Source organism: Gopherus evgoodei, chromosome 9 (assembly GCF_007399415.2).
Source record: "Gopherus evgoodei ecotype Sinaloan lineage chromosome 9, rGopEvg1_v1.p, whole genome shotgun sequence".
Taxonomy (NCBI): domain Eukaryota; kingdom Metazoa; phylum Chordata; order Testudines; family Testudinidae; genus Gopherus; species Gopherus evgoodei.
Genome location: NC_044330.1, coordinates 55,056,410 through 55,199,033, shown reverse-complemented (window position 1 = coordinate 55,199,033; position 142,624 = coordinate 55,056,410). Strand labels below are relative to the sequence as shown.

The following is a 142,624-nucleotide window of genomic DNA, read 5'->3' as shown; positions in this document are numbered from 1 at the left end:
GTGGACATCCATTCACAGACATTGGATTGAGGTCAGCAATACCTTCCACGTAATTCACAAACATACATAAAAGGGCAATTATTTTGAGTCACCACTAACAAAGTCTTTTAATATAAACTGTTCTTTTACAGTATGCTGGTTAGCAAACAGACAACAGGATGTCCGTGTTGGGAATGTGCTCTAACCAGAATAGGCAAATTCCAAGACTGCTTACTTTATAAAGAACATCTTTCCCAGTCTCATTTGTGTTTACAGACAAAATTTCAGTTCCTTAATCCTGTTCATTAACCTTTCTCTCTGTCTCTCTTCCTGTGTCACAGGCAAGTTAAAGGCAGTAAAAGTTGGTTCATAGAGATCATGGTGCAAAACCCGAGCAACTAACAGTAACATCAAAACATAAAAGAATAGCTTTGGGTCTATAAAACATCAAAGCAACCACAAATATTCACCAAATCACTTCTGAGATCAATGATCAGCTTTCAGGTAGTGATAACTACCTCTCTGAGCACATGCAAAAGACAATTAAGATGAACTTATAAAGAAGATGTCAACACAACAGGACTCCAAATATTTTTGTGTAAATGAAAAAGCATTCTATCTCCCCGCAGCTTTAGGATGTCAGTTATTTTACATTGGTGATATGGGGCCTTTTAAACTATATTTTGCTTTTGTGGAGTAGTGCAGCTGTTTGAGACTAGAAGGGTTTTAAAGGATTTGACTCCTTCTTAAGCAGTTGGACAGGAGATGGTGAAGATATGCTGGAAAACATCTTCTTGTATTGAAATCATTCCATGAAATAACACTGATTCTCTAGTTTCCTATTGGGGGAACATTTTCATGCAAATATTGCAAAGCCAAGTCTGTCCATTTCATTTCTTGTTCTTTTACTGACTCTGTTGTGCCACCATTATCTTGTTCTGGTTCAGGAAGCTCATTCTGAGAAAACAAAATGGTACAATGCATTCTATACTTACAAAGCACCCTAACAGGAGCAAGTTAATAACATTTCATATTGATAAATACACAGATCCACAACTAAGACTGGATGGAGCATCAGAAGGACATGTACTGTACATACTGCTCCCATTAAAAATATCAACAAGCCCAAATATGGGCATTCTATTTTCCACAAGAATTCCGTGCTAAGTTTTAGAAGTGAATTTGTTTCCTATCTTGGTGGCTGGTGGACCCAAGTAGTGCACACATGGCAAAATAAATGATTGTAATGTCTGGTAAATATCAGATAAATATCAGTGCAAATATTCCATTGCTTGTTTACAATCTTTCTCCAGCAATGAAATCCAAATATAGGTATTCCATTTCAGAATTTAAAACAATGCATTCTAACAAACATCTTTTTACTGTCCTATAGAAGATAATGAAATAGCAAAGTAAGCACTCTGTCTCGAAGTTGAGGTCAGTGACCTAAGAGGTGAGGCTGTGCTAGTGCCATATAGAAAACTGGAAAGCATTTCTAAAGTTTGCCTTAGTAAGAGAAAACCAATGAATAGACAAGCTGTCAGGAAAATAAATGGTTTAACTGTTTTTTCTTTTAAACATTATTCTCCAAGTGTTGTCATAACTGTGCAATTGCTAGAGAATGTGTTATTCCCCAGAATATCATCTGGTCAGGGTTCTCACTGTGTCGTGGGGCCCCTAGCATGAGACAAACACAATTCCTCAAACTCTAGGATTTTGTTCAGTAAGGACCTGATCCAAAGCCTATTGAACTCAGTGGGAGTCTTTTCAATCTTTTCAATTGACTTTGGATCAGACACTGAAGGCAGAAGTAGTGGGTCAGGACTCAAGTGGGGTCACCTACTGCCCATGATTCTAAACACCAACTTTCCAGTCAGCTTCTGCTTGACTTTGTTGAACGAAGGAATATCCCACAGCAGCCATGCTGATTTTATAGCCTGCTAACATCCAATCTGTGTCAATGGCTCAGTCCTCCTGAGGTCTCAGAGGGTCTTTAGGTCCACACCCAGGCCTGCCTCTACTGTTAAGTAAGAGTGCCCACAGGGCCAGGACACCTCAGAAGTATGCTGCAAGTAACACTTCCTCCTCTGCGATACTGTTTGTGTGCACGATTCTCAGCCATCAAGAGTCAGTGCATAGTTCATTGAATCTCTCCCACCCCTGCTCCTCCCAAAAAGTGACTATCTACTGAACCAATCATAAAATGAAAGCAAACGCCAGCACAGAAGTTGTTTCTATATTTAGTCAGTTTAAAGACACACATCCCAATAAACTCCAACAGGTTGGAGAGTCTGGGCTTCCATGTCTCAAAAACATAATCACAGGTCAGCAAGACAGAGGTAAGATTGTTTCCTAAAGCCTGAATACAAACAGCAGAGCTAAGTGAAGATAGTGAATTGCAACAGACACCAGAGACTGTCCTCAGGCAGGCAGGATAGGTTGCCTCACCTGTGACCCAGCTGACCCTGGGATGGGCCTTTGGGCTTCACACTTCAAAGTAATGTAAAATGTAACCAGACAGCTATCCTAGCATGGTCCTTTAGTGACAATACCCTCTGGAGCAGTGATGTCAAACAAATCCAGAAAATCAGTTGGACTGAAAGGCTGAAGAGAGGCCTTGCAGGTTTGGGGTACATGGATGTGGGAGGGAAGGAGTCTAGCATGAGAGGCCTACAATTTGGGAGCCCATCACTACCTTAAGACAGGATCTTGGCAAAAGGTAGAGTAGGTACAAAAGCCTGAAGTACACTTACTCAGTGAGCTAAAATCACTGCTGGTTGGGAAGTGTGTCAACATGAAAGGCAACCTCGAGCCTATTAAAATAGAGTGGTTCAGGAAGGCCTTTAATCAGTTAATTAAGGATTACAATCTCAAGGCTTACTGGGTTTAAATGAGGGGTCTCCATGAATTACAAGGCTGTGTCTGTGCCTAAGGACAAGGGGCTGTGAAGATCCTGGTGTACCATCAAGTAGCCTATGATAGACTAAAAATAGTTGCTGAATGAGCCGAGGAGGAGTTGTCCCTTTTCCTGCCTTGGCTTGCAGTAGCAAAAGTGAATGAGGGAAGGGGAAGTCTGTGAGTCCTCCCCCTCCCCTACAGCTAACTGCACAGTACTTGAAAGAACTGAGGGAGAGGGGATTCCTGGAACCCCTCCCCACAGACCGGTGATACCAGATGTAGCTGGGGAAGATTGGGACCCCTTCACCTATCTCTGAACTAGTGGCAGTAGAAGCATAGGGCAGGGTTTCTCAAACAGGGGTTGCTACTTGTGTGGGGAAAGCCTCTGGCAGGCTGGGCTGGTGTGTTTACTTGCCCCGTCCGCAGGTCCGGCCGATCGCGGCTCCCACTGGCCATGGATTGCGCTCTGGGCCAATGGGAGTTGCTGGAAGTAGTGGCCAATATGCCCCTCGGCCTGCGCTGCTTCCAGCAGCTCCCATTGGCCTCGGAGCAGCGATCCACGGCCACTGGGAGCAGTGAGCAGCCGGACCTGCAGACGGGGCAGGTAAACACACTGGGCTGGCCCACCAGGGGCTCTCTCTACACAAGCGGTGACCCCTGTTTGAGAAATCCTGGCATAGGGGGTGGTATGTGGGGGTGCAAACTCTAAGAAAATCTGCCCTGTGTAGTAGTACCTCTGTGAGCAGAGACCTGCCAATAATGGGTATGTCCATGCACACAGGTTAGAGTGTGCCCCTGGTATGGATACATTTTAATGGAGATCATCACAGACACCTTCATGATTACATACCATCCTTGTACCAAACACAGCAATTACTTTTGTGCAAAAGTAATATTAGGAAAATATTTAACCTATTTTTGTCTTATTTTAATGGCATTTTAGCAGCTGGAAATGAAGAGTAGCCAGCATCATGTGACTAGCCAGCTCTCTGCATACTGCTATCACCTGGCTGATCACCTGTGGCCAGCAAACCAGAGTTTGGCAAACTGCTTCAAACACAAGCAGTGCAAAACTGAAGTGTAGCAGGGGGAAAAGCATCACTTATGTCTGCCCTTACTCCACACAAAGAACGAGGGGATTATGGGAAGAAGCATTCCACCATCCAAAGAAATAGATAACAGGTCAGGAATAAGGGAAAGCATTTTCTTCTTCCAAAAAGAGGCAGTTGACTGCAGGTAGAGAAGCAATTTTTCTTCTAACCACTGAGAGATATGAGAGAACAGGAAGAAATCCCCCACAAAATAAATGGGAAGCTGGCCCCTGGGGTGTGGGAGCATCATTTGTACAACTAGCAGAACTGTAAGGCACATTTGGTATGCCACGTCTCTGTTAAGAGGTTAAAGATGGTAGAAATGTAATTCAGGCTTATAAGCAGCCTATAGTTTTCACCTACCAATGGTATTGCTACATCCTCATAGGGTAATTTATCTTCTCTCCATGCATCATCAATCAAATCCAGGATTCTTCCATCCCTCTGCACCTCACTGTCCATCTTTGTGCAATTTGCATACGGATAGATCTGTGATACAAAGCAGAAATTATTTGTGATATCCAGACCCCCAAAAAGATGAAACTTAACTCTATGCTTGCTCTGGCCTGGATTCCATAATTAAATAGTTTAATGTTTTTTTACAGTCCATACAGCATGGCCAAGTTGGTTTTCACAGTTATTGTTTGTATTGTCCTATGAGAAGCTTGAATACAACATTTCTTTCTCTACCAATTCAGTTTTTGTCCATGTAACAAATTTAATTCCCCTCCCTATCCAAAAAGGGGTTTAAAATTGCACTACAGCCATCTCATCCTTAAAGTGTCACTGTCAAATCTTATTGTAAACAAATTTTATTTCCTGATACAGTACCATCTAAAATTGTGTCTCATATTTATTTAAAATTCCTTTATAAAAAACAAAAGGTTAAGGATATTTCTGCTCTTGTGTTTATGTTTATCCAGCTTCAGGTATAATGACTGTCCTCACAGAATTTAAATACTTAGGGCTTGTCTACATCAGAAAGTTGCAGCGCTGGTGAGGGAGTTACAGCGCTGCAACTTTGAAGGTGTACACATCTGCAGGGCATCACCAGCGCTGCAACTCCCTGTTTGCAGCGCTGGCCGTACTCCCGTTTTGTCTCGGGTGTAGAGGATCCAGCGCTGGTAATCCAATGTAGACACTTACCAGCGCTTTTCTTGACCTCCGTGGAAGGAGGAAGCCTCTGGTAATCAAGCTGGTCTCCTTCCCTGCGGTTTGCTGGGTGGCTCCGGGAATGCGAGAGCAAACCGCGGCGAAGCGGGTCTCCTTTCCCGGTTTGCTCTCTAGTTCCCGGAGCCCCGAGCAAGCAGGTCTCCTTCCCTGCGGTTTGCTGGGTGGCTCCGGGAACGCGAGAGCAAACCGCGGCGAAGCGGGTCTCCTTTCCCGGTTTGCTCTCTAGTTCCCGGAGCCCCGAGCAAGCAGGTCTCCTTCCCTGCGGTTTGCTGGGTGGCTCCGGGAACGCGAGAGCAAACCGCGGCGAAGCTGGTCTCCTTTCCCGATTTGCTCTCTCGTTTCCCGGAACCCCGAGCAAGCAGGTCTCCTTCCCTGCGGTTTGCTGGGTGGCTCCGGGAACGCGAGAGCAAACCGCGGCGAAGCGGGTCTCCTTTCCCGGTTTGCTCTCGCGTTCCCGGAACCCCCCTTGAAGCCGCCCAACAGCGCTGCAGTGTGGCCACATCTAACACCACTTGCAGCGCTGGTTGCTGTAAGTGTGGCCACTCTGCAGCGCTGGCCCTATACAGCTGTACTAATACAGCTGTAACAACCAGCGCTGCAAAATTTTAGATGTAGACATGGCCTTAGAAACATCTTTAGGATGGGCCTGAGAGCTCAGACCACTCCTACCCTGCATGCAAATACCTGCCTACTGCTTGTTGTCTGTTTACTTTTGGTCATGGATCTGCTGCCATTACTGGCAAACACCCTCTGTCCGAGTATGGGGAGAGATGTGCACCATCAAGACAATGAAAGTCACCCCTCTCAAAATACTGTCAAAGGCAGTGGCACAAATGAAGGAGACTAATAAAATAGAGGAAAAAAGAGAATCTTCTCCAAGCCTGATCAGTCACAGTAATCTCAGGAGTTGTGTGTGACACCTGCATTACTACATTCGCCTTCAAATACTATCTGCAGACCCCCCTGCTGCAATGCCTACAAGCCATCAGCCAGAGGATGCCAGGTCGGGCAGTGTGACAGCCGGGCATAGCTGACATTTTTTATTTAAAACCAAAGCACAGGTGGAACTAGGTTTGTGCCAGAGCGGATGCACGTAGCGGCCCGGCTGCCGCTTTTCCACAGCTGACACACGAAACAGCCCTGTTCCTTGCAGCGGGCGTCAGGCGAGGCAGGAGCCTAGGCAGGGCGGTGGCTGGGGGGGGTCAGACTGTCAGACTCCGGCCTGGGGCAGAGGGGGGTGGCGGTGCGCAGGGGCGCGCAGCCCGGATGCCCGGGGAATGGGCTTCACCCCCACAGCTCCCACGGAGACGCAGTGACGGGGGGGAGGGGAGCAGCCTCCACACAGGACCCGCCCCCCCGACTCAGGGAGGGGGTTCGAGCTCCCCAAGCAGCGGCCTCAGCGCAGTCAGTGCGCATGCTCACCCGCCTCCGGTCCCGGCTTGTGTTAGCAGCCTCGGCTCCCCCGGGGCTGAGGGGCCGCAGCGGTGGCGGGGCCCAACCTTCTACCCCACCGTCCCCTCCGACGTCAGGCCCAGGCCCAGGCCCAGCCCCCGCACCTGACACCCGGCGCGCGCCCTCTCCTGCCAGCGGCCCTAGGAGGAAATCACGTGACCGGCGGCGCTAGGTCGCGCGAACCATAGAGAGTGGGAGGGTGCGAGTCCGCCGAGGGGAGAGAGGCCGGCCCCGGAGGTAACGGCTCGACCGGGCTAGGCTGTGGCGAGCGTGTGTGGTCGTGATTGGCTCTGCGGTTCTGGGTCTGACTGTTCCTGGGTGACCAGGTGGCTGTAGCCTGGTGTCCGGCCGTGGCTGTCCCTGTGGACCCGGGTCTGATTGTAGTGTGGCGAGGTAATTGTAGCCTGGTGTCCAGTGTGGCTGTCCTTGTCTGACTGTACCTGGCTGTGACAGCCTGGCTGTCCCTGCGTGACCAGGTGGCTGTAGCTTTTTGTCCGGCTGTGTGTCTCTGTGTGCTAGGGTGATTGTAGCCTGGTGTCCAGCTGGGACTGTTCCTGTAGGGCTCTGTCCCCTGACCCCATTGGGGCTTAGTCTTCACTGCAGAAATCCTGTGGTTGTGTATCGAAAGCGCCGACGTGAGATCAAAGTAAGATGGTTCTCTCGCTGTGAGAGCCTAGTGGGGATGTGTCATGGGTCTCTCTCCCCTCGGGGGAGCCAGGCGAAGTAACAGTTTACAGCATCTTTCTGTTAGTTGACCTGAATTACAAGTTGGCTACCTCAATGTGCAAATGTGCCGCTTCAGCAGTGCAGACAAAACGTGTGTCCTGGTGGCTGTGGCCCTGTCTTTGCTGGGACTCACTGGTGAGTTTGGATTAGTTTTAGGAGTTGGTACCCACCCAGCCACTCACAGTTTCTGGATCTGGAGTTGGAGCTGAGTTCCAAGCAGCAGCTGCTGGTGGGAGGAGTTTGGGGAAGGGATAGCAGATGGGGCACTCCCATCCTTGGAGCTGGTGCCCTGTCACTAGCACTACTTCCTGCTAAGTGATGGAACTGTGATCTTAGAGGAGAGCGAAGAGCTGGGGAGACACTTGGACACATTCACTTACTCTTGTCAGTCATAATGCATGTCTACACTGCAGCTGTGTTCGTAATTGCAGCACGTGTAGGTATACCCAGTTTAGCTTTATTCCAGCTAGCATAGGTACCAATGGCAGTGAAGCCACAGCTGTCAGAAACCATGATGAAGATGGTTAGGCTTAGCAGTCAGAGCTGTGGTAGTCAGAGCCAGTATCAGAAGTCTGCAGTGGGGTTGGAGCAAGGCTGGAGCATGCTGAGACTTGGGAGTCTGTTGCCACCATCAGGCAGGAGAAAGTTCTAAGCCCTGGAGTGACATTGAGCTAACTGAGTTGATTTTCCTCCTGTGAGGTTATATATCTGCCTGAGAACCACCAGACCAGTTCTCGGCTTCTGGATTAGCTGGAGCCTAGCAGAGGCATGACTTTTATCCTCACAACAGCCACACAAACTATACATCAGGGGTCGGCAACTTTCAGAAGTGGTGTGCCGAGTCTTCATTTATTCACTCTAATTTAAGGTTTCGCATGCCAGTAATACATGTTAACGTTTTTAGAAGGTCTCATTCTATAAGTCTATAATATATAACTAAACTATTGTATGTAAAGTAAATAAGGTTTTAAAAAAGTTTAAGAAGCTTAATTTAAAATTAAATGAAAATGCAGAGCCCCCCGGACCAGCGACCTGGACCCAGGCAGTGTGAGTGCCACTGAAAATCAGCTCATGTGCGGCCTTTGACACATGTGCCATAGGTTGCCTACCCCTGCTGTATATGCTCTCACGGGATGCAGGGTAGCTAGTCCATGCTTCTCCAGCATCACTGCTATTGGTACCTCTTTTATCTAGATCAAATTTAGTTTGGATATGTTTACGGGTGCTGCAGTCACACCTCTGATTACAGTGGAGATAGCCATGCACGCGTCTATTGTTTCAAGCCTTCAAGTGTCAGATCAAGTAGAAATCTTTTATGATCTTCAAGTAGAAATCTTTTATGATTTTCTGAGTGTCTCTGGGAACGATGGGGTGTGAGAGACTTGGTCTGTCAGCACCACATCTCCCCTTTACCACTGTCAGAATCCCATTTCTCCCCCAGTAATCAGTACTGTAGGGAAGGGGCACTCTTCAGAAATGAAAACTAGTTGCTTTTAATCATTCTTATTCTATATTTTTATTAATATTTATATCAAACTCTGAGGAACCTGAGAAGTCCCTTAACGGAAGATTGGCTGAAAAGATGTTTCTATCTAGTCTGGTCTCTGACGGTGCCTGATAACAGATGCTTCAGAGGCAGATGTTACACAACTTGGTACACTATGGAGTTTTACACCAGCACTTAAACCATTTTCAGTTCTGATTCATGGAGACTCAATGTAGGCAGTGGTTCAGAATAACAGTTCAATATTCCAGTGGTAGATTGGACTTCTAAAGACTTACTTTCTGTCCTTGGGTTTTACCTGAAAGTTGAGATTGATTTTGTTAATTTGGGTACTAGGGGCTGAGGATTCTCAATGGAGCAGCTGTAGGTTTCCTCATGCTTTCCCCAGTTGGCTGAATTTCAGGACACATTGCAGAACCTGATTTAATAAATACCATTTTTAAGGTCTGATGTCTTACAACTCAGGAGGTCTAAAAACTAAGACTATTTTATGCCATTGGAAAGCTGTAGAAAACCTCCCCTCTCTTCAGTGGTAAAAATCTTTCATTTCTAGTCTATTCAAGTCAGGAGATGTCAAGGCTGAATCCCCACTCTGTCACTCTGAGTGCAGAAAGTGGGGGCCCGCAGGATTCTAAAAATTAATACTTGTCACCTCAGGCTTGTATTAAATTCCCAAGGTTACAGCTTCTCTCTGACCTTGGCTTGGTAAATGCTGCCACCACCCAAATGCAAAAGAAACCCCATGGATCCAGGAAGGAACACTTGGGAATTCCTCCCTGTAGGGTACCTTCAAACCCTTTCTCCTTTCCCTCCTCCCCCGCGCCCTGGGGAAGAGCTGAAAAAGAAAACAAAGGAAATTAGCTGTGGCCACCAGATAATCAAACAGCATGTGTACAAATCTATTAGGACACAAAAATCCAAATCCTTCTTTAAAAAAAGTAAGTTTTATTAAAACAAAAAGAAAGAAAATACATCTGGAACTTAGGCTTTTGCTAGATTTTAAAAGAGCAATTTCCAAGAATTAAGCACCCAAAATAGCATCCTGGGGTTCAACTTCAAGGTTACAAGCAAACAAAAGCATCTGGGGTTAGCACAGAGGAGATCCACAAGCCAAAACAAAGAATAAACCTGATCGCATTTATCTAAACATTCCCTATCCAAATGATTCCTTCTAGGTATGGAAGATAATTTTTCATACCTAGTTCAAACTTTACACAGCATTCCTGCTTACAGAATTGCTGCTCTGTCCCTGCAGCCCAGAGAACAACAGACAAAGGGAAAGTTTTTTCCCAAATTTTAAGAAGTTCTACCTTCTCATTGTCTCTTTTGGTCAGGTGCCCACTCCCTTCTTTTTACCTATGGGCTTGCTAAGCCTTTACAGGTAAAGCAAGCAGAGAACAGACCAAGAGGGATTTTACAGCTGGCTGGCTGTCCATCAAAGGGAGCTACTCCCTCCCCCACCCCCTGCTTTTCCCCCAAATATATCACTGGAAATATTACAATTTAAGATCATATCATTCTGAATGTCATTTGGAGTTTTTCATCAAATAGGCCACAATGCAGCAAGGTATTTGAGCATAGGTCTAAATTTCACTTCAATGGGACTACTTGCACTTGTTGGGCTTGTAAGCATTTTGCTGCATGTTAAGGCCTTAGAGTCTGGCACTATTTTAGCAGCTGCCATCTTGCATTGTTAAAGATTTAATTTCTAGCTTTATACCATCTGCAAGCTTGGAATTGCACTCTGTAGTGTTTGTAAAATATCTGCTACTAGAACCATATCAAGTGTTAGAACAGAAAAAAACCCAAGCAATGCGATATGGTGATGTAATTATAATGTCCAGTATCTTGTTACCTGTCAAGGCTGAAAACACCTGTGGCAGGTCAATACAAATGCTTTCAGCATCAATAAACTTTTCTAATGAAAAATCCAGGACCGCTGCTGAGAGGGTGGGGGGAAGACGCTTGAAGGTTCTTTTCCATCAGTTATTGAAACACACTAGTTTTGTTATTGTGGGCTCCTTAATTATGGAGCTGGAATTTTGTTTTCAAGAAATATGTATTTTCCATTTATTTTGAAGATAAAACTAATGGACTTTTCAAGCTAATGGGAATGGAGAGGAGGCCACCTGACATTTTTTGAACCAACAGCAACTTTGATAGCTACCTGTTGTTATAAGTCAGTGCCTCATGTGTGATTGCAGAATCTAAAAATTATTTTGGGGCAGTTCTCTGGTCTGTGTTATACAGGAGGTGAGAGCAGATGATCACAATGGTCCATTGTGACCTTGGAATCTATGAATCCACTGCTTGCTGTGGAATTGCTCTCCAGAATCTAGTGTCTCACTTAAAAAAAGTTGTTTTGAGCCTATATGTTTGGAAGTCTGGCATTGTGACAAGCAGTGTATCAGGGTGTGTATGGGAGTTTGTAGCTTAAAGTGTAAGGTAATAGGATGGACGTGGATTGGGGATGTGGGGGAAGAATAGCAATGAGAAGTGAGGGGATGGGGTGGGGCTAGGTTATACCAGAAGTTTGCATGGATGTGTGTTAAAGAAGCTGGAGGAGCAGTGACTTGAGGCTTTGATGTGGGGAGGAAACTGATGTACAAGCTGATGTACTAGTAGCTCAAGAGTAATGCTTTGGCACTGGTTTCCCTCTCCACTTCAAAGCCTCAAGAGCTAAAGAGCTGTCTCTGGGAGCCCTCGTGGAGCTGGATGAGAAGGGATTGCTTGCAGTGTGGTGGCGTGAGAAGGCAAGCATCCTTACATATATAACACAGAAAAACAGGAGATACTTTTTAAAAAGCATAGTTCACTTACACTTGCAATATATATGAATACACAGCAGAAGGTCTCAATGCTGGTGGTGTCACATTTCCTGTAAGGATCAGAAATATTTCCAATGAAATGCATGAGCACAACTATGTCATTTTGCTGGGGTACACAAACCAGCAAAAAAGGCACTGTTGTGTTGAGCATGTCACCTCTTTTATTCATGACAACTAGCAAAAAAACCTCAACCTCAGAATTGGCAAAAGCCCGATTTTAACTGCAGACAAATGTTAAAGGCGAGCAAATAGTTCTGAAGCTGACAATGACCTTTCTAGGCAATGATAAGCATAGTACTCTCTTTATCAGGCTGTGGAAACAATGAAGTAGGCCCATAGGCAGTCTAGAATTAAGATTTATTGGGAAGAGTATGTGATTCTCAAAAGCTTGCTTACTTTGACCCCTTCCTTGCTGACTGTGAGGACCCTATGATGAATTCTTTTGATGCACCATTACTTCAAAGGAGATATAAAAAAATTATTAAAGCTAATGTTAAAATTACATAATACATAGGTTAAGAAAAGAGTGGCACTTGGCTTAGCACAGGTCTGGGTAATATCTCTGAATTAGTCCAAAGATTACACTTACAAAGTTTTAATTTATCTTCACAATGGAACAAAAACCCTTGTGGCTAATCACTGTCTATGCCCTTTTCTTCTATATGCATACATTCAGAGCTGAAGAGCTAGAGTCCTCATCACCACTATCATCAGCCTCATTCAGTTTTAGTTGAATGCCTCAAGCAACCCTATCCTGGGACAAATGGGGCCATCTAAAGACTTCCACATTACCAATGCCTCTCCCAGCATTCAGTAGGTGAGCTCTCTGCTGCTCACCTACTGATATGGGTGAAAGGGGACCTTAAACTCCTCTAGCAGAGCTCCCAAGGAGAGTTGTTGCCAGAGTACTGGTCACATCAGAGCACAAGCCAGGCTCACATCATACTGACACAGCTGCCAATGTTTGAGGAAGAATGTGAAGGGAAAGTCAGAAAATAAAATCTTGCAGAGGAATAGATGTGCATTGAATCCATTGTTAGTTTTAATAGGAATATCTTAGTTATTGGGGATTCAAAACTGGTGCCTCTGCATTATCCTCACTGGATGCCAGACTGACATTGCAAAAATACCTAGAGACTAGCGATCAGAGAACTGCAAGAGGTCTGGTATTTAGAAAACGTACCAACTGAGGCCCTGTGACCTTCCTCCCCAACGGATCCAAACTGTAGTTATTTTCTTGGCAGGGGAGAAAGGGGGCAGCAGCCTGTTCCTCTTGCACAGACACACTCACTCCCTCTTTCTAGGGGCAGGTGGTCTGTACTGGCACCTGTAGTGAAGGCCAGTAGACACATGTTTCCTGGCAACTGGGGTGTATCTCCTTCTCTTTCTCCCCTATGGATTCCTTGTTTCTTTCCATGTCTGCACTTTGATCTTTTTCCTGTCCCATTTTTTTCCTTCCACCACCAGTTGATTGGACCCCCTGTTCCTCAGAGTGATGGGCCAGCCCTCTTCACTGCCATTTTAGTGAGTGGGGAGGGAGTTGATGCTGCCATTGTATTGCTCAGATGGGTCAGGGTGGGAGGCTGGTGAATGATTGCTCCTGGCTGCTTTCCCTATCTCACTGTCTGCTTTGCACCTGGAGTCAGTAGGGGGGCGAGCAGTCAGCTGTCTGCCTCCTACAAGATCAGCACAGCAGGCTTTAATGATGAGAATCCAGTATTAAATAAACAAACTTCATGCAGCCGCAATCAACAGGCCTGGGGCATTGGCCAAGACTCTATATCTATGGTTGTTCCATCCAAATCAGGGCAGGTATGTGAAGCTGGCAGATGAGGCACTTGCCTTATGTGATATAATCTAGGGAGCAAAGTGGAAGCGGAGGTGGATGTTTCCCAGTTTCCGATGACAGTAAAACATCTTAGTTCTGTGTGCTGAACATTAACTCCTTCTTCAAACTCTCCTGACAGGAGCTACTGTGTGGGAACTCAGATTGTTCTCCAGGTTCAGCGCCTGAATTTAAGTAAAAACAACAAGGAGTCTTTGTGGCACCTTAGAGACTAACACATTTATTAGGGCATAAGCTTTCGTGGGCTAGAACCCTCTTCATCAGATGCATGGAGTGGAAAATAAGGAGCAGGTATAAATACATGAACAGATGTAAGTTGCCTTACCAAATGTAAGGTCAGTCTAACGAGACAATTCAATTAACAGCAGGATACCAAGGGAGGCAAAATAACTATTGAAGTGGTAATGAGAGTAATTTAAGTAAGTTATCTGTAATTGCAGTATTGCCAACCCCAAATCTTCAAAAGTCCTGAGTCAGGATCACCAAAATCATGAGATTATGTAAAATAATAGATTTGGCTTTCTTTTTATTTGCTTTCTGCTTTTTGAGCCTTTAGGATGCACTGGGGTCACATTTTGAAGCTCTCTCCACAGCCATGAGGGATAGAAACTTTCTTTTCCTTTAAGAATGAAGGCTGAAATCATCACACATCCACTTGACTCCAGGAGCTGGGGCTTTAAGGAAAACAATAATTATCATGAGGCTCCTGACAAAATCATGAGAGTTGGCAACACTGCAAATTGCTTCAGGAAAGTGTGAGTTGAGTCTTTTTAGTGGTACTAGTTGAAATGATGGCATGATTGACTAAAGTAATGTACTGCAAATGCAAATCAAGAATGCTTATTTTCATAGCTTTGAGACACCAGAAGACTCTCTTAAAAATCATTGGTATAAGCAATATCAGTTGTTTTTGTTTGTTTATTTTGGACAATGTTATGGGATTGACAAGTAGCAGTGCAGTCTGGAAGGGAAATGAAGCCTCATGCTTGAAGATTTAATCCAATTTCGATTGGCGTATGTCTACACTACAGCTGCTACAGTGGCAACAACTACCGTGCTGCAGCTGTAGTGCAGTAGTGTAGACTCCTTCTACATTGATGGAAGAGTTTTTTCTATTGCTGTAGGAAATCCAGCTCTCTGAGAGGCAGTAGCTAGGTTGATAGATTCCTGTAACCCAGCTGCATCTACACAGAAAGCTAGGTTGACCTTGCAACAGTGCTCAGGATGCAAACATTTTCCACAGCTCTGAGTGTTTCAGCTAGGTCTACGTGTAAGAGCTAATGTGGGGACAGGTTATCCCACATCTGCCTACTGTGGGGTTTTTATACCCTTCACCTGAAATAGCTGGTATTGGCCACTGTCAGAGACTGGACAGTAGACTGGATGGACCTTGGTGCTGATCCAGTCAGGTAATTCTTATGTCTTATCACTTCTCTGCCCTAGAGAGTGATAATCCCTCAAAGTCCAGTATATCCTTACCAGTTGAATTAACCAGACTACTAATGTTCACATACTGAATATGTATTTCACCTCACTATTGAAGCATTGTATTCACTGGATCAAACTATTGTATCATCCAGCCAATGGTGATGAGTGAGAAGTAATTCTGACTCTTATTGTAATGAGGTTTGTTTTGATGCTTTATCTGGCCAACATTTTGCCTGTAAACTCATTGAAATGATAACTGTTCTCCCTGTTATTCCCATGCGCGCACTGTAAATTGTGTAATTCTTCACCTTCCCTGCCTCCTAGAGTTCTATCATGATCTCCAGTCAGCTGTGGAGGGACTACACTGGCTGATGAATTGCCATGGCATGATCTCTGCTTTGTTCGCTTTTCCAGCTGCCAAAGAGGACGTGACTTGGTGATGGAGGCTTTGCTGGAGAGAATGCAAAAACAAGGGCATGGAGGGTACGTATACCACCATTTACAATGCTCACTCAGACGCATGCAGCTTCACTTTTATATCAGTTCAAATCCTACAGTCCTTTGGTTCGCTCCTTAGTCCTTTGCTTATTGTGACAACTAGGAGCCACAAGTAGGGACCAGGACCCGTTGTACTAGGAGCTGTAAAGGGTGTTATGTTTGAGTAAGTTCTTCAGGATTTGGCTAGTAGGGCCTGATTGTGTATCATTAACTTCAGTTGGAGCAGGCGCAGGACCATAGTGAATTGCTTTTCCAAATAATCCCTGACTACAAGCCTTTGTTGTATTAATAGCTGGCATTTCTGTACTATTATCTTTCTGCAAAATCTCTGTTATATTTTTCAGCCTTCTTGCAAGTTATTCTAATGCCAAGTGCAGTTATGGCCATAAAAGTGAATATGTAAAAATGGCACCACCTGACTCTGTGGATCTATTCCAATCTGCTTATTTTACTGATGGAAATACGGCTAGCACTGCATGCAGCTATAGGAGAGTGAGCTGGATTCTCTCCTGGCTCGCACAACATCAACAGATCTTAACTAAGTTCCAGTTGCAGACTCTTGCTGCAGCCAGGATAAAAACATGATGTCTCCTAGACTTTAAGGTCAGAAGGGACCATCGTGATCATCTAGTCTGATCTCCTGCATGTTGCAGGCTGCAGAACCTCACCCACTTCAGATTCTAGGTTGAGTCAGCGGTGCTGGCATTTGAAAAAGCATTTTTTTTCTTGTCAGTGGAGGAAATAGGACATAAAAGTAATTGTTCCATTTGTCTCAATGGCATGCCACTTTTTCCAGAATTTGCCCCAGCTCTGAAGATAGTAAAGACTATCTCTTTGCCAAGTAATGGTTTCAGAACTTGGGTATGAATTGTACAACTACTGTCACTGAGTGGGAAATGTCCTTAAGGACCATAATTACTGCTTAATGTTTCGTCAACTCAGAGGACAGGGTGAACTTCAAACTGAACTGTGAGGCTGGCTCCTTTAAGAACAATTGGCATTCCCTATAGAAAAGCTGTCAAGTTTTGAAGTGTACGGACACTCCAGGGAGACAGAGGAATTTCAATCCCTTGACCTATTGATTTCAATTTCTTTTCAGTCCTTCCTATTTGACAAGCAAATTAAAGGGGTAAAGATCAGTATGGAGTTCACCTCTCTCTTGGGCTCCATCTTGCAAGCTTTAATATTGTCCCAAGCTTAGCAGCTTGTAAGGTTTCAGAGAAGTTAGTTGATTTGGCTTCAGTGATTACTGCACGAAAATTGAAATTTCATCATATCTAGGGAGCAAACTCTCGACAGTATACTGGAGATGTTTTATTCTTCATTACAGTGTTGTTATCCACCCTGCTTCACTTAGGTGTTTGTCAGCATTTATGTGATAAACTTCTGTTTTCAGGAGCTGATAAGTTGGCTGTAAGATTTATCTGGTGATTGGAACTTGGTTCAAAAAAATTTTTCCTTGAGGACTGTGGACTGTCCAGGCTGTTTCTTGTGCATCCCGTGGGACCATTGTGCCCTTTAATTCTCTAGCCTGGACTATCTCTCACACTGTTATGCCAGTGACAAGTAGCCAGTCCCTACAGGTGCTGTGATCACTCAGCTATCAGCATGTGGAGACACACACCCCAGCTAAATTACATGAATGCTCTCCAAGCCGCTCATGAATCATACACAGAGAGGCACCAGCCAAGCGCCCCAGCCCCCATCCTTGCACCCCAGAAATATACTGTCTTACAATGCTCGAGACTCCCCTGGATGTAGCAAACTCATTAATTAGTTCACCACTCCTACAAAGGAGTGCAAAAGCCATTGTTAACCTGAACTGAGATTCCCCAAGCACTTCAACTGAAAACACACTGTTTTAGATAAAATATAAAACAGATTTATTAACTACAGGAAGATAGATTGTAAGTGATTATAAGTAGCAGGCATAGAGACTAAAGTTGGTTACATAAGAAATAAAAATAAATTTGCAGTCTAAATTCTACAAACTATGCGTGATTTGAATCAAGCAGTTTCTCACTCCACTAGATGTTCTAGGCAGGATACAGTTCTTAACTCCCTTCTCAGCCTAGGACCAGTCTCCCCAGTTCAAAATCTTTGTCTTCCAGACAATCTTCCAGGTGTTGAGATGGGAGAGGAGAGAGGCCAGGTGATGATGTCTTTGTCCCTCTTTTATACTTTCTTCCAGCTGCTAGAAAGATCCTTGCAGTGACATGGGCGTTAGGCAGCCCTTATTGCATAGGTTCCTTTTCTGAGAAGTCCTTGGCAGAGTGGATTCTTCTTGATGGGCCATCAGCACCTGTCTAGCCAGTGATAGCTGCTGCTTTGTTGCCACTGAAGGGCTGGCTGTGTATGTCTTCCGACCTCACATGTTTCAGTAACACACATATCAAAACTTCATAACTTCAGATACAATGATAGTACACACAATTCAACAGGACGTTAATGTTCAGCAGATCAAGACTTCTTAACTGATATCTCACAAGGCATACTTTTCACAAAACATATCATAATCATATCACAGTGATGAATATGGGGGTTCCAGGTTGCTATTTTGAGACAGTGTCATAGGAACAAAGTTGTATGTGTTTGTTTTTTTTAATTACAAAATATGAAAATCCCATTCAGTTAACTGTGCATTATCCAAGTGTCAAAACACAAAGGTTTGTACAGTAACTCCTTGCTCAACGTTGTAGTTATGTTCCTGAAAAATGTTACTTTAAGCTAAACGATGTTAAGTGAATCCAGTTTCCCCATAAGAATTAATGTAAACGGAGGGTTATATCTACACACACACACTCACACTCTCTCTCTCTCTCTCTCTCTCTCTCTCTCTCTCTCTCTAAAAGTTTTAAACAAACAGTTTAATACTGCACACAGCAATGATGATTGTGAAGCTTGCATTAGTTCCGGTGGTGAAGTCAGAGGGTGGGATATTTCCCAGGGAATGCCTTACTGCTAAATCATGAACTAGCACTCAGCTGAGTCCTCAAGGGTTAACACGTTGTTAATGTAGCCTCACACTCTACAGGGCAGCACAAATGGAGGGAGGGGAGACAGCATGACAGAAAGAGACAGAGACACACACCATGTGTGTGAGACAGAAACGTGCATTGCCCCTTTAAGTACGCTGACTTCAGTCTAAGTACATTGCCCTCTTAAGAAGATCAGCAAGTTGAGACAGCAGCTGCTGCCAGCAATCTCCCTCTGTCCTGAGCCCTGTCATGTCCCTCCCCACCCCTGCTCTATGGAAATGGGGTAAAGGAGCAGAGGGGGAGGGGGACACCCTGACATCAGCACCCCTCTACCCCACCCCTTGCACAGCAAGCAGGAGGCTCCCGGGAGCAGCTCCAAGGCAGAGGGTGGGAGCAGCACATGGCAGTGGGGGGAGGGACACCTGAACTGCCAGGCAACTGATAGCCTGCTGGGTGGCTGCCCCACAGGGAACTTAAGGGAGTAGGGAGCTGAGAGTGGGGCTGCTGATCCACCTTGGTTCCAACCCCCCACCAGCTAGCTCCAACGGGCTGCTCTGGCTGCAAGCAGTGGACAAAGCAGGCAGCTGCCAAACAACGTTATGAGGGAGCATTGCACAGCTTTAAATGAGCGTATTCTCTGATTGATCAGCAACGTAACAATGAAACATCAACTGGGACAACTTTAAGAGAGGAATTACTGTATTTGTAGATGCTTTTTGTACTCCGTGAGTAAAGAAATGCTCCTGTGATTAAATAAAGAGAGGTTTTGCCTTTAATTTAAATTGTACAGGCTATTTGTCCTGGCTGAGATTTTTATAAGTGCTTAGCATTGGCCTAATTCTGCTCTCATTGAAGTCCGTGGTAAAACTCCTTTTGATTTCAGTGGATCAGAGTCAGGCCATGCTAAGTGCTTTTGAAAATTCCACCCCTTGGCTAGTGTCTTGACTTGAAGAGATAGGGGGAAAATAAATAAGTTATTTTGTTTAGAAGTGCGAAGTACTACATGTGCGTTTATGGTAGGATCTGCAGCTAATGCAAATCAGTGTGTCCACTGGTTTCAGCTGGAGCTATGGCTGATTTACACCAGCTAGGGTTCTGGCCTCTAATGTTCGAATGCTCTTTTTAGGTTAGCACACACAGAAAGCATATGTCAACATGGTAGTTCTAGCACATAGGTGAGGAACCCCCAGTGATCCTGAACTTTACTAAATTGCCTGGTTAGCTGCCACAATGTTAAATAATTCTCTGCTTATGGCTTTCCTTGACGAGGAGAATGTTACACCTTTTAATATTGCCCCAATTACTGTGCCTGCCCCTACTCCCACTCTAGTCAAGGAGTTCAGTTAGCCTGTTCTGGTGAAGGTGCCCATCATCATGGGTGAGGGGGGTGTATAAGAGTGGAGGGAAGAAGTACTCTTGTTGGGCTAGGTTCAGTAGCTCTTTTGTCTGCTGTGCGGTTTTAGCAAGCTGTCTTCCTGCCAGCAGAGGGTTCTTGACGTCCTGCGAGGCAGAGCTGCAGGAGCTGATGAAGCAGATCGATATCATGGTGGCTCATAAGAAGTCTGAATGGGAAGGGCAGACCCAGGCTCTGGAGACTTGCTTGCAGATCCGAGATCACGAGCTTTCCTCTGTCAAGACTCTGTTGGATGAGAAACGCAAGGAGGTACAGCCCCAGGCTTACTCTGTCTACCATTCAGTGATATTCCTGTGCACGTTGTCCTTCAGTATAGAATATGCAGAGCCAGCATAAATTTTCATAACGTTCATTATCTCTGCACAAAAATGTATCCCCATCAGTCACTGTTTTGTCAGAAGCATCTTGTTTTTTGTTGGTGTTTTTTTGATTAAAGCTCAGAGATCAAGTGGTGAAAACTTCAATGAAAAAATGTAAATGTGTAACATGTCAGGTCTGTTAACCCTGCGTCAGGGGAAGCAGGAACCTGCTTCACAACTGCAGACTGCCTGTCATTGGCAAAGGAATGAGTTGCCTAACACCCAGTGTTATTTAATTGAAACTGGGTGCCTAACTAATGGAAACTGGGTGTTTGAAGAAACCAGCCTGGACTCTCAAAGCCCCTGGTGAGATCCCAGAAACACTTGTTCTGGTCACAGAAGTCAAAAGCAGACTGAATACTTCCAATCACAAGGGTAGTGAGAAAATTAGTTGCAAAACTGCACCAAGTGCTGATCCAGTGTTTTCCAAACTGATTTGTTTTTGAGAGCTGAGGCATTGGTTTTGTGGGGTTTCAGAAATATATGTAACAAATTCCTGTGTCAGTACTATACAGATAAATCAAGTAGCAAAGCTTCTGTGGTTTGTGTTTATAATATTAAACTTAACTCATTGCACCTTCTCTTGAGTGCTAGGAGATCAAGAGAACTGTGATGGACTGTGGGACTGTCTCTGACCTTTAGCTATACTTCATTTATTTTAAAATATTTTAAAAATCTTACCTCCCATTGTACAGCTTTGTCCTGTTTGTTCCTTGTCAGCGCATTGCCCTCTCCATAAGTAGCATGTTAGCTGCACTCCAGGGATGTGGGGAAGGCATTCAAGTTTTAACACCTTGGGACTGGAATTTGCACCTTCATCACAAAACTTGTTGGTGTTTGAGTATATAAATTGTGTTTTTGAGGGCCTTTATCACCGTGGAACTGCAGGTATTTCTAGGGTCCCTAAACGACATATAAGTATGTACATAACCTAGATTCTACACAGATCTACTAGTAGTTAACAAGACAATGAGCAGGAAAAAAAAGAGATTCAAGTAGCTTATATTGGTACCATGCTGGGAATTTATTTTTTAATGCCCTACCCTCTTCTCCAGATATTAATGATTGACAAGGTAAGTATTAGGATTAGCATGTCCAGAATGCAGTTATTTGTATCAGGCCACAACCAGTATTTACAACCAGTTTGAATTAAGTTTCTTTGTATGGATCATGATCACACTTTTACCAGTTATATTTCATTGAAAACTTTTGAGAGATTCCCTGTCACCAGAAACAAACTATACATTTCTTATGCTGATCTCTGCCCTGGAGTTCTGGGAAGGGGAAAGGATGTGAGGAAAATAAGGAGGAATAATCCCACATTCACCTGTTTCAAAGCCTGTTTTCTTTATTGCTTTCTTCTCCCCTCCTCACATATAGAATTTGAAGAATTTCTTCTCACTCCCTGCAGATGAATCAGCCGAGGTGGCTATCTTTGTTGTTGCCAAATAGCTTGAAATGATAATCCATATTTCTGATCAAAGTGCCCCTCTCCATACCCCCCAGTCACTTTTTGGCATAAACTGAGTTTGGCAAATTTCAGCCCAAAAGATGCAAATTTCAGCAAACTGATTGGCTGAAAACAAAGGGTTGAAATGGAAGCAATTCTGCAAATTTAGGTCCCAATCCACAAAGAGTTAAGCCCATGCTTAAACTGATCCATGGTGAGTAACCCCATTGAAGCCAGTAGGACAATAGCATTTCTTGGGCCAGGACCTTATCTGTAACAGTTGCCACTACTTATACTATAATATGTGTTTATGTATGTAATATATACTATGAAATTAAAATACAGACATCCTTCAATTTCCTCATCTACTGGCGAGATAGCCAGCTGTGTTGGAGTCTGCTGCTTTTGTGCTGATAGTCACTGTGTTGTGTTTTTAACTTTAGGTGGGTAGGTTGCGCCAGCAGTTAGAACACACGGAGCAAGACAGACAAGGCATGGCTGTAGAGTATGAACAGCAGCTGAAGAAGTTTCAAGAAGAGGTGGGTTTCAGAAAGATGAGATTTGGTGTCGAAACACCAGTCTATGCCTTGTGGTCTGACAGATTGTGTTTCATTTCATCACTGTCCTTTGACTGCTGTGATTTTCTTAATCCTCCCTTCCTCACTGGGTGCCAACACAAGCAACAGGATAATATTTTACATTTATATAGCACTCCTCTTCATCTCATTCCAGAGGATCTTAGGGGCGGGGAGGGTGTTGGATAGAGGGCTGGAGAGTTCGGGGGTGGTGGTCGGGATGGGGAACGGGGGTTGAAAGAAGACAGGGGTTCCAGGGGCAGTCAGGAAGGAGAGGAGGGTTTGGATGTGGAGGTGGGGGCCAGTCAGGGGCAGGGGTTCCTGGGGCATTCAGGGGACAGGGAGAAGGGGTGGTTGGATGGGGCAGGAGTCCCAGGGGGCAGTCAGAAATGAGAGGGGGGTTGGATGGCGCAGTGGGAGGCAGTCAGGGTGGGTGTTCTGGGGGTGGTCGGGACAGGGAGCAGGATGGGGGTGGATGGGGCAGGAGTCCCGGGTGGGCAGTCAGGGAACAGGGGTGTTGGATGGGGCAGGAGTCCTGGGGGGAGGGTGGATAGGGGGTGGAGGCTGGGCCACGACCCCCTCCCCTAACCGGCCCTCCATACAATTTCTGAAACCCGATGCGTCCTTCAGGCCAAAAAGTTTGCCCACCCCTACTGTAAACTGAAGTTAGGTCCATGCTCTAAAGTTGAGTTAACCCAGCTATGTTGCATAGGAGTGTGGAAAAATCCACACCCCTGAGCAGCATAGTTAAACTGACCTAACCCCTGCCATTGACAGTGTTAGGCGGATGGAAGAATTCTTCATCCCCCTTACTATTGCCTCTTGGCGAGGTGGATTAACTATGGCGATGGGCGAGTCTCTCCCATCGTTGTAGTGAGTGGCTACACTGAAGCACTATAGCCGCACAGCCCTTATTGTGGCTACTTTCAGGTGTGTTTAAAAAGCTGCAGAAATTTACAGCCAAGGTTTCCTGTTTTCCCTCACCCCAGCTACTCCTATGCTTGTGCTTGTGTTGCTATGTGTACAAGCAGTTGCTTTCCCAGCATAACATGAAATTTAAAGAAAGCACAGCTCTGCAGCTGGCCTGTTTCATGTGAAATAAACATGAGATGATGACTTTTCCTACAGCAGATATATACCTCCCTCAAGAAGTAGAGTCATGGTGGCCGGGAGAGAATGTGACAGCCATCCACCATGTGGTATACTAACTCCACCAGTGCATGGACATGTGTCGGGGGATTTGAACTGGGCCAAGGGTACCAACCTCCTCCTGAAAATTGCTATGGAGTCTATGTCATGTCCCTGTAGATCAGAAATACTCTGTTTTATGTTCTCCTACAAAATCTCAGTATCTCCTTATCTTCAGGTTTTATCCTGCCGCCCATTATGGTAGTCTGTGAGTACCTGCCATGTAAAATAGGTTCAATTTGGTAGTGAAAGAATATCATTATTCTGGTGGCTTTTCAGAGGCTACTGTGAAGTCAGTTGATTTCGGTCCTTTTACCAGTGGATGGGTGTCCATGTTCCAGAGACCAGCATGCCCGTTGATGTTCTTGTTGATATCTCAGGGGAAATTCTAGCTGTTGAATCAGCATAGATCCTGACCCTCCAGGCCAAGGCTGAAGGATATTGGCAGGGGATGGAGTTTTATACTGGTTCTGCCTGTATTCTTGTTCTTTGAAGATGACTGCATTCTCCCAGGCATGTTTAATATCATTAAATTTACTTGACAAAGACTTTTTAAAAGAGTTCCACACTCCTCATTCCACAAAGGACGTCCTGCCCACTGTAATGCAACGGATGCTGAGATTTTCTGCAGGTGGGCTGACAGCATTTTATGTAAGTGCCTTAGTGATTAGTTCTGTTTCCATTGGCTTGTCAGTAGTGTGGAGCTAAATGCCAGGAGAGGGTAGCAGTGCATTGACCTCTTATCTAGGGAGGATTGGGCTCAATTCCTGCTTACCATAAGTCATAAGTATAATTAATTTAGTAGTTTCAATTTAGTGTGCAGAAGACATCTACCCTCATTTAAAACCCCCTTATGTTTCAACATGATGAACAGTTTTTGTTCAGGAAATGTCCCCACTGGAATAGTAGAGATGCTGCTAGGCCAGATTGAAGTGTGTTAGCAGATCCATCTTAAAGCTCAGGATTGGAATCGCAACTGTGTTGTGGTCAAGACTGAGGTGCGTTAGTATTGAACTCAAAAAGGGATAATGTGATGGGGGTTAGAACAGGAGGCTGAGGAATCCTGGGGTCTAATTCCCGAACTGCTTGTTTTGTGTCTGTAGGAAAGCCTTACAACCTTTCCCATACCCCAAGTCACCCATCATTATAAATGGGACAGTTGATACTATATATTCTATAAATCACAGGGATGTTGCAAGGCTAAATCAACATTTATAAAGCTCCGGCTCCCACTCAGCAAAGCACATAAGTGCGTGCTTAATTTTAAACGTGCGTGTAAGTCCATCCCTGTTCAGCAAAGCATTTAAGCACATATTTAAGCACTTTGCTGAATCAGGAGATCTTCTGAAAGGAAGCATAGCTTTGTGGGTAAAGCATAGGACTGGGAATCATGAGATTTAGGTTCGCTTCCTGGCTCTATTCACGTGTTTCTTTTATAACAACGGGCAAGTCACGAACCCACTCTGTGCTTCATTTTATCCATCTGTAAAATGGAGATATTTCCCCAACTCACAGGATGTTAAGAGTTTTATTTCATCAATGTTTGTAAAGAAATTAGATAATCAGGTGGCAAATGCTCTGTTTGTTTAAGTTCAAAATATTTGATCAAAGGTGCTATTTAAATGCAAAGTATTTATTATTCAGGTTTTTTAATAAAATTAGAATTCTAGCAGTAGACTTGGGTGACATTCTTTCTTTCTTAACTTTCTCCAGTCAGTGGGGAAATTTATGACCTAGCTAAGTAACTAATATGACAAGATGAGTGGCTATTGTATTACATACATTGGGATTTCATTAATGTCTTTCACCCACATTCTTGATAAGTTTGTAGTCAAGCCTCACTGCGTTCTATTTCTGTTTGGGTGCTGTCATTCCATGTTTGTGTAACCCATATCTGCCCAGCAAGGTGCTCTGTCATGATTAGGGGGCTGGAGCACATGACTTATGAGGAGAGGCTGAGGGAACTGGGGTTGTTTAGTCTGTGGAAGAGAAGAATGAGGGAGAATTTGATAGCTGTTTTCAACTACCTGAAAGGGGGTTCCAAAGAGGATGGATCTAGACTGTTCTCAGTGGTAGCAGATGACAGAACAAGGAGTAATGGTCTCAAGTTGCAGTGGGGGAGGTTTAGGTTGGATATTAGGAAAAACTTACCTAGGGAGGTGGTGGAATCTCCTTCCTTAGAGGTTTTTAAGGTCAGGCTTGACAAAGCCCTGGCTGGGATGATTTAGTTGGGAATTGGTCCTGCTTTGAGCAGGGGGTTGGACTAGATGACCTCCTGAGGTTCCTTCCAATCCTGATATTCTGTGATTCTATGACGTTTATGAGCCGGTACAGCCTTGGCTGACAGAGCTGGGTGTTGGATATTTTAGTTTAGGCAGTAGAGGCTCCTGCCTTAAATCCATAGGATCCAGGTTCAGTTCCTGCTGCTGCTGATCCCTCCCCCAGCGGGGCAACACTGTGGCACAATCCAGCATATTTTGATACTTTATGGAGTACATATAGTACTTTTTGTTTATTATACAGCTGGAAATCTTCTTCTGCCAGCCAGATGGTCTTGGTTTGAGAGAGTGTCTCTATAAAATGACTTTGTCCCTTGCTTCAGAATGCTTCATTAATTTAATGCACTGTGATCTTAACCAGCATTATCAAAAATTGCACTGATTTCCTTGCAGCTAGGCAGGCTGAAGAGAAGCTATGAGAAGCTGCAGAAGAAACAACTGAAAGAAGCTAGGGAGGGTCCCAAGCGCCAAGGGGACGACCGGTCCGAAGTGAGCAGATTGACTAAGAAGATAGAGGTGTGTGGATTATAGCAGCCATGGCCATAGTTCATACAAATCAAACTGACTGTTTCAGGTTCAGTAGCAACTCTGAATGTTTAATAGGCAAGTGGACTGTGAGTGTAAATACTCAGTCCACTCATCCCTGCATTCGCTGCCCTTCTGCTCTTATGAGGCAAAGGCTGTTTCTGCACTGCTCCTGTCATGATGTTGCCCAATTTAATTGGAATCCCATGTGAGTTCATGAACATGGTGTTCACCAAGATTTTATAAAGGAGCGGGGCAAGCTGTCACAAGTGTGTGTGGAGAGTAGGGGAGAACTGTTTGAAAATGTAAAAAGAAACATATGGTTACTGGTAAACATTTATACTGCACCTAAGACAATGGTGCTCAATCTCTGTTGGGGCTTGCTGCTATTTTAATACAATTAATAAATGATATTATTATCATGGATTAAATCAAAGGTGAGTGGATGTTTTAAGGACAAGACAGTATGTAAAGGTAGAAAATTCAAGCGCGTTGGTGTTGCTGCCACAGGTTTTGGAGGAAATTCTCTGCATGAGTGTTTTCCAAGTCCAGCTTGTCTTTAATCTTACTACCATGATGAGACCAGCCACATTCTCTCATCTTTAATAGCACCACTGAGAACGTGGTAACAAATCTCCCCAAAACAGCTCTATGAGGCAGTGTCTGATTTCTGAGTTAAGAATTGCAAGTATGAAGTAACAATAAACTTAGTTTTAGAGTAGCAGCCGTGTTAGTCTGTATCCGCAAAAAGAACAGGAGTACTTGTGGCACCTTAGAGACTAACAAATGTATTAATAAACTTAGTGAGTTCAGTGGCAGCCTTTTCTTGTAAAGTTACAGGGCAGTAGAACTGTTACTGCTGTGACAGCAAATCTGTAAAGCTGGTCATGAATCAGCACTCAACATCTGTAAGTAGCAGTAATTGACATTGAGGTTTTAACTCGGAGAAAGCAATGCCACAGCACAGTGTAAGGGTTTTTTTGCTGCTGAGTCAGTGCATTAAATGCCTGGCTAATGGTTTCCCTGCTGTGGAGGAAGGCCCACGAGTGTATGCTGTGGGGGACAGAGAACATCAGTGAGAGCTGGGAGGGGATAATTTTGACAACCAAATGGGTGGTAAATGCCAGGTCATCGCAATCGTCCTTGCAGGAATTCCGTCAGAAATCTCTAGACTGGGAGAAGCAGCGGCTGCTTTACCAGCAGCAGGTGGCATCACTGGAGGCCCAGAGGAAGGCTTTGGCTGAGCAGTCCGAGCTCATTCAGGTACAATTAATCAGTACTGAAAGTTGTTTGCAGTGACAAGCTAATGAAATCCCTCAAATGTGAATCTACTTCAGATCGCAACTGAAATGACTTTATCGGTCCTAATGGAATGAACTTGTCTGTACAGTACAAGCCAAGAAAGATCTGAAGTCTGTTAATGGAAGCTGGCTGAACCTTCCGCATGGCTTCCGTACACTCAATCCCACTCAGAAATATTAGCAGGGGGAAGATAGTAAGATGGTGGTTTCTGGGAGTGGGGGAGGATTACAGGCCATGACTCTTTTTTTCAGATAACTTTTCTGACATGTTACGTTCAAAGCTATGTACCTGCCAATCCTCATCTGTGTAGCTGCAGCTATAAAGAAGTTGCTCTTTGAAAATAGTCTTGTCTTACAAAAGGCACTTGCCACATGGTAGCAAAGTGACAGCAGTTTCTAGCTCTGTTTTTGAGGCTCTTAAAACAGGAGCAGAATGGTGCTGTTGTTCCTGAAAAGTTAATCCATTCTCCGAGCTAGTGCTGCTGCAGTGGTCTGATGAGCTGAGCCAGACCCCAGCTGTGAAGAAGCTTACACTGACACAATCATAGCAAATGCTGATAAGAAACTCTTGTTGGGAGCTTTGCACTTAAGGGGCTCCTGAATTGCTGCTGAGTGGAAGCTCTGGCAAGGAGGAATTTTGCAGTTTGCATTGACAGGCTTGGAGCTGGCACTGATGGTGCTTTGGGAGGGGCCAACACTAGCCGATCCACAAATGCTGAGTGGGCCTTTGAGCAGAAGGTTTCACCGCTGCTGTCTTTGTCCTTGATATTTCAGTCTTCTGAGGAGAGATGTTTCCTTGGAGCACTGGCCAGTGTGTTAGATCACAGTGTAGCAGAAAAACGAAACATTTAGGTTGAAATTTCCAAAGCAGTCTCGGAGGCTTAGGCTCATGCTTGCCATTAAAGTGATGGAAGATGTGTGCCTAAATCCTCATGACTGCTTTGGAAATCTCAACCTAAAAAAATAAAACCTGTCACAAACACATCCTTACAGCATATTCTGTTTGTTTGTTTTTTCCTGAAACGAGGTTGAATGAGATCTGCAGAACCACGCACAATCTTGCCCCTACCCAACCCAATTGTCAGGGGTGCCATTTTTCCAGCTAAGGACTACTGGTTTCCCTTTTGTCACTGTAACTGCATAGGTTACTCTGGAGTAGACCTTGGCTTTCTCTTGTCCAATGAGGAGTGCCTTCCCTCCACCCCTGCCAGCCTAATAAACTAAAGGCCAGCAACCGAAACTGGGTCTCCTACGTGGCACCACAGGACATTATGGCTAGTCCTTTCCTTTGTGGGTCTTGACTTTTACTTTCAGGCTTTCCCTTATTGCAGAAACTATCCATGAATTCAGCCAGTCTGGCACGTTGGTTTCTTGAGCCATCATGGGCAACCATATGTGTTTACTGTTGTAGCCATTGCTCCCTGTGATCCAGGTTTGTGTATTGATTGCTAGGGTAGCGACAACACTGCGTATATTGGGCACTACATTAAAAAGGTGTTCAGAAAGTGAATATGACGTGGCTTATTTGTTAAATTACATCAGTCTTCAAATAATAGGGAAGGTATTGTTTGCCAGTGGTATGTTTATAACTATTCTATTCTTTTCCTTTCTCTAATTTACATTTAAGACAATAAAACCTTCAAATCTCAAGAAAGTGAGCCTTCTAGCTTCTAGTACCAGAGAATCACTGCATGAAACAGAACATAACTAGCTGTTGCCATCACTCCAATTTCTAATTCTATTTGATTCCTTTTCCATCTATTAGGAGTTGCTCCCTGTCTCCACATGGGATTACCAGATTCTCCTGGCTTTCTAGCTCATATATGGTTTTCCAAATCTGCTTCTACTTTGTCCTCTGGCTAGATCTAACCCCTGGGTTGATGGACAGGGAAATTAGGTCGCTTTACTGCTTGTTCAGTCTGTTGGGCAATGTGGGTTGTCTGCTTTAGAGATTTTCTTTCCTTAGATGCCCTCCGAACTTCTTTTGGAATCATAAGGATCCCGTCAAATCCTTTCTTCTCCCCACCTCAAAGGCTGTACCTATTTACAGTCCTGAGGCAGCGCCTCCTGTTGTTCCCTGAGGGGCAGCGCTGCTTTCAGAGAAAATGGTATGTTGCATCAAGAAGTATCAGTGTGGAGCCTTCATGAAGCTTCAGATCTGTTTATTTCACCTCTCTTTATATGTAATTTAGCTTTAACACAGCAACATCCTCTGTCAGCAGACTCAGCTCACCAATCGGAAGCAGGTGCTGGAATCTGTGCAACTGGCCAGCCAATCGGAAATCCAGCATTTAACCAGCAAGCTGGAGCGAGCCAATGATACCATCTGTGCCAATGAGCTGGAGGTGGAGAGGCTTAACATGAGAGTAGATGACTTGACTGGAGCCAGTCAGAAGATTCTGGAGGATCACCAAAGAGTCCAAGAAGAGCTGGGGCATTCTAAGAAAATGCTGGAGGTTTGTGAGAAGTAGCAGTGAGAGCTGTCCATGGAGGGTGTTGGGGGTAGTTCAGTGCATTCTCTTACCATCTCGAGCTGAGATTATCACCTGAGAGGTACAGTCACCCTGGAGATTCCCCCACCCTTCCATCGGTGCCTTTGTGTCAGGCTCCAAGCTGGCCATGAGGCCGGCTTTGTACCCATGTGGCATTGTATTCTATTGCCTGTCTAACACTGAGGGCTGCTTTTGGCATCTGAAAATTCATTTCCAGACCAGCGATACTAAACTGATTCTGTCCATCCTTGCGACAGTCACTTCCATTTCCTCTCTTGTAGGTATTACAGGAGGAAAAGTTGGAGCTGAGAGTCACTCTGCAGTCCCAGGAGGATTTCATTAAGAGCTCAAAGATGCATCAGGAGCAGTTACAGAAGGAGCTGGCCAGCATAACTGAAACCCTGCACAGCAAAGAGCTCCTTATCAGGTCAGATCCTTAGCATCTAAACGTGGTTGGCCATTACCCCACTAAATAATGTAGATCTGTGACGCTGAGTCCTCTCGGGCTGTGGAGCCCTTTCTGTGTGCTTGGAGTCTGAGTTCATGGCTGTTGTATGCGATAGGGAGACACGGTAAGGTAAGGGTGCCCGTTCTTCATTTCATTCGCCGCATGTGTTAAATTGTATTTGCTTTAAAAGCAACGGGCATTTGAACAGTAAAGTAGTATTGTAAATAGAGAGGGATTCAGCCTTGCCTTTTGGTAGGTTTCCTGAGACAGTGCGTTGTGTTTGATTCCCTTTCTGTGCATTTCAGGTGAGCAGTGGAGAGAGAAATCATCCTTTGACCACTAAATGTGCTCATTGAAGTCAGTGAAAAGGTCCCGTTAACTTTAAGGGCACAGGATCAATGTTTCAGCAAGGTGATAATGATTGAGGCGAAGGCTTCAGCACCTTTTTGCCTTGCTACTGGTGGAGAGAGACACTGAAGTATACACAGGAGACCTAGAAGCTATGCCTTTCCCTGCAGCAGGGATTACTGAGCATCTGCCAGTGGGATTGAAATTGCCGAGTTGTGTTGGTTTTTTACTAATTTGGTGGCGGCCTGTCATAATCTGACTGAATTCAAACATGGGCCTGGATGAGACACTTGCGGCATCCAGAATGTCCAGTGATGCCATATTATAGCATTACATTTTGGTGGATTTTGTAGAGCTAGAGTAGACACAAGATGGATGAGGTAATGTCTTTTATTGGACTGCCTTCTGTTGTCAGAGAATAGCAAATATCACTGTTCTTATATCAACACACAAGGGGGTGAGGTGTGTCAAGAGACTAAGGTCCTTCTGCGATGGTTCTGTGTTTGTGCATAGATCACTGGAAGAACACCTGCGTGAGAAACAGCTGTCACAAGAGTTCCCAGAGTTGGAGCACATACTCCTGCAGTTGGATCTTGCACAGAAGAATGAAAAGAACCTACAGTCAGAGGTGGCTCGTCTTGAGGGCAGGTAGAGGACTACTTCAAAATCCAGTAGCACACAGACAATATAGCATGTATAATGTCTTATTCACCAGTGCTGTTAACCACAGTAAAATCGTTCAAACCACTAGTATTTTAAGAGTCCATAGAAGTCTGAGTCTAAAATTTTACCACAGTGGGACATTAGGGTTTGTTTTGTTTTTTTAAATATACCTTCTAGGTTTTTAAAAATATTTTCTTTAGTCTGCTTAGACAAGGCATTTTCATTTGTAATGGAGAGGGAAATCTTTGTTAAACTAGACAGACAGCTGCTGGGAGCTACATCTCATCTTTCCTATTCTGAGTAAAAACTGTGATGGGATTTCTTCATTGATGGATCTGTAGAGATGACCCCAGGTTTACAAGGGAAGGGGGTAACTTTCCTTGGGTAAGGAAAAGAGAAATGCCTGTATCTGATCAGAAAAGATTGCAGCAGTCTTGGTCTGTCAAAATTATTTTGGTAGAGAAGATAGATGTGTGAATGCCGGTTTCCTGAGACCACCTGCAGTGTGGCTCATAGTGGTGTTTTTAAATTGTGATTTTGTTTTTGCCCCCAGCCTGGGAGCCATAAATGCCAGGTGTATACAGCTGAGCAAGGAACTGATGGAGAAGTGCAAAGAGCTGCGGGTGATGGAAGAACACCACTGCCAGGCCAAGGCTGAAATTAAAAAGGTAAGACCCCTGACTATTGGAGGAAGCGGAGCGAGCTTGAGGACTAGCTAGCACAGCTGCCCACAACACCTCTCAGTGCGCTCTGTATTAGCAAAGCTAAGAAAGGGATCAAAGAACAATGTGTGTTGTGGGGGAAATGGTTGCCCAGAATGAAGGGATGGGAGAGAACTGACCCAAACGCAACTGACCCTTATGTATATATGTCTCTCTGTTTACCTTGAGTGGAAGAGAGTGGTCTTGGTCTCTGCTTTTAAAAGTGGCAGTGGATGGCTGACAGAAATAAGCAAGGGAAAGGCCTCACTGAAATAGCAGTTCGAGTGATTGCTCATGTGCATTCCAATAGGTGTGTGGGCTCTGCGTGCACAATCATCAGAAGGTTTTTCCCCTAGTGGTACCCATCGGCTTGGCTGTGGAGAGCCCTGGAGTGGCACCTTCATGGGGATGTATATAGGTTCCTGCCAACCCGCTGCCTGCGCAGTTCCTTCTTACTGCCAGTGACAGTCGTTGGAGCAGCTCAGTCTCTTGCATTTGCAAGTGGCTACCTAGTGGTTTCCTTTTCTTATTTTTAAATAGCTAACTGATAGCTGTATAGTAGTTTATAGTTAGTTAAGATTACTTTGAGGGGCTCTCCCCCACCCTAGTATTCCCCAGGCAAAGGGGCATGCCTCAGTCGCAGGATTTTAAGCTGTGCGAAAGGTGTGCAAAACCTATGCCCAGAGGCAATCCGCATGCTGCTTGTCTTAAGTGCCTAGGAGAAGATCATCAGACAGACAAGTGCCCAGTTTGCAGGAGGTTTAGACCCAGGACTAAGAGAGAGCAGGACTATCGTTGACAGCTCCTCCTGATGGAGTCAGCCCTCTGCCCTCAGCTGGTGCGCAGCTCCCTGGCCTCGGTGCAGGTTGCCCCGGCACCAAGGAAAGAGCATCAGCACCACTCCCTGGCTCATAAGGCCAGATCTAGCAGGCGGCATCACTTACAGTCCCCAGTACCACATAAGAAAAAGAAGGCAGACGGGTTGTTCTCCTGTTAAGAAGCTGTAAAGGGATTCCAGCAGGGTGGTATCCCACGGTGGGACACCCACAGCCGTCCTCAAGACCCAGCATCATTGATTCCGGCCCCGACCAGAGGTCTGTCAAGTCCAGTGCTGGTGGACTCGCTGACTCCCCGACATGCCAGATACCTGTGAGGCAACATGGGACCTTATTGCCATGACGGCGCAGTCCCTGGCCCCACAGATGTGAGCTCTGGCACTGCTGCAGATGACGGTCCAAGTTCAGGCACTGTCAGCGGCACTGACGACAGCACCGTATGAAGCATCTATGACGGTGCTACATGTGGCATCATCTCCAGAACCCTTCACGGCAGCGATGGCAGCACTGTCCCCTGTTCGTCATCACGGCAAGCCCATGATGTTACAGCGCTGCCCCCCATCACCCCCGTACCGTTCCCCAGCACCATCAGGCTCTGCCCTCCCCCGGGGTTGGGTTCAGAGTACTCTTCCAAGTCGGAGGCTGAGTCTTCTGTCTCCTGACGCAGTTGGTACTGCTGGCGGTCCCGGCACCACAGAGTTGTGGACTTGTTGGCACCAGTGGTATCCTTGCTACCCCAGTGGCAGGGCCCAGAATGATGGCCCTTTTGGACTCCTTGGGCCTATCATCAGGGTCAGGGCTCCAGGGCCGCATCAGTGGCATCCGCACACTGTGCCCCCCCAACACTCTCTCCAGCAACATTGGTGTCTCACCACACCCCCAGGGCTCTGGAGGACCCCGCACGAGACAAGGACTGTAGGTCGTCACACTCAGGTGCAGCACCCAAACCAGTGCCACCAGTTGTACTGGAGCCACCTCCAGTCACGGGAGGAGCAATTCACCCGACCCAGCTTCCAGGGAGCCAGAAGGGCAGGAAGACCTGGTCCCACGGGCCTTGTCCTTGCTGGATGAGGCAGTGGCAGGCATCACCACCACCCTGCTGGCAATGGACACCAGGGGATACCAGGACCTTCTTAGGAGAGTGACCCTAAACCTAAACCTCCAGGTGGAGGAAGTCACGGAGGAGTTGGACCTGATAGTGGACATCCATGCCCTAGAGGGTCCATCTAGGTTGGCCTTGCTCCTGATAAGAACGATGCAGAACACTACTAGGGTGCCCTGGCAGACTCCAGCCTCAATACCACCCACCGCTAAAGGGGTGGTGAGATGTTATTTTGTGCCACAGAAAGGGTATGAACACCTTTTCACCCACCCCCAACACGGGGACTCTAGTGGTCAATGCTGCAAACCATAAGGAGTGACAGGGGCAGCCAGGTCCCTCTCCAAAGTCATAGGATGCTAAGAAGCTGGACCTTTTCAGCTCAACTGGTGGGCCCCAGCTTCGAGTGGCCAATTAGCAAGCGGTACTCAACTGCTATGCTTTTAATTCCTGGGGCACATTAGCAAAGTTTCAGGAGTCGCTCCTGGCTGACTCATGCAAGGAGTTTACTGTGCTTCTCAAAGAGGGCAGGGTGGTCTCAAGATGCTCCCTCCAGGCTGCATTAGATGTGGCAGACTTGGTGGCTTGGACTATAGCCTCCGCCATTACAATGAAATGCAGCACGTGGCTGCAGGTGTCCAGGATACCATAGGCGGTCCAGAATACAATCTAGGACCTGCCCTTTGACTGTGCAGGCTTGTTTGCCCAAAATACGGACTCTTGCTTCTACAGTCTTACGGGCTTGTGGGTGACTCTAAAGTCCTTCTCAAGATTCACCGGGATGGGACCTCCTTGATCCTCATAGCGCCAGCGTGCCCTACCAGCACTGATTGACTATGCTGTTGAATATCTCAGTGGACAGGCTGCTAGCCCTTCCCGTGTGCCCGACCCTCATTACCCAGGACCGTGGCCGTCTGCAACACCCCAACCGGGAGTCCCTCTACCTCATGGCATGGAAACTCCATGGCTGAATCCACTTAAGCTTCAGTGTTCGGACCCAGTGAGGGAGGTCCTGCTGGGAAGTAGGAAACCCTCCACTTGTGTCACGTAGCTGGCAGAGTGGAAGCACATTTCCATCTGGTCTCTGCAGAGGGGCAGCCCTCCACAGCAAGCACCAATTCTCCTTGTTTTGGACAACCTACTATACCTCAAGCAGCAGGGGTTGGCAATATAATCGCTCAGGGTACACCTGTCTGCCAATTTGGCCTTCTGCCTGGGGGCAGCTGGTAGGTCAGTCTTCGGCCATGGTGGGCTGGGTTCTCAAGGGCTTGGACAGACTTTATCCCCAGGTGCTATATCCAATTCCCCGGTGGGACCTCAGCTTGGCCCTGTCCGTGCTCATGAGGCTCCCTTTCGAGTCCATGGTGACCTGCCCTCTGTCCTACCTTTCCTGGAAGGCGGCCCTTCTGGTGGCCATAACTTCGGCCAGAAGGGTCTCTGAGCTCAGAGTGCTGACTTCCAAGCCTCCCTATACCAACTTTTGTAAAGACAAGGTGCTGTTACGCCCTCACCCCGCGTTTCTACCAAAGGTTGTCTCCCAGTTTCATGTGGACCAGGACATTTTTACCTGCCAGTAACAGAGAGCGAATGCTCCATTCCCTGGATGTCAGGCATGCCCTCACATTCTACATTGAGTGCACAGAGCTATTTCGTCAGTCACCACAGCTCTTTATTGCAGTCACAGAGAGAATGAAGGGGCTTCCCATCTCATCCCGGTGCATTTCTTTGTGGATCACGACCTGTATCAGGACGTGTAACAACCTGGCTAAGATTCTAGCCCCTCCGCTCACAGTGCACTCCATAAGAGCACAGGCTTCATCCGCAGCATTCCTTGTGCAGGTCCCTATCCATGACATATGCAAGACAGCAACGTGGTCTTCCATCCACACCTTCACGTCACACTATGCCATTACCCAAGAGGCGAGGGACGATGCAGCCTTTGGCAGGGCAGTCCTGCATTCAGCATCCAGGTGAACTCCGACCCCTCCTCCAGGGAAATTGCTTGGAAGTCACCTATTGGAATGCACATGAACAATCACTCGAAGAATAAAAAATGGTTACCTACCTCTTGTAACTGTTGTTCTTCGAGATGTGTTGCTCATGTCCATTCCAAATCCCACCTGCCTCCCCTCTGTCAGAATATTCCAGCAAGAAGGAACTGAACAGGCGGTTGGTCGGCAGGGATCTATATCGCCATGAAGGTGCCACTCCAGAGGTCTCCACAGCCCAACCGACAGGTACTGCTAGGGGGAAAACCTTCTGACGATCATGCATGCAGCGCGCACACACCTATTGGAATGGACATGAGCAACACATCTCGAAGAGCAACAGTTACGAGAGCGAGGTAACCACTTTTTCCATTATACTGTGGGTAGGAAAATGTGAGATAGTTCTGTCCAGAAAGTAACACCCAGAGGACTGGCTGTTTTTGTATATTAGTGCGAGGGTAACTGACATATACCTTGTCCATATATGTGGGGTTGTAGATTCCTTCCTGAGAGGGGGTGTGTTTAGAGCGATTCTGACCCTGGTCATGACAGTAGATTTGCAATAGTAGAAGGAATTGAGACGAGGTGATCTCTACCTGGCCCAGTAGTATGAAATGGGAAGTACATTACTTCTCGAGATCTGGATCTGAACATGTTTTAGGGTTGTAAGTGTAATGAGAGAGTTTGTATCAGTCTAGATATCTAGGCATGCAGCCATATGCTGGCACAGAAAACAGCAGCCGTCTGCAGTGAGGACATCGCCCTAGTGCTCTGCCCTTTGCACTGGCTCCCCATGGAATACACAGCCCATATTCACGTTTCCCCTCCATGGGATAGGTCCTAGTAACCCCCTCCCCCCCGCCACCCTCCTCCTCGCAACTATGACCTTAACAGCAACATCCTGCTGGAATGGTGAAACAGTACACCACTGGGGTTAGGCTTGTCAATGTGACAAACAGAGCTTTCCCAGGAGCAGGAGCTAGCCTACAGACATTGTTTCCGCCAAGAGATAAGAAATTGTCACCCCACCCCTTTTAGAACATACTGGACACCTCATTTCTTCAATGTAGCTTTCCATCGCTAAGCTCTTCACATACACAGACACCTTACCCTAGACATGCCCATTTACTTACACGCACAAACAGCTCCACAGGCTGGGGCAGAGGAAAGAGGTGGTCCTATTATTTCTATTTTTAAATACTTGGGAGGCCCTGAGGTACTACAGTGATGAGTGCTGTGGAGTATCTAGATAGACAGACTCTGTGGTGCTGTAGAAATAGGTCTATAGATTAGGGATGTAAAATACTAAGCAGTTAACTGGTAAGCATTAGTCTTACTGGTTAACTGATGCTAACCATTAACCCCCAGCTCTGGGGCCGATTACACGACATGATTTTAATTGTTTAAATGGTTAACTTTAATGGATATTTACATCCCTGCTACAGATATGGTGCTTTATAGATAAGTTGAGATCTGCGGGCTGATTTTCAGAGGGTTTAAGTGTTCACAGAAGCTATCAATGAGGGATGTGGGTGTTCAGCCCTTTTGACAGACTTCTGCTGTGCAATGGATACTTAGTCAGAACTCACTTCTTGTCCCAACGGATAGCTGGGGAAGCAGAAGACCACTAAAGGGATGCGATAGCTTGTTATAAGTCAGGATTGAAGTATGTTAACAGAAGAGTCCAAAAAAGCTTATGTACAGCTCTGCATTAGCCAATGCTAAAATTACACGTAACCCATGTGTCAGCACATCTGCTTTCTCACTGATTGTCCTTTAAAAATTCATGGGTGGTTCATGCATGTCTCTCTCTAGCTGAAGGAGCAACTGTCTCAGGCTGAACAAACTCATAACAGTGAGCTAGAAGGGATGAAAAAGGAGATCTCCCAGCTGACACAGGCACTGCACCAGCGTGACATTGCTATCGCCTCAGCCAGCGGATCCACTTCTGACATGGAGCAACGAATGAGAATGGAGATTGAAAGAATAGAGAGGAAAGCTGTGGAGCACAGGGTAAAAATGACTGAAGGCTCTTTCTCTGTCTCCATGGCCTTTGGGACCCTGAGGGTTGCAGCACTGGGTCCTGCATTTCAGCTAAGCTAATGCTTTCCTTCTCTCTTGTGTTTTTAGCCTTGGGATCCAGAGACTGGCATGATCAGAGCAAGGGACTGGAGAGCCTCCCAGGGAAGCTCTCTAACCCTGTTATGTCCCCCACAGCCTCTCGCTTTCCTGACCAAACCTGTAACCATTACTTGTCTTTCCTGCTGAAAGGGGTGTGGAAAAGAATGTCTGAGCATGGTTTGGATGAGGAGAATCCTGTTGTAGCTGCCTATAGAGCTCTGTCATTATCTTAGGCTGTCAGTTGTGTGGAAGGAAAGGGGTAGAGAAGCTTTCCTTGAGCAAAGAGGAACTCTTGACAATCTCTACTTGATCAAGGTGAATCAACTCATTGTTCCATGTGGTACCAAAGTAGCAGCAGCTTTCAGCTCAGTTTAGAGTCTCTTAAAACAAGAGTAGAATGGTGCTGCTGTCTCTGGAAAGTCAGTCTGTTCACTGAAGTAGATCTGGAGATTATGAGCAAATGAGGATTGCCAAAGGAAAGCTTCATGATCCTATCCAAACTGGAGCCCCTCTCGGTAACTATCCATATTTTGGTCTCCATGCAAATTATCTCAGTGTGAAGGAATGATAGGAAGAATAGTAAGAGGCCAATATGGCTCCATCAGGAGCTCCATAATGACCTGAAAATCAACAGAGAATCCCACGCGAAGTGGAAATGTGGATGAATTGCTAAGGAGAAGTGCAAAAGAATATCACAAGCAAGGAGGTACAAAATCAGGCTAAAGCACAGAATGATTTGCACCTTATAAGGGACATAATAGGCAATAAGAAGAGGTTCTTTAAATACATTAGGACCAAAACAAAGATGAAGGAAACTAGGTCCTTTACTTAGAGGGGAAGGAGAGCTAAGAAGCAACATCAAGAAAGTTGAGGTGTTTAATAACTATTTTGCTTCAGATACTCAGCACAATTAATATTAACAAGGGGGAAGGAAGGAACACAAGCCAAAATAGGGAGAGAGCAGGTTAAAGAATACTTAGATAAGGTAGATTGTAGATGGGCTTAGCTGAGGCTCATCCCTCTGCAGGGCTGTGGGGTATCCCACCACCTCGCAATATGGGCCCAGGCCCTGGGTCAGGGCGGGGCAGCAAACAAATAGGCTGGAGCTCAGGCCCTCAGGCAGAGGCTGAGCCAATAGTTCAGTAGAAACTCAGGCCCTAGGGCGGGACAGCAAACACATAGTTTGGAGCTCAGGCTTCTGAGCGTCTGGGGCGAGGGGGAGACTGCCACCCGTGAGTGGGGTGGCAGGGGGGATGCAGGCCCACCCACTCCACTGCTTCCCAGCCCAGGGCCCTAGCAGCGGCAGAAGACTTGCTGCTGTGTCAGTGGGGATCCTGACCGCAACACACTGACATTGGTTTGGGCAGAGCTGTGGCCAGACCAGAGTTGATTGCCCGGGTTTCTTCTGGACTCCCCCTCGTAAGGTACCTGGGTTAAGGCGGCGTCCTCGGAGGTTTCCAGCACTGTCAGTTCCTCCAGGTAACTGGCGAGGGGTAGGCTTATCTGCTCCTCAGGGTAGCTTGCAAGGGGTAGGCTTGGCTGCTCCTCTGGGTAACTGGCATGGGGTACACTCGGCGGCTCCTCAGGGTAGCTTGCAAGGGGTAGGCTTGGCAGCTCCTCTGGGTAGCTGGCCAGGGATAGGCTCGGCGGGTCCTCAGGGTAGCTTGCAAGGGGTAGGCTTGGCTGCTCCTCGGGGTAGCTGGCCAGGGGTGGGCTTAGCTGGCCTGGCCAGTCCTCGTGTCAGCCGCAGCCTGCCGGCGTTTCCCAACCCGGAGCTAGGCCACAGGCATCTGGCCTCTCCGGCGGCTGGCCTTCAAGTGAGCTCTGCAGTTGAGTTTTTCTACTTCCTGTCCTGCACCGTGCCCTCTGGGGGGTGGGTGCAGGATCCACTGGGTCCGCCCACATTGGTCCTAGGGGAAGCTCATCCCTCTACGGGGCTGTGGGGTATCCCACTGTCTCGCTACACAGATATATTCAAATTGGCAGGGCCTGATTAAATTCATTCTAGGGTCATTTAAGGAGCTAGCTGAAGAATCTCAGAGCAGTTAGAAATTATCTTTTGAGAACTCCTGAAGGACAGGTGAGGTCCCAGAGGACTGGAGAAGGGAAAACATAGTACCTATCTTTAAAAGGGGGAATAAAGAGGACCCAAGGAACTTTGACACCTTGCAAGATACTGGAACAAATTATTAAACAATCAGTTTGCAAGCAGCTGGAGGATAACAGTGTTATAAGGAATAGTCAGCGTGGATTTGTCAAGAACATATTATGCCAAACCAACCTAATTTCCCTTTTTGACTGGGTTACTAGCTTGGTGGATAGGGCAGAAGCAGTAGAAGTGATCTCTTGATTTTTGTAAGGCTTTTGACACAGTTCTATGTGCTATTTTCATAAGCAAACCAGGGAATTGTGGTCCAGATGAAATTACTGCAAGGGGAACAACTGGCTAGGTGGTAATACTGCTGAAAAGATCAGGGGATTATAGGGGATCACAAACTGAATGAGTCAACAGTGTGATGCAGTTGCACAAAAAGCTAATGTCATTCTGGGGTGTATTAACAGGAATGTCATAATGTAAGACATGGCAGGTAATTGTCCAACTCTGCTTGTATTGGTGAGGCCTCAGCTGGAGTAGTGTCCAAAACAGGGTGCCAAACTTTAGGAAACATGTGGACAAATTGTTGTTCTCCTTTGAACTCTCTCCAAATGTGATAAAAAGGTTTAGAAAATCTGGACTATGAGGAAAAGTCAACAAAACTGGGCATGTTTATTCTTGAGAAAAGAAGACTGAGGGGGGACCTGGTAACAGCCTTAATATGTTAAGGGCTTTTATAAAGAGGATGGTGATTGATTGTTCTCTATGTCCTCTGAAGGTAGGATGAGAAGTAATAGGCTTAATCTGCAGCCAGGGACATTTAGGTTAGATATTAGGAATAACTTTCTAACTGTTAATTAAACTCTGGAATAGACTTCCAAAGGAAGCTGTAGCATCCTCATTATTGGAGATTTATAAGAACAGGCTGGACAAACACCTGGTCAAGGTGGTCAAGGTTTAATTGGTCCTGCCTCAGTTCAGGGGGCTGGAGGTGATGACTTTTCAAGTCCTTCCAGTCCTTCATTTCTATGATTCTGTGAATTCAATTTGAGATGTCTTACATTAATTAGACTTCGGCAATAAAATACTATAAACCAATGTGAAAATAGGCTGGCTTGGACTGTGTACAACTAAAAATAAGTTGTACAGGTGCCATTGCAAACTTAGTGGGGACTACAACACAGAACTTGCTTCACAAGCTACATTAGCATTTGAGCTAAAAGTGGGAAAAGATAGCATGTAGGTCTTTGATTAGTTATTTGTGTTCATCCTGTCTTCTCAGGTGATTCTGGTTCAGCTGGAAACCCTGAGGCTGGAGAACCGTCACCTCTCTGAGATGTTGCAGAAGGTGGAGTCTAGTGTGTTGGGGGTATGGAATTTGGAACAGCTATTAGAAGACCTAGCATCGTGGTTGTGGGCTGTGTGGTAGCAATAGTATTAGCACTTGTATATAATGCCTTCCACACCTAGGCTGCCAAGTGCTTGATAAAGTTGGATAAGCATCATCTCTCCTGTTTTAGGAAAGTGAGACCCAGAGATTATGATGATAGCTTGCTCTTATATAGCGCTTTTCATCAGTAGATTTCAAAGGACTTGAGAAAGGATGTTGATATAATTATCCCTATTTCACAGGTGGACAAACTGAGGCACAGAAAGGGGGCGGTGACTTGCTTAAGGCCACCCACCAGACCAGTGGCAGAGCTGGGGATAGAACCCAGGACTCCCAATCACTCGTTTAGTCCCTAGCCACAGTGCTACTGCCTCCTGTCATCACATTATAGTAAATGCCAGGTTTTTATCAGCTTGTCTTCTAGCTTTGAGCTGATTCAAGAGTCTGAGTATAAATCCCGGATGCCTCCTCCACAAGTTTGAGGGCTATAAGTATTCTGGCTCTTGCAGTTACTGCACTGAAAATACATTTTACTTCCTGGTGAGAGGGAATTTGATAGACTTTCCCCCCTCTCTTTAGTCAGTAGGCACTGGCAGAGATGTGGTGTTGAAAAACATCATGTAAATCTACAGAAAATCTATTGGACTTGCTGCTACCACTAGATGTCGCTTTGGGAGAGAAAGGGAGAGAAAGATGGGGCTTAGCATAAAGGCTGGAATATACTGGTCACTATTGCAGAGATTTCTCAGAGCAAATCATCCTTTCAGCCTGGGTTACTCCCCACCTGTGCAATGCATGGGAAAGTAAAATCGGTGACACTAAAATGAAGTAGCAGCAACATTCCGAAGGAAGATATTTCGGTGGCATTTTATTTTAGTGGGTGTAGGATGGAATTAACGATGTCTGCTTTGTAGGCAGCATTTTACGTAACCAAAAGCAATATGTCGTGGGGGAGAGAGAGCTGGATTCAGGCAACAGAAAACCTATTAGAACTGGTTGGGAATATTTTATCCAAACTTTTTTCTGGGGAAAATAGGGGAAAATACAAATGTTCAGTTTTTGCTCATGTTTTTCAACCAGCTCGTTTTCAACAGCTGTGTACTAATCTGTCGGGAGATTCCCAGGAACTAAGGACCATCCCAAACCTCCCCATCTTCCTGTTGAAGTGCTAGGCACACATGTCCAACCTGCTTTCTTTAATGTAAACAGCGAATCACACAGACCTCTTAAAAAACAAACCAACTCCTCCTGACAACCCCACCAAAACACAGTTGCATGCTGCATACACAATTCTCCTCTCTGGGTAGAGGTTGAGAAAGAGAACAAAGCACCATGTGGCAGATGTTAGTCTCATTGCTTAATGCACAACTAGATAGTGCTGAGATACTGTGGCCATAAGGGCATGGTAAGAACGTGAACAAAATGGAATAGACTGTGATAGCAGCCAGTTTGAATTGCCAAGACTATCAGCAAGTTGAAGACTAACTAGTGGGCTCTGAACTTTTTCCAAAGTACAGCTTTGGGATTGTCTGTGAGAAAGAGGAGGAAAATTTATAGAGGAAAAACAGTTGGGAAATAGAAATTCTTCTTCGAGTGATTGCTCACATCCATTCCAGTTAGGTGTGCGCGCCGCGCGTGCACGTTCGTCGGAAACTTTTTACCCTAGCAACTCCAGTGGGCCGGCAGGTCGCCCCCTGGAGTGGCGCCGCCATGGCGCCCAATATATATCCCTGCCGGCCCGCCCGCTCCTCAGTTCCTTCTTACCGCCGTGTCGGTCGTTGGAACTGTGGAGCGCGGCATAGCTGTCCTCCACGTCCCTAGCTCTCCTAGTTTCTATCGCTTGTTTATCGCTTATTTCTAGTTCTATATAGTTGTTAATTAGTATTGTTAAGTAGATAGTTTAGTAAATAGCTGTTAAGTAGTTTCTTGCCGGGGGCTTAGCCCTTCCCGGCACCGGGCGCCAGGCTCATGCCTGTTTCGCCAGGCTTCAAGCAGTGTGCGGCCTGCAAGAAGCCCATGCCTACCAGCGATCCCCACGAAGCGTGCCTGAAGTGCCTCGGGGAATCGCACAGATCTGACAAGTGCCGCATCTGTAAGGCTTTTAAGCCGAGGACAAAAAAGGAGAGGGATCAGAGGCTCCGAACTCTCCTAATGGAGGCGGCACTTGACCCGTCGACTTCGCAGACCGTGGTTTCGGCACCGGCACCGGATCGCTCCGGCACCGAGAAGACTCCTCGGCACCGACCTTCTCCGGCACCGGAATCAGTGCCTAGGCCGTCGAAGTCTAATACTCCGGCCAGGCAGACCCGGCTTGAACGCCCGGCCTCGACATCGGCCGCGGCGCCGCCGGCACCGTCAGCACCGTTGACTCCGGGCCCGGCGGGTCTGTTGAGTCCGGTGCCGCCGAGCTCCCCCATGAGATCTGGGGTTGAGATAATGGTCCCATCCACACCGGAGACCTTCGCCTCGGCTCGGGACCTTATTGCCCTGACGGAGCCTACTCGGCTGCCACCCCCGGTTCCTCCGGTGCGGGTCACGTCCAGAGGCAAGCCCATGATGTCGGCACCGCCCACGGACAGTCGTTCGCCATCCAGGCCCCGACGTCTTGGGCGCTCCAGATCCCGACGCCGCTCGCAGTCCCGGCACCGCTCCCCTCAGCGGTACCGGTCGCACTCGCGGCACCGGTCGGCATCGAGACGGTCGCGGTCAGGCTCCAGTCGACACCGGCACCGCGACTCCAGGAGCAGGTCCCGACGCTACTCGCCGCACCGGTCGACCTCCCGGCACCGAGCTGGTGGCAGGTCCCGGTCCCGATCTCGCTCGACCTCCCGGCACCGAGCTGGTGGCAGGTCCCGGTCCCGGTCGATCTCCCGGCACCGAGCTGGTAGTAGGTCCCGGCACCGAAGCGGCGCCCGGCACCGTGACAGATCCCGGTCCCGAAGCAGCGCCCGGCACCGTGACAGATCCCGGTCCCGAAGCAGCGCCCGGCACCGTGACAGATTCCGGTCCCGGTCCCGGCACCGTTATGACTCCCGGCACCGGTCCCCGGCACCGAGACGATCCTCCGTGCCGGCCCGCGCAGACCCGTACCATCCAGGGTCGGCCCCGCCGTGGCCCTCCAGGCAGCCGTCCGTGTCCTCCCAAACGGACAGCGGCTATGCGCTGGGCACCGACCGGCAGGCGGCGCTGTTTGCTGATCCGCCGCTGCAGGACCAAGGCCCCCCACAGTGGGGATTCTGGACACCCTGGGCGTACCATCAGGCCCAGGGCCCCCAGCAGCTCCCTGCTAGGCCGGCGACTGCGGAGCGTAGGGCCCCTGAAGCCTCTTTGTCTCGCCCCCCTCCCTCCCCGGAAGGGGACGAAGGGTCCAAACAGCAGGACTCCGCTGCGGCTCCGGAGACAGAGGCGAGGGCTGAGGAAGACCCTCAGTTGGACACTATTGTGCCTGGGGTCTCATCATCCTCCTCCCCGGATGAGGCGGTGGCGGGTACCTCCTCCAACAGTCCCCCCCCGCTGGATCTCAGGGCGCACCAGGACCTCCTCAGGCGATTGGCTCAAAACCTGAGTCTGCAGGCAGAGGAGGTCTCGGAGATAGAGGACCCAATTGTTACCATCCTCTCTTCCGATGCTCCCACCAGGGTCGCCCTGCCGTTTATACGGACCATTCAGGCCAATGCCAATACTATCTGGCAGTCCCCGGCCTCCATCCCTCCGACAGCGAAAGGAGTCGAGAGGAAGTACATGGCCCCTTCTAAGGGGTACGAATATTTACATGTTCACCCGACTCCCGGTTCACTGGTAGTGCAATCGGTGAACGATAGGGAGCGTCACGGCCAGGAGGCTCCGGCCCCCAAATCCAGAGAAGCCAGGCGGATGGACCTCCTTGGCCGTAAGGTGTATTCGGCTGGGGCGCTGCAGCTCAGGGTCTCTAACCAACAGGCCCTGCTGAGCAGATACGCCTTTAACTCCTGGGTGGCAGTGGACAAATTTAAGGAGCTGCTGCCACAGGATGCTCGCCAAGAGTTCACGGCCATCTTGGACGAAGGCAAGAAGGTCGCGCGCACGGCCTTGCAAGCCTCCTTGGACGCTGCGGACTCGGCTGCCCGTACCCTCGCGTCAGGAGTTACGATGCGTCGCATCTCCTGGCTGCAGGTTTCCGGCCTTCCGCCAGAGCTCCAGCACACGATACAGGACCTTCCTTTCGAAGGCCAGGGCCTGTTTTCCGATAAGACAGACCCCAGACTTAAGAGTTTAAAGGACAACCGGGTCATTGCGCGGTCCCTCGGGATGCACACCCCCGTGACACAGCGTAGACCCTTTAGGCCGCAGCAACAGCAGCACCGTCGGCCGTTTTCCCAGTTCCGCCAGCGGCAGGACCCTTACAGGCGCCGCGGCAGGAACGGGAGGCGCAGGCAGTCGGGGAACCAAGGGGGGCAGAACCAAGGCTCCTCAAAACCCCCGCCTGGTCCTAAGCCTTCATTTTGAAGGTGCGCTCGAGGGCGCAGTAACAGTTTCCCCTACGGATCCTTCCCCTCCGTTTTCCAACCGCCTTTCGTTTTTCCTCCCGGCGTGGTCCCAAATAACATCGGACCGCTGGGTCTTGAGCGTGGTGCAGACGGGGTACCGCCTGCAGTTTGTTTCGTTCCCTCCTTCCCGCCCTCCTTCCTCGTCCCTCTTCAGGGACCCCTCTCACGAGCAATTCCTTCGGCAGGAGGTGCGGACGCTCCTCAGCAAAGGAGCTATAGAGGCGGTTCCCGAAAACGAGAAAGGCAAGGGGTTTTATTCCCGCTATTTTCTGATCCCCAAGGCCAAGGGGGGCCTCAGGCCTATCCTCGACCTGCGAGAACTCAACAAATACCTCGTGAAGTTGAAGTTCCGCATGGTATCCCTGGGGACCATTATTCCATCCCTGGATCCGGGAGACTGGTACGCCGCCCTCGACATGCAGGACGCGTATTTCCACGTTGCCATTTGGCCACGCCACAGACGCTTCCTCCGCTTCGTTGTGGGGGCTCGTCATTATCAATTTGCGGTCCTCCCGTTTGGCCTGTCCACGGCCCCGAGGGTGTTTACAAAATGCATGGCAGTTGTCGTGGCGCATCTTCGGCGCAACCGTGTCCACGTGTTCCCTTATCTGGACGATTGGTTGATTCGGGGCACGTCGGAACAGCAGGTGTACAGCCATGTCCGCGTGATCACCGGCATGTTTGCGAGTCTGGGCCTCTTGATAAACACAGACAAGTCCACCCTGAGGCCCACTCAGAAGGTGGAATTTATCGGGGCCGTCCTGGACGCCACTGTGGGCAGGGCCTCGCTGCCTCGGCAGCGGTTCCAGACCATGGCGGCGATCGTTCAACGCTTGCGGTCAGCCCCGTTGACGTCAGTGAGGACATGTCTAATGGCGGCGTGCACTTTTGTGACCGACTACGCTCGGCTCCGCATGAGGCCTCTCCAGCTGTGGCTTATCAGTCATTACAGACCAAGGCAACCGCTAGACATGTTAATCACAGTCCCCCAGAAGGTCTTAGATTCCCTCGGCTGGTGGGTGGACCAGTCCGTATTGTGTGCGGGTCTTCCCTTTCACCCGTCTCAGCCCTCGGTATCCCTGACAACGGATGCCTCAGATCTAGGCTGGGGGGCCCACCTAGGGACCCTGCGGACGCAGGGCCTATGGTCCCAGGAGGAGGTGGGGCTACATATCAACATGAGGGAGTTGAGAGCGGTCCGCCTTGCTTGCCAAACGTTTTGTCATCAGCTTCAGGGTCGTTGTGTAGCCGTGTTCACGGACAACACGACGACCATGTATTATATCAACAAGCAGGGCGGCACCAGGTCCTCCTCCCTGTGCCTCGAGGCGATACGACTCTGGGACTTTTGCGTAGCCCACTCCATTCACCTCAGGGCTTCCTTCCTTCCCGGAGTACGGAACACGCTGGCGGATCGATTGAGCAGATCCTTCCTGTCACACGAGTGGTCCCTTCGACCGGACGTCGCTCTCTCCATTTTCCGGAGGTGGGGTTATCCCCGGGTGGACCTCTTTGCGTCCAAGGGGAACAGGAAGTGCCAAGCGTTCTGCTCCTTTCAGGGCAGGGAGCCGGGGTCGATAGCGGATGCCTTCCTCATCCAGTGGGCGACCCACCTGTACTATGCGTTTCCTCCGTTCCCTCTGGTTCACAAGGTCCTCCTGAAGGTGCGCAGAGACAGGGCTCGTGTGATCATGGTGGCCCCGGCATGGCCCAGACAGCACTGGTACACCATGCTGCTAGACTTGGCCGTAGCCGACCCAGTTCCCCTGCCCCTTCATCCGGACCTGATTACCCAGGACCACGGGTCCCTCTGTCACCCAGACCTGCAGTCGCTGCACCTAGCGGCGTGGCTCCTGCGTGGCTAACTGGTTCCGAGCTGCGCTGCTCCACGCCTGTGAGAGAGGTGCTCTTGAGCAGCAGGAAACCATCCACAAGAGCCACATATTCGGCGAAATGGAAACGCTTCTCCTGTTGGTGCGTAGAGAGAAATCTCCGCCCTATGGAAGTTTCGGTATCCGAAATCTTAGATTATGTTTGGTCCCTCAAAGAACATGGTCTGGCCTTATCGTCGTTGCGAGTCCATCTGGCAGCTATCTCCACCTTTCACCCGGGTGCGGACGGTCGCTCCGTTTTTTCTCACCCGACGGTGTCGAGATTCCTTAAGGGGCTGGAACGGTTATTCCCTAACGTCCGTCCCCCTGCTCCAACCTGGGATCTTAACCTGGTGTTGTCCCGGCTCATGGGGCCCCCCTTTGAGCCGTTAGCTACTTGCTCCCTGCTTTACCTCTCTTGGAAGGCTGCCTTTCTAGTAGCTATCACCTCAGCTAGACGGGTGTCGGAACTCCGAGCCCTTGTGGTGGACCCCCCATACACGGTCTTCCACAAAGACAAGGTGCAGCTTAGACCACACCCTGCCTTTCTACCCAAGGTGGTCTCAGCCTTCCACGTCAACCAAGAGATTTTCCTCCCGGTTTTTTTCCCAAAACCTCACTCCTCAGGCAGGGAGCAGCAGCTCCACTCGCTGGATGTCCGTAGAGCTCTCGCGTTCTACATAGAGAGGACCAAACCCTTCCGCAAATCCCCCCAGCTTTTCGTGGCGGTAGCGGACCGTATGAAAGGGCTTCCTATCTCCTCCCAGAGGTTATCCTCGTGGGTTACGTCCTGTATCAGGACCTGTTATGACTTGGCCCATGTCCCTACGGGCCGTGTGACTGCGCATTCTACCAGGGCGCAGGCGTCGTCGCTGGCTTTCCTGGCCCGTGTGCCCATCCAGGAAATCTGTCGGGCAGCGACCTGGTCATCGGTCCACACCTTTGCTTCCCACTACGCCCTGGTCCAGCAGTCGAGAGAGGATGCGGCCTTCGGAACTGCAGTGCTCCATGCCGCGACTTCTCACTCCGACCCCACCGCCTAGGTATGGCTTGGGAGTCACCTAACTGGAATGGATGTGAGCAATCACTCGAAGAAGAAAAGACGGTTACTCACCTTTGTAACTGTTGTTCTTCGAGATGTGTTGCTCACATCCATTCCACACCCGCCCTCCTTCCCCACTGTCGGAGTCGCCGGCAAGAAGGAACTGAGGAGCGGGCGGGCCGGCAGGGATATATATTGGGCGCCATGGCGGCGCCACTCCAGGGGGCGACCTGCCGGCCCACTGGAGTTGCTAGGGTAAAAAGTTTCCGACGAACGTGCACGCGCGGCGCGCACACCTAACTGGAATGGATGTGAGCAACACATCTCGAAGAACAACAGTTACAAAGGTGAGTAACCGTCTTTTTCCTTTCCCCAGTTAGAAAAGGGGGCAGGGAGGGAACTAGATGCCAAAAACTGAATCACTGTAATTGTGTACAAACAACCCATTCCTGCTTTTGAAAGACTTAACAATGTAAGTAATTAATGTGTAAAATCTGGAGAAAAGATTGGAAGTGGCATTTCAGAACTAGATACATTTCTGCTCATGGCCACAGACCTGGCATTGGCTGGAGGAGGGGGGGAGAGGGAGTTTCTTTTGTCTATAAAGGGTTCTTGGAGGCAGAATTCTAGATTTGTCAGTCCCAGGTCATTACTTTACCACTTTGCTGCAGCAGGAAAGAAGTCATTCCCTGTGTAAAGCCCATTCAAATAAATAGAAGGTGCTTAGTACATCTAGCCACACCAGTGCAAACACAGGTGTTTTGGGTATACCTAAGGAGTCGTTTAGCAGTTAAGTGACTCCCAAATTTGGCTTCAAAGTTTACACCCAGCTGAGATGAATGAAGGGAATTCACATCTCTGCTTATTTGATTAGCTCATTCTGTCTGGTTGCAGACTCAGTAAGAGAGCAGCAATTGATTTACCCTCTGGAGGTATCATTGCTAATAAAAAGCCTGGAAAATTCACTCCTTAAAATGAGACTCCTAGAATACGTTCTAGGAAGAACGTGGTCCATCTGTGCTCTGGATCTAGATTATCTCTGTCAAAATCCTGAAAAACAGAAGTTTGGATTGACTTCAACATCTCTCCCTTTGTTAGGCAAAAGATGTCCCTGTAACAGACATCCAAGACAGCTACGCCACAGCACTAAATAAATTAGAGGCTGAGAATCAGCAACTGCAGAAGGATCTGGCAGAGACTAAAGCTAAGTTAGAGTTCTCCACTCAGGTCTGCCGGGACAAGTATGAGAGCATCGTGCAGCAAATGCAAAGCAAAGTGGCTGAGATCAAGGATACAGAAAGCAGGTAAGAGCATGACATGGAAACAGAGGTTTTTTTATTATTATTATTACAAAGGAAAGTAGAAGGCAAACGAATAGGTGCCTGATGACACATTCTGTACAGAATATCTACCCCAAAACTCTTACACAAGGCCATTCTGGAATTTGCCGTTGTGCTTTAAATGGAGCAATAGCTGTTAGTCCCTGTTATCTTCGTTCTGCAGTGCTGGCTGGCCTCTTAGGCTACGTCTACGTAGCATTTTGGATTTGACACTGGGGCTCCCAGCCTGGGTTGACAGAGTTTGGTTAGTGGGACTTGCACTAGCAGTCTAAAAGTAGCTGTTCAGACAGCACTTTGACTGTGCACCTCGGGCTCTGAAGTCTAGGGAGTGGGGGCTGGACTTCAGAGCCCAAGCTGGATCTACAAAGTACAGTCTGCACAGCTACTTTTAGACCACTAGTGTGAGGCCTGCTAACCTAAGTCTGTCAAGTCGGGCTGGACAACTCACTGCTGCAGGCTGTGTAAACATGCCCTTACTGGTGCTCTTCTTCGTTGCTGCTATGCTTAGCTGCTTTTGTGTAGCAAAATGAGCACGTATATGAAGCATGCATGCATTCTCCTCAGTTAACTTGTACTGGTTTTTGTAGAGGAATTAGCTGTGGCACAGGAAGCTGTGGTTGTAATAGGATGTTCCACAGATTGTAATACTTAAAATGACCAGAACAATAGAATAAATGGTGTTGTGAATTCCCTGGAGACTGGATGTACTTCTGGGGACTTGTGAAAACAAGTGATAGGCTTGGCAATTCAAACTGGTTGCTATCAGGAAAGTGAAGAGTAACCTCTCTGAACTTTTCCAAGGAAAGGCCCTTGCATAAGATCTGTAAAACAGAGCTAAACTGTCCTGACCTTAGATTTGTGCTTTCTGTCCTGCTCTCCAGAAGAACCCAGGAGCTGCAGCACAAACACGAGGAAGAAAGAAGGAAACTGCAGGCCAGGCTTGAAAAGACCATTAAGCACTACAAAGGGGTGATCCAGACTCTGAAAGCCCAGCATGTGTCGCCTGGGATGGGCGCTGTGTCTTGTGCAGCAGGTGGACGGAGCCCCCACATCAGCAGGAGCAGCTCTAAGGAATCCCTGTCCTCTGACTCGCTGCTGGGAGCAGAACCTTTGCCCCCTGTGCTGGATGGAAAACAAGATTTCACTGATGATGCATCCAGGGAGTCAGTCTCTAGTCAACAGAGAGAAATTGTGCCCTTGGTAAGTAGTAATATAGGAGCTGTTGGTCACTGTTCAGGGAGAAGGGATATAGTCAGGATTCTCCATTCTCTTATGTGACAAATATAAGCAGGTTTAAGAGACTACCTTTTAAACACCACCATACTGTGTGTGTACGTATAGGTACATTGTAACCGAGAGCCAGGAAAGCAAATAGTACAGAGATGCTGAATACTCTAAGAACTAGAACGATGGTTTGGAATAGGATTATTTCCCAGAACACTTTGGGGCAAGACTTTCTGCTGAAATACAAATTCTAAACTCCAAGTTGGTTCAGCTTGTAGTGAACTTCTCCTTGATGCCAACTGACGTGAGCAACCCGCTTCAGTTATTAAATATTCTGTATCAGTATCTGGTGAAACTTGGCTCAGGCATTTAATATTTTGTAGGAGAGGGAAAACTGCTATGCTGAAAATATAGTGGATAGGGAGGAAGAAATTAAGTTTCTGAGGTAGGAAATTAGTTCACATATTTCCTAGTACTGACTGGAGGACACTTGGAGGTTTTTGGTTCTTCCCACACCATACACTGTATTTTGTCACTATTTTGTGGCTCTTAAAGGGCTGCCACTGATAGATCACTCTCCTACAGCATTAGTAGAGAAAGGGAGCTTGCCAGCAGGCAGCATTTGTCACAAAAAAAAGAGGTGATTGAAGAAGTAGCAAACTGGATGAGACTAGCCGCTGCATATCTATGAAATTAATAGAAGAGGTATCTGAGCCTCTAGCTATTATCTTTGGGAAATCATGGGAGACGGGGGAGATTCCAGAAGACTGGAAGGGGGCAAATATAGTGCCCATCTATAAAAAGGGAAATAAAAACAACCCAGGAAACTACAGACCAGTTAGTTTAACTTCTGTGCCAGGGAAGATAATGGAGCAGGTAATCAAAGAAATCATCTGCAAACACTTGGAAGGTGGTAAGGTGATAGGGAATAGCCAGCATGGATTTGTAAAGAACAAATCGTGTCAAACTAATCTGATAGCGTTCTTTGATAGGATAACGAGCCTTGTGGATAAGGGAGAAGCGGTGGATGTGATATACCTAGACTTTAGTAAGGCATTTGATACGGTCTCACATGATATTCTTATAGATAAACTAGGAAAGTACAATTTAGATGGGGCTACTATAAGGTGGGTGCATAATTGGCTGGATAACCGTACTCAGAGAGTAGTTGTTAATGGCTCCCAATCCTGCTGGAAAGGTATAACAAGTGGGGTTCCGCAGGGGTCTGTTTTGGGACCGGTTCTGTTCAATATCTTCATCAACGATTTAGATGTTGGCATAGAAAGTACGCTTATTAAGTTTGCGGACGATACCAAACTGGGAGGGATTGCAACTGCTTTGGAGGACAGGGTCAAAATTCAAAATGATCTGGACAAATTGGAGAAATGGTCTGAGGTAAACAGGATGAAGTTCAATAAAGATAAATGCAAAGTGCTCCACCTAGGAAGGAACAATCAGTTTCACACATACAGAATGGGAAGAGACTGTCTAGGAAGGAGTATGGCAGAAAGAGATGTAGGGGTCATAGTAGACCACAAGCTTAATATGAGTCAACAGTGTGATACTGTTGCAAAAAAAGCAAACATGATTCTGGGATGCATTAACAGGTGTGTTGTAAACAAGACACGAGAAGTCATTCTTCCGCTTTACTCTGCGCTGGTTAGGCCTCAACTGGAGTATTGTGTCCAGTTCTGGGCACCGCATTTCAAGAAAGATGTGGAGAAATTGGAGAGGGTCCAGAGAAGAGCAACAAGAATGATTAAAGGTCTTGAGAACATGACCTATGAAGGAAGGCTGAAGGAATTGGGTTTGTTTAGTTTGGAAAAGAGAAGACTGAGAGGGGACCTGATAGCAGTTTTCAGGTATCTAAAAGGGTGTCATCAGGAGGAGGGAGGAAACTTGTTCACCTTAGCCTCCAATGATAGAACAAGAAGCAATGGGCTTAAACTGCAGCAAGGGAGATTTAGGTTGGACATTAGGAAAAAATTCCTAACTTTCAGGGTAGTTAAACACTGGAATAAATTGCCTAGGGAGGTTGTGGAATCTCCATTTCTGGAGATATTTAAGAGTAGGTTAGATAAATGTCTGTTAGGGATGGTCTAGACAGTATTTGGTCCTGCCATGTGGGCAGGGGACTGGACTCGATGACCTCTCGAGGTCCCTTCTAGTCCTAGAGTCTGAGTCTATGAAAGGCCAGGATTTTCTGTCTTGGGTGAAATCCAGGAGGCTCTCTGTGGATGTGGAAATCACCAATTGCCTTCTCTTGCCAAGAAATTGAAGGCAGGCTTTCCCTGATGGACAGCATCTCCTTTCTGATCTCATATTTTATCTCCCCTCCCCCCACATTCCCTTCTCTGAAAGTCTCCTCTCATTTTTAATGTAGTTTGAAACTTAGCTTCCAAAGCTTGCCCCATGAAAGGGGGACATGTCTAGGGGAGGCAAGTGAGTGGCAGAACCAGATTCTGTTTTTATTTGAAAGAATACATGACAAGAGCTGACTGAAGAGGAGTGTGATGGGAGCTCAGAGCATTCCTCCCAGCTGCATGGGACTCATGCCTCAGAAACCTGTAATGTTCAAGGAGGCAGTACATAAAAGAAAGCAGGGACTTCATAGTCTGCTCAGAAACTCATTCCCGCAGTGGGGAAGAGACAGGCGGCAGCAGGTGCATGAGTAACATGCACAGGAAAAGGTGGTTAGACTCAGGTAATAAAACCATTGTAATGATTTAAACTTGCATTAGACAATGGTTTTATACAACCTCTTTCATACTTTTGAGTTACCCTAAAGCTGTGTAGAAAGTTCAACACTGAGTATGAAATCCTCGCCCCATTGAAGTCAACAGGAATTTTACCACCAACTTCCCCACGGCCAGGATTCCCCCTAGAAGTGTGGTGGTCGGGTTGGTAACTGTGGAAGTCATTTTCCATGCAATAGTAGCTCCCACTCAGTCCTGGACATGTGAAGTCCTTGTTATGGAGAGCAGTTACATGTGCCACGATAATGTTATGGGATTTTTCTCTGCTGTTGGAGACTGGCTGAAGCTACCTGGAGAGTCAGTATCTTTCCCTGTGTGCCCTACAACTAGCAACTAGGACTGAATTGTTGTATCAGTGAGTTGTCTAAGCATGAGACCCCAGTGCCTGACTTGGCCCAGAGGGGGGAGTGTCAACACAACTCATGTAGTGCTGTACTTTTTGAAAGTATGACTGGAATCCTGTTTTTGCTGACCTTCAGGCTGGCACTCTTTTTACTGTGTTCGACAGGCTGGAAGCACGCCCAATCTATGCATTATTGATTTCATATTACTTCAGGCTTTTTGTGGCATCCTGAGGGCCTTGCTCATTCAAAATCTAGCTCCTTGCTGAGTGGCAAGGGACTTAGGAGCAGATGTCCCAGCTATGGTTCTTCCAGTCAGGCTTCTGCTCCTAAGTCATTTGTTAACTTAGCCACTTGGGACCTCACTTTTAGAATGTCACTGTTTCCAGCTGACCTTTTAAGGTTCCTAATCTGCCACCTCAATAAGTTCCATAATGACATAACTTAAATTCTAGGTTCCCTGAACATGTTGAAACTGTTTGTGGTTCAGTACAGTTTCACTTGAAGTAAATGCACAGTTTTTCCCCCCACAGTCGAATGCCAGAATATTGCATCTGTTGAAGCCTCCTGCTGCAGTTTATTTGTGTGCCTATGAGCCCCGTTAACATCTCTGTTTTCCTTTAGTGCCCCCTGCCTACAGCTCCGATTGGCTCAATAGCAGCAAGGTTTTTGGAGGAGGAAGAAGTGAGATCTCAGCATATCCTGGAACGCTTAGATGCTCACATTGAGGAACTGAAAAGGGAGAGCGAAAGGACAGTGAAACAGTTCACACGCCAGAAGTAACAGCTCTTCAAGGTCTGTGGATTTGAAGACTGGTTTAACTAAACCACATCAAACTGAGGAGGAAGGTACTCATGAACCTAATATAACTCAGAGCTTGCAGGAGAGATGTCTCCTTATTCCACAAGCTGAATTAGCAGTGTGGAAAACAAGGAAATCATGCTCATCTCTGGAGCAAAACACTTTGCCTGGCGGGAGTGATTGTGCTGGTGAAAGTACATCTCCATCTGAAACACTGGCCCAGGAGGCTAGAGGTTTGTGTTCTAGGAGAGTATGTGTGTGTTCACTGCCATGGAGATTGTGATGTCTTCCTGGAGTAAATTTCAGTATAAACTATTTATTGAAAATTATTTTTTATCTGTAAAAAGGATAAATAAAAGCAAAAGCAGAAAAATCCTTTCTCCCTGTTCTCATTTCTACTCCTCTTCTCCCCACCCCCACCCCCCAAGGCACAAAGTAAATAATTTTCAGCCAGTGAGTTTTCATTTGTATCCCATCTCCAGGGAATTAATCTGACCATCTGCTTCCAAGAGTTGTTACGCTCTTTAAAACAAACAAACAAGGTATACAGCAAGCCTAAGTGGGGGAGGAAACACTTTCCAAATGAAGCTCTCCTCTCCTACTGTACTGTTGGTAAATATTTCCTGGAGCTTCATGCAACTCCTACACCCGGCTGCTTGCGTGCTGTGCTGTTCATTTCCATCTGCTTCTATCTTGCTCTTATATTGCTTTCACAGATACCGAGGCAGCAAAATACTCAAGCAGAAAACAAAGAAAGGTGGCAGAATTCTCACTATGGTGATATAAAAGAGGCGCAGTTGGAACAGAAGGTGAAGTGAAGTGTAAAGGATAAACACATGTAAATGAAAGCCACTATATTTGTACAACAGCTGTATTACAGAGCACTGAGCAGCTGGTGGGAATTGTAAGAGTGGCTTTAGGAGTCAGGTCAGTGTGCCAAATAGCTTCTGAGAAGTTGTTTCATTCTGACAGGAGTACATCTTAAGGCACTTGTCCTTCACTGTTTTCAGTGTGTGTTCTGTCACATCTAAGGGAACAGATTGGAGACCAAGCCTGATGCTTTTTTTGTTGATAATGAATTCCTAATCCACCCTCACCAGCTCTTTTGCTTTATGTACTAGCCTCATTTATAAAGTGAACTGGATTGGCTAACCCAGTCATGTGGCAAAGTGGTGAGCTAATGCTGCCACATAGCTCCAGTAAGAGTCCTCACAATGAATAGACCACTGAGCCAAAGTTATTGTAATAATTTTGTCAGCTGACAAATTAGAAAGGGTTTTATGCCCCTGTTCTATATTAGGTGAGAGATTCAAAGATCCCTAGGGGAGTTAGGTTCCTAATTGCCATTGAAAGTCAAGGGAAGTTGCACACCTAACTCCGTAGGTGCCAGCCATTGTCTTTCCTCCTCCTCCTTTGTTGCGCTTCCTTTTCTTGCTGCTCAGACACCACCCTCCCATTCCATCTCCCTCAGGCTCACCTGCCCCTCCTTGGCAAGGCTGTGGGTTCCCTGAGCGTGGTCCAGGTGGGCATTGATCTGCACTACTCAGCACCCTGCTGCATTAGCTTGACTCATTAATGCAGCTTGATTTAAAATGTACACTGTGCAGTATTGGCGTCTCCATCCCCACATTTGCCACTCCCTGTTTCTCTCTGTCCTTATTAGTTTTCCATTTTCATCAGTTTCACACACTAAGAAAACCTGAAATCACAGACCGCATGAAGACTTGCCATAAGCGATAATCAGCTCCATCGATCCAGACCATCCAGTGAAGGTGGTAAGTAGTGCCTGCCAAAACAAAGGCATTATATTCTGTTGTTGGAAGCTTTTGCCTCATTCCCTCCCCTCTCAACAATTATGAGTCAGTGTATGTTTGAAAGCTCTCCTACATTGCCTGGGGAATTTAAAAATGTGGAAGATTTGTGGATCCCACCAGCTGTCCTTGATAAATGTAAATGATGGTTCTAGAGCCATTCCAGAGACTTGTGTCATACAATGGGAGTTAGTGCCCTTTTGCAATGTGATAGTTATTATAGACACTTCTTTTCCCATGTAACATATAGGGCCTGAAATCACACTGTGGTGGCAGGATTTTCTAGGATGCATAGTGATGGTCTGATTCTCCTCTGACTCCAATTTCACTTGGAACAGAGGCAGGTCAATGAAAACAACTCAGCAAGGCCCTGTATATAGGCTAATCACTTGGGCCAAAGGGGCAACAATAGCAAAGGATCTCAAGGCTTCCATGAGCTGAAGTATATAAACATTAAGGTGGTGGAAACCTGGCCATTATCTAGTTAGTGGCAAAACTTCCATTGACTCCAGTAGGGGCCAGGAGTTTGCTCTATGATTAGCAAAATCTGGTAAATCCTGAAGTAGATGATGGTTGCAGATGAGCAACACTAAAGGTTCTCATTTGTATAGAGTCTGTGCATGGATGACTAGAGAGGAAAGAACCTTAACAGACAGACTGTGCCATGAAAGGAGCAATTACCCCAGTGGCATCAGGCTGGGTTGTACAGCCACACTCTGAGATATGAAGCCATTTGCTTGCATTTTATTATAGTGCATGAAAATACTATTCCATCACCATCCCATGCACTTAAATACACTATTACATTTGGGCCATTATTGAAGAAATTAGCTATAATTGATAGATAGAGGAGCTGAGAGGCAGTTATCAAAGTTCTTCACTTGTATGTGTGTACGATAATTTTCCAATATCAAAAAGGATGAGACCTCTGACATTAGCAAATCACAGCCGACAATGTAAATTCTTAGCTCAGAGTAATTACTTCTCTGCATGGCACAGGGTTACAGAAACTCTCCCAGTCCCCTTTCAGACTGAAGGATAATAGTCCATTTGAATTGGTGGGGAGAGTTGACTTATCAAAAATGTGCGCTATAGAACTGTAAAGTGTACCAGTCATTTTGTGAGGAAGAGGAATAGGGTTGTTTATCCTGGAGGGAGATGGCAAAGTGAGTCCAGGCTTTATGGCACTTTTATCTGGGTCTTCAGGGTTTCCGTGCATTCATTTATGCCTTCTGAATGTTGAACATCCCTCGGAATAATTACTTGGTTCTAGCAGTTTTATAATTAATGAAGCTGGAAATTTTTTTTTTTGTCTTTGAACTCATCCTTTTAATAACACCAAACGTTTGTCTTCTGTTTCATTTAAAAAAATATGTGGAAACCAACTTATAGTGAGATGTGCCTTGATTTCTAGTCCGCACCAAATGTAAGGGGAAGGCTACCATCTTGGCAAGACTTTTAATGCTGGTCTCACCAGGTATGTGACAGGGCATCAGATGTACAGTAGATTGTTCCTTATCAATATGTGATATTGCATCTAGGTCATGTGTCTAGTTAATCCAAGGGGTGAGGGTGTACAGAGAGACTAAAACAAATTGGCTGCTTGTATTGAGGGTAATAACAGTATCCTATAGCCCCAGGGGAGAAAATGAGTCCTGGAGACTGTTATTATGATAGGTGACGGGAAATCTGTACAAAGAAACTATTTTTATGGCTGTTGCTCTCTGAGCATCTGTTACATGAGAAGTTTGGGATTCTCCAGCCCCAATTCCAACTTCCTTCTCCCTGCCACTTTACCTGCTGGGTGAAGGTCTAGAGACTTTCTTGTGACAAGCAGAGTTTTGGTCAGCAACTTTTCAGAAGTGGTGTGCCGAGTCTTCATTTATTCACTCTAATTTAAGGTTTTCGCGTGCCGGTAATACATTCTAATGTTTTCAGAAGGTCTCTTTCTAGAAGTCTATAATATATAACTAAACTATTGTTGTATGTAAAGTAAATAAGGTTTTTACAATGTTTAAGAAGCTTCATTTAAAATTAAATTAAAATGCAGAGCCCCCCAGACCAGTAGCCAGGACCCGGACAGTGTGAGTACCACGGAAAATCAGCTCACGTGCCGCCTGCGGCACGCGTGCCATAGGTTGCCTACCCCTGGTCTAGCCATTTGCAGGGGCTTTACTATGGTCAGACTTTGGGAGCAAGCATAGGCTTCTGGGAGCAGCATGTATCTATGTGTTGGCCTGGTCTGTAGAGCCATGGTGCTGGCTGCTGGATCCTGAGCAGGAATACTTGGTGGGAATGAGGGCAGGCTGTAGGACTGCTCCTTGGAATCACACTCAAGGTAGACTACTGGCAGTCCCAGCTCTGGCCACACTGGATTCTGATGCCGCAGTGATTCGATGGAACTGGTGTAAGTGAACATGCCAAACTAGTCATTTCAGATATTGAAATTCCCAGTGGCTAAAGGCCATCCAGAGAGGTAACAGTTCACCAAATGGGCTGTGTATGCCTGGGTGGAGCTGAAACACTGTAAGATCCACTTGTATGAAATCAGAGAGCTCTCTCAAACCTCATGGCCTTCTCCAGCTGAAAGCTGTGGTCCAAGGGAAAAGGCATTCCTCTGCTAGAGGCCAAAATAAAGCAGGACATGCTTCAAGTAAGGCCCACAATAATGTTGTCATAGCAATCTTGGCTTAATCTTCACAGAGCTTGTCAGAAAGGGTTTCCCTTTCTTCTGTCTGCATCCCTGCTGTGTTATGTATTCTGCTCTCCAGGGAATCAGCTCCCTGCTGCTGGGATTAGCATTTCTGGGGGAGCAGCTGCCAGTCTACCCAGCCACGTCATAGTCCAGAGACAGTGGGCTGCCTGAGGGGGGCTTTACCTTGCTTTTAGATGCTGCATGGAATCCCTTCAGAACAGCACAGTGCACACAGTCCCCCAAGCACTGCTTTCGCTGGCATTCTGGAGAATGTATTGCCAGACAGTATTTTTGCCAACAGAAGGAGCTCAGATTGTTCCGTGAGTGCAATAACTAGAATGAGAAATTATAACTTTTCTGTTTTGGGAAAAAAAATCAAGTTAAAACAAAATGCTACCGCTTGGAACATACTGAAAAATATGCACATTGACATTTTCATGAAAATGAAGTGTATTTTGTGGTGGGTTTTTTTTTTGTGTTTTTGTTTTTTTAATTTTTCATCAACTATTAAAAGTAAGACCACTCAGACTACTTCTCTTGCCTTCTGCATGGAAATTTCTCTATGAACAGGGCATCTATCAAAATTATGGTTTCCTATGGGATATTAGCAATAATGTATTACTGTAGAGACCCAAAGTTCCACTGATTACGCCTGTCAGAGCAATCCCCCAGATATCCCATCACACTCAGCAGTTCTATCTTGGACAGACAGGTTGGGTTCTTTTTAAATGTTGGTTTGAGAACTAACATTATTCCCAGTTTAACTGTGACCTTACATATGGCAGAAAGTTCCTTTTGTGGTTGAGATAAAAGAATTGTAGTGTGCTAGATGAAATTGAGTTACCCCTTACAGCAAAAGTGTTTACAACTCAAACATCCAAGTAATAAGGTAAAAATTAATGTTTTTTTATTGAATTGAAGATCTAGTGTAAAAACAGTCATTTTGCAGTATCATTTTAAATTTGTAAGACAATGAAGTGCACAAGAAAGCCTTCACTTAGTATATATTCTTTCAGTAGAACATCGCTTCACTGGGATGTATTTTGTTGTTATGCTAGAGATACACAGAGTCATGTTGCAAAACTATAAGGTGCTTTCTTTTCTCTACCCCATGACTAATCAAATTCTTCTTGCAGTAGCCCTGATAAACCTTTTTGGTAATGCACAATAATTCAGAAACCAATAGCTACCGCTGAAATGTTAATGAACTATGGACATAAAAAGTCAATTGCTTCCCTCAAACCATTTCTCTGGAAGGTATCTCCTAACAGTGTCTATAATTAATTTGAATTCCCTACACAGCTGCTCACTTTACAACAATTACTGATTTTTGCTCATTTTCATCTTGCACTGGCTCTTCCAAAGATACCTGAATGTTGTTCTATATTTGTAGATTTGATGGAGGGAGCTAATGGGAACAATAAAATGATGTGAGTTTTAGACATGTTGAAATGTTGTTAGTTTGTGCAAGATGATGAAAAGAATGAGAGGGGGTTTACTGGGTCTCTACTTCATATTTCAGGAGGTATGAGAACTTGAGATTGGCATTCTCTTGCACCATGACACACACCTCTGTGCAGCCAGAAGTATTACATGTTCCTTCCCAGTAACCATCTTTACTCAGGGTCAGAGGAGAAGTGTCTTTACCCTTAACAAATGCCTTTGCTATACTATGCAGCTTGAGCTTAAACTGAACATTGCGATTGGCTGGCAGCAGCCCAGCAAGTGGCTCCAGTAGTTCATAGCTTTCTGCCCAGTTTCTATAATATTCTGGAAAAACTGGCCACTTCACTTCAGTGTTTGGGCAGGAGATAAGGTAGTTGAAGATGTAATTGTAATTGCCTGGGTCTGACTTCTTCTTGGCAAACAGTCTAAGAACAAACTTTCCTGCATGGGGGAGATGGATCTTAAACTCAATTTGGTTTCCTCGATGGATTTCCATGATGTGCCTTCTTCTCATATCCTCAGTCAAGCTAGTGTTATCCGAATGCAGTGAGGGTAGGATACTTATATCTTTACCCAGCGTGAAAGTGATGGAACACCGCCCGTCATTGGTGTGAATAATGGGCTCAGGGTGTGATGGTCTCAGGAATCCTTTCCGCTCCGTGAACCAGCTGGGTCCAACAGGTTGACGTAGATCCTTTGGGAAGCACATGTTCTTGTCCACAGAGCTGCACTCTATGGTGTATTCTAACACCTCATTGTAGTGATCCTCTGAGCCTTTGGCGGGCTTGGCAAAGACCTGCAGCTTGTGATTTCCAGTCTTCTGGGGATAGATCTCCAGCTTCATCCCATTCTTCTTTAATGTCATTAAACCATGTTCCTCAGTTCCCTGCAGCTTAAACATAAATAATAGTGGAGCCCGGCTCTCGATAGAAATAGTTGCTTTTCCGTTTACTGTGAAATACAAAGAAAAGAAACTGTTCAGGAGTTTCCTCCAGTTTGTTTATATAAAACCCCTGCAGAGAATGACGTGGAGGACTGAGTGACCCAAAGGGTCACCAGTCAGTGAAATGAAAGGATTGCAGTTGGCTGGTTCTAACTTGTCAACCATCAGCCAATCAGTGTCCCTCCCAAGGAACAAGATGGGAGTGGTTGCTTTGGAACACTTGTTTATCTTATTTTATATTGAATGAGATGGAGCTGGTCAGTGCTCTTGGATTCTGCAGAAGATGGAGGCCTGTGTGAGCTCTTGTGTTACATCTCAAGCTACCCACACTCCTAGGGACACAGGAATTGCCAGGCTGGATCAGACCCAAAATCTAGTCCAATATACAACAGAGGCCAGCATCAGCTGCTGCAGAGGAAGGTCTGAGAGATCTACTGTAGGAAGAGAGAGGATAATCTGCTCCCTGTGTTAGGTCTCATCCGGATCTCCAGTAGCTCAAGATTGGCTCAAGGCCTGAAGCATGACGATTAATATTCATTATTGGGAACTCTGGATATTTTTATCGTTCGTATAACAATCCAATCCCTTTTTTAATCTTGTTAAGTGCTTGGCCTCTTGGTTGAAGCCCCTTAACAGCTTGAGCCAGTTCTGTTTTTGCAACCTTACAATAAGGCCAAGATTTAAAGTAAAAAAAAAAATGAAAAGGGAGGGAGTGCTAAAATTAGGCTCCTAAATTCATAGCTAGCACCTGAATAAATGACGTATGCCAAAGGGAGCTGCTGGTGCCCAGTCCTGAAAATCAGGGTGCTTATTTAGACACCTATAGTAAATAAAAACTTAGAAGTTTGACTGCAGACACTCCGGGCTGCCAGTCTTCTACCAGGACCTCCTCCGGACCTGGAAGCTGTTCTCTGCGACCAGGTCCATGGCGGCCACCAAGGGGGCAGATCTCCTCGCGGAGTCCCTGCTACACAACCCCCAGCTCTGAGTGCAGGTGGCGGAGTCCCCCGCAGTGTGCCAGAGGTTGGTCCTGGCAGAAGCTACCAGGGTCGGAGACCTCCTGGATTACGAGCGGGGAGACTGGATGGATCCCCTGATGCTCGCTCGGCGTATGGGGCTCTCCAGACCTTGTACTCCCCGGCGCGTACTACAGGAGGTGAAGGCCGCTTTGCCACCCGCTGCTCGGGCCTACCTCGACCGGGTCCTGCAAGAGGGCATGTCCCACCCACCCTCCACCCCATCCCTCCGGACCTTTTCATCGGGCCCTGTCCTGCAGACCCGACCGGCCCACCCGCCCCTTCTCCACAAGCCGGCTGCACGATCTGCAGCCGGTCCACTTCCAAACTGCGCCAAGGAAAATCTCTACACACTCGTGCTCCACACCTTTCACTTCCTCACCCTCATGTCCCGCCCCAACACAAAGTGGCGGGACCTCCTGCCACCTCTTGAGGATGAGGAGCCCTGGTGGGCCACCCTATACTCTACCCTGGTTCCGAGGCCCGTTGGGGATATCAGCTGGTGGCTCCTTCATGTGGCCATGAGCACGGGCATATATTTGTCGTGGTTTATCCCTGCCCCAGACACCTGCCCCCTCTGCGGCGTGAGGGAGACCCTGGTGCATGTTTACTTAGAGTGCGCCAGGTTGCAGCCCATATACCGGCTCCTCAACAATATACTGTTACGTTTCTGGCTGCACTTTTCCCTTCACTTCCTTCTTTATGCACTCCCTATCTGTGGCCCCACAAAGTCGCAGGACCTCCTGGTCAACCTTCTCCTTGCCCTGGCTAAAATGGCCATCTACGCAACCAGGGAGAGGAGGTTGGCAAATGGAGACTCCTGTGACTGTGGGGCTTGTTTCCAACTCTCTGTCCGTTCACCCATCCGGGCAGGGTTCCTCTGGGCAGCATCCACTGGCTCCCTTGATGCCTTCGAGGAGCAGTGGGCGCTGTCTGGGGTTCTCTGCTTGGTGTCCCCATCAGGCTCCCTTCTTATGACCCTTTGACCACACTGCTGGCGCTGTTCTTTTATTAGTTGTCCCCCAAAATCAGTTGGGTTTTTGAGGTCCTGTAGATCCTCCCCTTAGGCTGGGGGGGATTCTTTAGCATTGGGCAGGCTTCCGCCCGCCCAGTTCCCAGAAACCCAATAGGACACCCAGGTAAAAACTCTTGCCCTTGTTTTGTAGGTGGAGTTCAATGTTTACAGTTGTGTGATGGGTTATGTACCCAACAGAAGTAACAAAAGACTTAACTGGAACCAGAGCAGTTAATGTGTTGGTAACACCTGGAGGATGAGCCTGGTACAAACGAAGATGAAGCTGGCTGTGGGAGGGTTGGGTCATGAGCATAAAGGGAGGAAGCCCAGCTGAGAAGGAAGGTGCAGAGAGAGAGGGGAAGAACTTTGTAGTCCATTTCTGGCGGCTGGAAATTGAAGGAAAGGCCTAGAAAGAGGCAGATGTACAGTGAACCAGGTGAGGAAAAGGTACTGAAGGAGGGCCAAGCTAGGAAGAAGTCCAAGGAGGCAGCAAGGAATCTGAGGGACCAGACCTGTTGAGCCTTTGGAGCTGGGCCTCCAGAGAGAAAGCCCTAGAAGGTGTTGCTCCACACAAAAGTGGGAGGACACCATGCAACACCTAGGAAGGGGTGAAGAGTCTGGGGAGGAATGAGCTTAGGTAGGGACAAAGAGTTATGTTCAGTTGAGTTTATTGGACTCTGTGTGCTGTAGAAGGATTAGGACTCTGCGACCTGACTGGAGGGTCAAGTCATAAGAAGAGGCAGACCATTGCAAAGGCAAAGAGGCTGAGGGGATGCTGGAGGAAGAAGGCCTGCTACACCACCCCAGGCCACGAGGGAGCATGCCAATGGTGACTCCACTCCATGAAAAGCTGCTAATACAGGGGCTAGTTTAAGTAGCCCAATCTAATATGCAATAACACTTCTGATTTCACACCTTTGGGATTGAAACCACAAGCAGATGATATTTACTTGCTATTTCTGTAGGCCTCCAGGCCGCATGCAACCATGGTTTACCCCAAATAGACAAAAATTGTGTCAGTGAGGAAAGAGAGCCTCTCATGCTACCCATTTATCAGCAGTGAGTAGGAAATGTAACTCATCCAGATCTGTACGAGACACGAGTGCTCTGTAATGTCTCCCGTTGGGTGATGTTACCTGTTTGGATGATGGGCGTTTCTGGATGTGTGGCCAGCATTCCTAGGATGTAAAACTGACTGTTGTATAACATATTGCTCTCAAACTCTTTCAGTGTCAGAGCTGGCTTCAGGAGCTGCCAGTTGCTGTTGTCTGGGAAATGATTATTAATAAATAGGGCCGGGTGCGTAAGAAAATAAAACTCCTTGTATCTGAAACAAGAGGGAAGAGGTTAGCAAAAAATGGAAAGTATTTAATTAGTTGTAGAATCTTTCAACTATACATTTCAAAAATTAAATGTAACAGTATTCTAGAAGTGAAAGCAGTGTGTGGAATGTTGACAATATGCCCAACTGCTGTTATCTCTTTTAATAGGGTGCTGCCATGTGAATGGTAGGGGAGAGGACAGGGGCCCATTCCTATATTGCCTGTGTAACCCCAAACTCCCAACCAAGTCCTATTTTCAGTCCACAAGGCAGCGTCTCTTTATTCAAACACTTATGCGCATGCTTATCTTTAAACACGAGTGGCCCCATTGACTTTAGGGGAAAAGTTTTCATGCTTAAAGTTAAGCGTGTGCATGAGCATTTGCAGGATTAGAGCTTTAATTTGTAGATGCTCTTATGCAAATTTTGTAACATACTCCAAAGCCTCTCTCTTATATATGAAAATGTGGCCTCATATGGTCCTCTGGGATATCGGCAACAGGATTCAGACGCAGACTAAAACCATTCAATCAAAATACAAGGTCTGAGAATGATGTCCCTTTTAATTGCATTTGGGGTGAACCTTACCCCAGTTTTAAAACTAATGACAAAGTGCTCTTAGAAGTATGTGGTCTGATTTCTCCCCACCCCCCAGCAGCACCTATAAATGTTTGGTAGAAAAGAAATTGTCCTTTTTTAAAAAAAAGCCCCCAATTTTTCATTTTCTTCTTTCTGCCTCTGGGTAATTGTATTGGAATTTCCTGTTTTAATAAAGAAATGGAGGATTTAGGAATTTTAGCCAGTTGAGTGATTTAATATACAGGGCACATCTTAAAGCTTACCCATTAGGCTTATAATACAGAAAGACCTCGTTTTGTAGTGTTTGCTTTGAAAATTCAATCAAGTCTACGAAATAACTAAGAAATAACCACATGTATATACTTCAGTTTTAATCCACAATGAAAGCAGAGTTTTGAACATTTTTGAAAGCCCAAATATTTTAATGCAAGTGTCTGGGAAATCTATTAGCAGGTGCCTGGATTGGCTGGTTGCTCACGTTACCCCATCTTTTTAAAAGGTAGTCAAAAGGTCTGCTTCATGTAACGACAATAGAGAGCAAGATTCTCTTCAGTTCCAAGTATAATCCTGTGGTGAGTTGTTGACTTCTGGAGTTTTATTTATTCAACGGCTCAGTTGTAGGTGCTCTTGAAAATTTTACTCCTGCAACCTCAGTCCCGTTGTCAAAAGTGACTTAGGCCCAGATCCTCAAGCGTCTAAATACCTTTAACTCCCATTGATTTCAGCTCCTAAATATCTTTGAGGATTTGGCCCTTAGAAGTGAGATCCTATGACTGTCATTGAGACTTAGGCTCCTAAATCACTAAGGTGCCTTTGAAAATGTTACCTCAGTGCTTTTGTCATAAATTAAAAGTAGAGATTATAAAAAGACTGAACTACCAGCAGCTGCTTCTCCCCCATCCCCAAACCAGAAAATTATATTAAAGCTGAGACCAAACATTGCCCCATTGCCACACATATTGGCCCTCTTCATGCCCCAGGTTGTTCTAGGTCTGGGTGTTAAAATAACAAATGGTACCATACTGAAAGGTGAACTTGCTGCACGAATCATTGACTGAGCCACTTCCCCAGGTGCTGTCCAGCAGATGCCACCTTCCATCAAGGTAAACTGCATTCCAGGCATGGTCACTATCCCCTGTAAAGGACTGTCCACGTCTGTAACTGTAACCTTTAGAATATCCTGATAACTTCATGCACCGTACACCTGCAACACTGAGGGAAGGAGGGTATTACAAAGCAATATCTTATTCATAGGGAGCTTTTCATTTTTATACAGTTGAAATCATGGAGCTGCACAGAGGTGACCATGAAAATTAGTGTTTCCATCAGCATTAGATCTCAGAATCCTGTAGTCATCTAGTTCTTTCCTCTGATTGCTAGACCATATGCCTTCATTGCTCACAGACGAAATACTGATTTCATGTGCAGTGTCTATTTTCTTTGGGCTTGTCTGAACTGCAGTTATAATTCTACCAGCCCAGGTTGGACAGTGTTCCATCAGCTATCTCCCTATAAGAGATACATTCTGTTTCTTCCAGTCATGAAACATGCATTCTGGTTGAACCCTGCATGGCTAGTGGACTCAAGCAGATATTGTCTTTACTGGCTGTGATGGATAATGCCTCCTTCCCTGAGGGCTTGGGCAGTGTGTTCTATTTTAGGAGAGGGTATCTTTTTTTCCATTCCTTGTATGATTCCTCACTCTAGTTTAGTGTTACAACCATTATGAAACAGAGCACACTTGATTTCCTCCATCTTGTTATTCATTAGAGTCACTTCCAAGGTTACCCAATATTAGAGAGAGCCACTATCCTGAAAATTGATGGCTATCAGTCTCTGAAATAAGTGATCCCAGATTTTTAATGCTGCAGTAAATGTACTAAATTTTCCTAAACTGAGGAGAATTGGTTTAAAAAAAAAGTTTGAGTTTTTCTCTGAAAATGCATTAAGGGGTAGTGGGGAAGATCAGTCCATATTATTTTTATACGGAATGAAAGCGAACCCATCCACTGGACTAGACATTGTTATGTAAATAAAATTAAAACAGATTTTGCATGAATCAGTGTCTGTGCAATGGGAGAACAAATGGGATCTAAACACATTGGAATCCTGTGGACTGTTTGTCCAGATTTGCTTCATTTAAGCAGAAGATTGTCCTCTGAATAGGTTGGAACTGAAATTTTTCTGGTTCGTTGAAAAATCTTGTATTAAATGGGGCAGATAGTTAACACAATAAATGATGTGTACTTTAGAAACCAGATTATCTGTGGAATGAAATTTAACTCCGTGAGATGCAAAGGGATTCATATGACATAAATAAGGAGAGCTACAAATTGATGGATGGATATTTGGATAGTAGCGGGTGATATAAAGAAATTTAATATAGACAACTGATGCACTGGCTGTGAGTTCACAGCGTGATGCTGCTCCACAACAAAGCAAGGTATTCTTTGATCTATAAAGAAATCTCATGTAAAGTTAGAGTGGTAATAAGGCAGTTTTATATATAGGTCTATTAAAACCTTAATCTGGATTATTATGTATTACTTGTATTTGTGCATAGCATCCTGGGGTCCACAAGTGGGGCTCCTATCAACTTCAGTAGGCTTTGTATCAGGCCCTATGGGGAAGATATTGTTTTAGGGAAGGATCAGAGACTGCAGTGGTACTAAAACAGGACTGTGATGAATTGAGAGCCAGTGAAGGAGTTCAAATTAAGTAGTGTGAGGAGAAAGGAGAGGTGAGGTGGGACATACTACTACTGTATAAACACATTCAAGGGCAGAGACTTCTTTATATTATCTGGGAAGTAGGGCAATCAGAATTAGAGGCCTTCAAAGAAAAAACTAAAAGAAAATTCAGGGTACACATGAGTAAGCATTTCTTTAACCCATGCTTAAGACGGGCATAGGATAGACCATAACATAGAGGTAATGAGGGATGGCCTGTCACTGGAAATATTGATCAACAGGCTGGTCAAGACTGGAGGGAGAATTGCATTGGGAAACCTTATTGATGGTGCAGAAGGCCAAAAAAGGTGACCTACAATGTCTTTGCCAGTCCTTGATCACTTGTGAACCAAATTCTGCTCAGTTTCACGGCAGTAAATCTGGAGTAGCTCTGTTGATGTGAATGGAGATAGCTTGGATTTACACTGGTGTAACTGAGATCAGGAGCTGGCCCATTGACTTGAAGGAAAATTGTAGGTAGGCATTGCCAAGTAATCTAGGTGACCTGGGTATCTAATTCCCATAAACCCTCTGAAAATCCCCACATTAAACATGTCTAAACAGAATGCCAAGGGTCATATTCTGCCCAAAATTACCACCTCTGCAATCCCATTTAGGATGAAATTAGTAAAACTATCCCAGGGATGAGAGAAACCAGAATATGTTTGCAATTCCCAAGGGAAGTGGTACATGCACTACTGCTAGAGTCATTTAACAATAGACTAGGCTGGCTGAACGTAAAATATAGGAACGACCCTGTACTGGCAGGAAGATGGACTAAACAGGTTTCTTACATTTGTCATTTAGATGTTATATAAATAAATTGTTCAAGATTAGGGAGAAGTGTGAGGAACTCAAGAAATACCCAACAAAGCCAGAAGACGGGACCACATGATGGTAGATTATGACATTAAGTGCAATGTAATCTGGATAGGAAGACATGATTAAGCTGATTGCATGTGGTGATGCCATCATTGTAAACACTTTAGTGAAAACATTTTCTTAGTGCACAGAGATAATTAAAAGCAATAAAAGATGCTGGCCTGTGTTTCAAAAAAAGATAAAGACCATGCAGACTAATATGGAGAATGTTACACTGCCTTTATATATCTGAATGGCACATCCTGCCCTTCAATTCTGGGCTCAATTTTGGTGAACTCATCTAAAAAAAAGAGGGAGGATGAGGGGGTGGGGGGGCAAGAGGGGAATAAATGTTCCAGAGAAGGACAACAGAAATGGTACATGGCATATAGGGGGAAGGGGATTTCATATTAGAGAGTAAAAGGGTAGGACAATTGAATATGGAAAAGGTAGTAAGCAAAAGGAGAAGGCCAGCTGAGCGCCTGCGTGTACTCATTCCCATAATGCCTGCATAAGGGCAGTCTATGGTCAGGTTTACACTGGAGACTGTAGTCAGTTCTGCTGAAAATTTATTGTATTGAAACATGGGAAATGCAAATACTAGTGTGCATTCATACTAGCCATCTTGAGTCAGGTCCCATGTCCATGCTAAGGTTGTCCTAAGCTGATTTATGTCACCATCACAAACAATGGGTTCACTGTGGTCCTGGCAAACAAGCCACCTGCATTTTGCTGACTGCCACCTGAGAAGCCAATTTTGGACAATTAAATATTGCTGAAGTATTTGTAAAAATTCATGTTTTCATTCATTTCCAAAAATGTTTGATTTTTAAAAATTGGCTTCGGGTGCTGACCTCCCAGTACCGACCTCCCAGTACCAACCTCCTAAAAATGCCCTGGTCTTCATTAATGCCCTACCTTCCCCTGCCATAGGGCTCTCATCTGGTCAACCACAGGAGGTTTGCCAGCTGAAGAGGTATCCATCCATCATTTGTGCTTTGGACTCTTGTCCACACTGGCACTGAAGCGACTGAAGCTCAATCAGGGACATGAATGGCAATTGTGTGGTGCTCATGACTTGGCGAATCAGTTCATTCATTACAGTTGCCTCAATGTGGATTTAAGAGCCTAATTTTAGGCCCTCATTTTTTAAAAATGTGGTCCTTGAAGCATCTGAAATCAGGAGTTCTGCTCTTTTACTACTGCCTTCATAGTTAAAGACTTATCTAAATTGTGTACAAGGATGGTAAGAAAAGGCAATGAGGTCCTCTTGCTAGAATGGAGTGCCTTTATCTGGCAACAGAAACAGAAGAAATGTGCTATGGGTTGAGTTAATCCTTGTTGTGGGTTGGGTATGACCTCTTTCTTACATTCAGGATAAATGTAAAGAAACCATTATGATCAGGTGGCTGAAACAATAGCAGTAGCACCCAAAATACAGACACATGCAAAATCTGAATAGAAGCTGAATCATGTGGCCCAACAGGTTTCAAATATAGGGGTTAGGGCTTTGATTGGTGGAGCTGTTTTTACTCCTGGGGGAATTCTGCACCAAAAAAATAAAAATTCTGCATATTTTATTTGTCAGAATAACAATATAATCACACCAGTTTCAATTCTTTTTGGTCATTTCAAAATACCTATCAGCAAGTATGTCTGTAATAATACAGACAAAGATTCAGGGAATTTTTTTTGACAAACAGATTCCTTACTAGGCCTATTAATACAGAACTCGGAGTAATAATTCATTTCAACTACAATACAGAGCTGTATTTCCCATGCCCCTCAGAAGCAGCACAAAGGTTTGGGGAATTCCAGGGTAACAGAAGAGCTGAGGTAGAGGGAAGTAAATTGCTGGGAAGGTGCCTGGGTGTGAACTTGGAGATTTGTTGGGTCTGGGTGGGAAAAGTATAGAACAGGGTTTTTTCAGGGGTGGGGAGGGATTGTTAGGGATGCAGCCCCTGGCTGACCCTTAGCCTTGCCCATTCAGTCAGGCACATCTGCCCCATTCCCATGTGTTTCTGCACCCCCATGTGTCCTTGCACCCCCTTTCCACATGTGTCCCTTCACCATCACCCAGACATCCACTCCCCTCATCTCTATGTGGCTCTGACTCCTTCCCCTGTCCCTATGTGTCCCTGTACCCCTTCCTCCTGTCCCCATGTGTCTAAGCCCCACCCAACCACTCCCTTGTCCCTATGTAGCTCTGCATCCCTTCCTCCATCACCATGTGACCCTGCACCTCCCCTCTCATTCATCACCTGCCCCAGTCTGTCTGCCCCCACTAGCCCTTATGAGCCCTTGTCTGACCTCCCTCCCCCAGCAACCCCATGTAGTCTGTCTCCCCATAGCCCCGTCTCCTGTCCTAACTGACAGGGGCTGCAAGGAAGGTAGGCTCTTTCTCTTCCCTGGCTGGCCGGGACAGGCTGCTTTGTTCTATCGCCACAGTGCCCTCTAGTGGGCAAAAGGTGGAACTGCAGCAACATTTCAGCAGAAGCTTTTTTCTGTGCAAAAAATTAAAAATATGTGTGGCTCATTAATTATGTGCATGGGCAGTAGTGCAGAAATCCCCAAGAATATGTTTTGGTCTGTGTGTGAGGGCACAAGCTGAAGCATAGTGGGACAAGCTGAAGCAGTGAGAGAAAGTCAAGCAGACACACATAGAAGGCTGGTAATGTGACCCTGAAAAACTGAAAAACCTAAGAGAAAAAGCTTATAGGCTTGGAACAGCCAGCAAAGAACCTGGTTTTGTTTTATTTTGTTTTCTTTCCCTCATCCATGTTCCAGGAAATGGGACTTTGCATATTCTTTGTAAATAAACAAAATTGCATCAAAAATATCTGATTATTACCAATTTCTCTTTCTAACTGGAACAATCTATAAAACACCAAATTTTTGGCTAGATACTTGAGTGAAGGGAGGTAACAATTGTCTGACAGGAGGAGAGTGTACTGGGCCAATACCCGGTTAGTATTCGATAAAGACAAATCAGACTGAATGCCTGGGGGTTTCGTAAAATCATAGAATGAGGAATCAGTGTGGAAATGTTTCAGTAGTGAGTAGATGAGTGAATAATACAAATACCCTTAGGAATATTAATTTTTAATAAGTATGTGTTTCTCAGTATATTTTTCTAATTACATTTGGAATAGCTAGCGATAACTTATATAAAATTCAATTATAAAATCATAGTTGATTATTAATTCATAATTTTAATATTTTATTTTAAAAAGCACAACAGATACCTGGAACACTGAGTTGTTGGCTAGAGGCATTCTCCACATTAGCATCTTGCAGAACAGTTTTAAAATATCAGTTTCCCTCACAGTAAACTTAAGTTATTAGTGAGGAATATGCTTCCAGTGGTTCTTGGGTGGGAAGAGAAGTCAGTGATTACTGACATGTGCCAATTAAAATCTGATTTTCCCAGGCCTACCTAAAATGGGAGTCAGTGTGCCAAGAAGTTGATGGAAGGGCTCCATTTGGAAAGGGATCCTGTGGAAACCCAGGTTTTAACTAAGTTCAAAATTAATTTCTTATCACCATCACTAGTTCATAAAACTAAATTATTACAAACATTTGGGGCATCAGCCGTGATTCCCAGGGTTTGCCTTACACAGGAGCTGTATCCTTTCTCTACTGGGGATGGAGAAATGCACTGGAGAAGCAATTTGTGATACATTCATACCAAAGTATCAGAGGGGTAGCCGTGTTAGTCTGGATCTGTAAAAAGCATCTTATAGACTAACAGATGCATTGGAACATGCGTCTGACAAAGTGGATATTCACCCATGAAAGCTTATGCTCCAATACATCTGTTAATCTATAAGGTGCTCTGTTGATTCATACTAAAGGAATTTATAGTTTCTGCAATGAAACAACCCTCCCTTTACATGAGCTGGATATATAATTGGTTGTCAGGCCCTACTCTAAATCCCTTAAGGGCCAAACCCTGTTTACTCATTGAAGTCAACAGGGCTACTGGCTTGTGGAAGGTGAACAGATGTGCTCCTGAAATTACAACACATCTGCAAAATAGGAATAATGATACTGACCTCCTTTGTAAAGTGCTTTGAGATCTACTGATGAAACGCATTATATGAGAACTGGTTACACCTCTACCCCGATATAATGCTGTCCTCGGGAGCCAAAACATCTTACCATGTTATAGGTGAAACCACGTTATATCAAACTTGCTTTGATCTGCCCCTCCCAGAGCATTCCTTTTACCGTGTTATATCTGAATTCATGATCTGTCGGGTCATGTTATATTGGGGTAGAGGTGTATTATTATTATGGCTTAGGTGTGAGGGTTTTTGCAGAGAATATTGGAAAAGCTTACACCTGAGCTTCAATGACTATCTCTTGCATGCGAGTTGGTTGCAGATAATGTTCTTCAGTATTTCAGCCTTGCCATTCTTTTAACCTTCAGATACAGAGCTACTCAAAGAAAAAAAAACAACCACAGCCTCTTCTAACTAAATTATCTCCATGTATTCATCTGCCATTATGTTAATGCAATGTGAAACTCAGCAGATGGCACAAAGTAAATTATGCGGGGGGGCGGGGGGGAGGAAGGGAAAGCAAAATTGACCTTTTGAGCACTTGCTGTTATTCCACAGCATAGTTTGAAAGAGAAAGTTTCAAGTCCTGTTTAAAGTCATTTTAGGTGATATAAAGGGAGACAGAGTAGGCACAGAGATCACAATATTAATGCTCCTCGGGGTTGAATGTTTGTGATCTTATTTACCTGCACATTTGTTGAAAGAGCCCAGCATATCCCTCACAAACGCTCTTCCCAGTGTGAAGGACATCCTTTGGCTCACAAGAACGCTGGCCTTTGTTATGAAAGCCCGCAACATCGTATTCTGGAGAAATGAAGACAAAGTAAAGTTCCTACAAAAGCCTGGAGCCAAAGGGATTGACGAGTAATAGAAAATGTTTGGATTATTTTCATCTCCAAGAAGCACAAACAAAGAGAAATGATCTGTAGTAGGAGCTATACAAAGACGTTTCCTCTGTAAATGTCTGTTTTGGGTTCTCTCTGCATGCATCTCCTGAGGAACTAAAGTTGCATACCTAGGCTCTGATTCTGCAGTCAGATCCAAATGGGCAGATACTTATTTCTGTGCAGAGCCAATGTGTCTCCTTTAAGGATCCATCTCCATACAGCTCCAGTTGCAGGATAATGGTGGTAAAATATAAAGTCCTCAGTATCAGAGAAAAATCCTTGAAAGTATATAATCAATGAAAAACATGGAACAGTTTGTTGTAAGTGTATCACACATCAATGTGGGTAGAACTGGGTAATTGTCAACCTTTCCATGGCACCAAAACTATTCATGAATTTGGATCAAATTTGGCAAACGTTTGCCCTCCCAAAATAGATTTTTTTAAAAAGTCAAAATAGTTCATTTGAATCATTGTGAAACAAATCTGTTGAAAGATGTTTTGTTTAGAAATTTATACATATAACGTGAAAAACATTCAAACTACATGAAACACTGAAACCAATTAGTTCTGGATCAAAAAACATCTGAAAATGAACTAATCCCTCCACTCAACATTTTTTTTATCCATTTGTTTCATTTTGGGTGTTTGTGTTTTTGTTTGTTTGTTTTCAGCCTGAAAAATGTTAATTTTGGGGTTTTTTGGTTAAGCCACCAAACTGTAAAATCAATCATTTGCTCAGAACTAAACATGGGCAGGGAATTTATAGTTCGAGCTGCAGGAAATATTTTCAAAATAAATACAAAAAGAGAAACAAAGGAGGGTTTATAGGCAGAGCTAGAGCTAGAGCAAGTGGCCCAGGAAAGTTAATTTTAATACCTAGTAACCTTGACTATGGCCATAAGTCTTTATAAAATAGTAACATATTTTTCTGACAAAGGGCTAAGGAGTGCCATCAGCACACTTGTAACATTCCTCCTTCCTTGAATGCTGTTCAGGAGAAGAGAGCCTGCGAATGCTGCATAGACTGATGAAATGCTGCAACTTGACTTTCATCTGAAAGATTCCATTAATATAAGTGCCTTTAAGTCTGCTCCTGAGGGCATGAGAGAAGGAAAGCTCTAGATCAGTGATTTCCAAAGGCTCCTTAGTGATCTGTGGAGCACTGGCTCTTGGGATACAGAGAGAGAGCTGGTCACATGGTGCTGGCTCCTTGTTTCCAGTTGCTAAAGTGCATGAGACAACACAGCTGAAAATACATGTAGTGCTTTTTCCTAGAGGGATGATACACAATCATGGACAGGAATGGAGATGGCCCATGCAGTGATGGATGGGAGGCAAGGTGTTCAGGAGATGCTCTCTTTTTTAAAATGTGGGCCAAACCATGACACAGTTCGTAACAGCTGCTCTACAGGATCCCCTTTAGAAGACTGAAATGTGCCAATCCAAAGGTCATCTACTAGCCAGAACTTGACACTGATTTAAATTCCTGGTTCCAAATTGGAGAAAAGAGTCCTGTGGCACCTTATAGACTAACAGACGTATTGGAACATGAGCTTTCATGGGTGAATACCGACTTCGTCGGATGCATTGTGTGCACAGGGGAAGTCGGAGAGTCTACCCTCTTGCATGCCCATCACCAGGGAGGGTGGACAGGGGCCTGGGACAAAAAGCTGTGAAACAGGGTGGTGGGAATAGCACATAACAGTGCATCAGAGATATCCTAAGAATATGAATGGGAATAAATGGATTCCCAGGTACTATAAATCAAGCAAATTGTTCTGATGGGATCTTCAGTTATAAGAGCATTTGTTAGTTTTGTCCTAGAATGAACTTCAGAACAGAGAGATTGATTAAAAACCTTATAATCCATCTCTTCCCAGTCTCCTCCTTGTTATTACAGAAGAATCCTCATCTTTTGCTAAATTATAGTATTTGATTAACATGTGATATGTTCTCCTACACTTTTAGGGGATAGACTCTATGATCAAATACAACTATTCCATCTCCACACTGTATGATTCTAATTGGCATAGCTATGTACAAACATAAACATGTCAATTAAATAGGTGCCTGAATTATTAGAGGCTCACTGGAATGCATGGTGGTATCATGACTCAGTTTCTCTGTTTCATGAAATGCTTAAAAATAAGCAATGTATAAATAACAGGCATGTCATCTAAGAGTGAATATAAGAGGGGTGTATGAACCCCACACTGATTCACTGGGGTCTCTAGGAGCCTGAGCCCAGTTAGGCAATGGGGTGGCAGCTGGAGGGAGTTAAGCATAATTGCTGATCAAATGCACCTGGGGAGGAGCAAAGGGCAGTGGGAAAAAGGCCAGGGATGAGACCTGGGAGAGGTAGCTAGAAGTTTTATCTTCTGGACTAAAGGCAGCAAGAAATCTGGGAGGCCTTGAGCCAGAACCAGAGGGTTCTGAGCCAGGAGGAAGCCCGGGGCCAGAGCTAGGTTGTCCTGAACCAGGAGGAAGCCAGAGTAAGTTGAAGCCCCAGAGGCAGTAATGATAAAACATAAAGCCACTTGGATTGAAGTTTGAGAGGCTGCAGAGAGAGATGAAAAGGAACTGTGTAGTGCCTCTCTACGTAATAGATGCCAGAGGAGCTGGCCCTCTAAAACTTCACAAACCAGAAGGGCCTCCCTGACTCTACTTGAAATGTCTTGATTTGTAAGCCAATCTCACGTCTTTCTGGGGTTTGACTCATAATGTTTTGAACAAGTGGGGTTGGCAGCTACAGTATTTTTTATGGTGCCAATTGACTGCACAAATCTACAATGTATATTTTAAAATGTAATTCAGGTGGAGTTGAGGAAAACATTTTTCTTTGTTATAAGGCAGGTTCAGTACAGTAGAACCTCAGAGTTATGAACACCTTGGGAACGAAGGTGTTCGTAACTCTGAACAAAATGTTATGGTTGTTTTTCAAAAGTTTACAACTGAACATTGACTTAATACAGCTTTAAGTATCAGAGGAGTAGCCGTGTTAGTCTGGATCTGTAAAAGCAGCAAAGAATCCTGTGGCACCTTATAGACTAACAGACGTTTTGGAGCATGAGCTTTCGTGGGTGATAACCCACTTCGTCAGATGCATGTAGTGGAAATTTCCAGGAGCAGGTATATATATGCAGGCAAGCTAGAGATAATGAGGTAAGTTCAATCAGGGAGGATGAAGCCCTGTTCTAGCAGTTGAGGTGTGAAAACCAAGGGAGGAGAAACTGGTTTTGTAGTTGGCAAGCCATTCACAGTTTTTGTTTAATCCTGAGCTGATGGTGTCAAATTTGCAGATGAACTGAAGCAGAGAGAAACTGCTGAGCTTCAATTACAAAACCAGTTTCTCCTCCCTTGGTTTTCACACCTCAACTGCTAGAACAGGGCCTCATCCTCCCTGATTGAACCTACCTCATTATCTCTAGCTTGCCTGCATATATATACCTGCTCCTGGAAATTTCCACTACATGCATCTGACGAAGTGGGTTATCACCCACGAAAGCTCATGCTCCAAAATGTCTTTTAGTCTATAAGGTGCCACAGGATTCTTTGCTGCTTAATACAGCTTTGAAACTATACTATGTAGAAGGAAAATGCTGCTTTCTCTTTATTTTTTTTAGTAGCTTACGTTTAATACAATACTGTATTTGCTTTTGTGTGTGTATATATCCTGCTACCTGACTGTGTACTTCCAGTTCAAAATGAGGTATGTGGTTGACTGGTCGGCTTGTAACTCTGAGGTTCCACTGTATTGTGCTGTTTTTTGTACCAGTGGTAAATCTACTTTGCACCACCTAGGACTGGGAAACTCCTGCTGTGGTGGTGTTTACTTCTTGGCATGGGTGGCTGCAGTGCATTTGTTGCCAGAAACAGACCTTTACTGGAAATTCTGTGTTCCAATATGAACAGGCTTCATGCATCTTTTTGGTAGAAGAATACATTGGGTCTATAAATCTGGGTGAGAGAGAGGGTGTTAAACATGCCCTTCTCTTGGGCCCTGATCCTGCATGGGAGTAATCTTGCAGGCAGCTAGTGCCACTGACTTCAATGAAGTTGTGCAGTTAAGGATTGCTCATGTGCTTTGCAGGGTCAGAGATGGGTTGCAGACACAGGACTTAGCTTCCTGGCAAATTAAACACTTAAAGAATCACATGCATGTTACAGAAAGTAGCTGAAAAAGAGTGTTTATCACACTTTGCTGAGCATGCACGCTCTCTTCTGCATGTCTCTAGCCACTCGTGAAATGCTTGTGCATATGAAAAAACAGAGGAGCCCATGGTTTGTAAATGGCTGTCCTCTGCCTTATTTATTCAAGGTCAGAATCTGTCCAGCCCATACCCAGTGATGCGGTGTGTAACGAGGCTCCACCCCCGCACAAACCCACTTGTGTGGTCCATGTAAAGGTCAGGCAGAACTGCAGCCCCTAGTAGGGTGGGGAGGGGCAGGCACAGTGTGAGATCATGGTTTTTCTCTCTCCCTTCTCCCTCTGCCCCTCAAAATAAATGTGTGCGAGCTAGCAGAGCTGGCCAGCACCAGGCTATGTGTCACAATCATGGTCTTACTGATGTTACAACCTAGCATTTTTGATGCTGCAGTCACTGGCATGATGGTGACTTGTTCTGTGGCATTTCTGAATAACTCAGCTGGGAAACTCAGGCTTGTCACATAGGAGGAAATCATTGACACATCACCCTGGTGGAAACTGGCAGGGATGGGAGAGGAAGTACAGAAATATAGATAGCACAAGAACCTCTCAGTAGAGTTCTGGATACTGACAGCAGACTTTATCCAGAATTAATTGTGGGCTCCCCTTCTCCTATCCCTCATGTGCCCCCTACCACCTACTCACAACATGCAATCACAATATAATGAGAGTGACAGCAGCAGCATTGTCTGCCAAATCTGTGGGAGTCCGGGATCTCGGCCTACCTATGTGATGGCATATCCACATCCAAATGGCTCTGACCTTCTCCAGATCATTTCGGGCTTCTCGGAGCAGGGCTTTCACCAGTTCCTCTATGCTGTTCTTGACACTCACCTGTTTTTTGTGTGGGATAAGATTAGAGGGTTCAAGTGAGAAAATACTAGGAGGTAGGATGGCCCCCTTTTCTACCTTCCTGTCGAAGTCATAGAGGCCCCTCTATGACATTCCATTTGTTTTTGCATGTCTGGCAGCGCCTCTGATCATTTCTGCACAGCTCTTGCTGGGCAGTACCAGCACCTACTCTGTAGCAACTGCCCTTTGAGTTTGCTCATTCCCCAGCTTCCTGGAAGCTCTCTTGGTAAGAGACCCCAATGCTCATGAGACTAGTTCCTTGTAAAGGCAACGCAGATTAGGATTATTGTGGGCCAGACATGTTTAACCTTCATGGCAAAGTTCAATTTTTCATCACAGAGTAGCCACCCTTACCAACCATTCAAAGGACATTATTGATGCATCTATGCTTATTATCACCTTTGCAAAGCATATTTTGCTTTTAGATCCACACACACAAAATCTTCATCAATGTCACCGTTTGTTGTAAGAGCCAATAGTCATATATCACCACTGGTATTCCCCATCCTCCCCTGCACACACTCTCTGATTTCTGTTGTCTCTTAACAAAGCAGCTATCAGCTTCATAGTTCCATAGAATATCAGGGTTGGAAGGGACCTCAGGAGGTCATCTAGTCCAACCCCCTGCTCAAAGCAGGGCCAATCCCCAACTAAATCATCCCAGTCAGGGCTTTGTCAAGCCTGCCCTTAAATCTCCTAAGGAAGGAGATTCCACCACCTCCCTAGGTAACCCATTCCAGTGCTTCACCACCCTCCTAAATAATTTTTTCCTAGTATCCAACCTAAACTTCCCCCACTGTAACTTGAGACTATTACTCCATCTTCTGTCATCTGCTACTACTGAACAGTCTAGATCCATCCTCTTTGGAACCCCCTATCAGGTAGTTGAAAACAGCTACCAAATCTCCCCTCATTCTTCTCTTCTGCAGACTAAATAAATCCAGTTCCCTCAGCCTCGCCTCATAGGTCATGTGCTGCAGCCCCCTAATCATTTTTGTTGCCCTCTGCTGGACTCTTTCCAATTTTTCCACATCCTTCTTGTGGTGTGGGGCCCAAAAGTGGATACAGTACTCCAGATGAGGCCTCACCAATGCCGAATAGAGGGGAATGATCACATCCCTCAATCTGCTGGCAATGACCCTACTTATACAGCCCAAAATGCTGCTGATGACTCATCACTTCAGATGAGTCATCAGTGGAAATTCAAAGCTGTAAGTCCACATTGAGAGTGATTGATATTTTTGGTCGTACTTTTTCCTGAGTAGGCTATTCCACAGTTGAAAGGGCCAGGGAAAGATATTTTTAGTGTAGTTTTTGGGCAGAAGTTCTGAAAGCCTAGGTCAGACTAAAGGACAACATCACCTCATTCCCCTATGGAGCACCTCGGTCTCCCAGGGAGCGAGTTCCTGAATGGCTGAAGACAGTGTGGTCTTGTAGGAAGACTGAGTTAAATGAGACGTACCTTTGATGCATAGGCATCCAGTTTCTCAAACTGCTGCAAATCTAATGTCATGGATTTCAGACTGGATTTGTCCCATGGATATGCTGGGAACAAACAAGGAACAATCACTCCAGAAAAGAGAAGTTTTGTAACTGGCCAAACATCAGAGCAAGAGCAATCAGAAGAGTCTCCCACCCACTGACTGAACTTGATGTGTGTGCCTAGGATGACACTTGAATGAGACCCTCCCGGATTGTAGGTATCTGCTTTATCAGTTCCTCCCATCCAAGCCAGTCAGATCTGCACTGTGCATGTCTAAGCTGGGAGTTCCTCCTTTGCATATTTTGCACAACATAAACTGCACAGAAAAATCTGACAGTAAAAATAGGGTCTGATGTCCAACAGGTGCCCAAACTGATAATGCTAGAATATCAGGCCTGGAGGAGTCAAATAGTATTAATCAAGAGCTGACTTCTGATATCCATAGTCCTCAAATAGTCTCAGTAAAATATATGGCACTATTTGCCTGATAAAGGCTCCAATCCTTCAAAGCACAGAAGTAACTTTATTCATGGAAGTAGTGCCAGTGAAATCAATGAGGTTACTGCTGTGAGTAAATTCACTGATACATATAAGTCTTTGCAGGATTGGGATTTAAGATTCTACTCAGCAGGGGAAAGGGAATAAGAAACTAGCCCTAAATTGATGAATACTGTAATATATTCAAATGAATTATTCTAATATCTTCCCCCTTTTTTCACCAAGTATGTACAGCTGATTGAATGTTCCACACATCACTTACTCAATGGATAGCACCCCAAAATTCATTTGAATAGTGAACAAAAATCTTTTTTTTTTTTTTTTTCTGCAACCACCACTAAGCAGGCCATTCTAGCAAGTCAAAGCTACAAGAATCCTGTCCTCTGCGATGCTGGGATTAAGAGATTCTTCCAGATATTGCTTTATGGCTGTTAAATTGCAGGGAGGCAAGAGGGAAGGGGGAATAAAAAAGATAATTAGAGTTCAAATTTTTATTGTGTGAAGTCTGAGTGCCAATAAATAGCAAGAGAACTGCTTAAAGTGTAAGGGTTGGTAACCTCAGCAACCCAGCTGTGGTGGCATGAAGAAAGACTAGGTTATGTTACCAAATGGGTGTAGAACTGTTACTCTATATGTACTGCTTTGCCACTGGAAGTGAGGGTCATCTGTCAAGAGCAAGAACTGAACTGGTGACTTCAAGATCACAGAAGCATGAACCTTTACTGCCTGAGCTGGAATACACAGCTCTTACAACCTGCCTGTATTAGTCTGATCAATCTTTATCTGTGGCCTAGGCACCACTAGAGGGGGATGGAGCACCACATTGAGCAGACATGAGTGGTTACATAGAGAGCACTTGTTAGCTCCCATCTGCAGGAGCACCATCAATGGGAGGCAGGAATGACTGGTCCCCAGGCCATCCCAGTCAGGCAGGGGCTGCCAGAACGGGCTGCCAGAACAGGCTGCCTTCTGTGAGATGATGTGTAAATACAACTCCTCCTGCATTAGGAGATAGCTTCATCTGCTGCTAAAGTGCACGGTTCAGGTTCTAGCATCGACACTCCTAACGTTGGGACAGCTGCTATCTCAGACATTGGCTTGTTTGCTGCAACCTTTGACTCCTGCAAGTGGAGGCCATAAGACCACCCTTCAGGATGGATTGCCGCAAGTAGAACACAGTGAGACGTCTTAGTGGACTAGTGTCTAGTCTTTTTTGGGGAGGGGATTCTCTTTGGTTCTGGTTTAAGACTAAGAAGTAAACTGGTTTCCTCATCCTTAGTGGAAAGTATGCTTCCAAGTTGGATCTAGTTAATGGAAGCATCTCTCTTCTCAGAAGTCCCCAGCCCCCACTGGCCAATTACGTGAGCAGAAATCTCTGAGCCTGGATTCTTCAATATTCCCACAGACTTAGTTCATTGTAATGGGAGAGCCAGCCAATTAGTTCAATCACAAGCAATGGCATCTCCTGTTACCTACTGGGCCAAATTTGCCTAAAACAGTGTGGGAGTACACAGCTTCTGTTTCTCTAACAGGCTTGTTTGTTTATCTAGCTCTTCACTGAAAAGGGGCTATTACAGTGACCTAAAGAGAGAAAGCAGATTTACACATTTGAAAGGTTCTTATTCTATTCATCTCTGAAAATTACTTCTTGCCTTTTGGGAGCCGAATGGGTTTTTAAAATTGGTTATCAGTTTTCGTCTTTGTCAGGTTATAGCTGCAAAGGCTCCCCACAGACACCGAATCCAAAATAACTCATGCAGTCCGACATTATTACCTTGGCAGTTAGAAATGTGTAGCAGACCCATTTGCAAAGCAGACTTCTCAGTTATGTTGCACATGCAGTCTGTCTAAAACACACATGACATTCACCGAACCATCCTGACTTCGAATCCCAGACAATACAGCGTGCAAAGCAAAGTACAGTTAGAGAGACAGAAATGAAATCATTCATTTGCTATCACTGTACTTAGACAGAGTTGTTTTTGGCCAGTTCCACATCATTTTTGTGATCATCGTGAGTCCTATTTCTAAAACCGAATATGAGTCCCATTGGGGGTGCTCACTGCAGTGTAGAAACTATGCTGTGCTAATCACAGAAAGCTACAATACAGCAGATAGTTACCATGCAGGTCTTTTCCACCAGGCAGGGGCACTCTGCCCTCCCCGTTCTCTTGAAAACCTAGAAGGTTGCCAAAACTGAGGTGAGATAAACAGTAGAAAAGGGTAGAGGAAAGTTAGTGTGTCTATGTGGAATACATGGAGGGCTGAAAGACAGGCTTTTACTTCCTTGTCTTTAATCCTATGGTTCATATCATGTTGCATACAGCCCATGAGGGAGAGATGGAAGCAGCACAAGACAGAGATAAGTAGAGAGTGCTTCCCCTCCCACCAGTCCTGTGACCATGAAAGTACCAGATAGAACATTCACAAACAGTCAGATGTCTTCTGTTGTAGGCTGAAGGCTGGGAACATTGTGCTCCATCTTGCCAGCGAGCCAGACAAATGGCTTATTGTATGAAAGAAATTCAAGTTATTTGTGTGTTTCAGCAAGATCTTAATTTGTGTTAACACCTGCAGCACAGGTTTTTAAATGATACTTTCCCAGAGTTAGCTACAGATCAGCTGGAGCATGTTTTAAGGGTGATTCAGCCACCAGAAGGTCACCAAATGTCAGATAGCTGTAGTTCTGGAGGAGGCCCCACCCCCACAAAGAAAAGGATTTTGTTCTCACTACCAACTGCTCCTCTTCATACAAGACCCAAGAGCTGGCAGAGCACAACCAGCATCTGCCCAGCGGGGAGTCTGGGCACATATCCACCTCCTAAGTAGCACAGTCATCATCTGAACTCAGCTGCTGGCAGCCTCTCCAGTGCCCCAAGAAGGCAGGCCCCATAATGAGAGATGTTGGGCTAAACTTATGGCTGGAGTAACTCCACTGAAGCTGGACTAGTGTTTCCACTCACAAAATACGCTGTAACCAAGCAGCCTCACCTTTGTTATCCAGGCCTGTCAGACTTGGCAGCTTGCGGACTCCTGCAATAACCCCCCGACAGAATTAGTCAAGAGTTACCAGTGGAAGAAAACTCCACCAGCCATCCCAGCAACCTGTCCCTGTGCCTAAACACCTCTGTGAGCACCACAGGCTCCATCCCATTCCTATTAAAGCCCATGGAATGTCTTAATTTTCCCTCCGTTGGTTCAAGCCCCAGATGCACTGAGCATTTTCTCCTTTCTTCATGGAGGCTTTTTTTTGTTGTTGCTGTGCTGGTGACACCGCCTCCATCCCCCATGTGTCCTGATATTTTCTTCCTCTCAGCTAGTTACCCTAGCTTAGATTAATCCATTTTTAAGTATGAGGGATTTGAAAAGGGAAACATACACTTATAATATCTTTTTTTTTAATTATTTAAGTTATAAAGCAGCTGGTGGTTGGAAGCTTAAATGTGGCATGGAAGTAGTGGTTACTGAGGGGAACTGGCAGTGGGTGTTCCTGTGACCATTAGTTTGGATTCGACTGAGTTATGAACTTTAGAAAATCACACTTTGAGCAGTGTCACCTTTCTGTTACTTTCATCATTGATATGCATAGACAACAAGCTAACAGGTTTAACACTGTGGTAACCAAATGAGCTCCTCTACTCCCTGCTCTCTAGTGCAGCTGATATGCCACATCTTAGCTGGCCCAAATGTTTTAAAACAGTGATGTACCTTTCCCAAGGGAGAATTTCTTGAACAGCTGTGGGGTGGTATTTCTAGGATGTACCTCGACAGTCACATGAGTTCCTGCAAGGAACAAAGAGTCAGAAGTGGGCAAAGAATGAAAAAGCAACTAGCAAGTGAAAACATATGAGACTGAAAATATCAGAGATTACTCTTCCAAGTGCAAACCACATTCATTAATATTGTACCAATACTAAACTAACTGATAGGGCCTCCACTTCCCTCTTGTCCAACTTCCCCTCCCCTGCCTGTTTCTTCTCTATCTGAAAACCAGAATGTTCTTACTGGGCTGGTGCCTCAGTGTAAATGATCTGTCCACATGCCTACCATGAAGATGTATTTGTTCTGTTATTTTTTAATGAAGTGAACAGGTTTGCAGCACTATGGACAGAAGAAGAAACAAAACAGTGAAATAAGCAAATAAAAAATGATCCTATGCACTTCAGATTCCTGATGTAACAGATATTAAAACATTCCCCAGCCTCTCTCACCTTAACAATGAATTGGAAACTGAGTCAGAATTCTAGGAGCGCATATCTTGGTTTGAAGATGGTGTTGTGTGTTTGACTTGATACTGCAGAACATTTTGATTAAAAAACTAGAATTATATTAAAAATAACATTTGCAGTGTTTTTGTAGCTGTGTTGGTCCCAGGATATTAGAAAGACAAAGTGGGTGAGGGAATACTTTTATTGGACTGTCTTCTGGTGGTGAAAGAGAGAAACTTTTGAGCTACACAGAGCTCTTCTTCGGGATTAAATGGATTAAAAACTGGCTAACTAAGGACTCAAAATGTAGTTGTAAAAGGGGAATCATCATCAAGTGGGTGTGTTTCTAGTAGGGTCTCACAGGGATTAGGTCGTGGCCCTACTCTGTTTAACATTTTCACCAATGGCCTGGAAAAAATATTAAAATCTTCGCTGATAACATTTGCAGATGACCCAAAAATTGGGGGAGTGGTAAATAATGAAGAGGGCGGGTAACTGACTTAGAGCGATCTGGAATGCTTGGTAAACTGGGCGCAAGCTAACAATATATGTTCTTCTTCGAGTGATTGCTCATATCCATTCCAGTTAGGTGTACGCGCCGCGCGTGCACATTCGTCGGAAAACTTTTACCCTAGCAACTCAGTGGGCCGGCAGGTCGCCCCCTAGAGTGGCGCCACCATGGCGCTCCATATATACTCCTGCCGGCCCACCCGCTCCTCAGTTCCTTCTTACCGCCCGTGTCGGTCGTTGGAACAGTGGAGCGCGGCTTAGCTGACCTCCACTTCCCTAGCTACTCGTTTTCTCGTATATAATTATGCAGTTATAACACTTTTATATATATATTTGTATGGTTATACGTGTTTCTTTGCTAACATGGTTAGTTTAGTTAGCGGGGTTCAGGAAGTAGCCCCTTCCATGAGCCCAGTGCCGGAGCCATGAATGGCTCACCGGGTTTTCAAAAGGGGCCCGGCTTGCCAGAAGCCGCGGCCGAAGAGAGACCTACATGACTCCTGTTTGAAGTGCCTCAGGGAATCACACTTGACAGATAAGTGCCCCATTTGCAAGGCTTTTAAGCCGAGAACAAAAAGGTGCGGGACTTTCACTTGCCCCTCCACCTTGGGCGTGGAGCGATGTTCAAGCGGCGGGCAGAAGCGCCTCCTCGGCACCGGACCCCGCCGGTACCACCAAGGCCTTTCGGCACCGACCGTCGCCGGCACCGATGTCGACTCGACACCGTTCCCTTCTTCCGAGGTCGAGAGAGTCTACGATTCCTGCTGGTGCCTGGCGGCTCCCCGGCACGCGCCGTGGTTGAGCCCCCTGCTCCCGCTACTTCCGTGCCACCTGCATCGCAGCCAGAGAGCTCGCCTCAGTTGCGTTATCCGGCCTGCAGAGGCACCGATGACTTCGGCTCCGTCGATTCCAGTCCCCCAGGACCAGGGACTCCGGTGCCTGGCAGCTCCCCGGCTCGCGCCGTGGTAGAGCTTACTGCTCCTGCTGCTTCTGTGCCAGCTGCACCACAGCTAGACAGCTCGTCTAAGATGGCTCGCCCGGCACCGACGACGTCGGCACCGTCGATCCCGGTCCCACGAGGGCCGTAGAATCCGGTGCCTGACGGCTCCCCGGCACGCGCCGTGGTTGAGCGTATTGCTCCTGCTGCTTCCGTGCCAGCGGCACCGCAGCCAGAGAGCTCGTCTAGTCGGATCGCCCGGCGCCGACACCTACTACGGCACCGATGACGTCGTCACCGTCGATCCCGGTCCCATAAGGGCCGTAGAATCCGGTGCCTGACGGCTCCCCGGCACACGCCGTGGTTGAGCGTATTGCTCCTGCTGCTTCCGTGCCAGCGGCACCGCAGCCAGAGAGCTCGTCTAGTCGGATCGCCCGGCACCGACACCTGCTGCGGCACCGATGACGTCGGCACCGTCGATCCCGGTCCCACACGGGCCGTAGAATCCGGTGCCTGACGGCTCCCCGGCGCGCGCCGTGGTTGAGCGTATTGCTCCTGCTGCTTCCGTGCCAGCGGCACCGCAGCCAGAGAGCTCGTCTAGTCGGATCGCCCGGCACCGACACCTGCTGCGGCACCGATGACGTCGGCACCGTCGATCCCGGTCCCGCAAGGGCCGTAGAATCCGGTGCCTGACGGCTCCCAGGCACGCGCCGTGGTTGAGCTCCTGTTCCGGCTGCTTCCATCGGCGCCGTCGATTCCAGTCCCACAAGGGCTATCGAATCCGGTGCCCGACGGCTCCCCGGCACGTGCCGTGGTTGAGCGTATTACTCCCGCTGCTTCAGTGCTGACGGCACCCCAGCCAGACGGCTTATATAACTCGGTTCTCCCGGCACCGGCACCTACCGAAGCTCTGATGACCTCGGTACCGTGGATCCCGGCCCCACGAGGGCCGTCGAATCCGGTGCCTGACAGCTCCCCAGTACGCACTGTGGTTGAGCCTGCTGTTCCCTGCGCGCCGGAGATGTTACCAACGGCGAGGGCTCTCAGTGCCATGACGGAGTCAGTGCTGCCTGACCCGGGCACCGCCGGTACGGGTAATACAGTCTCTTCAAGGGACTGTCCCCTGTCAGTACAGCAGAGCGGCACCGTCCATGATCACGGTCCCGCCGGCACGCCGGACACCACTGGCAGTCCCGGTACTGTTTTCCTCGGTACTGGTCACACTCGCTGCACCGGTCGGTATCCCGTTCGCCGACCCGCTATCGGCACCGTTCCGACATCTGGCACCGGGGCAGGTACCTTGACTCCTGTAGCTCTTCTCCGAGCCTCGAGATCTCGGTCGACCTCCCGACACCGTTCTGGTTGCGGGTCTGGATCTCGTTCCAGGTACCGATACCCCTCCCGATGCCGGTCCCCGGTGCCGAGTTGGGCAAGGTCCGAGTGAGTCAGAGACTCGGCCCGTGCCTTCTTTTAGTACCTCCATGGCCATCCGGACACGCATCCGTGTCATCCCATATGCGCAGATTTTATGCTCAGGACCACGATCCTGATATCATGGCCAGCGGGCGCCAGCCCCGAAGCAGAAAGAGCCTTGGCGAATGCAAGGTGTACTCTGCAGGGGCCCTGCGCCTCTGGGTAACAAAGCAACAAGCCTTGCTTAGCTGCGATAATTATAGCACCTGGGTGGAGGAGTTTCTCCCTCGAACCTCCCACCTAGAGTTCGCTGCCGTCTTGGAGGACGGGGGACAGAATTTACCCTTTGTTGGTACAGGCATCTTCGCGGCAGAGACAGCCCAGACTGCGAAGCCTGCTGGACAATAGGGTCCTAATGCGTCTCAGCGTGTATACGCTTGCGACCAACCGCAGGCCTTTATGGCCCCAGCCGCCATACTCTGTGCCTAGCCAGAGGCAGAACTCTGGAAAACGGCGAGGCCAAGGTGGCCGCAGACAAACGTCAGGCCCCCTAAAAAGCCAGAGTCGAGGTCCCTCGCAATTACCACTGGGACCAAAGACGGACCTTCCAAGGTTCGTCGGAGGGCGGTGTACCAGTCGCAAGACGGGATCCTGATCCCGCTTTCTCCTGGCATGGCCCCAGTTACTTTTAGATCGCTGGGTCCTGCGCACGATGGAGCATAGGTACCACCTTTAAATTGCTCCAGCCCTGTCCCCCTTCAGCGGACGAAAGGGGCTAGGGGTTTTACTCCCGTTATGCCCTAGTTCCCCACTCGAACACAGGTCTCAGACCTCCCTGGTCCTGCATGGACTCAGCCGGTTGGGGATAAGGTTGAAGTTCTGCATGGTATCCCTGGGAACCATTATTCCATCCTTGCCTCCTGGGGGCTACTATGCCGCCCTGGATAGGAAGGACGCGTACTTTAGCAATGCCATCTTCCCTCCGCACGGGAGATGCCTCCGCTTTATAGCCAGCGGTGAATACTCCCGGTTTACGGCCATAGTCGCCGCCTACCGTAGCTATGTCGGATATGCGTTTTTCCGTATTGGGACGATTCGCTTATCCGAGGAGACTCTGACACACAACCCACTCAGCCGTGGGCATCGTCACGGTCTTATTCACAGATCAAGGCCTGATGATTACTATAGAGCAATCCACTCTGGTTCCCACGCAGAGGTTGGGCTTCCTAGGGGCTATCTTGGTCTCCTACCTAGCCGGAGCCTGCTTATCGCAACTGCGGTTTTAGGCGATGGCATCAATCATCTGAGGTCTGAAGGCTTTCCCAACGACCTCAGCTCGTTCTTGTCTCAGTCTCCTGGGTCCATGGTTGCCCGCAAGTTTGTAACCAAACACGCCAAGCTCCGCCTCCGTCCTCTCCAAGTCTGGCCCACCTCGGCGTACCGCTTGGACAGGGAGCCAATGGTCATGGTAGTCACCGTTCCCTCGAACGCCTTAGGCTCCCTAGAGTGGTGGCTAACCCCCTCCTTGGTGTGGACAGGATGCGGTTTCATCCGCCCCAGCCCTCACTGCCCCTGACGGCGGACGCATCATCTCTCTGCTCGAGTGCTCATGGTCACCTCCGAGCTTAAGGCCTTCGGTCTTCTAGAGAGCTGGCATTCCTCATTAATGCCCCAAAAATCAGAGTAGTCCGCCTGGCATGCCAGGGGTTCCAGCGGCAGCTGCGAGGCCGTTGTATCTCGGTGTTTACAGCCAACACAATGGCCAGGTGCTTCATAAGCATTCAGGGGGGACATAGTCCTCCCCCCTTTTTTGTCAGGAGGCCATCCATTTCCGGGTCTTTTGCATGGCCCGCTCGATGGAGCTGGCGACGTCCTTTCTCCCAGGCGTTCGGAACGTCTTATCTCTTTGACTCAGCAGGTCTTTCCTGTCTTACGAGTCATCACTCTGCCCCATGTGAGGCGTCCCGCTTTCCGGAAGTGGAAATGGTTCCTCACACAGACCTGTTCGCTCACCGCGAGTGCAGGAAATGCCAGGTGTCCTGCTCCTTCCAAGGTCTCTCCTCGGAATCGATCTTGGACGCATTCCTGATACCGTGGAACGGCCAACTGCATTATGCCTTCCCGCTGTTCCCACTGGTTCGTTACGTCCTGCTCAAATTCCGCAGGGGCGGAGCGTGCGTCATCATGATCACTCCAGAGTGGTCCAGGCAGCACTGACATACCACGTTGCTCGGCCTGTCAGCCCAGACCTCATCACTCAGGGCAATGACAGGCTTCGTCACTCGGACCTGCAGCCTCTTCGCCTCACGGTGGCTCCTGAGTACCTGAGTTGGGGTGACAGGCAGCCTTCCACCTGGTCAACGTACCGAGCCAGGTGGAAGCGTTTCCTTTACAGCTGCAGTACGCTCGATCTTGCTCCTGCTGAGGTCTCGATCCCCTCTATCTGGCCTGCCTCTGGCCTTCAGCGGCAGGATCTGGCGGTATCATCGCTGAGGATACTCTCAGCAGCCGTCCCTACCTTCCAGCAGGCTAAGATGGACGTTCAGTGTCCCACGCTCTATGGGTTCGAGGTCCCTCAAGGGCTTGGAGCGCTTGCACCCTCGGGTGCGCCGCCCAGCCCCGCCCTGGGGCCTCAACCTAGTCTTGGCCAGACGGGTCTCTGAGATCAGAGCTCTTACGAAGGTTCCACAAAGACAAGGTGCAGTTGCGACCGCACCCGGCTTTCCTCCCTAAGGTGTTTTGGCCTTTCATGTTACCCACAGCTCAACGCAATGGGCATAACCTTTGCACTCCTTGGACATCTGTGGAGTGCTCGCATTATCTTGTGCTGACAGAATCATTTCCTAAGGTGCCCCAGCTCTGCCCTGGAGCGGGCCAAAGGGAGGGCTTGCTTGTTTTCCTCTCAGAGGATCTCATCTTGGGTGATGGCGGACATCCCCACTTGTTCTGATTTGGCTCATATTTCACCAAGCCACATCACCGTGCATTCTACCAGGGCTCAGGCTTCATCTGCCGCCTTGCTGGCTCGTGTTTCTACCCACGAGACCTGTCGCGAAGCTCCATTGGTCCTCGGTCCTTACCTTTGCTTCGCAGTATGCCCTGGTTCAGCAGTCAAGAGAGGCTGTAGCCTCTGGCTCGGCAGTTTTATTCTGCCACATTTCACTCCGACCCCACCGCCTTTGTAAGGCTTGGGATTCACCTAACTGGAATGGATATGAGCAATCACTCGAAGAAGAAAAGACGGTTACTCACCTTTGTAACTGTTGTTCTTCGAGATGTGTTGCTCATATCCATTCCACACCCGCCCTCCTTCCCCACTGTCGGAGTAGCCGGCAAGAAGGAACTGAGGAGCGGGTGGGCCGGCAGGAGTATATATGGAGCGCCATGGTGGCGCCACTCTAGGGGGCGACCTGCCGGCCCACTGAGTTGCTAGGGTAAAAGTTTTCCGACGAATGTGCACGCGCGGCGCGTACACCTAACTGGAATGGATATGAGCAACACATCTCGAAGAACAACAGTTACAAAGGTGAGTAACCGTCTTTTTCCTTACAGCTAAATGCAAAAGTATAAATCTGGGAAAAAAGAACATAGGCCATACTTACAGGGTGGGGGACTGTCTGGGAAGCAGTGACTGAAAAGGATATGAGCCACCAATATGAGATTATGGCCAAAAAAGCTAATGCAATCTTGGGATGCATAAACAGGAATCTTGAGTGGGAGCGGAGAGCTGATTTTACATCTGTATTTTGCACTGGCGTGACTGCTGCTGAAATACTGTGCCCAGTTCTGGTGCCTACTATTCAAGAAAGATATTGATAAACTGGAGAAGGTTCAGAGAGGAGCCATGAGAATGACGACAGGATTAGAAAACATGCCTTATAGTGATAGACTCAAGGAGCTCAATCTATTTAGCTTACCAAAGAGAAGATTTAGGGGTAACTGGATCATCCTCTGTAAGTAGCTATATGGGGAACAAATATTTTAATAATAGAATCTTCTATCTAGCAGAGAAAGGTCTAAGATGATCCAACAGCTGGAAGTTGAAGCTAGACAAATTCAGACTGGAAATATGGTGTAAATGTTTAACGATGAGAGTAATTAACCACTGGAACAATTTACCAAGGTCATGGTGGCCTGTCCATCACTGCCAATTTTTATATCAAGATTGGATGTTTTTCTAAAAGCTCTGTTCTAGGAATTATTTGGGGGAAGTTCTCTGGCCTGTGCTGTACAGGTCAGACTAGATGATCACAATGGTCCCCTCTGGCCTTGGGATCTATGAAGCTCAATAATGGTACAATAATGACCTTTCAGGAAATAATGGTACAATAATGACCTTGCAGGAAAGCATTTATCTGCAACCTAAGCATTATGCTGTACTGATCATGCAGTATTGTGACCTCAGGGCTCAACACTCAAGATTTAGGCCAGAGTTACATTATAAACGTTACTGACATAGCTTATTTTGTCCGTTAGGCGTGTGAAGAGGTGTGGCAACAAAAGCCCATAGTGTAGACAGCTGTACTTTTGCTGGTATAGCTTATTTTGCTCGGAAGGTGGCATGTGCTGGAATGAGTTCTACCAACAAAGCTGCACTTGGTTGGTCTGAGCAGTGTCCTCACTAGGAGTGCTGTGCTGGCATAGTTATACTAGAAATGCTTATTTGCAAAAATAACCCACTTTGAAAAACAAAACAAAGTTGATACAAAACTTCCACAGAAAGTTTTAAAAAGCAAAAAAATCAGTTTTGAAAACCAATGGAATGAAAGTCTCTGAAGTTTTTGTGATTTATTATTATTATTATTATTTATTTTATGTATTATTTATTAACTTCTTCGTCCCTAATCAAGACCCACTTTTTTAAGGACCAAGAAAGCTTTAAATATCAATTTTAGTATAGAACAGATGTACAGGATGAATCAAACCCAAGACAGCCTGATTATAAAATGTAAAGAAATAATTTGAACCAACGGACAAACTCTTGTTACTTTTCTTGTTCTCTTAATGTCTGCTCTACACTAGGAGGGTTTTGCTGGTGGAGTTATGCCAATATAGTTCTGCCAACAAAAGCCTCTAGTGGGGATGCAGTTAAAGTGGTATGAAAGGGCTTATACCAATATGGCTAAAGCTATAAGCTATACTGGTATAAGTGCAGTTATGTCAATAAAAAGCCATCTACACCAGCTTAGCTATGTCAGGTTAAAAAAAAAAAAGCACATCCTTAACCAACCACAATACTGGTAAAACTTTTAATTGTAGGCCAGGCTCAAGATTCTTGAAAGAATTGTTCAGTGACTCTTCAAATTCTTCATCTTTTGCAGTCCGATTATAGAAAAGTCTCATCTGTCTCTTGCTGTGGTCATGTTCTGGGCAAGTTTTCTCTCATACGAGCATAAATAAGAGATTAATGCTGCATTGCTACAGAAAATCAGTGTTCACTGGGTTACCACCTACCTTCATTGGTGTAGGAAGTAATGACTGGTGCCTGCTCGTCAGGCTGCATCTGAACTGGCTGGCCTGTTTATATGAAGAAAACATCTCCGTGACTAGAATAAAATGGAATTTTCTCATCCTACAGCAATGGGCACCAACTGCAGAACCAGGTTAAATCTATAAATGTGGTGCACCAATGAGCTAAATGGCACTGAGATTCCATTCTATAGCTTTTATAGCTTGTAAGGCAAATTGATACAGCAGAGCTCAATATTCTATGTGCTGTGTGAACCAATTCCTGGGTCTCAAATGCAAGTGAAGTGAACAAGAGAGAGCTAGTTGGGAATAGTGCATGCAATTCAGGCATTGGGAGCAAGACCCTGGCTGAGGAAGTAAGGAAGGAAGGAGAACTCTCTGGAGAGGCATGACTGGCATCAACTGAATTCTGTTTTATTGAAATGTATCACTCAGGGGCGGCTCCAGGCACCAGCACGCCAAGCGTGTGCCTGGGGCAGCAAGCCATGGGGGCGCTCTGCCGGTTGTTGTGAGGATGGCAGGCAGGTTACCTTCGGCGGCATGCCTGCCGAGGATCCACTGGTCCCACGGCTTTGGCGGACCTCCCACAGGCATGTTGCCGAATCCGCGGGACTGGGGACCTCCTGCAGGCAAGCTGCCAAAGGCAGCCTGTCTGCCGTGCTTGGGGCGGCAAAATACCTTGAGCCGCCTCTGATCAACTTGCATAAGTAGTCTAGTTCAATGTTTCTCAACCTTTTCAGATTGGTAACTTCATATTTGAAGTCAAAAATTTGCACTCCCCTCTTACTATATGAGTAAAACACATATCAATAATTAGTATGTGTGTGTTTCAGTAGGCTGACAGAGAATACATGACCTTGAAATGGAAGAGGTGCACAGGGAGTGGGGAGTGAGATTTTCTTTGCTTCAGACTGTAATAAAGTTTTGAATGTCTTGTGACCCCCTGACTGCCTTTCATGAGCTCTCCAGGGGCCACACCCCATCTCTTGAAAAACACTAGTCTAGTGGTAAGGACCTGGACTGGGTGTCAGGAGACCTGCATTCTGTTCCCAGCTGCATAACCTTGAGTAACCTCCTCTCTTTTTGTTTGTGTAGATTGTAAGTTCTGTGGGGCAGGGACTGTCTCTCACCATGTGTGTACAGCACTCAGCAGAATAGACCCTGATCTCAGTTGCAGCCCCTACGTGATGTGGTAATACACATGGTACTAAATAACATTAATTTATCCCACAGGGTTGCAATGACATTAAGCTAGCACAGTCAGCCAATGCCATTTAACACTGAGCAACATCTTGCGTATGGCCTTGGACATTAGAACCTGATTCACCGAGGATGAACATTGGCCATGACACTGGGGTTATCCTTTACTGTTTTTCAGAAAGTGTCATGGGATCTGTGTCCCAACAGCAGAAGGAACTTCACTTTAACAGCTCATCTGAAAGGCCAGATACTTTTCATAATTCACAGCTGACATGGATCAGGTCTGTGACTTATGAGATTTTGATGCACTGTATGTGGCAGCAGTGTGTGTGGTTTTTTTTTTGTTTTTTTTTTAATGTGGTTCAATCTCAGTTAATGTCATACCGTTTGTAAATATTGCAGCAGCACCAGCTGCTCCATGGTGTCAAGTCCTCATAAAGACAGGAATGCGGCTGATTAAAGTGAATTTATTAACCCATTTGGTGCTGGTGCATTGAGCTGGCTATTCCTTTTGGCATCAGAAAGTCTTAATTATCCTCAAGAGGACTCCTCTTGTGTCCTGAAGGCAGGCTAGAGGAAAATGTATTGATACTCAGATTTGCATTGAACTGCTCGAGGTACTTCAGTTAACTCTGTGTGATGGGTAATTCTGTCCCTTCTAGTCCTGGTGAATTTCCTGATCTCCACTATGTAGCTGTCATTGAAAACCCTCTCAAGCACAAAGGAAGAGCATGTTAAGGCTCTAAAGCTATTAATATTTATCTGTTTTTCTTATTTGTCACCTGTCTGTCTGATTTGGTCAAAGACAATTACTGACAGTACCTTGCCGCAAGATACTACTTGCTTGCTTACTGTCTATGGGCTGAATCTGCTCCCATTGATTGCAATGGGAGCTGGATCAGAACTCAAATTAAGCAATGCATCAGTTACATACAGGGTTTTCATATAGGGGTTATTAGTAGTTCTGTGGAAGCAAAACTCTGTTTTTTTCACTTGCCTTTCCTCACTAGAGACCAAATTATGTTTTCATACAGGCAAAAATGAGGTTGGTTGGTGGCCTGAGCTCATTCCCTAGGGGCTGCTTATGTTCCATAACAAATCCAGGGCACAGTTTTGTACAGCCCTTAAGAGAGGCTTTGAGTGGGACTAGTGGGAGGGGTTATAGGTCAGATAAGAAGTGGATTGGCTGAGCTATATGGAAGCTCAGGACTGGGGCACAGATTGTTCCTCATGTCAAAAACAACTGTGCAGAGGACTGGAAAGTTTGAGAGGATCCTCCCATGCAATTTGCATCCAACTTTTCCATTAGTGCTTGAAGTGATGAGAGATTCACCTTCTCAAAAGGACAGGGTTTCCTGTCTCTACACACCATGAACTCCACGGGTCCTGGGAAAGCTAAGAGCTCTGTGCAACTGTTAATACTGCCTCAGGCTATGTTAGCTTTCAGGAGGATTCTTTATTGGTTATGATATAGAATCAGAGAAATGTAGGACTGGAGAGGACCTCCAGGGCTTGCCTTGTCCATCCCCCATCCTGAGGCAGGGTTATGAATTTGATAACTATGATGCATGTATGCAATAGTGTGCCCAGCACCTAGCCATCCCACCATATTCCCAGTGCGCGCGCACACACATCCTGACCTCCAGTGGCTCCTGTTGATAGCTAGAGATAGGAAGGTTCACTCTCCCCCCTCTCCCATTACGCACAAGCACAGGGAGATCCATGTTTGAATGGAGCCTCCCTGTGCACATCACCCAGACACAGTAGGGCCTGGAATGGAAAGGGATGTGATAAGCACATTGTTAGTGTGCAGAGGCAGCCTGCGAAGCATCTCCATGCAGTCTGCCTGGCTCCAGCCAGCTCTACGATGCCCTCACTATCACTTGCCCTACGTTCTCACATACAAAATGAGAGGGCAGAGAACACAACGTACCAGGAAGGCCATTCCCTCTGGGTTGCTGTGATCTGTCATTTCCATTTCCATCACTTTGAAAACCTACATAATGACAAGCATGGGCATGAGAGTCAGACAATATCATTCACGGGTGCTGGGCAGCATATCTGCTACCAGCTGGTGGGAAGATCACATCAGGCCCACTCCTGTTCCCACTCAAGACAGAAATAAAATTTCTGTTGATTTAGCTGAGACAAGACCAACTCCATGATGAGGAGACATCACTCAGCTAGGCATTAGTTACCCAAGAGGACTCATAGAAGAACTGTTGACCCATGAGAATGGAAAAAGTTTCTTTGAAAAATGCCAGTCCAATATTTTCCTTGGTATTTCTGTTTTTGTCGTCCAAACTCAGACTCCTTTTCTACTTACTCCTGCAATCAGAGTAATTTATGACATTACAGTCAATTGCAATGGGAATGGTGAATATATCACATGTTTAATATTATGGACTATATTCATCCCTGATGTAAAGCCACTGACTTCAAGAGGATGTCTTTATTTTTCTCAGCCATGGCCCTGTTTTAGTTCCCAAACTCTTCCTGATTACGCTGTGTGTTCATTTAAATGTTAGACAAATTCCCTACCAGAGTAACATGTTGCAAGGCTATTCAAGGAGAATCTCTCACTGGAAAAGTTTGAAAATCATGATGGTTGAAAGTAAGTTCTAAAGCACTTTAGAGATCAGCAGCAGGGGAACACTACTATTGATACTAACTAGCTCTTCATCCATAGACCACAAAGTACTTTACAAATGAGGTCAGTGTCATTATCCCTATTTTAGCGATTGGGGAAACTGAGTCACGGGCAATGACGCAACTTGCCCAAGGTCACCTAGCAGGCCAGGAATGGAATCTAGGTCTCTTGAGTTGCAGCCCCAAGCTGTATCTGTTAGGCAACACTGTCTTCTTAGAGGCTATGACATTGTTTATGAAGGAGAGATATACCATTAGTTGGTCAACATTTCTGAATAGATATTTTCAACAAAAAGAGATTTTCATTTGGATCAAAATTTTACAGTTTATCAACAAAAAATGGAAATTGAAAACTGAAATAATTTTGGTAAATGTTTTGACTCCAGTAAAAATGTGCAGTTTTCAAAAGCAAAAATTTTATCTACATGAATCTTCAAAGCCCTGAAACTTTTCAGCTTTCTATGGCAAGTTTTCATTGATTTTTTTTTTTTCATTTTTAGGCTTATTTGGAGAAATAAATCACACTCAATTTTTAAATAGTCCTCGAAAAATAAATTGGCATTTTCTACCAGGTCTACCCACTATCCAAATATTCCCTCTAGTAGTGCCATTAATCTAAATACAAGAGAGTTCACAGAAGGAAGTTATCCAGCTATTACCCTCTCATGGGGGTGAGCTAGTGCCAGGAGTAATTAGTTCCTGGACTCTTAGCCTGAACAGTTGCTACCCATCCCTTCCCCCTCTACCCTGCCACCTATCCACTGATCCCCGTTCCTCCATATAAAACTGCTTTCCATGCTCAGTCTCCCCTCCCCTCCTGTTTGTGTCCCCAGAGCTCCTGAGCCTTACCCTTTGCCTGCCTACAATGGTTCAAGCCAAAATGGCTCGGAGAGCTGATTTTGCTGTAATTTTGCAGAGTGAATCCTTCTGGGGCATATCATTGCTGCTTGAGGTGGGCAGAGAATTCAGGGGTAATTGTAGTTGCTGGAAAATGTTTTAGTCAAAAATGGCCCTTTTTAATAAAATGAAATGGTTTCATTTTTCAATACCTTCCATCTCCCCCCAACAAAAACTGAAAACATTTTCAGTTATCGTTTCAGGTTTCCTCACTTGTCAGTGAGGGGAAAAAAGGGGGAAGAAAGAAGAAAGCAAACTGGGAACGCAATTTCAGAACCAAACATTTTTTGGAAAATCGAGACTTCACAGTAAAAAAAGCTGTACGTTATTTAAAAATTTGGTCTTTTTTGAAAACATTTAAATGAAAATGTTTTCAAAATTTCCAAGCTCATCTCACCCCCACCAGTGCTGTAGGAGAAGGCTGCAAAGCAGTTGGAAACATTGGTGCTAGTGTGGCCATGAAGTAGACAAATCAACTGTAGCTAAAGATTAGATTAGCCAGATCATCCACCTTTTCCTGTCTTTTCTTCAGTATCTATATAGCTCTAATCACCAGAGTCTGAAATACAGTTAAAAGAGGTTGGGATTAAACCAGATTGCAGCAATGGAGTGTTTGCTCTTTCCAGTTTTGCTGGGAGGGGATGTTCTCTCTGTTGGCTGCAAATAGCCCATGATTTCCAGGGTTCCAAAAAGAGCATGGAAGATCCCCTGAAGGGATAGGAGATAGGCCAAGGGGATTGTCACAAACTGTAACTATAAATGGCTCATGTGATATTCTTTGCAGACGAAGTATGCACATGCGCGTGCGCACGCGCGCGCGCGCACACACACACACACACACACACACACACACTCTAAAATAAAACTATGTTGCCCTATGCATCATTTGTGATAGTCATCAATTTGGGATTAAATAACTGAAGCACAGTCAGTTCAACCTGCTCACTGCGTTGCCTTGTAAATCTAATGCATTTTCAGAAACCCTTTGGCAGTGTCTCACACTATATAAAATGTTCCGTTGTAAACAGGGCAAATGTAAACACGGTTCTCGGAATAATAGCGACATGCCGCTCCATGGGTGTGCCACACAGGTGCTGCACCCTGAGTCACGTGCAGTGTGTGGTATGCAACATGCAGAGGCTCTTGTTTGTTAAACAAGATCAATAAACTAAGTTAAAAGTGGAAGATTTTAGAGGGGAGTTTGCAGGTTTGGGTTTTCATTGCATGTCTTTAAATTACAGGGGCAAAAAAGAAAACCAAAAAACCTAGTGTTCTTTCCTGAGAGCTGATGGTTCACCTCTCATTCTACAACTCACTTGCAGCTTGGCTCTGCATGCATTGCAACTGCACCCTCCACTTGAACAACTGCAGATATTGCTTTACCTTGGCTGTGGTGCGAGGCACTGATTTCCGTCTGTCTGTCTGTCTGCACCCTTTGCACTGTCTTCCTCTTCTGAGGGCGAACTATGAGAAGCATCTCAATTGTTACTGCATTGGCGTCTTTTTTAAACTCCATGGTACCCATCAGAGCATTGCCACCGCTTCCTTCCTCAGACCTCCTGCTGCTGCTGCAGAACCGGCAGTGTTTATTTTCCACTCTTGGAAAGGCAAATGCTCCCCCTCACCCAAAACGAACTCTGCACACACACAAATAACGCGTGCCCGACCCTGCTCAAATGCACCATTACTGCCCTGCCAAAATCTACCCTAATTAATAGGTTACAAGTCACCTTTGAAAGGAAATCCCAGTGGGGATCCACTTCCTAAATCTGAGGAAGGAGCCACATTTCAGAGGGAGAGTTCTAGTTTCAGGACAAGCCCTCTTCCCCCCTTCCCCTCTCTCTGCCCTTTCAGATTTAAGCGCTCATCTACCCTCAAATCCCCCTACCAGCACTGTTACGCTAGAGGGAATTCATTCTGCAACGCTTGCAGTTCTTTAAAAGGATGCCTCTCTGATTCTCCTCTGCCACACCCAAAGTGGAAACTGTAAAACACGGGTTAAAAAAAAATCAATGGCTTAAAAATAAAAAATAACAAAAGGAGTGATGAGGAAGGCGTGCAGCTGTGAACAAAAGCCTGTGACTTTGTGTCCTGGGGTGAAGGTTGGTGTAAAGTGGGGTGTAACAGCCATTTTCAGGGAGAACAGCACTTCCAAAACTGATTAATAAATAACCCTAACAAATTAATAAATAACCCTAATAAATAAATAAAGAGATGTCTGTCCTGGAAAAAACAGACCCTCCTTTACAAGCAACAAATGGATCTTCCCACCAATTGGCATGAAGGACATGATCTCTGAAATCTGTAGGTGCCAGAAAACACTAGCAGCAAAAATCCTGCCTCAGCTGAAAGTCTCATACCCACAACCACGGTAGGAGAGGGAGTACAGCGGTCTGGTTTAGCAATTAGCAACAACCCTTTTTAGCTGGCCCCTACCATTTGTACAAGGTGCTGGATTAGAAACCCTTTCTAATTTTATCTTGGGCCTCCATCCTGTCAGAGCTGCTAGTTGAGGGATGTTTGGCTGGTGGCCTCAGGGGAATTTTAACACCTGTGGTTTGATGGGCTATCTCCGGCAGTTACACAATTTTGCACACTTGCAGTTCTCATATGATAAATGAGATGCCAGCCCATGGTACTGACACAGGGGATAAAGCTATGTCTAATGGTGTTTACTTTTTGGTGCCACCAGCTCTAATCGCTGTTGGAATTTTTGGCAAGTGGAGGTTTTTTCCCCTCCAGTGATTCTGGGATAAATTTGCTGCTCCTTAATCTATAGACAAGGAGCTAGTACTGTTGACTGGTGTTGGCAGAGTACACACAGGTACACCTCCCACCCCCAATCTACAGCTCCTACTGTGAGCTGCTGCCAAGGCACAGGTAGCCAACAGGCAGCCAACCTTCCCTGCAAACCCAGCAGAATGCCTCTACTCAGCAGATCCAGAAATAGCATGTGTGGCTGTGCATGCTGCCTCTGCCCAGCTTTGCCACTGCCCCCTTAGTAATCCACGTGTACAATGCACTCAGTATTCCTGGGATGTTCTGATGCCCACACTCCCCTGCTCAATACTTCAGTTCCAATTTGGAGCCATCCTGCTAGCAGAGGAGCAGTCATGGGTCAGGGCAAGGGGTCTCACAGGAAGGAATAGATGGTTTTAGGGCTATTGCTTTGTAACCCACTTCACACAGTATGGTATGTGGGTCTTTGCCTACCCTGGTGTCTGGACCACATAAGTATGCTAATGTTTCCATCTAGGGGGAATCAGCTCTTTAGCTTAAGCAGCAGCAGCATGTGCCTTTAGATTTAGAGGTTCCTGCTGATGACCCATCCAGTGAGGCATTACGGTGAAAGGAAGGAAAAGAAGGGCATGGGAGATTCAGAAAAGCACTCAAAATTCTGTGGGCTCAGGCAAACATAGCCTCCAGGCCTTCGGGGGCTCACCCATCTGACTGTCAGGTCCCCTGAGTTAATGAAACTCTCCTGTGTCCATCATTCTAGCAGCTCCACTGTCCTCCTCTCAGCTGGTGTTTCCACCTTGGAGCCCTCTTCTACTATCTCCTCTGCCACCACATCTAGGCTGTCAATTCTGGTGCTTTTTTCCTGCACAACATACCTACAGGTACCTTTTCTTCTCTATTTTGCTGTCTAAATCCCTCACCCAAGCCTTGGTTCTTTCTCCTCTAGACTTCTTCTCTCTGACCTTCTTGAACATCACCATGTCCCCCTACTGCCCAGCCAAAATACTCCTGGTAACATCATCATCTTCCTCACCATCTACTAGGCACATCTCACCCCCATTCTTGCATCCCCTGGCTCTCCACATCAGATTGACACTCTTCATAAATGCCTTCTATACCACATAAAACTTGGCTCCAGCCTATACTCCTCCCCAACAGCTCCCTTCACTCCATCAGCATCTCAAGCCTCCTCACTCTCTCCCATTCTTATCTCCATGCTTTCTTCCACACTGCACCTTACGCTTGGACCTCCATATTCCAGTGACACAAACCTCTCCTCCTTCATATCCCTCCTTCAAACACCCTTCTTCTGGCAATCCCATTAGACAGACCTCAGCAACTCAATGGGCAATGATTCATGAATAATTAGAGGGGAAACCCCTTGTGGTATCAGATTAAGCCTTTGTCTATGTGAGAACGTTCACTGATTTAAACTAAGGTATGGATTTAAACCGATCTAGTAAATCTGGTGCAAACCCGTGTGTGGCACCTATTTTGGTTACGGAGTTGCTTTAATTCAGTATAGTTTAAGTTGATTGGGGACAGCTAACTTTCAATACAAATTTAAGTTAAACCCCATGCATCCTTCCTAAAAGCCTCCACCACCTGGGTGTCCTAGTGCTTTTTGTTTTTCAGTTGCTGTTGTCTTCTTAGGGCTAGACTGCAAGAGTCAGACTCGGGCTTCAGAAGTGGGCACTGGAGTTGCACTGTCCCAAGGGGAATTCTATACCCATCTATCTAGGTCCCTACAAGGCCCTCCTCACCGTAGTATGTAGGCACCTCCCATCTCTGGAAAAACAAGTGTTCTCTTTCTCCATTCCTTCCTTGCCAGCAGAATGGGGTTCAGGATTTTCTCGTTTTAATGAATGAGTCTATAGGAATGAGAACAATGAGAACTCGATTGTGGGGAAGCCTAGGAGAAGAGCTGTGTATTTGGCTCTGAGCATGGCGAGGTTACTGGTAGTTTTTATTCCTTCAATCAGTGAGTTTGATACACCTGGGGTGGCTGCTGTCGGCTTCCATTGTCACTAACCTCCTCCTATCAGCCGGCAGAATTATCACCACAACGCCTCTCTGACATCTTGAGTAGGATACTCTAAATGTTTCCATTCAAATGTATTTTCAACAGAAAATTTGGGCTTTTGACTAAATGAATATATTCATGGGAAGGGTCTACATTCCTTGGAAATGGTCAAATTCAAATCTTTCAGTTTTTAGACAAAAAAATGTTGGTTGTCAGGCTTGCCAGTGAAAAGGTCCATGGAACCCTCCCCTCTCATAGGGCAGAGTCGCTTACCTCTCCTTGTGCATCCAGGCAGCTAAACATATTTGTGCCTCCCTATCCATCCCCTATACTTTGATGTGCATACAGCACTGGGGCAGCAGCCCATGCTCAGTGGAACAATTTACCAAGAGATGTGTTGGCTTCTTCATCTCCTGGAATCTTTAAATCAGGATGGGAGGTCTGTCTAAAACAGATGTTCTGGCTCAGTCACCAGAGATGGGCTTGAGGTAGTAATCCCTGTGTGAAGTTCTCTGGCCTGTGCTATGCAGGAGGGCAGACTGGAAGATCATGATGGTTCCTTCTGGCTTCCTAATGTATGAGCATGTGGCAATTAAACTAAGTTAAGAACCACATCTTTTCCTTTTCCCATTGGTTTAAAGTGTCCCAAGACTGATTCCTGCCCCTTATCTTGGGCCACAGGCAGGTGTTATCTGGAGGCAGAAATTTCACATCTTGGGGAGGAGGAGGTTACTGACAGGTTGATTTAAAAATAAAGCAACTCTTTGAAATTGATCAAGGGTTTCAAATGTTAGAATAAGTCTCAGGGAGATGGATTAGTGGCAGAGTACAAGTGAGGCTGTACCATGAGAGAGAGAGAATATGTACATAGTGAGAATTATATTATTAAATCCTACTGAATATAATATAAAACTACAGACCAGAGTTTTTGAAGAAAATACAGAATAATCTGGGCCCTCTACAAGTCTTCTGGCTCTAGCAAATATGTGATGACAATGGCATTACGTGTGGTGGGAAGATCCATTCTGCCACAGATCTGAGACACTGATAAAAGACTGAAATCAGTGGGAGTTCAGTGCTGCCATGTTTTTGAAAATCCCACTAGGTGCCCATCTGAACCTTAAGGCATCTGAATACTTTTTAAAATCTGACCCTGATGACCTTGGGCCCCTCAGTTTTTGGGGGCCCACTGTGAGACACCTTAGAGGGGCTTGACTTTCAGAAAGTGCTGGTGTGTACCTGCCATCTGAAAAGTCAGACCCCAAAATCAAAGCACCGGCAATCACTACTCACATTTGGAAATCTAAGCTCTGGATCTTGAATTCCCCTCTTAGCTGCTGCATTCAGCAGCTCATTCAAATTATGGTAGCTGTCTGATTTTTGAGCATTTAAAGCTTCCAAGTGTGTTCCCACGGCACTGAACATTCTAATGATACTGCAGTGTGCTGTAATGGAGTCCTTTGGTTTGCCTGTCCTTTCTTTCTCCCTCTAACTGAACTGCAACACAGTGAATTTATTCCTCTTTCATAAGCTACCACTCCATGCATTGCTCAAATGCTCCATTCATTTTGCAGCTTCTGCTGTGTCAGCAGCTGTGCTTTATGATTTAAGACACAGCAGAACTTTCCACTGAACTATATTCAGTTTCCTGGTATCCACACAACCAGGGATCTAATTGATGGCTGAGATATTATTGTGAAAAGTGATCAGGCCATATTTAGGTTGCAGAAAGACAAATGAGGATTGTTCATTTACACTGAGCTAAATGAAATGTCCGAAACACCACAAATAAACACAGTGATGGGCACAGACTTTACCAAAATCGAACATAACATGACATTATACAAAGTGCTGGTAATGCCCTCAGCTGTCACCTCTAGGGACATACAGTCAAGACTGAGAAGGCCCAAGGAAGGACAATGAAAATCGCTAGTGACAGGGGCTCAGATCCTCAAAGTTATGAAGGCACCTAACTCACTGACTTCACTGTGGTGGTGTTTGATCTGCTAGGGCAAATCCTGTGTGTCTTGACAAAGGGAGAATTCAAAGTACAGCATCAGTAGAGGAACCTACCTGAGGCAAAGACCTGGGATATGGGGCATGTGATTTTTCTTTTAAAACACATCCCTTCTACCCACCTCCCGTGCCATTTTTGTTGCTTTATGATAGATGTTATTTCTCCTCTTTGTGCAGGAGCAGCTGGTTACTTAGCCAGCAGGATGACTAGCACAGGGTCAGCGGTTCCCACACGAGGGATCTCTTTTCTCCAGAGCTCATACTCAGATGGCTGCAACTCGAGACCTCTTTCTATAAAAGCAAGAGAGGGGTCTGTTGGCAGGACATTTGCCATGAACGGTTGTCAGCGTTTGGATTTTCTTCCCCCTGGTCTGCCAAAGAGTGGATTTGTTGACCTTCAGGACACTCTACAAAGCTTTCCTTGTCTCGTTGGCCTATGTTATTAATCCTTTATAATCACCGAGGAAGGGAACTTATCCCTACAATGCAGCTTGGGCACCAAGAGAAGGTTACTCCCCAACAACTGTCATTCTTTAAGAGCACTGCCTCTGGCCATTCACACTCATCAGAGGTGCTCTCCCAGGCCAGACCATCAGGAAGAGCAGTGGCTGCTGGGATTGCCCAAGTGCTCTGCCATGGCACTGAATGCTCAGGTTATGAAAGGGCTTTGTGGAGTCAGTTTGGGTTTAGTAGAACTGAGCCAAGATTCCTGTGAGAACAGAAATCTGAGGGGGAGGGTGGATAGTGTGAAGACAGATCTGCTTATTTCAGGGTATCTTTGTAAGATGGTCCAGGGCACCCAGAGCATTGGATGGGCTGCTCTTTGAGCACACTTTGTGACCTGCAGAAGCAACATTCTGGAAGCACTAGTGACCAGCGAGGAGCCTGAGTTTCTTCTTTGAGCTGCCCTTTGCATAGCCCCCATTTACTGGAGTACAGTGAGAAATACAAACCCAGGAATGTGGGTTGACCAGTTCCTACTAAACATTCTCCCAGGGCAAACATAAGATCTGGATGCCAAGCTGAGAGAGGAGTGCTGTGCGAACAGAACTCGAGAAAGCAGCCCTGCAGATCTCCAAAATGGAGATTTTCCTGAGGCATGTTGTCAGTGCCTCCTTAACCCCAGTAGAGGGAGCTCTCAGGTACTGTCACAGTCACTAACACATAGCTCGTGGCAATGCACAGCATGGTCTCTTCGAGAGTGGCCAGTATTAATTTTTAGAATCCTTGTGGGCCCCACCTTCTGCACTCAGAGTGCCAGAGTGGGGAATTAGCCTTGACAGCATTTTTCCTTATTACATTTCAAATTCTTTTCTAGTGCCAGTCACCTCTCATAGACTAATAGCATGATACTCTCAGGTTTCACTTCAGACCACAACATCACCATCAGAACTTGTAGCATCATAAATTCCTTCCAACACCTCTGCTACCCTCATGTGGAACACTGCTGGTGCACTAGAGATACTAACAGATAACCAAACAATCCCTACCTGCCAAACATGGTGTATCTAACTCTGCCTACATCAGTGGTGTTTGTCATGGTTCATGGGCTTAGTCCAAAACTCAGAAGCATTTTGCTCCAACCAAACCTGTGCATATTCTTAGACATGTTGCTGCCACATTGGACCACCCACTCAGTCGGTTCAGCAGCCAACGTGTCAGAACAACCACTCACCCTTTTGGTGCTAATTCCACCTATACACTTACAGCCTGTGAATCAGAGTAATCAGACATCTTGATTCAGACTTCAGCTCTGAACAGCCAATTAACGTGCAACCACATAGATTTCCAGCTCCAGAATGAACTTAGCAAGCCACTAAATTCCATCCAGAGCTTGCCTGGAATGTGCATCCCTGGGTTGCCATGGGGATGACAGGTGGGCATCTCCAACTTCTCACAGACCAGCAAGATACTGTTGCATCACAGTGAACAATACTTTTACAATGCAGAAATATACTCCTCTGCACAGGGGCCTGGGCACCCAGGAGAGTGAAATGCATGAGAGAGTCTCCAGTTCAGGATAGAAAAGTCTCACCTGTGAAGCTGGAGTCTCTTTGTGTTTCAACTGTCTTTCCTGCCTCCATGTGAGCTGTTGGAAACATGAGCAACTATTATTGATATCACTCTTAAAGCAGATGATCATTGTCACATTACGCTCTGCCTTCTGCTGTCTCAGACTCATGGTTTCAAGCCCCCGAGTGATGACTGGTATAACACTGCACGTCTGCATGAGAAAGATGTGGTTCTGATAGGTTGGGGAAGTGTATTCAATGCTAGAATGTGAAGCTGAGTTCTGGGCTGGGCATAAAGGGTTAAAGCAACCCAGAAAAGGTTAGCGAGCCCTCAGGACAGGTCCTGAGCAGTCCAAGTAATTAATTGTCACATCTCTATTCTCATCATCATTGTTCTCAGCTGGAGAATTTCCATTCACACCTCTCATCTCTGTGGCACAGTATCCTGTGTCATTGAAACAGTCAGCATCACCTACTGGAAATGTGATGGGGCTCTTTTCCTGTGAGCTCCTGAGCACTAGGGGAAAAGAACTTGTTTGGATTGCTATCCAAAGAATGTTATTCTGCTTTGCTTTCCAACCCTGGTCCTCTCCCTGGGACAGAGTGATTCTTTTCCAGTCCCACCTAAGTGCGCAGCTCTCATACAAGGTCCTCAGCTTGGTTTTCTTGAGCATTGCTGATGACTAGAGATTACACTGATTAGAGATCACACTGATTATAATGGACTGGCTTGTGATGCTTAAACACAACACCTATTTTAACTCCTTCCCTGCTCAGCAGCACTTTGCACATGTTAATCCAGTGGTGGGCAACCTGCGGCCTGCACGCGGCCCATCAGGGTAATCCATTGGCCGGCTGCAAGACAGTTTGTTTATATTGACTGTCCGCAGGCATGGCTACCCGCAGCTCCCAGTGGCCATGGTTCACTGTTCCCAGCCAATGGGAGCTGTGGGAAGCAGCGCTGGCCACTGGGACGTGCTGGCCACTGCTTCCTGCAGCTCCCATTGGCTGGGAACGCCAGCGGCTCACCAGCAGATTACCCTGACAGGCCACGTGCCACAGGTTGCCCGCCACTGCGCTAATCCAACCAAACATAGTTATGTTTTTCAAGGCAAGAGAAAATGTGGCTGGCTCCCACATCACTCAAGCCAATGGGAGTTTTGCTTTTGACATCAATGCGAGCAGGATTGGGCCTTATGTTCCAGAAGCAGCTTTGTTTGTTTTGCAATTTAATCAGTATTTATTTTTACCAGGGTAAGTAAAAGGGAAGAGGAGGGGTCATAACATTCAGAAATACAGGACAATAATTATATAATGTTTATGTTGCTACATTGTCAACATTTTGGCAAACCCTAAAATGGTTGCTGAATCAAATGGGATTTTTTTTTTAAGTTTTCCATGCCAGCTATATTTAGTGCTATTTGTCAGATGCCCGAGGCCACCAAGCCTGGGAGCATAGGATTTGTTATTCTTTTATCCCTCCATTCAGAATAGTAACAGCTGTTCCTTTCATTCTGAGTTTGTCATTTCCCCTCAAGATGAGTCATCCCTAGTCAATTTTTTTCAAGAGCCCCAGAAGGTCAAGAGGCAGAAGGTGAAAGTACTTTCCTCCACCCCCAAAACTTCCCATAATGCTCTAGGTGAGATTCAATTTTTTGTGTGTTCACATTGCCTAATAGACAGCAGAAAGAGGTCCCAGTGTTCACTTACCAAGTTCAGTGGGTTTTCCTTCCTCTTGTTCCTCATGACTCCTTGCATAGCCTATAGGGATATCATAGCTATCACAAATCCATAGATATGCTGTTATTCTTACCAAGAATTTCCTTTACCCATATTCAAAAAAACCCTGACTGGGGGTTTAGGAGACTTCCAGTGTCACTGGTTGTTTTTAGAGCTCTCAGTTTGCCAAGACACAAATGTGTGAATGACAGGTTCTATCTTTAAAGATGCATATTTCACTTGTTTGACCCAATTTACCTCAAAATGGGTCTCATCTCTGAACAACCTCCTCCTACCTAGTCACAGCATTAATAAAATTACCATCCCCTTTTGTAGAGCTCTTTATTATCACTCTGGCAGTGATTGCCCATAAAGGAAGGTGAAATACAGAAGGCATGTATGGTCAAACGGATCTGCTACTCACAGAGAGCACAGAAGTAGAAGGGCAGCAGAGGGAAGCAGAAGATGGCCAGCAGAATCCTCTGTGTGTTGGACAGACGGTCATGAAATGCCATTTCCTTTATTAATGTTCACCTGGAATGAACAACCAACATTAAATTATGGTCCATTTTTTGCAACTCAGCATTATTTTCATCATCTGAAATGTTCCTCTCTGCTGCCTAAGCCAACCAGTCTTTACAATTCATTTCCCACTTACATGGAGGGGAAGCTACAACAGAAGTATGGAAAGTTCAGTCAAAGAATCTGATTTGGATGGGTCACAAGATGGTTAAAGGCAACAGAGAGTCCTGTGGCACCTTTAAGACAAACAGATTTATTGGAGCATAAGCTTTCGTGGGTGAATACCACGCATACATGCATGCATCTGATGAAGTGGGTATTCACCCACGAAAGCTTATCCTCCAATACATCTGTTAGTCTTAAAGGTGCCACAGGATTCTCTGTTGCTTTTTACAGATCCAGACTAACACGGCTACCCCTCTAATACTTGACAAGATGGTTAAAGACAGTTGAAGCCTCTGCAGTGTTGACAGCGCAAGCATCGAAAAATCATGAGATTGGCTTACAAACAATGAGGTTTAACAAATAAAAATTGCTGGGTTCTTTTTCTTTTAGTTCTGCCATTGGGGCATGTACAATGATTTAAGATTCTCTTCAAGCAGGATGGTTAGACATTTTTTTTTAAAATACTGTAAAAGCTGACAGTCTCAGGTGATAACTGGATTCCAGTAGCACCAAATCTTGCAAGACTCCTGATCAAATCACCAGAGATGTCAGCACTGTAATTAGGATGCCTACACAGATTCCAGTTTGTTCTTAACATGTGCCATCCTGGCTAGCTCCCTTCTGAGACACCCCAAGAGCAAAACTGACAGAGTCCCTTTGATCCTCCCTGCAAAGTGACTCAAAGGCTTAGGATGAATGAACCTCATGTGCGTGGTGCTCTGCAGGTCAATGACAGGTTTCAGCCTTTTGTTGCTGGTCTTCTGAACATGTGGTGCCTCCACCCACAGGGGGCTGAATAAATGAATGCACAACCCCCTTGCTACATTAACCATTTCTATACTGCAGAAGAATCAAGGACCAAAAAGTTTAAGAAGGAAAAACACATGATTAAGGTAAAGAAAAGGGCAAACTTAAAAGAAGCATAGACAGGAACCAGGGATGAAAGGATGTTGCAATGCAGTCAGGGTGAAAGTAAGCCAAAGCAGCTGCCATTACCAGGGGTGGGAGGTGGAGGGGGGCAAAAGGAGCAGCTTCCCCAGAGCTGGTGATTTAAAAGGATGTGGGGCTCCGGCTGCCGCTGTTGCTACCATGGCAGTGGCTGGAGCCCTGGGCCCTTTAAATCGCCACTGGAGCCCTGCGCGGTGCAGGCCAGGCAGCGCAGATGGGCTGGCTGGCTGGGAGACGCTGACCCCTCAGCTCTGCCCCTTCTGCGGGCCAGAGCCAGCCCCTATACTGGTAAGTACTTACTTTCACCCCTGAATGCAGTGCACTCAGAATCCCAGGAGCAGCAGAGAGGAGTAAGAGAAGTGCAGCCCCAGAATCTAGGGGTGGTCCAGGCCACAGTGGAGCTCTGTGGGGATGACTGAAGAAAGGCAGGTTTACAGTGAATCATCAAAGAGTGTTAGAGGCCTGACCATTGCTTGTGCAAGGTCTGGTGCTGATACCCTTTGAATGAGACTTCCTCTGTCTGTGCACACACCAGCTGGGTCTTAATGCACCCTGAGCCTTTTCCTAGCTACCTTCATGTAGCAGACTGTACTCACAATAGTGATGTCCCACCCAAGGCAGGCAGATCACTCTCTGGACTGGAGCAGGCCCTTAGGTTGCTTAAACCCTTCCCTTGGCTGCCCGCAGAAGGGAGGCCTAATGAAGGCTGCCAGACAGACCTCTCTGCTTGGACAGTGGAGTTCCGGAGCAACCTTCCTCTCTCTTGCACCAGGCATAGGCTGTCTGGCTGTCCTCTCTCCCTTCTGGTTCTGGCTTGTGGCCGATAACTCTTTGGGAGAGGGAAGCTGGCTTCTCTCCTGCCCAATGCCCTCTGTCACTTGGGCTAGGGTGACCAGACAGCAAGTGTGAAAAATCAGGACAGGGGTTGAGGGGTAATAGGCACTTATATAAGACAAAGCCTTGAATATCAGGATGGTCCTGATAAAATCAGGATATCTGGTCACCCTACCTTTGGCTCATTAGCAAAATGGACTTCCCTCTCAACTAGCCTGCAGTGAGCAACTGGGGGGGCATCTCCTTTAGCTGCTGGGGTCTTCTCTTTTCTCAGCATGTGCTAGTCCTGCCCATACACAGGCTCAGCAGGCAGTTTCAGTTTCTCAGCTGCTTTGCGTCTGGGGAACTGCTTCCCTCAGGTAGACCTACCTGAGAAATGAGACGTGTGGCTCACTGGCCTTTTAGAGTGCATGGAAGATTCGCAAACAGGGTATGGCTGTTTCACTAGCATAGAGCAATTTGGCAATCTGCTTTATAGGGAAGAGATCTTTGCTAAGCATGCTAAGAGGCCAGCATTACATGCTGAGACTCTAAGGTTTATGATGGAGCAGCTGCATGCTGGCTTCCACTCCTCAGCCTCTGATGTCACACCAAAAAAGGTCCCTCCTGAAAACTGACCGGCTTTCTCCAGTTCCACTCATTCTGCTACAACAGTACTAGAGAAAAAAGTTAAGAGTGATCTGGGTTTCATCTCCCACACACTGGGCCTGATTCGCCTCTCAAACTGGGGTAGATAAAGGCTAACTCCATTGAAGCCTGTGGAGTTACACCAGTATAAAACCATCTAAGTGTGCGGAGCATCAGGCCCATACTGAATGACGTGTGGATAGTTTTTAGCTAGCTGCTATAGAGTATATAGCTATAGAGTGTAGGCTCCAGCTGCTTTATGCCCCATGCAGACTCTGAAGAGGTTAATGTGGGACTGAGGAGTCAATTAACAAACTTGGCAGCACCTGCTAGAGAGTGAAAACCAGGCTTAAATGATAATGAAGCCCAGCTGGGGTGGGGCTGGCTGGTGATTATAGATCCAGGAAGGTTGTAGCAGAAAGGGGCTGCTAGAGTTGAGGATAATGACATGCTTCAGGGCTTGGATAAGAAAAATGAAGTTATTTTGTTTAGGGTATGAACTGGCTATTGTGGTATAAATTCAAGTCTTTTGAATAAATAGGCACAAAAGTAGACTACGTATGCTTGGTAAGGTGGAAGAAACAACTCATCACTTTGTATGGTTATATAAGGGCTTTGATAAAGAAAGGGAAAAACTTTGTGAGGAATTCAAACATTGTCAAGTGTAACAAAAGTTACATTGTGTTATTTAGTGAAAAATGTTGGGGAAATGGGGTAGGATTAGGAAGGTGTTGTTACATTACCTGAGAGATGCAGGACAGAGTGAGAGAATATGCAGCACTAACTACTTAGGAAGTATGTTTGGTGGCAGCTATAGACTATTCAGTCAAGTCTCTTTTTGTCATTTAAAAAAGAGCAGAAAGGGTTGAATGGGGGGAGTCTTGTGGTCACTCTCTTAGGGCTAGATGAGGTAGGAAGTGGTCCAGGGAGGCAGCAGGCCATAGATCTTGACTGCCAGCTCCTGGTCTGGAACCCAGAGTAGTGGGAGGTTCCAAGGAAAGTGGGATGAAACCTGCTGGGGTAAGAGATGTAAGAACTATAGAGCCTAAAGACAGACAGAAGATCTGCTGTAAGGTCACTTGGCTGCAGCTTGGTTAGACTCTTGTTACCCTGGAAGGGGCGGACTAAAGCCTGACTTGGCTGGAAGACCAAGTTGCAGGAAAAGAGACCACCATAGCAATGAAGTGACCATCGGCAAGGGACACCATATGGAGAGACAGCTGCTATGCCACTCCTGGCCACAAGGAGATGCTTCTGTGGTGAGTGAAAAACCCTTTACAGCAACTGTTCGCAAACTTAATTGCACGGTGACCCCCTTAGTTCTGACAACAAAATTACTACATGACCCTGGGAGAGAGTGGCCCAGAGCCTGAGCCCCGCTGCCCCATGTGGAGGGAGAGCTTGGGCTTCAGTTTCAACCACAGGTCCCAGCAAGTCAAATGCTGGCCCTGGTGACCCCACTTTGGGGTCCTGACCCACAGTTTGAGAACTGCTACTTTACAACACCACAAAGCAGCTGTAAACCCAGATTAACTGGACCACTATACAGGATTGATGGCAGCATTGCATTGCCAGAGCAGCACAAAGCAGCCAGTATATCAGTGGATCTGGCCCTAAAAGTATACTGATCCTGTGACACATACCAAAATGCTACCAGTATTAGTCAGTCTTCCACTAAAACAAAGCTACTTTTAAAATGTCTTGTATTATCAATTTAATCATGGAAATTCACTTATTGTTTTATATCCTTAACACGGAAAATACTCATTCCAGTTAGCTTAGTAAAAACAAGACAATGTAGCATTCAGGTCATAGTCCTTAATCAATATTCACTTTAGGATGGAAATGGTGTTCGTCTGTCTGGAAAGCACATTGCATTCTGGGGACTGTCCTGCAATATATAAAATTCAGATTTCTTTTTCATCCAAAGTTTTAAAACCAGATCGGTAATGTGTATTCTTTCCCTGAGCCCTATGCGTGATACTGAAAGTAAATAAATGATATGTAGCTCTTACAGTAGCATTGAAACTTATTGCTTCATGATTTTAGTGGTAAAGTCTTCTGCTGCTGCTGTAAACCTGACAGTGCTAGCGCCTAGTAGTGATTCTTTGAGATATGATACAATATAACAACAATCGGTACCTCCAAAAACTCCAAGCCCTTGCTATCCCTCCCTTGAGCAAGGTAACCCTCTTATAAGAACTCTTCCCCCCCCCCGAATATTCCTTTCTGGTAATGGTTCTCTAAATTTGGCATTACTTCTGCCCTGTGATCGCCAGATTGCAACTAGTGGCTGCTGGCTGCATTTCAGATCAGGGTTGCCAACTCTTGCGATTTCTGGTGACTTTCTTAGTCACAGCTGCTGCAATATGATCATTACCTGAGAGCTCAGCTTTTTTTTTTCCTTTTTAAGTGAAAGTTTCCAGTTCTTATGGTTGCAGAGAAAAGCTAGAAAGCATGAAGCAAACACTCCAACAGCAAAAGGCAACTGAAAAAAATGCAAACTCTGTTTTTTAAATTCATGGTTTTTGAACATTTGGCATTGGCAATAACTGAACCACATGAGCAAGAGGAAGATTTCTTTGGAGAAATCTTGGCCCCATTGATCTCAATGGGAGTTTTGATATGAACTTCAGTAGGACTAGAATTTACTGAGGAGTTACTACAAGACTTAACAATCTGCCTGGAGAAAACTGTGTGCACCAATCATCTTCACCGCTCAATGCCATATCCCCTAGTATATCCATTAGTGGAATCCAGCTAAAGCAAGTTGACAGTTTTACCTATCTTGGCAGCAACATATCAAACAATTGATCTTTTGACAAAGAGATCATGAACAGGATATGGAAAAGCAGCAAAGAATCCTGTGGCACCTTATAGACTAACAGACATTTTGGAGCATGAGCTTTCGTGAGTGAATACCCACTTCCTCAGATGCATGTAGTGGAAATTTCCAGGGGCAGGTATATATATGCTAGCAAGCAAGCTAGAGATAATGAGGTCAGTTCAATCAGGGAGGATGAGGCCCTGTTCTAGCAGTAGAGGTGTGAAAACCAAGAAAGGAGAAACTGGTTCTGTAGTTGGCAAGCCATTCACAGTCTTTGTTCAATCCTGAGCTGATGGTGTCAAATTTGCAGATGAACTGAAGCTCAGCAGTTTCTCCTTGAAGTCTGGTCCTGAAGTTTTTTTGCTGCAGGATGGCCACCTTAAGGTCTGCTATAGTGTGGCCAGGGAGGTTGAAGTGCTCTCCTACAGGTTTTTGTATATTGCCATTCCTAATGTCTGATTTGTGTCCATTTATCCTTTTCCGTAGAGACTGTCCAGTTTGGCCGATGTACATAGCAGAGGGGCATTGCTGGCATATGATGGCGTATATTACATTGGTGGATGTGCAGGTGAATGAACCAGTGATGGTGTGGCTGATCTGGTTAGGTCCTGTGATGGTGTCGCTGGTGTAGATATGTGGGCAGAGTTGGCATCGAGGTTTGTTGCATGGATTGGTTCCTGAGCTAGAGTTATTATGGTGCGGTGTGCAGTTACTGGTGAGAATATGTTTCAGGTTGGCAGGTTGTCTGTGGGCAAGGACTGGCCTGCCACCCAAGGCCTGTGAAAGTGTGGGATCATTGTCCAGGATGGGTTGTAGATCCTTGATGATGCGTTGGAGGGGTTTTAGCTGGGGGCTGTATGTGATGGCCAGTGGAGTCCTGTTGTTTTCTTTCTTGGGTTTGTCTTGCAGTAGGAGGCTTCTGGGTACACGTCTGGCTCTGTTGATCTGTTTCCTTATTTCCTCGTGCTGCTATTGTAGTTTTGAGAATGCTTGGTGGAGATTTTGTAGATGTTGGTCTCTGTTTGAGGGGTTAGAGCAGATGGGGTTGTATGTCAGTGCATGGCTGTAGACAATGGATCGTGTGATGTGTCCGGGATGGAAGCTGGAGGCATGAAGGTAGGCATAGTGGTTGGTAGGTTTTCGATATAGGGTGGTGGTAATGTGACCATCACTTATTTGCACCGTGGTGTCAAGAAAGTGGACCTCCCGTGTAGATTGGTCCAGGCTGATGTTGATGGTGGGGTGGAAGCTGTTGAAATCATGGTGGAATTTTTCCAGAGTCTCCTTCCCATGGGTCCAGATGATGAAGATGTCATCAGGGTAGCGTAGGTAGAGAAGGGGCGTGAGTGGACGAGAGCTGAGGAAGCGTTGTTCCAGGTCGGCCATAAAGATATTGGCATTTTGTGGGGCCATGCGGGTGCCCGTAGCAGTGCCACTGATCTGGAGATATATATTGTCATCAAATTTGAAATAGTTGTGTGTAAGTATAAAAGCACAGAGCTCAGCAGCCAGTTGTGCTGTGGCATCATCAGGGATAGTGTTCCTGACAGCTTGTATTCCATCTGTGTGTGGGATGTTTGTGTAGAGAGCCTCTACATCCATGGTGGCTAGGATGGTGTTTTCTGGGAGGTGACCAATGCATTGTAGTTTCCTCAGGAAATCAGTGGTGTCACGGAGATAGCTGGGAGTGCTGGTGGCATAGGGTCTGAGTAGAGAGTCTATATATCCAGACAGTCCTTCAGTGAGAGTGCCAATGCCCGAGATGATGGGGTGTCCAGGATTTCCGGGTTTGTGGATCTTGGGTAGTAGATAGAATAACCCTGGTCGGGGCTCTAGGGGTATGTTGATTTCTTCTGGTGTTAGTGTAGGGAGTGTCCTGAGTAGATGCTGTAGTTTCTTAGTGTATTCCTCAGTGGGATCTGAGGGAAGTGGCCTGTAGAATTTGGTATTGGAGAGTTGTCTGGCGGCCTCCTTTTGGTAGTCAGACCTGTTTATGATGACAACGGCACCTCCTTTATCAGCCTCTTTGATGATAATGTCAGGGTGGTTTCTGAGGCTGTGGATGGCATTGCGTTCTGCACGACTTAGGTTGTGAGGCAAGCGATGTTGTTGTTCCACGATTTCTGCCTGTGCACGCCGGCGGAAGCATTCAATGTATAGGTCCAGACTGTCATTTCGACCCTCAGGAGGAGTCCATGTGGAGTTCTTCTTCTTGTGCTGTTGGTGGGAGGGCACCTGTGTATCAGTGCACTGTTCAGTGTTGTCCTGGAAGTATTCTTTGAGTCGGAGACGGCGAAAGTAGGCTTCCAGATCGCCGCAGAACTGTATCATGTTGGTGGGGGTGGCAGGGCAGGATATGGAAAGCTTCTCTGTCACTAGGAAAGCTACATAACAAAGTCCTGAAATCCCACAACATAACCCTCTCCGCAAAAATAAAACTTTATAATGCTTTTGTGCTCACATCTCTCCTCTGTGGCTGTGCAACCTGTATGCCATACAAATGGCATATCAAACAGCTAGAGGCCTTCCATATGCATTTTCTGTGCACCATTATGGGGATTTGCTGACAGGACAAAATTACCAACCTGGAGGTTCTCCAAAAGTCAAATGCCATAAGCATTGAGGCCATGCGGATAAAAGCCCAACTACACTGGCTTGGGCACATCATTAGGATGCCTGAATATTGACTCCCCAGAAAAATTTTCTATAGGGAATTGGCACAAGGACATTGGAATCAAGGCTGCCCCAGAAAGTACTATAAGAACAGCATCAAGAACAGCACACACTGTGGTGCAATAAAACTGGATGATCTTGAGAAGGCTGTGTTAAATAGATCAGCATGGCAACACACAGCACTCAGAGCTTTCCAAGCCTTTGAAGAGGACAGAAATAAACAATTGTTAGCTGCAAGGGAAAAGCACCATACTACTGCTATAGCTACCAAGATGCTCATCTATGACTTTGTCTGCCCAATCTGCTCACGAGCATGTGCATCACGCTTTGGACTTCAGAGTCACTCCAGAATCCACATCATTTTCGAACCAATGGAACGAACACACACACACACACACCCCTACCTGCTTCCTGTGGGGGACCACTCAACCAGTGAGACACCAAACTGAAAACATCATCAAAACAAGTCTCAGTGGTTGGTCATATCCAGAAGGCATTCTAGCATTTCTATCAGCTTCTGGAAGTTGTCTATTTCAAATGAATCCTTCCTTGCTGATGCTGTACGGGCTTTTCTCCGACTGTTCCGAGCAGTAAAGAATTGGAGTCCCATTGATGCATATATCCTCTGTCAGAGTAACCATAATTTGAAAAGTCTGTCTTATTAAAAATATACCTGTGTAAACAGCAGTATGGCAGCACACATTGGCAACAGGTCACTCTGGATGGCATTCTCAAAGGAACTTAGGCATTCTGTTACTGAGCACCACTGGCATGGAGGCTGTGGGGGGCATGGAAGATGGAGTTTAGGGGCTGAGGATCTGGGTGGGTGGAGCTGGGTTGAAGGGTTTGGAGAGAGGAGATTGAGGTAGACACACTGAGATGGGAAGGGTTAAGGGGCTGGAGTCAGGTGTGGGCAAGGGACAGGGCTTGGCTCAGGATCAAATCTGCCACGCAGTTGAATTGCTGGGTGGGGTTAGTACTTTTCTGTCATCCCTCCTGCCCCATGCTGCGCTAATGCCCTGTGGTGGCCAGGCTGGGCCTGAGCCAGCACTGCCCCAGGGCCCCGCTGGTGTTTCTAAAAGATGGTGATGGAGTTTGGACGACTGAGTGGGGTGTGCCCATTCCAGTCTGCACAGTAATAAAGGCCTGGCTGTGGCAATGCTGTTCGCCAGGCCTCCCCCGTGGCACCCCCAGAGCCAGCTCCTCAGCCTCCATCCCTCCTGCTGCCATTCTCATATGGGCAGGGGGAGGAGACCTGCCAGCTCGGCACCACATCGCCTCTGAAGCCACAGCAGCAGCACTAACAGCTATGAGACAAGATTTTACTCTGTGTGAGGGAGAGGGGGCTTGTCCTCCCTGTTTGTGGAGCCCCCATAGGCACCTCAGTCATTCCTTGTGGGAATGGGTTAGGCGCCTGCCTCACGCCAGACACAATGGTGGGAGGAGAAGGTAATGGTAATGATGTCATCCCCCCGCTGCTCATCTTTTAACTCTTACCCCAGTGCTCAGAGCACCCTCCTGGGTTCAAGTCTCCCCTCCCTGCTAGAGTGGGAGAAAGGCTTTGAACAGGGATTGCTCATCTGAGTGCTCTACCCACTGAGTGGTGAGATATTCCATGGGGGTTCCCTCAATCTCTCCTGTGAGTTAAATCATGAGCAAGTGACTGGCGCAAGGGGATAGGACCCTGGGACTCTCACATGGGTGCCCCAACCCCAGGTCTACAGTCATTCTAACACTCTGGCCCAATGCTTGTTGATAAATAAAATTCTCATTGAGGGATAGAGAGGAAAATATGACTCAGCAGTCCAAGAATTGGGGCATCCATCTGGGAGCTGAGAGATATGGGTCCAGTCCCCCTATTCCATTCACTCTTCTATTAGTTACTACTGGGGCCTACAGTCACTGAGTGAAATTTTATCTGAAAACTTAGGTACTGAGTGAGTGAGAGTGCCTACAAGGTTCAGCTAGGGTGACCAGGTGTCCGGTTTACAACCAGAACACCTGATAAAAAAGGGATCTTGGCGGCTCCAGTCAGCACTGCTGACAGGACTATTGACTGTCTGGTTGATGGCTCCACACAGAGGGGCTGGCAGGCTTCTTGCTAGCCTGTGCACTGTGCGTCTCCTGGGAAGCAGCCGGGATGTCCCCTTTCCGGCTCCTATGGGGCAGGGGCAGTGTGAGGAACCCCCTGGCTGCCCCTATGCAAGTGCTGCCCCCACAGCTCCCACTGGCTGGGAACCACAGCCACTGGGAGCTGCAGGGGTGATGCCTGCGGATGGGGCAGCACACAGAGCTGCCTGGCTGTGCCTCCGCGTAGGAGCTGGAGAGGGGACATGCTGCTGCTGCTTCTGGGAGCTGTTTGAGGTAAGCGCCACCCAGATCCTACACCCTGACCCCCTCCCGGGCACTAACCCCCTGCCCCTGCCCTGATCCCCCTCCCTGACCTCTGAACCTCTCAGCCCCAGCCCAGAGCCCCCTCCTGCACCCCAAATGTCTCATTCACAGCCCCTCAGCTGGAGCCCACACCTCCCGCATCCCAACTCCCTGCCCTGGCCCAGAGCTCCCTCCCTCACCCATAACCTCTCATTTCTGGCCTCATTCCAGAACCCGCACCCCCAGCCCAGAGTCAGTTCCTCCTCCCACACACCAACCCCCTGCTTCAGACTGGAGCCCCTTCTCATACTCCGAACTCCTTGGCCCCACCCTCCAGCCCAGAGCCCCCTCCTGCACCCCAAACCTCTCATCCCTGGGCCCCACCCCAGATCCCACATCCCCAGCCAGAGCCCTCAACTCCTCCTGCACCCCAACCCCCTGAGCCAGCCCGTTGAAAATAAGCAACTGAGTGAGGGTGGGGAGAGCAAGCGACGGGAGGGGGGGAGAAGTGAGAGGTGGGCAGGGCCTCAGAGAAGGAGCGGGGCATGGGCGAGGCCTCGGAGGAAGGGAGGGGCGGGGCATTGGTGTTCGGTTTTGTGTGAGTAGAAAGTTGGCAACCCTAGGTTCAGCCAGCATTCTGTGGATCACAGTGGAGCCAAAACTGGGACTTAAGCACCTAAATCCCAGACCTACCTGCCTGTCTGGGGTTTTGGTGCCTAAATACCTTTGGATCTGGATCTCTACTCCTGTCTAAAGTGTAAGACTGTGCTCTCTTAGAACTACCATACAATTTCCCAATTGACAGCCAGCTGTCAGCGAGTTCAAATCTTTTATAGCAATGTTGGAAAGCCAACTCTGTGCTCTTTGCTTTAGCATCAGACCTGATGACTATGTTTGCTACCAAAACCACATTTTTGTTATTTGTTGTGGTGTCCCAGTAGGAGTCTCAGTCATGAACCAGGTCCCAGTGGTGCTAGGTGCTGAATAAACACAGTACAAGATATGATATGAATCAGCACTAGTGAAATGGATACGTGATAATTAACAACAGACTTCCCTTGCTTTCATTACCCATCATGTTTCCAGTCCAATTTTGGATTAGCATTCAGTCATCACTGCTAATATCTTCCTTTATTGTGGCTAATTTGACTAGTTCATCTTTTTGAGAACTCAACATAATTAGCAGCAGTGGATTAAGTAATAATAGCAGATGTCTAAGGAGCAGCAAGCATGCACTTTAACATGCTCAGCAAGGGAGAGCTCATTGCTCCTGGTGGCCATCTTGTAAAGCAGCCCATGAGCAATTTGTAGCATTTCATGGGCAATGTAACCCCTCTAATTGTGATTGACAGGCCTATCAAAGCTGAAAAGCATCTCAATAAAACAGATTGTGCAAGTAGGATTGTCCCGTTAAAGCCACAGGTCACCAATTAAAGGTAATGGGAAAGAATTGTTTCCCTGCTTTTTGTCCTGCTAATGCCGCTGCCTCAATTAACTGTATCCCATTACTGTGTTTTTTCAACTGTACAAAGACGAGCCAAGGACACATGAACGAAACATGAGCTAGGAAGATTCTATGAGTGCCAGGAAGTTAAAGCTGCTCTCTTCTGACTGGCTGTACTTTCATTCCTCTTTATGGATGTGGGAGCAGTTCAGAGCCTGCTGTATGTGCTCTCTCCCCAGGACACATCTCTTGGGTGTCAGTGAGAGACTGGCTTTTCAAGGGACTCGCACATAATATCTTTGATTAAACCCTAGAGAAGAGTTTTAGTTTCCTGGCCACCCACAGCTCTTTATATTAGTGCCACTGTAATCCACTAGTGAATATGTTACAAATTCCCAAAGCTATGGGTTTGTTTTTGCCCTCGCTAGAGCGGCTTGCCTGTTTAGTTTGTGCTTTTAGCTCTGAAAGTCCCTGGTTCAATTTCTGGTGTGTGGGCCAAGAAAGCAGCTGTTGTGCTCTGATAACAAAGCCTCTGCAGAATAATTCCTGCTCTCAGCTGTGCCACCCACCCATGTGGGCACAACCTCCTCATTGTCAACCATTGGGGGCTTGGAGGACACATTTGAATGAGACATGTATCCAACTTCCTTCTTAGCATGCTTAAACCTGACCTACTGATTGTAGGGTGGCTCCCTGCTTCTGAATGGCTGCTGTCTGCCAGAGGTGAGACCAGATGCTCCAGCCTCAGCTTCTCATCTCAGCAGTCTTTTCCCTCAGATGAAGCCAGGGCCACGTGGGTATGCTGCCTATTGCCAGGCCTACAGTTTGTGTCTATCCACACTTATGCGTGTTTCTCACTTTTGGGTGGTGCTCTCCTACAGTAACGGCCGTTAGCTGGCTAAGTGCACCTTCCTTGCCTGTTCTGTACCTTATATGTAGGGGCTACCTAGCTTCCTTGGTTCTTCCCAGCCACTCACTCCAATTAATTTCTCCTTTTGCGCTGGCTTCATAACAGAAACAAATGGCCTAGGCGTTAATAGCAAAATGGTAGCAATAGATGCCTCCTGGGCCTTCTGCGCACCAGCCTTCTTAAGCAGTGACACAAGCAAGAGTAGGTAGCCTTTCCTCTGAGCTTCTGATAGCAGCTCAAAATAGCCTGGAAGCTGCAAGTGCAGGAGAGTGCCTCTCCATTTCAGTGGTTAGCCTGTTACCTCTAAGCCCCTTGGTCCCTGTCAGACTACAGCTTCACTGCCAGTCTCTTATGTTTGCTTTATATGTGCAGGGTTCTTCGTCAGTCCCTGGATCAGAACACCCCTCAATGGTTTGGATAACGTGGCTATTTCTCTTGGGGTGAACAGAATACATGCTAGGACAGAAAAGTGTGCTGATTGGAGTCAGGCTGAGTCCAGGGGCTATTTAGGCTTCCCACAGCTCTCTCAATACTCTCTGGTCTGATTTCTCACCCCACCCCTGCTATTCCAGACCAGGGCCTCTCTTGAGCACTTTAGCAGATGTTGTGGTTTCAAATGTGGACCAATGTCCATTGAGACTAGGTTGAGATAATTTCAGTGAGTCCTAATTAAACTCTGGTCAAGCAAGGTGAAATTTTTGCCTCGACTCCTGGCTCCTCCTCATAATTGTGCCAAGGCCAGAATGTGACATAACCTTTAGACACTGCACGATGCTTGTTCCATACAAGCTGGCTTATGGCAGTCGTGGAGCATGATATTGACAATGGCCTTCTACATGCATGTAGAATTCCTTGCGATCCCCAGGTGGTAGGCCTAAAATCATGCAAGGCAGGGAGCTGGGTGCTGACAGCTTCTCTCAGACACATCATTACAGCCATCTGCTCTCTGCTGTGCTGGGATGATCGCTTCTGTAAAGAGCGAGCATGCCACAGGATGTCAGAGATCTGGCAGTAACTGTATCTGAAGGGCTTCGGAGAGGAGCTGACTCTATCTTTTCAGCTACTCATGTACCTCTAGCTATATATGCTGCTAGGTCAGGGGTGGGCAAACATTTTGGCCTGAGGGCCACATCTGGGTGGGGAAATTGTATGCAGGGCCATGAATGTGGGGCTGGGGCAGGAGGTTGGGGTGTGAGAGGGAGTGCAGTGTGCAGGAAGGGGCTCAGGGCAAGGGGCTGGGTGCAGGAGGGGTGCAGGGGGCTTGGGGAGGGGGTTGGGGTGCAGAAGGGGTGTGGCAGGAGGCTCAAGGCAGGGGGTTAATGGGATCAGGGCAGGGGTATGGGGTACAGGAGTAGTTCGGGGTTTGGGCTCTGGTAAGCACTGCTTACCTTGAGCGGCTCCAGGGTGGCAGTGGCACGCAGAAGGGCTAAGGCAGCCTCCCTGCCTGCCCTGGTCCGCACTGCTGCCAGAAGTGGCCAGCATGTCTGGCAGTGGCTCCTGGGGGTGGGGTGGGGTAGGGGAAGGGGCCCTGCCATGTGCTGCCCTCACCTGTGGGTACTACCCCCAAAGCTCCCATTGGCCACGGTTCCCTGTTCCCGGTCAATGGAAGCTGTAGGGGGGCAGTGCCCCCCTCTCCTCTGGGGCCACAGGGACATGGTGCCGGTGGCTTCCAGGAGTGGCGCAGGGCCAGGGCAGGCAGGGAGCCTGCCTTAGCCCCCGCTGCACCATGGGGCTGGCAATCCTGCAGGATGGCTTGAAAATCCTGATGAGCCAGATCCGGCTCACGTGCCGTAGTTTGCCCTCCCCTGTGCTAGATGTATTGAGCCAGATGCTTGGGTCTGGCTGAGCTGAGTATGGTGCAAGAGCCAAGGGAGGAGGGGGACAATAGCTCTAAGCCATCTTTCAATCCCCCTCGTCCTTGGGCTGGTTTGACCCCTTCTGTAATTTAGGGCGGCCTCAGGGGAGAGCTCTAAGTCAGTGGTCTCCAAAGTGGGATACGTGCACCCCAGAGGGTGCTCAAGACGATCCACTGGAGGGCGCGGCAGGAGGAGCACCACCGGAGGAGGGGGGGGGGGAAAGGGCGGCCGGGAGAGGGAGGGAACTAGCAAGCAGGGAAGCTGCCACCCGGAACACAGGGGCATTAGGGGCCCTGGGGCCCTGGCCTGCAGCCCTAAAGCCAATTTCAGAATGCGGCTCTGAGTCCTCCGGCCCGTGGAGGAGCAGGGGCAGCCGCACAGCCAGCAGCTGGAAAGAAGCGGGGCTTTCCCTTTCAAAGCCGACTGGAGAGAAGCGGCACTTTGAAGGGGAAAGTAGCGCTTCTCTCTGGCCGCTGGCTGCCCCTGAGCCTCCTGAGTCCTCCGGTGTTATATCCTTGGGGGCAGCCGGTTTAGGAAGAAGTAACTTGAGGCCAGACAGCTAACAAAACTACCATTTATTTACAGACAGAGCTCACCTAACCGGCCGAAGCTGGCTAGGCTAACCCCTAATAATTTAACTCAGTTGCCATGGGAATAAAAACCATGACAACCAAATACACAACATCCAGTCCATGCGTGCAGGGCTGCATTCCGAAAGGGGCTTTAGAGCTGCAGGCCAGGGCCCTGGGGCCTCCTTAGCCCAGGGCCCTGCATCCCCTAAAGCCCCTACATTCATGGTGGCCTGCCTGAGAGGGGTGGGGGGGAGCTCCCAGAATCGTGGCTCCCAGAGTCGTGGCCATGGGGGCAGTGCCACGCTGCACACCCCCTGCACCGAACAGGAGCTGCACCAGGTAAGTGCTCTGCACCTCCTGCCTGCCCCAACTCTGAGCCTCCTCCCTTACCCCCACCCGGAGCACCCTCCCACACCCTAACTCCCTCCCGCATCCTAACCCTAATCCAAACCTTCAAATCTCTGTATCATAAACTGTTAAACCAAGATTTTCAGAAATTATGAAGCATATTCAATCACATTGCTCTTACTAAAAATATTAATTTTTTTGAGCAAAAGTTTTTTTACCGTTAATAAATAAAATACAATACATAATTTTTAAAATTTCATCTTTATCTCATCCTTTTTAATTTCTATTTTTTGTATGTTTTATAATGTACATAATATTAGTATAGTAGTACATTTATACATAAATAAAAATACTTATTGGGGGTGCATGCTCAACATTTTTTACTTATAGGGGTGTGCGATCAAAAAAGTTTGGAGACCACTGCTCTAAGTTATTCTGACTATAAATTTCTGGAGCACATGTTGCTCTGACAGTGCCCTTGTGTCCCCAACCCACAACTAATACAACCCCTCAATGGGAAGGCGGGGACAGCAGTGGGTGACAGAGCTGTTGAAAGTGGCCTTATGCCATCTGAAGTCCCACATCCCACACACACCATACCTGGAGGTTCTCCAGCTGCTTTGCAATCCCCGAGCTGCACGAAACAATCAAAAAAGGAGGGGTGGGAGGAAGGTTCGGTGGGGTCTGGCCCACTGAATATAGACAGATGTTTCTTTTGCCATGCCCATTTGGTGTGTGTCCGTCCATGTTTGGTGCGAAGCACGCTTGAGGATTTTCAGTGCATTTGGCTTTGAGGACAACAATGCAGCCTAGGGTTGATTGTGCTAAGGAGTTAAGTGGTTTGAAAAGAGAGCTGCATTCCTGAAAAGTAACACAGGGAGATGCACCTCTCCTCAGAAACGAACACTTCTGTCTGGAATAGAAACGAGTTCTTCACTGAAATGAGGGGTAGGACCAGACTAGAGCCTATGATCCAACCCCCCTGTTCTCTGCTGCACAGACCCTCCAACCTACAATGCTCCTCTTCCTCTCATCCAGTGACTTGCTTTCGCTCCCCTTCGGGATGCGTTTTCCAATAGGGTGGGCAAGGAGACCTCTTGTGACTCCATCCAGTCCTGGTTCCTGGGGGAAGAGAATCTGGATGACTCCCTAGATTCCATGGCAGGAAGTAATCCTCTAATTCAAATTCTTTTGGTGCCTCTTGTTAACAAGCTATACCTACAGGTGGCACAGGTGATAGCACCTACAGTTAAGAGAGGCTGATACTTTCCATCACAGGATCCTGTTTTCATTTGCTTATACCACTGTCAAACCGTAAGGGTTTGAGCTGAAAGTTATCATGCTGGGTGAATTTTTTTGGCTAAATTGCAGCAAAAATAGTTCAGCCATTTCTCAGGATTAGGTTAGAGAGAATTTTTTTTTATCCCTGTTCAAGTCTTTTTTAACCACTATTTTGTTGAGCATTTCTAGCTCCATGCTTTGGAGCAGGGACTTGAAATTTGGCTGCTCGATCATCCTATTTATCTGTCACTACAGGGTCTTATACAGAATTCCCCTTGTTGGATAAAGCACTATTGAGTTGGGAAGTTGTCTTCTAGAATAAGAAATTCTGAGGATGTTTTATACTGGCAGCATGAGACTTCCAGTTGAAGTTCCCCATGATCATGCAGCTTCTTTTCCTACACATCTGTAGTAGAGCGCGGCTGGGGCTCGACCCTCCTTGAGGGGGGAGGGGAGCCACACCAGCTCACCTCACTCCTTCTGCCTCAGGCCCATCCCTTGCTGCGGGGTTGGGCATGAGAGAATAGTACATAAGTACACCCCGGCTCTTGGGCGGGGCGGGGCAACACACACAGTCTATGCTCAGGCCTTTCAGCAGGAGCTGAGCAACAAGATAACAGTATATATATAAGCCGAGGCCCTTAGGCAGGGTGGGGCAGCACACACAGTCTATGCTCAGGCCTTTCAGCAGGGGCTGAGCAACAAGGTAGCTGAGATGGCCTCCTCAGGTCAGGGGAGGGGGAGTCTGCCACCCTTGGAGGGGTGGCAGGGGGAACGCAGGCCCTCTCACTCCACTGCGTTCCAGCCCGGGGCCCTAGCAGCTGTTAACGCTGCTGACGGTCAGTGGGGAATCCTGACCGAAACACACTGCCATTGGCTCAGGGTAGGCCGGGCCCAGCGGGAGCTCAGGCCCTAGCGTTTGCTCTCTCTGGCCGCCTCCCTCTAACTGAGCCCCAGGGCTGGGCTTTTGTACTTCCTGTCCCACCCCTTGACTTCCGGGGGCGGGGACAGGCGGCGGTGGCCTTGGACTTCCTGTCCCGCTACACCGCCCGCCCCCCCAAAGCTGACCCCGGTCTATCGGGGTCAGGCCCCCCAATCTCCGCAAGGTGGGACAAGAAGTCGGCATTAAGATGGTTTTTGACGGCCCGGTGGCTGACGGTGAAGGCATATTGTTGCAGCGCTAGGTACCACCGTGTGAGCCGCATGTTGTTGTTTTTCGTCTGCGCCAACCAGCGGAGCGCGGCATGGTCTGTGACTAGTAGGAAGGTGCCCCCTAGGAGGTAATATCAGAGGGCATCACAAGCCCACTTCATGGCCAGGGCTTCCTTCTCGATTACGGCATAGTGCCATTCCCGTGGAAACAATTTCCGGCTCAGGTAGACAATGGGGTGCTCCTCGCCCTCCACCTCTTGAGACAGAACCGCGCTTAATCCTACCTCGGAGGCGTCGGTCTGTAGGATGAACCCTCAGGAGAAGTCTGGACTGTACAGAACGGGTTCCCGGCAATTGCAATCTTTGAGGGTCTGGAAGGCCCGGTCGCAGGCAGGGGTTCATTCTATCCACCGGGGGCTGTCCTTAGTGAGGAAATCCGTTAATGGGGCCGCAATGGACGCAAAGCTAGGGATGAACCTCCGATAATAACCTGCCAACCCGAGGAAGCGGTGTACCTGTTGTTTCGTGGTGGGGGGTGGGCAGGCAGCTAGAGCTTGGATCTTCCCTACGAGCGGCCATACCTGTCCCCCGCCGATAGTGTAGCCGAAGTAGGTGGTCTCCTGCCAGCCAATCCGGCACTTCTTCGGGTTGGCGGTTAGTCCAGCATCTCGCAGGGCCCGTAGGACCGCGGCCACCCGTTCTAGGTGGTTGTCCCAGGATGTGCTGTAGATAACTACGTCATCCAGGTACGCAGCGGCCTATTCCTGGTGGGGGTGAAGGAGACAGTCCATGAGTCGCTGGAACGTTGCCGGGGCCCCATGGAGGCCGAAGGGCATCCAGGTGAAGTGATAGAGGCCGGAGGGTGCAGCGAACGCGGTTTTCTCCCGAGAGGCAGGGTCAAGCGGGATCTGCCAGTACCCCTTACTAAGGTCGAGGGTGGTGAGGAAGCGGGCCTCGCCCAAGCGGTCCGGCAGCTCGTCCACCCACGGCATTGCGTATGCATCAAAACTTCGACACGGAGTTGACACGCCGAAAGTCGATGCAAAAGCGCTGGGTACCGTCAGGTTTGGGGACCAAGACCATGGGGCTCCGCCACTCACTCTGCGACCATTCTATGACACCCAGTTCTAGCATCGCCCATACTTCCTCCTCTAGGACGTGTCACATTCAATGGAGGAGAGGCCTTGTCGCCTCCCGGATTACCACCCCTGGTTCTGTCTGGATAGTATGCTGTTCGAGGGTCGTGCCAGCCTGGCTGGGCGGTGAAGGTTTTACGAAATGACTGTAGGAGACAGCCCATCTGCTTTCACTGCGCCTCCGTGAGGGATTCCCCGAGTTGAGGTGTTGTGGAGTCGTCGGGAGGACCAGCCCGGGGCCCCAGTTCTGGTTCAGGGGGGTAGGGGTTGATCAAGAGCCCCTCTCGCTCCTGCCAAGGCTTCAGGAGGTTCACATGTATAACCCTTCTGCCCCTCTGAGTTGGCAGCAACAAGGGCCGGGTTCAGTATCCAGGGGTTCCGTTTCAGTAACACAATGCATAACCGGCTCGAGCCCCCACCCAGTGACCTGGGACACTCACATACCACACCCCCCTGGGCGCCTCTACGAGGCAATACTTCCCCTCTTGCAAGCATGGAGTCTGAGTGTAGCAAAATCTTTTTAATAAAGGAAGGAATCAATGCAGCATCCCATTGGAGAAACACCACAAACAGGGTTATAACACAAACCATAAACAAAAAACCCACCTCCAAGTACGTTTGGCACTGTCCTTTTTCCCCTTAGGGTTTTAAGTCCAATCACCCCAAAGTCCAACAACCCAAAAGTCTCTGGTCAATGCCACCCCAGAGTTCAAGGGTTATCTGTAGAGGTCCCTCCCCCCAGCCTGGGTAGAAAGGGGCACCTTACGTGGTCCGGGGCCAACTGCCCTGCCTCTCCGTGGGTTCTGCTTCCGCCTTCTCCACGAACTGCTCCGCTTTACCAGCTGCTCCACTGCTCCACTCTGCTCCTCCAGCCGTCCTCAGGAACTGCTCCGCTCCACCAGCTGCTCTGCTCCATGAGCCGCTCTGCAAAACTGCTCAGCTCCGCTCGCTCTGTGGGCCGCTCCACTCGTCCCACAGCTACTCCGCTCTGCTGCCACCAGCTGTCCCATGATCCGCGCCAGCCATCCCCACAACTGCTCCACGCCGCCAGCTGCTCTGTTCCACAGTATATCTTCAGGCTTCCCCACTAGTTAGCACAGTACTCAGTGCTCTTAGCTCAGTCATTTCAGCTCTTTCGTGATTTCAACTCTTAGTGATCTCAGGTCTTAGTGAGGGAGCCCCAGTGCTAGTGCACCATTAGCCCAAAGTGCGTTCAGCTCAGTAACCTGTATTTAGATTCTTGAGGGAATAAAAAAAATCAACTCTGACATTCCACAGTGGAGAGAGTGCAACTGGTGCTTCTGGCTCCACACAGGCACCCAGCCTCTCTCAGTTCACTGGGTTTTGGAACCCATGTCCCTTGTCTAGCAAGTACCACCCAACTGAGGGTGAGTCATTTGTCACTAAGCAGTCCCACCGCTCAGCAGTCTGGGATAGGGTAGGCGTGCCTATGCAAATACACTCTCTGACATTCTTTCCACCAGATGTCAGGGTAGAGCTTATCCTGACTCTGCTTACACATGGTACCTCTGGGTCCTTTTCCGGCAGTCAGGCTGGTGGACCTCGTAGGTGACCGGGCCGACTTTCCGAATCACCTTGTAGGGCCCCTGCCAGCGGGCCAGTAGCTTGGACTCCGTAGAGGGCAAGAGCAACAGCACCCGGTCTCCAGGTTGAAACTCGCGGACCTGCGCTTCCCGGTTACATGTTTGGGCTTGGACCTCCTGGGCCACTTTCAAGTTCGTGCGAGCGAGCATCCCGGCTTGGTTGAGCCGTTCCTGAAGCTGGGAGACGTACTGCAAAAGTCCCTGCGTGGGAGAAGGGGTCTGTTCCCAGGTCTCCCGCACGAGGTCCAGGAGCCCCCTTGGGTGGCAGCCATATAACAACTCGAAGGGGGAGAACTTGGTGGAGGCCTGGGGCACTTCACGGATAGCCAACAGCAGGAGTGGAATTAACTGGTCCCACCGGCGCAGGTCCTCGGGGGTGAATTTGCGCAACATGTCCTTTACAGTCCAGTTGAACCGCTCCACAAGGCCGTCGGTTTGCGGGTGGTAAACTGAGGTACGCAACTGCTTGACCCCGAGGAGCGTGCAGACCTGCTGCAATAGTCGGGAGGTGAAGTTAGTCCCCTGGTCAGTGAGTAGCTCCCGAGGCAGGCCGACCCGGGCGAAGACCTTGATCAGTTCATCCGCGATGGCTCGGGCAGTAATGCTCCGGAGCGGAATGGCCTCGGGGAAGAAGGTGACATAGTCCATAATGACCAGAATATAATGGAACCCGGCCTGGCTTCTCGGGAGGGATCCCACTAAGTCCATGGCCACCCGTTCAAACGGAGTTTCCACGAGGGGCATGGGAATCAGGGGGGCCGGGGCTGTTCGTGCAGGGACGGCCAGTTGGCACTCGGGGCAGGAGGCACAGTATCTCTGCACCTCGGTGTGCACCCCGGGCCAGAAAAAGCGAGACAGGATTCGAGCCAGGGTCTTCTCCTGGCCCAAATGTCCCACTGCAGAGACATCGTGTGCCAGACTCATAACGGCCCGTCGATGGCGGTGTGGGACTACCAGCTGCGTCCGGACCTCCCCCGTACGGGAATACCGGTCCACGCGGTAGAGACGGTCTCGCTGTAACTCCTAGCGGGGCCAGCTTTCTGCTTGGCCCGGGTCGACTGGGACACCGTCAACTGCGGCAAGCTGGTCGTACATCTGGTTTAAGGTGGGGTCCTCCCTCTGGTCACGGCAGAAATCCGTGGTAGCCTCAGGCCTTTCGGTTACCCGCAGTTGGGATTCCTCCACCGCCTCAGCTGGACGGTCAGGCTCCGTCCCATCAGGCTCATCTGTGGTGCGTTCCGGGATGCGGTCTCCCTCGCAGGCAGGGATATCCTCTGGTTCTTCGAGCCGATGGGTCTGCAGAACGTCCATGAATTCGGGCCAGTCCCGCCCCAAGATCACCGGGTAGGCGAGCCGCGAGGCCAGGCCGACCACAAGAGTCTGTGTGACCCCAGCCACTGAAAGGGAGACTCGGGCGCTGGCATACGGCCGTATGTCGCCATGGATGCACTGCAGGTGGATTGTCCCGAGCCGCGGGTCTTTAGTGACGCCGAGGCTTTGGCGGACTAAGGTCTGTCCGCAGCCTGAATCAACCAGGGCCTGCGTCTGGCAGCCGTCAACAATTACGGGCATGGTGACCTTGGGCGGTTGCAGGGGTCGGGCCCGATTTTCTCCGGCGCAGACCTGTCCGAAGTCACACTCCATCACTGGGCAGTCCCATTGGAGGTGTCCACGCTTGCCGCAGGAAAAGCAAGGGCTGACCTTGGGCCGCCCAGAGCGGGCCGACCCCCTCAGCTGGCTCCCAGGGGGACTTCGGGGCGGGTGTTCTGGTCGGGCCTCGGGACCTGGAAGACTTTGATGGGTCGGGCCCGCCGGCCGCTGCAGGTGGGGTTCCTGGTCCCAGGGCGTGGTTCGAACTTCGTCATGGCGGTCCCCCCTTTTCTCCGAGTGGGGGCATCCGGACCCGGCCGGATGATTTCGTGGTGTCGACCCGCCCAAGGTTTCAGCCGCTAGGAAGTTTTCCATCAGGGTTACGGCATCCCTCACTGTCGGGGGCCGATGCCGGAGGATCCAGGCTCTTTCCCCGGGTCCGGAGGATGTGGAGAAACTGCTCCAAGATGATCTGCTCAAGCAGTTCCTCAGGACTTCGTCGGTCGGGCTGGAGCCACTGCGTACACAGGTCTCTCGGTTCCTGAGCTATCAGTTGGGGTCGGGCGCCCACGCCGTAGGTCAGGCCCCTAAACCGCTGCCGGAAGGTCTCAGGGGTGATGTCTAGCGCGTCCAGGATCGCTGCCTTGACTCGGGGGTAGTCCTTGGCAGCCTCAGTGGAGAGGCCTCGGTATAAGGCCTGGGCCATTCCCGTTAGATACGGGGCAAGCAGGGTGGCCCACTGATCCGGGGCCCACCCGGCAACCTGGGCCACACGCTCGAAGGTTACCCGGAATGCCTCCGGGTCGTCATGGGGGCCCATCTTCGTCAGCCGGACTGGTGGAGGGGGTCGTGGGGTCCCGTCTGGCCCTCCCGCCTGGGGTCGGGGCCGCGGGGGAGCATGCCTCTGAGTTGTTGCAGGCACTGTCGCTGAAACTCCTGAGTCTGAGTTGTCAGGTCCTACATCAGCTGGTGCTGCTGGACCCCCAGTTGTTCGATGACTTGTTGTTGTTGCTGTAGTTGGGCGGCCTCCTGTCGCTACTGCTGCTGCAACAGGGCCGCCTGCTGTCATTCCTGGGTCTCCATCAGAGCTGTGAGGAACTTTGGTAAAGTCCATGTCACCAGGGGGACAGCAGTGTCCCCATATCCCCTTCTCGCAGGGGTCAAGGGCTCGTGCCCACATCCTGGGCAGGGAGACCCCACTTCTGGTACCACATGTAGTAGAGTGTGGCTGGGGCCTGACCCTCCTTGAGATGGGAGGGGAGCCACACCAGCTCGCCTCACTCCTTCTGCCTCGGGCCTGTCCCTTGCTGCGGGGTTGGGCGCGAGAGAATAGTACATAGGTACGCCCCATCCCTTGGGTGGGGCGGGGCAACACCCACAGTCTATGCTCAGGCCTTTCAGCAGGAGCTGAGCAACAAGGTAAAGTGTATATATATAAGCCCAGGCCCTTAGGCAGGGCAGGGCAGCACACAGTCTATGCTCAGGCCTTTCAGCAGGGGCTGAGCAACAAGGTAGCTGAGACAGCCTCCTCAGGTCAGGGGAGGGGGAGTCTGCCACCCTTGGAGGGGTGGCAGGGGGAACGCAGGCCCTCCCACTCCACTGCGTTCCAGCCTGGGGCCCTAGCAGCTGTTTACGCTGCTGACAGTCAGTGGGGAATCCTGACCGAAACACACTGCCATTGGCTCAGGCGAGCCTGCAGCCTGACTGGGGTCGGCTGCCCACGGGCCACTTCCAACCTCCCCCTTGCTGGGTACCTGCCCTCTGCCAGCGTCGTCCGGGGCGTCCCAGACCATGGGTTCCTCAGGGTATCCGCCGTCGGGAGGTCCAGTCCACTCCTCGGGGTACCGGGCATCGGGAGGTCCAGGCAGCTCCTCCACAGGCCGAGCGTCGGACCGCTCAATTGGCTCCTCTGAGTGCTGGCCCCAGGGGAGGTCAGGCCAGTACCCCTCCGGGTACCGGGCACGGGGTAGGCCGGGCCCAGCGGGAGCTCGGGCCCTAGCGTCTGCTCTCTCTGGCCGCCTCCCTCTAACTGAGCCCCGGGGCCGGGCTTTTGTACTTCCTGTCCCGCCCCTTGACTTCCGGGGGGCGGGGATAGGCAGCGGTGGCCTTGGACTTCCTGTCCTGCCCCTTGACTTTCGGGAGGCGGGGACAGGCGGCGGGGGCTCCGCCCATGGCCACGCCCTTTCTGGTCTGTTCTCCTCAGGAGCGCGGGGGAGTGGGGTCCCCTCGCTACAACATCGTAGATAGGGGCTTCAGGAGCAGGTCATCCTGTTGCCCAGTGCAATGTGGTGGTCTGCAGCAGACACCAACTCATACCTTACTGTGTGTCTTCAGTGTCAGGACATTGATCCACATGCATTCAAGATCACTTTCTTTCAAACAATCAGTGACTCGTAAGCTAGTAATACCATTTTTGACAGTGTGCCACCCCCCCCCACCCACTCAATCCTTCCTAAATATGTTATAACCATTGACTGACTGTTCTCATTCCACTCATGGGAATCATCTCACCAAATTTTAGTAATGCCAACTAGATCAAATTTATGCTCAAAATGAGAATTCCAATTCCTCTTTTTTATTACCCGTGCTCCTAGTATTGGTGTATAGGTAGGCTTAGAGAGATTAAATGTATACCAGTAAATGTTGGTAAATGTCAATTTCACTGTACACATACACACTGATAAATATTTCCATTGAAAATTACAGGTGGGAAAAGTTAGAAAAGTGATGCTTGAGATCTTAAAGTTTGATTTAAGGATATTTACTTTATATATTTTGACGTGATTTTTGACAAGTTGTGTTTTAACAGTTGTGAAGTTTAACTTTTTGCAACTCAAGCTCTATTGTCATTAAATATTTGACCTCTAATTTCCTGCAACTGAGTAAATTAAAAATCTATAATTGAAGAAAATAAACTAATACTATCCATCAAAATTATATAAAAAGTCATATTCAAGAATTTCTTCCCTTCAGGTTCTTTGGTTCCTTGATTTGTTCTCAATATCTTGATTTTTTTTTGTGCTGAGCACTCATATCTTCCCTCTTTTTTTATCCTCCCCCATTTGTTAAACTAACATCTTGCTGGCTACTCTCAGCCTGGGGACAGGTAGACTATTGGTTGCCTTTCTACTGAGATAGAGGCCATCTAAACTATGGTTCACCACCAGTGAAGAGATGGGGCTGTAATTCCACAAAACCAAAATCCTCCTCCACTTACCTCCTCTGTGATTCACTTCCAGAATCTTCTGCCTCCTGTTTTCCCTTGCTCATGGTACAGGAAGGATCCCTGAAAAGATTGCTTTGACATTCTTCAGCAGATTTCCAAGGTCCCTGATGTAATCTATTATTGCAGCACAGCTCACTGATGCAGTGTCATTAATAATTATATGAAACATTACCAGTGGATCTTTGTTGATTTCAGAAACCTGTCCAGTCTTAGAATGAGGTCTCGGCTCCAGGAAGACAGCACAATATCCTATTGTCTGCTTGTGCCTTGCAAAATGTTCTTTTAATTCTTTTGAGAACTGAATCCCCAAGAAAGATTGTCCATCTGCCATGAACTGTTAAAGGCCTTTTGTGGGCAAGCTTGTTTTTCTTACAGGTTGGGCTAAGCTGCCATCCACAGGTATGTCCTGGACATCTCTCCATTGCCTTGGACAAGCTGGATCTTGAGAGAGAGGTTCCCCAGTTTCCACATCAAGAACATGGTATCAATTGGAAACTTCTAGCTGTGTGGCATTCCTTATGGTCCCTTTCTGCCTGGTGGCCAATGCGCTTGCCCATCCTCATCAAGCTCCAGCCTTGTAGAATGCTGCCTTGACCTCTTGCCTCTGGTAGTTACAAACTGCCAAGTCTCCTCTCTGACTTCTTGGTGTCCAGCTCCTTTCTTCCTTGAACCTGGGGTACTGGTGTTTTCTGGATCTGCCTGTCTAGGAACTCTTCAGCTTCTCTGATTCTCTGTAGTGCCACTACTTGCCCTTCCAACTCAATAATCTTTTCTTCCAGCACAGCCACCAGCGTGCACTTCATGCACGGGAAGTCCCTTCAGGCAGGAAAGCAAAAATGGCACCTCTGTGGTAGATCACCACCCCTGCTCCATCACTGACAATCTTGAAATAGCATGTTGCGCTGGAAGGAGAGCCTCTATGCTGCCTCATAAACTCTCCTCTTAACTGCCTCTCTTTGCATCTCTCAAGTTCACCTCGCAAGTGATTTCTTGTACCAGTCTCCCTGCTTAACTCAGCTCTGCCCCTCACCACCAGAGAACAATTAACTGCTGATTTCAAGCAGCAGAACTGATTAAAGCTCCAAGGACTGGAGCTGTGTGGCTGTCCCAAGGCAATGCACCAACAAATAGACCTGTCTCAGCTGCACAGGTGCGCTGTGGGCCTGCGCATAAGCAGCTAGACCTGTCTCAGCTGCTTATGCGCAGGCCCCCAGCGCACCTGTGCAGCCCGTACGCAGAGCAAATAGGCAAACAACCCACAGATGGACCAAACACACCATTCGCCAAGACCTGCTACCTCCACGCATACTCCACAGTGACACCCTTTGAAACTCTCTTGTCAGATGCCTCTGTTCATGGTTAGGATGGTGTGTTTCCCCCCCGAAATGAAATTGGCACTGTTTGGTCAAATCACAATGTCATCCTATGCCTTGTTGCTGCATTAACAATCAGACAATAGCCAGTGTGGTACAAAGAGAAAAGTCAGGAAGTCTTTATTTTGTTTTCATCATGTATCATAGCAGCATGCAACTACTCATGCACATAAACCTGTAACTTCATCTACAGGTTCAGGTGACTCAGGCTCTACTGTTAGAGTTACCAGAAATTCCCCTGGACAAAATGAAAAGTTTAGGAATTGTAGCCCTAAGGATTAATCTGCTTGCTTACATCGATATATCTTTTCTTATAAGTTTAAGTATTTGATGTATTGTAATAGGTTTATAGATTTATATTAAAAATAAGTTTGGCTGTAATGCAAGAGACCCACAGGCCAAAAACCTGTATGTTAAGTTAAAGCAAAGTTAGCATACCTATAGTGGGGTCCTTTTACCCAGAAAGTAAAGTTGATCTTTATCTTGTTACCTAAATAGATAAAGTTCCCATGCCTGTCTAAAAGACTTTTAGCTAGACCAATAGACAATGAAGAATGGCATAGGGGATTTTTCAAAGTATCCACAGACTTAACAAGTACACCACAAGTGCGTACATACCTGTCATTCATACACACATACATACTAGCCTATGGGGTAAATATACCCTAACATTTCTGTGGGGAGGAATAAAATTTGGGCATAAGAGGAAGGATTTCCAGCACTTATGCCCTATAAAATAGGTGACCCACTTCACTATCTCACTCTTCAACTACGTATTGATGCTATCCATCTACTCGGTTTCTCTAAATTTTATTTTCAGTGTGTGTATTAGGTTTTCTTTCAGTTAAGTTAGAGAATAAATTCTAAAGCAGCTTTGACAGCTCTTCGCATTAGTTTCCTTTCCACACCTCTGCAAGAGGTGAGAAACTGGAAAGACGAGATCCTGTGTCTTTCAACACTAGGTTATCAAAACAGGGTGTGAGTATTAACCAAAGTTTTACAGCACATAATATTATATTCTCATATGTATCTCTTGAATAACAGTAATGCAATTGTAATTTTGTAACTCTGACTATTTTACCATTTGCTTACTATTTCATTGATTTTAATAAAGTCTTTATGACGATATCTATCTCAGTGTGAGTTTCCTGTCATATCCCCCAAGGTCCCTTATAAATTCTGTGGAGCCTGATTTGGGACAAGAACTTTTATCTTCTGATCAAAGAGATTGGTGAGCCTAAACCCATACTAATTAATGTTTATAACTAAGTATTAATATTATCATTAATTGCAAATTAATGAAAATTAAATTACATTGATAAATTAAATCAATAGTACTAACACACCCCAGGTCAGGGTACAGAATTGTGTTCCTTCTCTTGATCGACATCCATAAACACTGAACAGAGCAAGTCACCGACTAAAGTGTAAACGACACAGGCTGTTATGAAGGGTTTTCTGGTATGTTATTCCATACATACTATATCACACAGTTAGCTGTACCCTCAATCCATGAGAAAGTGCCATCAGGGAAGAGTGGGTATAAAACACTGCCATGTTGCTTGGCTAGCATTTTACCACTCCCTTTGTATCTGTGTGAGTGACTGCAGGGCAATGGAGGGTGTGCTCCAGCATCGTTATAATTAACATATGAATAGTAATTTAAAAACTGATTTTTTTTTTAAAAAAAGCTATTTTTCTGTGGATTTTTTTTCTCTCCAAATTTCCTAGCCCCCTGTAATCCCTCCCCTGGCTCCCTCTCTTTCACTGTCAAATCTGAGCATCTGCTTCTCTCCCTGCTCTCAGCTCTTGTCTCTTACCAGATCACCCCCATTCCTCCTGCTTTGCTAAGGTCGGCATGCTGTATCACTTGCTTGTTCTCTCTTCCCACAAGTGTGTGTGCTTTCCATGTATAAGGGACAGTGCTGTGGAACTGATTCATAAAGCTGGTAGGCAGGGCCAGATTAAACTTTTGTGGGCCTGGCACCAAACATATTTGTGGGCCCCCATTGAGGCAATGGAGCATGGTGCAGGGAGGTCAGTCCCTAGACCGAGGAGCCAGCCAGGGGCATGGCATGACAGGAGCGAGCCTGCGAGGGCACTATTTACAAACGGCCAGTTGCCAGATGCACAGTGGCCCTGTGATGCCAGCATGCCCCTTCCCCTCAGGGGCATGGCCCCTGCCATGCCACAGAGACCCGCCCCATCCAACACCTCCCCTCGATTCCCTATGACCAGCACTCCCCCTAGACCTTCACCAGAAATGCTCAGCACCCTGCGCAACACCACCCCTGCCAGCACTCCCCTGCCCACAGTCCCCCCACAACTGCCCAGCACCCCCCCAGACAGAACCCCCACTCTCTATTGCCCCAACACACACATCTTCCCCACCCCCTTCCAGTCCAGCACTCCCCCGCCCCACACACAGACTCCCTAGAGACCCACTCCCCCATGTCCTGCCTTCTGGCCGCACTCACCAGCCCTGCTGGGAGGTGACCGCGTCTGCTGGGCTGAACCAGCAGTGTAGCCAGGGCTGGTCCCCAGGCCAGGAATTGCTCTATCCCTTCAGGAAAGGTGTGATCAGCCAGGCCAAGGCCTGCCCTTGCTGGACTCTCTCAAGAGCCTGGAAGGGCGCAGCCAAGCCCCCCACCCCCACAGTCTGCCCCCTGCCCCCAGGCTGAGACTGGCCAGGCTTCTGCACCAGTCCCAGTCAGCTCAGCCCTGGGGAGACAGGCAGGACCCCACAGTCCTAGAGCCAGAGGTGCACTGGGGTCCTGCCAGGGAGCAGAGAGGAGCAGGGGGGTGGGGCCAAGGGGCATAGAGGAGCCCTTGGCCAGCTGGCAGGCAGGCCAAGAGGAGCAAGTGATGGGTGGGGGGAGGCGTGAGGTCTCAAGATGCAGTGCAAGCGGAGTAGGCTGGGGCCTCTTCTCAGCATGGGCCCGGCTCCATGGAGCCACTGGCACCATAGTAAACCTGGCACTGTTTACCCTGTTCTCCTTCAAATCACTCCTCAATCCCCTTCTGCCAGGATAGTTACAGATAAACACATAGCCCAAGGCTGGAGAATAAGCGGGGGGTGGAGGGGGCACAGTGTGACATAAAAAAAAGGTGCTGTATATTATAGGACCATTTCTGTTTCATTATATCCGCTCCCTAGTTGTTATTCCTCTTAGATGGTAGGCTTTTCAGGGCAGCAATCTCATCGTCAACAGGACCTTGATCCTGCTCATTTGCCCTGGCATCCACAATATAAATAAATACACATTTGAACAAGTAGACTGGCTGTACTGGGATTTTCATATTTCAGAGCCTCCAGCAGCAACCTCGAGCCAGCCCCTTTAACAGGAGTCACTCCCACTTTGCTGCCAAGCCCTTTGAAATGGATGTGGGTTGGTCTGAAGTCACCCTTCAAAGAAAAAGAAACCAGATCCTTAAAGTGACATATTTTCCAATTCCGTGCTGAGTTAAGAATTCAAAGTAATCTCCGATCTGCAAAAACTGATGTGGCTTGCAGCATGGCTTCTAGCTATCCTGAGTCTTACTCCGCAAATCTCACCCCTGCTTTATTGCCAAGCAAATGTGTAATGCAGTCTTTTCTAAGAACTAGTGAGCATTGAGATCTCAAGAACCACTCAGGTAAGGTGTTCTCTCAGTACTATGATTACCTCTTTGCCAGGATGCTGGACTTTCTGTTGATTACTTTCATCCCCGTAAAGATGCAAGAAGGATTCTTGTTCTTGTTCTAGCCCGTGGAATGCCTCAGGGCTTCACCTTCTTGTGCTAAATGCTGTGCCTTATCACAAGAAGGAAATAAGTTCTTAGTGTACTTAGTATCCCATAGTAATTGATCTTTGTACCTGTGACCCAAGGTACGTCAGCAGTAGCATTTATACAGGCTCTAAATGGAATGAGTCAGTTTATCTGGCCAGGTGTGTACAAATGCACAAATAGATGAATTAACTTGAATACAAAGGATTGTTTATGCAGGTAAACTCATTGAGCTCGGACTTCTTGTTTGCAAGTGGAACACGAAAAGAGCAAAATACTAACACACACAGGGTTCAGTACAATATAAGGTGTATATGCTACAGTGATGAGGAAATGAAAGAGATAGTGGTTGTGCACATCATGTTGTCCATAGCCAGCTTCCTGGGAGATGGGGCACTGCTATGCATGGGCTCTGGCCGCTTTAAGCATTGTTAGATGCAAGGCAATGTGGTCTTATCTTGTTTGTTCAGATACCCTTGACCTGTGCTATTCTTAAATGCTGAGAGACAAAATCACAGCACAAACTACTCTCTCTTCTATCAGGAAATGCAGATACAAGAGGCAATCAATGTTTAGAAGGGCTAGTATGTAATTTATAACTTTTCTTCTACAGAAATCACACCCACTGATAAGAGGGCTATATTTAGAGCCTTTCTACGCCACTAGTGCCATATGCCTACAGAAAAGCAACAAATGGAAACATTTTCTGTCTTCATGTACTGTAGTGCAGCTATGAGTGAGCTTGGGTTATCACCGAACACAGTGTAGCGTGCATGTAGCTAAGTGAACTCTGGCATCATTCTTGTAGGGCAACCACAAATTTCGTCAGTTCATCAGGTATAGGAATACATTCCATTGTTCAAGGGCAGAGGAGATTTAGAGAAATGTGGTTACATGCAGGTAGCACAAACAGAATTGTCTGGATAAAATAAACTGTTATCGAGTGTTGTCAGATGCTCCCAGTGTGGTGCTCCGCTCTGTTCAATGTTGATATCAATCAGCTGCGTGCGTGTGCTCCCTCTGTGTGCTGTCCCAGCTCTGCACAGATAGCTGACACAGCAGACCCCGAGAGAACCCCCAATGACCACAGACTCTAGTAAGGTATGAAGGCACGTCGGCCAGGTTTATTGTCGAAGAGAAACACAGTCTCCAGCTCCCTGGCATAGAAGTCCAAGGTGCTGCTGAGGTGCGGCTAGCTAGTACTTATGTGCTCCCTGACAATGGACTCGGCTCAGTCAGTGGCAGGACTTCCCACTGCCCCCTAGGCCAGACAAAAATACTACCCCAGGGATGCATTCTTATACACAGGTACAAACAAGATACACATCACTTCTGACGTATTGAGGTGCAACCTCTCTATGTAGCAAGGTGCAACTCCTCTACGTAGTAAGGTGCTGCCTCTCACCTTGTACAATGTTGGTTCGAAAAAAACAACTCTATCCATCATATTACCCTTTTGGCCCTGTCACTAGGATGGGTCAGCCTGTTCCTTGTTATCCGTGTGGCGCGTACAAGTATGCAGATGTTCTGATATCTGGTGTCCAGTACCTTTTAGGTATGTCTCTTTTTGTAGTATCAGCCCTTTCCTTGCCAGCTTCTGTGAGCAGGGCCTGCCTCTGG

General features: G+C 47.1%; 3 protein-coding genes across 30 annotated transcripts; 1 reads left to right on the top strand and 2 right to left on the bottom strand.

The window, feature by feature from the left end:
- Window positions 1-88: 88 nt before the first annotated feature.
- ANAPC13 (anaphase promoting complex subunit 13) lies at window positions 89-6,772 on the bottom strand. Of its 2 annotated transcripts, none has more exons than XM_030574996.1 (3): window positions 6,698-6,772; window positions 4,332-4,457; window positions 89-936 (listed from the first exon to the last, which is right to left on the bottom strand). In XM_030574996.1, exons 2-3 carry the CDS (start codon window positions 4,428-4,430, stop codon window positions 811-813), a joined length of 225 nt encoding a protein of 74 aa, XP_030430856.1. In that variant the 5' UTR covers window positions 4,431-4,457; window positions 6,698-6,772; the 3' UTR covers window positions 89-810. The 2 variants fall into 2 exon arrangements, with proteins under 2 accessions (XP_030430856.1, XP_030430857.1); XM_030574997.1 differs by lacking the exon at window positions 6,698-6,772 and adding an exon at window positions 6,564-6,691.
- On the top strand, window positions 6,743-55,941 carry CEP63 (centrosomal protein 63). 22 transcript variants are annotated; one of them, XM_030574982.1, is made up of 15 exons: window positions 6,743-6,830; window positions 15,340-15,408; window positions 19,887-20,064; window positions 22,068-22,163; window positions 26,060-26,182; window positions 27,341-27,454; window positions 29,712-29,948; window positions 30,266-30,411; window positions 31,294-31,428; window positions 31,997-32,111; window positions 37,883-38,080; window positions 41,566-41,652; window positions 50,211-50,416; window positions 51,334-51,652; window positions 55,398-55,941. In XM_030574982.1, exons 2-15 carry the CDS (start codon window positions 15,365-15,367, stop codon window positions 55,554-55,556), a joined length of 2,157 nt encoding a protein of 718 aa, XP_030430842.1. In that variant the 5' UTR covers window positions 6,743-6,830; window positions 15,340-15,364; the 3' UTR covers window positions 55,557-55,941. The 22 variants fall into 22 exon arrangements, with proteins under 22 accessions (XP_030430842.1, XP_030430834.1, XP_030430833.1 ...); XM_030574974.1 differs by having other exon boundaries at window positions 19,884-20,064; XM_030574973.1 differs by having other exon boundaries at window positions 6,744-6,830; window positions 15,250-15,408; window positions 19,884-20,064.
- Window positions 55,942-60,965: 5,024 nt separating this feature from the next.
- On the bottom strand, window positions 60,966-141,008 carry KY (kyphoscoliosis peptidase). 6 transcript variants are annotated; one of them, XM_030576388.1, is made up of 15 exons: window positions 140,902-141,008; window positions 110,200-110,309; window positions 109,767-109,817; window positions 108,080-108,133; window positions 97,654-97,716; window positions 94,506-94,568; window positions 85,692-85,766; window positions 84,975-85,016; window positions 84,106-84,162; window positions 81,465-81,547; window positions 79,876-79,984; window positions 74,741-74,858; window positions 67,424-67,612; window positions 65,637-65,827; window positions 60,966-62,477 (listed from the first exon to the last, which is right to left on the bottom strand). In XM_030576388.1, exons 2-15 carry the CDS (start codon window positions 110,288-110,290, stop codon window positions 61,576-61,578), a joined length of 2,088 nt encoding a protein of 695 aa, XP_030432248.1. In that variant the 5' UTR covers window positions 110,291-110,309; window positions 140,902-141,008; the 3' UTR covers window positions 60,966-61,575. The 6 variants fall into 6 exon arrangements, with proteins under 6 accessions (XP_030432248.1, XP_030432250.1, XP_030432252.1 ...); XM_030576390.1 differs by lacking the exon at window positions 140,902-141,008 and adding an exon at window positions 126,889-126,932; XM_030576394.1 differs by having other exon boundaries at window positions 62,306-62,418.
- Window positions 141,009-142,624: the final 1,616 nt, after the last annotated feature.

Coding starts and splice junctions, on each gene's coding strand:
- ANAPC13 (XM_030574996.1), bottom strand. CDS start 4,430: ATGGACAGTGAGGTGCAGAGGGATGGAAGAATCCTGGATTTGATTGAT. Junction 937..4,331: donor AGGATGTAGCAATACCATTG/GTAGGTGAAAAC, acceptor TTGTTTTCTCAG/AATGAGCTTCCTGAACCAGA.
- CEP63 (XM_030574974.1), top strand. CDS start 15,365: ATGGAGGCTTTGCTGGAGAGAATGCAAAAACAAGGGCATGGAGG. Junction 30,412..31,293: donor AGCAAAGAGCTCCTTATCAG/GTCAGATCCTTA, acceptor GTTTGTGCATAG/ATCACTGGAAGAACACCTGC. Junction 32,112..37,882: donor CCAAGGCTGAAATTAAAAAG/GTAAGACCCCTG, acceptor GTCTCTCTCTAG/CTGAAGGAGCAACTGTCTCA.
- KY (XM_030576388.1), bottom strand. CDS start 110,290: ATGGCATTTCATGACCGTCTGTCCAACACACAGAGGATTCTGCTGGCC. Junction 94,569..97,653: donor CAGAGGGAATGGCCTTCCTG/GTACGTTGTGTT, acceptor TCATATAAACAG/GCCAGCCAGTTCAGATGCAG. Junction 67,613..74,740: donor CTCTTTCAACAAATGTGCAG/GTAAATAAGATC, acceptor TCCTTCCCTCAG/TGTTGCAGGTGTACGGTGCA.